This window comes from Parasteatoda tepidariorum, chromosome 11, assembly GCF_982258835.1.
Source record: "Parasteatoda tepidariorum strain Cologne lab strain chromosome 11, Ptep-v5.0, whole genome shotgun sequence".
Taxonomy (NCBI): Eukaryota; Metazoa; Arthropoda; class Arachnida; order Araneae; family Theridiidae; genus Parasteatoda; species Parasteatoda tepidariorum.
In genome coordinates, this window is record NC_141765.1 from 87,222,338 (window position 1) to 87,366,516 (window position 144,179).

General features: G+C 28.3%; 2 protein-coding genes across 2 annotated transcripts; one reads left to right on the forward strand and one right to left on the reverse strand.

Annotated features, from left to right (window-relative positions):
- Positions 1–21,728: 21,728 nt before the first annotated feature.
- On the reverse strand, positions 21,729–56,393 carry LOC107438531 (uncharacterized). The gene is made up of 9 exons (XM_016050840.4): positions 56,107–56,393; positions 48,201–48,402; positions 43,633–43,764; positions 37,710–40,586; positions 33,695–33,774; positions 31,639–31,745; positions 29,517–29,782; positions 26,418–26,572; positions 21,729–23,003 (listed from the first exon to the last, which is right to left on the reverse strand). The coding sequence occupies exons 3-9, from the start codon at positions 43,742–43,744 to the stop codon at positions 22,842–22,844; spliced, it is 3,759 nt and encodes a 1,252-aa protein (XP_015906326.3). The 5' UTR covers positions 43,745–43,764; positions 48,201–48,402; positions 56,107–56,393; the 3' UTR covers positions 21,729–22,841.
- A 24,554-nt stretch (positions 56,394–80,947) lies between these two features.
- Positions 80,948–129,304, forward strand: LOC107438528 (serine protease 33). Its single transcript, XM_016050836.4, has 8 exons — positions 80,948–81,282; positions 102,921–103,051; positions 108,978–109,214; positions 112,973–113,055; positions 116,497–116,582; positions 119,182–119,468; positions 124,080–124,237; positions 128,989–129,304. The coding sequence occupies exons 2-8, from the start codon at positions 102,952–102,954 to the stop codon at positions 129,157–129,159; spliced, it is 1,122 nt and encodes a 373-aa protein (XP_015906322.2). The 5' UTR covers positions 80,948–81,282; positions 102,921–102,951; the 3' UTR covers positions 129,160–129,304.
- The last annotated feature ends 14,875 nt before the right edge of the window (positions 129,305–144,179 follow it).

The window sequence follows — 144,179 nt, forward strand, 5'->3', positions numbered from 1 at the left end:
AATATACTGTATTTAAACCATTCATCTGATAATTTTTCCATTCATGTTGCGTCGATTTACCGGAAATTCTGGTTTTCAAAATTATAGCAAACCACATATTTAGTAAAAAATAGAAAACTGGAAAGTAAATTTCAGCGAATAAATACTTTATATGCCATAAAATTACCAAATTTACCAAATTTCATTCCATATTATCTAATCATATTTTATTATTAATATAATTACTCAAGTGCTTCGGTAAAAATTTCCGAGCTTTTGGGCGTTCCCATAGAGCCAGAAACACGGTAAATTTCACCATATTATGGTAGTTTTAACCATATCTTTTATCTCTGTATACGAAAAAGCTGAAAATGTAAAATATTTATATTAATTTCTGATATCATTTCAGAAAATAGGAAAATAAGCTTCATTTTACCTTTATATTTATAAAGTTATGTGTAGGCGACCACCAGCAAAAGTATCATCCTCCTAACTAAACAAAATTTTTTCGGTTATTTTCAAAAACTCTGCCGCATACTTCAAGTAATCATTCTTTTGTTGATCAAATATCTGCAATGTCCCCTTATTTTCCATCTTGACAGCTTATTATTAAAATCAATATTTAGCGTTATCATTGCACCTAGCAATAACTCCACTCCATCCAGTTTACAGTATATAAGCTAAATTAGTTCTCTTCAGACTTGTATTTGAAATCAAAAGGCAGCTATGGTAAGTGTGTCTATTTTATCTTTATTTGGATGCTTATTTTAAATGAATGAAGACCGCACCAAATTTAAATAATTTATAGCTATAATAAAGACTCAATAACAAAAAATATCAGTTGTTTAAAAAAGGAAGAATGAGCAATAAATATTGTTTCTGAAGTTTGTGTAATCAACTCAGAAATTAAGAAAGGAAAAAAAAAGGAAATAGTTCCGTTACAGTAAGAAATCACATCATAAATTCGTTCAAAAACGCTATCACGACCCACTTGAACATGACATCCTACTCCAAAACGACCTTTAAGTCATAACCTTTTTTTTAAACAACAAGGTGTTCTCTTGATTAAGATAGAAATATAAGCAAATTGAGTGATTTTATCCACTATAAAATGAACTCAAACTGTGTACAACTAATACAATAGGCAAAGCTTCTCTTAGGGTGGTCTCAGAACTTTATGCTTTACTTTTTCCGTTTAAAATGCAATGAGAACAGTTTTCTTAGAACATATTTTATCCACGGAACATTTTTATTTATTTTTTGTTATATATCAACATCAACGATAGGAATGTAGTTAAACGTTTGCTAGGAAGTATACGAAGTACTCTGTTAAAAGTAAATGATTAATGACTTTAGATTTGCTATTATAAATGTATTAAATTTGGATATACAATAATTTTTAAACTTTCGGGTTAAAAGTTCTATTCAGTTCAAGGTCAATATATAAGGTTATAGAAAGTCAGGTTTAATAACAATGTAAACATGTTTTTTTTTAATTTAAAAAATAAATTTATTGCTTTGAAAATTAATGTAAAAAATAAATTTATTGAATTGATTGATCTATGGAAAAATATTAAATCTTAATAATTTGTTCTCCACTTAGTTTTTTTTTCACTGAGAGAGTAATAGTTTATTTTTATGTTTAGATGTTTATCGATTAAACTATTGGGGAAGTTATTGTTGATATGTTATAGGAATATTAATTTAACATATTACAACTGTTATGAAACATTTAAACATTATTTTCATTTTTATTTTCCTTAAAAACCTGATTAAATAATTAAAATTAATGTAAAGAATTTTGAAATTAAAAAGACCAATTTATTAAAGTAAACCATTCTTGACATTTCATATTCTTAGTTTTATAGGTTATATTTTCCTTTTGCTTTTAAAATTTTTTGTTAACTATATATTGGCACATTATTTTAAATAAATCCAATTACGGATTTGACTTTTTCAAATTTACTTATGGTGCGATAGAATGAGCTTTTAAAAAGCAAAATTAGTTTTTAAACAGTTGGTCAGTTCATTTATTTAAATGATTTGCTACGTTTAACTAAAAGTGTTTTAAAATATGGAATTCAATATCCGAAACTGTGTATAAATCGTTTTAAAAGATAAAAAAAAAAAACTAACTTTGGATAATGAAAGAACTAAAGTTTTTATGCACTTGCATTAAAAAGTCAAAGATTTAGTCAGTTATCTTCAAGCACAGATCATGTACTTTGGTATAAATATACTATGAAATAATTCAAATAAATTAACTATTCGAGACTTATAATAAGGCTCTCTTATGATTAAGCACAATACTCATCGGATTCGGAAAGTACGAAACATTGATTACATAATCAAACGAGCAAAAAAATATTTAATAGGTGGTATAGTCTCTTCCTAGATACATCGTAAAAACTGTGGTGTAATATCCCTCCGTGATAGTTGCTGAACAGTCCTAAAAAATGAGAAAACCAACACTTTATTTCAAGTTAACATCAAGTAAAGCCTTCATATAAATTTTAAGTTTTGAGTTGACACCAAGCACCAATAATGTAGAATATTTAACACCAAGCTCAAGCAAACTTTTCATAAATTATTTTCGCCTCCGAAAATTTCAATTTTGACGAGCCTTTGGAATCACAAATTTTAAATTTATTTAAAATTAAACATGCTCGCAATTTCAAAACGTGAATCTCCAGAAGTTTACTGTTACATAAAGTATTTATATTTTCAGCAAAGCTTGAAAGATAGTTATATCTTAATTAATTCATCTGAAAATAATAATAAATAATTTTATAATATTTAATTATTCTTAGCCGATTCTGTTCCACTTTGAATTATTTGCCTAATTTGAATTTGTCTCAATATTCTCTTAATGATGTGTGAGAGTGCATTGCAAATCAGTTTTAATTTATGAATTAGTATATGAATGCGTCTTAAATTAATTGTTTTTACTCTAAATTGTTCTGTAAAACTAACGTTCCGGCTTGGCTTGTTCTTACGTTGTGCCAAAAATATTAGTTACGTTTCATTTGACTTATCCGCTCATATAGTATTGCTGTTCTATAGCATAGTTTTATTTATTTGAGTGTATGAAAAATGTCTCAACGTTTCCTTGTAAATTAAATATGGTAGATTTAAGGTTCACGTTAATATTTATGCAATAAGCATAAGTTTCTTTAAAAGTCATAAGGGATTCTATTAATAATTTTTGCTTATCTATGCCGAAGAATAATGCTTTAATGAAGAATAATGTTTTGCCGAAGAATAATGCTTTCATTTTAAACAAGATATTTTTAAAGAGTGTAAAAGTCGATGTGTAGAGCAAAAAATAAAAATAAAGTTATATCACTTGAATATTTTATTTTGACTTTAACCCACTAAGCGCCGATCATTCTGATTTATAGAGAAGATCTTCAGTATGCTAATTAATTGTGACTCAATTAAGTTACCCGAATCAGACACAAAACGTACTTTATCAAAAAAACTAAAACACACTTTATCATATTTATTTAAGACTTATATATTTTGAATATTTTTCGGAAATAAGTCGACAAGAGATTCCGGATTTGCTCTTGACTATAGAAACGGATATAGGCGTTTCTCATTTCAAAACAGCAACTTTTCCATTCTGACCCAAGGGTCTTTTTTTTGAGGAGATTTTCGAATGTTTAAGTACGTCCCAAACGACAAAGCGAACTCTCCCGAACTTTATTGCTTCAAACTTAAACCAATCGGGACCAATGACCCAGTGAAACGAATAAAGAAGGACATATCTTAACCCACGTAAAATTACAGTCCACTATTCTAAAGGTTGTAAGAAAACAAGCAAATTTAAAGATACTTAGGGGTGTGCTGATTGAGAACTTTAAAAAAAAAGAAAATTTGAAAAGATTAGAATGTGGTAAATAATTCACACTATTTGAGTTCCTAATTAACTCGTTTACGGATTTAATGTTAGTTTTTCATGCGTGGTAATAATAATGTTACCTTAAGATCAAAGGTGCTTGGAACATCCACTACACATAAGCTATTTTTATAGAACTGCTAAAGAAAAGGATAAAAGAAAGAAAATAAGATATTTTTCTTTTAAATGAGTGATTTTATACGGTTGAAATGTTTTGCATTTATGCATTTACGCCCTTCAAGCGAATAAATACAAGTATTATATTTATGAAATAATTTTATACTGTAAATGAGAACCGAACAATTTAAATCAGTTGAAGTGCATTATATTTTTTAAATTAAATACTTTTTATTTTTGACACATTTACTTATTGACTATCGAGCCTTACTTTTGCTTTTGGTAGGTATTTAATTTGATTCTACTTGTATTTTAGAAGAAATATTTTATTTTAAAGCTATTTTTCAGTTGAGTAAATTTAAATCCAAGAAATTCTAAGCATGCACATTATAAATTTCTATTCAATGTTTTAATATGTTTCTTTAATTTAAAATTGTCAGTTAATTAATTTTATTTTAAGTTGTTCTTCCAAACACCTACTGGGTGTCCCTATTCTTTGAAAAACATTCACTTGAGTGCAATGAAAATATTCTTTCCCATTTTTTCTTTCTTATTTATGTTTCTTTTTTTACAATTATTTTTGACTAACTTCAAACTGTCAAGAATTTCTCGAGATATGAAAACTTAAAAATGCTACTTTTTTGAAGTTTTATTATTAAGAGACTAAGATTGTTGTGAACAGCTCTGTCTTCATTAGATTAAGACTTATTCTGGTGTTGTGATTTTTAATTATGCAAACCACACATTGAGTTCAGTAAACCTATCGAGTGCAGTATTGAGGTCGTAAAAGTTTCTATAAACATTTTTTGCTTTACTTTTTTTTAGAAATATCTTAAAGATTACTTTAGAAAATGAGAATGGACTATTTTAGAAAATGAGAAATTAGACAGAAATTTTTATAGGAAATTTATTAAAAAAACCCAATCTTATAATAATTATTCAAAAAGCTGTGAGCATTTCAAAAATTTTTCAAAGGAGTTTTGTAACTATGTAAGAGGTTTATTTTGTAATTTTACATTATAAAATTAGATACATAGGCCATATGAAGGAAAAATGAGGTGTGCTTTATAGATCCATATTAAAAAAAAGATTAATTTGGATAGCGTTTATTGACCACATTGTAACATTAATAAAGATTTTAGTGTGCCTTTGTTTAAATTACGAAATTAGAGCTATTAATGGGTCTTCTTAAAATTTTCAGAAAAAAACATGTAGGTAATTTCTATTTTTTTTAACTCATTCAAATTGTAAGTTTCGATTGAATTCGGAGATTTTTTTAACTCTAATGAAGATTGCACATTTTCAATTCTAATAACGCTTTTAATCCTTTTTTTAATAACGTAAACTTTATGAGTATTAGAACTGACAAACTGCTGCAGGTTATTTCTTCGTAATTTTAGAATAAAAATTCTAATAGTGTATGAGGCACTTTTCCTTTTGACTGAACTCATCGGTTAAAAGGGAATATACAAATAGGAAATTCTAAATATGTTTTTTATCATCTTTATTCAATTTTCACAGATGTTTGGTATTTATTCAACATTATTTTTTGAATCATGTAAAATACAAGATTGTAAATCAATTAGTATTCGAAAAATATAGCTGGCTCAATGCTAGAATTAACTTTTTTTCTGACAAACTTATATCAATTCCAATTTGGAATAAGCCTTTTTTGAAATTTAGTTAAGTAACATACATTTGGCTGCTTTTCGGACAAATAAATTTTTTAAGCGTAATTTAGGTTAAGAGAATTTTTCAGCTTCATTCCAATGCTTTCTATTAGATTAAGATTTCACCTGAAAATTTTAATGAAATCTAAACGCAGACATATTAAACAATATTAAGTCAACTATCCAATATTACTTACCACATTATTTTATTGCCTTAGAAGTTTGAGTTATCAAGTGCCGATATGTAAGAACACTTTGTAAAATCTGAGAAAGTAACACCTTTACTACTAATATTTTTTTTAAAGGTTAAGTGCTATCGAATGTTGTCCCATCATAATATTTTTTTCCAATAAACATCGAGAAAACGAAAATATAACACAATATTCGAAGTAGCGAAACGAGAGAAAAGACCTCTTGAGACTTATCTGCAGGATATGCTATTTTTTTTTTTAATTTTGTGGAATATACCTAGAACTATATTGGAAAATCAAAAGCTTTTGTTAACATTTATAAAACTAGTTTACTTAAAAGTTATTCCGAGTAAAAAAATAATAATTAGTCTTCGTATTTAATATAATTTAAAACTAGAAAAATTTGAAAGAGTTTTTATATTTTCTAAAAATTAAGATAATTTAAAAGTAAAGATTTAAAACTAAATATACGCTGTTTAATTTAATGCAATAAGCTGCTAAAAATCCTATCATAAAATGCTCCAAAGATCTAAAATCCTGTTTTCAGTTTTGTAAGCTGCTGTAATAATCTATCACTGAAAAAAATCTAAAAAGCATAGAGCAATTTTGAAAAATTATATCTCAGAAATAATTTAACTGCTGCTCAAGATTTAGATTTTATCATTGAAAATTACAATAATTATTTTGAAATAGTATGAAACTAATTTTTAAAAGAAATAATACACAATTTTAAAACTGAACGGGGAAGTTGTTTTGTAAGTTATGTAGTTTGCAAGAGATTAAAATTTAACATTCTTCTGAGTAATATTTGAGAGAAATAAATAAATAAAATAAATTTTCATTTTCAAGAACTGTTCCACTGATCCCATTGAAATTTTATATTTTATCAGTTCTTAGATGGTTGACATTCATTTAAAAAAAACTTAACGCTTTGCAATTCAAACTGTTCCAACCGTTAAAAATAAATAATAAAAAAAATTATAAATAATTATACAAAATTGCATGTTTGTACAGAAATGTTATTGGATCAAATTTTTTTCAACTGTGCAGAAACTTTAAAACGCATAGTTTCAGAGTTATTGCAAAAATCACAATAAACTTAATTTATATTAAGTCCAAACTTTCGAATTCTCTTCTGTAATGTTTTTATTCCGAGAAAATGGCCTCTAGATATGGCACCTACGGATATGACATGGCATCAAGAAAATGGCGTCTATGGATGACACATAGGAGTTAGTGAAGTTACTTTTACTGCCCAATTTAAAGTAAGAACAGCTAGTTTGGGATAGGCAACAGTTATACTTAAAATAAAATTAGTTTGTAAATAAAATGTAAATATAACACAACATTAAGACGAATTAGAATTAGGCTTAACAGAACAGAAAAAGATGGAATTATATCTTATAATGTTATTTAATATAGTTTACAGATATCTAAAACTTAAAATTTAGTTATTCTTATTGAGCAACTAAAAACATAAGTGCAAGCTTTTTCCATTATTGGTGTTTAAATTTAAGTACACGCTTTAATTGTATATTCAAGTTCGATTTGATGTTAATGTGAAATAAAGTGTTCGTTCAGACAATACTTTGAGTTGTTCAATATCATATTAAGTTAGATTCAATGAGTTCACAGTTTTTACTGTGTATTTTATTTTATTTCATTTTATAACCGTCGTTGAATAGCCGACCTAATTTTTTGGATTTACGACTACTAATGTTCAACTCCGTAGCTTTGTAATTTTGAGCCTAATCCAGAAGACAAGGGAACTCCTGAATCAAGTATTGGGAGAAATTTGCCTTCGTGGTGGACTCTTAATGGAACTAACCTACGCTTCCGTTAAATGGAGAGGAAAATCACGAATACTTCCCACGGTTACCCTGATGAAGAGAGGGCTCTAACCCATTATCCGTCTACCACTGAGGATATTTGAAGTCAACACCAGGTGCGGAATTCGTATCTACCAGCCACCTCTGAGATTCACACCCGGTTCACCTCATTGGAAGGCGAACGCTATCCCCTGAACGACCAAGGCTCTTTACTGTGTATTTAAAGTTAGGCCCCTGAGTCATGTTCGTGAAAATCCGATCATTAGACCAACAGTTATTCTGCCGTTTTCTTTATTATTATTTTGCAAGCCGTATACATATTGTTAACTAAAAACAAACAAAAAATTTGAATAAAAATCAGGGACTGATCATAGACTAATGGTTATACAGTTAATACTGATACAACTGAAAATTTGATCAATCTCATCTTAACAAACTTAAAGTTATAAACCAAACCGTATACACTATTTTCTTCGAAAATTTCAAAAACCAAAATCATCCGATGGCTTTTGCCTGGTATTCAATTAAAATATATTATTTATAATGTATGCATTTTGCATTTTAAAATATGATAGTTCTAGTATTTTATAAAAAAAAATACCACAAATGAAACTATTTTAACCCAGTTTCTTCAACCTTCTGATCTTGAAATAGTTATTTGACCACAAAACACCTGATTCTGCTTAAGTGTTTGTCTAATCTAATTTGCACTCCGAAGTCTTTTAAACTAATTCAAAACACAAAAGGGACGTCGACTTACACACCTAAAATAATTATAACGAATAGCCCTCTTGTTTTCGTGTATTGTAATTTATAGAGTCATTTCTACGTGAGTCTTAGAAAATTTTACGACACAAGAAAAGATTTGACCTGGAATTAAAAATTTATTGTCACGCTACCTATTCTTTTTCAGTTAAATGATGAAGTACTTGTCCTCATACTGTTAGAAACTTTTTCCTATACTGATTTGTTATGTAATTCAGTTGTATCTCATAATAGTTCGGCTTAAAAAGTTAAAAATAAGTCATATTTGTTTTCAAGTAAAAAAAAATTTAAATTATTTATTGCATAAAAATAACATTAAGTAAATTACAGTTTCACCTTTTTTTAAAAAAAAATATATTATTTTTTATAAGATAATGCTAAAACTAACTTTCAAAATTCGAATAAGTTATAAATAGATTTTATGCAATTATTTTCTGCAAAAGCTCTTTAAAGTGAGAAAAATGGGAATGATTCATTAAATGATTCTATCGTACTTTAAGAATTTTTTGTAGTTTTCAAATTTGCTGTGAAAAAATAAGAAATACAGTATGCAAAATAATAAATCAATAAACGAAACACTAAGAATAATTTTTGGTCTAATGATTAGATTTTTATCCACTAGGACTCAAATGTAATGTTTCACGGGGTTGACCTTAAATATACTAATTAATTTGTGATTGGCAATATTTTATGTTAGGAAATCGGACACTGAAACGTACTTATCTGAATGAAAACGTCTTATTTGTTGTTGACGAATTTGGATTCCTTTCCCTCAAAATATAAGGAGTAGCCGCAATCTGGGAAATATGTTCCCATAGTATTGTCAGAACAGCGTTTTACACTTTGCGTATTTCTCTATATCTCGAAAACTTTTTAATTGAATTGCGAATTGAAAAGTGTTTGCAAGCGATTATAAAATTTGTTTATCCAGACATAATTAAAAAAAATATTTGAAAATTACTTATTATTTTTTGCACGACTTCATTAAAAATCAATTTCTCAGAAAATATTTGTCTACTTTTGTTTAAATTTTGTATTTTGCTTTATAAAATTATATTCTTTAAAACGATGTACAAAATTATATTCCTTACTGTCATGCTGAAATATGCATAATATACTTACTGACATTTAAAAACCAAATTATTATCTTATTTAATACTTTTTCAATAAATAAAAATCATTAATATAATCTGTAATCTTTTCATACCTCAGCCATGTAGCAAGTGGAGTTCAGAATTAAGTCTATTTTTAGAGATTCCCTCTACATCTGCCTAATACATTAGCATAGAATTGGAAAACTGTTATATGGTTGCGGATGTTTTGATTTCATTAAAATTCTTTATTATTTCTCGCGCTTTCTTTTCCGCCAACACATTTGAATGCATAAGGCTAAGAGATAGAGCCTTGGCAATAAATTTAATCAATTAATAGCCAATACATGGATTCCTTAACTTTCCTTGGCGAAAACTATGCTAATGTACATAGGGCATATTTGATTTCTTGATCGAAGGAGAGGTGACCTGTGGGGCTTAGCCATGCAGCTACACCATCCGGGCCGCGAATTGACAAAACATACCGTAGATTATAAACTAGGCGATTGCAAGTGGAATTGGCGATGGATTACGCGTAAATGTGGTGGGAGAACGAAATTACATTATCCTAAACAGTGAAATTCGATATTTTTTTTCTCCTCCTCGACTAACCATGATGAATAAAAATAACTCATTAATTCATTTTAGTAGAGAATTAAAAAAGAAAATAACCTTTTTATTCTTAGGATCACGTTACAAATAAACTAACTGTATTTATATTTTATTAAGCGCAATAATTTATATTTTATAAAACGATCTAGTTTTTTGATATAACAGATTTAATTTTTTTTTACAAGAATTGTGTTTGAAGAAATAAAAATAATTTATTATTGAACCAATCACAAAAAATAACGCAACATTTCAATACCGTGTTTTATTGGAACGCTATTTTAAAGAATTAATTCTATTTAACTTTTATTGTAAGAAAACATTCCCTGTTTTAATTTAGTGATTTTCTCTGTTAAATCAATCTTGATAAAAGAATAATGTAAACTTTTTTGTGAACATGTTTTTTAGAAATTAACAAAGACATATTATTTATTAGAAAAAAAAATTGGAGTATTCAAAAATGTTATCACGCTTTAAAGTAAAAATTTCTTGCAAATGAAAAAATCGATATTTTTAAAATTTTATAGTAATCGGAAATTCGCTAGTGAAAAAAGAAATATGTGAAATAATTTCAAGAAGGGAAAAATGTACAAATGAAGGGATTTTTCTTCAATGACCTATATCGCGTTTGTTTTATTACTAGAAGCATTTATTATAAAAAAATATTTATTAAATAATTTTTTTTTTCAATGCGATGAGATCTTAAGATTCGTGAAAAATTGACTCAATTCCTTAATATATATAAAAGTCCGTAAATACTTCATTTATTATAGAGGTCATAGATACCTTAATACTCTTTCAGTATAAGAATAATAAATGCAATTAATAGAAAATGCACAATTTTAAAAATATATTTTATTTACATATATTGGGTGCAGGTTATTCTGCAACGATCATACCAAGCATAAATTTACAGTTTACTAAATACTGTTATATGGATTAGGTAATTAAAAACATAATTAAAAAAATAACAGAATTAAAAAATAACATAATTAAAAAAATTTTCAACCTTTAATTGAAAACTTCCCGTTGTCAAGTATTAATAATAATTAAAATTTTTAACAACTTTTTTAAACAAAAATTTTTAATTCTCAAACTTAATATGAAAATATCCGAAAATTTGTAAAAGTAAAACTATATTTTAAAATTGAGCCATTGGCGACAACAGAGGTCAGATGTTTATACTGAATTTAAATAAATTATATATTATAGAACTCACATTTAGGACTTAGATCAATTTATTATCAGTTCATAAGAGTGTTTTTTAATAAATAAATGTAGTGATTGTTTGATTTATAATTGTAAGTCCTGAGTGTTTAATGTTAAGTTATGTTTCCTTTGAAATTATTTTTGAACTATGCAAAGCAGGGCGACATTCATTTCAACTTAAAATGATAAAAACTTTAAATGAAATACTTTAAGAAAAATACCTTCTAAATAAGATTTAAATTAAAGGCAATCACTTCGCCTGAGTGATTTTGTAAAAGAATTCTAAACTTTTTAATTTTACAAGTTAGGTGAAAAGTAAATATCTTACAATAGTGGTAGGGAATGAAGGAAATTCTAAATTAAATGAACATTAAAACATTGAGTGCAAAAAATTTTCAATTCACTTAAAAGTTCACTGGAAAGTTCCCAAGATATGGTGAAATGCGCAAAAAGTAAGGTTAACACTAAGGGGTCCTAACATTGCATTGCTTTCCTGACCTAACTATTGGGATAATATTTCCATATTGCGGCAACCCCTATATACTGGGGATCAAAAATCCGAATACGCAGGAAAAAAATTTCTCAAAGTAGGCTCGGTTTAGTGTCTGATTTCCGAACTTAAAATATATTGTCTGCTATAATTAAGCGGCATATTTGAATTCACCCTCTCGATCCATTAAGATTGAGTCCTAGAACGTAAAAATCTGATCATTAGATCAAAAGTTAGTTTTAGATTTTTGTTTACTGCTCACTGTACACTAAAACGTGATTTTTTTTTCTTTTGAAATTTCGATTTTAATGCCATTACTTCAATCTCCTTCGGGTTGTGCTTACTTTATAAATTTAATCTCAACTATATTTTTCTCTTCACTTTTAAACTGTAAAGACCTTTTCTCCATTTGTAAATTATGAAAAAAATTATTAATCTGATTGCGTAAACAGTTAATTCATTAAAATTGGACATTCTCAACTAATTCCTTTCAATAGTCATTTATATTATTAATAATAATTATTTACACGAAATTATAATGAAGGAAAGTTTTATTAGAAATTTAAAAGTTTTTGCTGCTATAATTAGGGAATTTCTATCGACAAAATTCAAGTAATTTTTTTTCCGGTGCAAAATGCATCTTTATTTAAAAGGGAACAATATTGACTTAATATTTATACGATAAAAGACACTCTAATCGCTAACACCGATGACAGGAGAAATTTTAAATTTTTTCTTTTCCACAAAAAGTTTAAAACTTAAATTGTTCTTCTTTCATTATAAAGCAATCGTATAATGTTCTCGTATCATGTAAAACTTTATAACGAAGTTACTTACCTACCGTTTTGCAGATATAAAATGAAATAATTATTAAATTATACTTGCATTTTAAAATGTAATATTCAATTGTTCAATGAATTTTACGATTATTATTATAAAACTGCGTATAATGAACATTTCAATTAAAATAATTAGTACAAAATAGCTGCTAAAAATTCTCTTAAACATTTATAAATATTATACATTTGTAAATTTCAGCTTTTCGCATTATTGCTAAATAATCTCTACGTCGAAAAATATTTAAAGAGTTTCATAATAATGAAAAATTAAGTAAAATTTTAAAAAAAAATTGTAAATGGTTATCGAGCAGAACCATTAAGTTTAATTAATGAATGTAGAATTGGAAACTAAGTCTCTGCTAAACAATAAAAAAAAATTTTTTAATCTTTTTAGTAAACAAACTTTATTATAATAATTATTTCATTATTAAGGATTAAAGTTTATTGCGAAATTATTAATTCGAATTAGTGGATGAGTAGGAAAAGAATTTCACTACTCGAAATACATTTAATGAAAGTTATGAAACTATGGAATATATAATAATGTGTAATTTTTCTATCTTAGTTCTATTACGACCTTTTAAAAAACGCTAATAAACACAATTTAGTCAACAGATACAAACGATTATGTCGGCGCTATAACAAAAAAATACGCTTTATATTTTATTTGATGCAGAAGAATCAAATGAAGACCCGCTTAATTGAAATGTCGCACCCATATCTAACTTGCTGAATGTTATGCGATACCGAAAACAAAACAAAATCATAAGCACACAGCTGTTTGGTGATTTGCGAGAACGCTCCTTTAACGCCAATCGAAATTTTCGCCAACCCTTTGCAATCTACGGTATGTTTTGTCAATTCGCATCCGGGCCATGCTCTAAATTTATTTATTTGTAGGTTCACAAAAATAAATGATTTATTTTGAAGCTGCATATGATTTAGAAAAATAAATAGTTTTTATTATTCATATTTGATTCTTCATTTGAGCATCTTGTGATGTTTATTATATAATTGCTCGTCTGTATCACTTTGGAATAAAAAAATATGGGCAACTGATAATGAAACCAAGCATCATACAACTTCTTCAATGACTCCTTCAACTACTCACTATCAACTACTCCTTCAAACAACAGAGCAACAGAGCTCCTTCAAACATTTGAGCTTACCCCGTCGAATCATTATGTTTGAATCCTAGTAGGTGAAAATACGTAATTCTTGGTGCTTCGTTTATTTATTTATTTTTTGCTCACTGTGTGAAGAATTTCTGGAGTAAAAACAGTTTAAAAAAGAATGAGGTCATAAATAGTAGGAAAATAAATTTTATTATACTTCACATAGGCTAAAGTTCTCCACCTATATATCATATTTTTTCAAACTTTAACCTGTTCAATTTTTTTTCCATATAAATGATCAAACTCTCTTTTTTACTTTACGTTTAAATGGAATATGGAGTTAGCAATTCTATATAAACTTGCCCATAGGATTAAACCTCTATCATACTGCTCGATACATTGAAATAACGTTTCAAATAAATAACTTCTGCAGCTTTTGTGACACAATTTTTTTTTTCTTTAGTCCATCAGAAATGTCCCAGAATCCTTTCAGCGGTGTTATCCCAGAAACTAAGAAATGACAGAAACATCCCAGAAACATTTCACAGTCAATAAATATGATTTTACGATATTATGTATTACGATTTCTTGAAATTATAATTAATTTTGTGAAATTATAAACCAGAAATATTTCTGAAACTACATTGAATTTTTTGCGAGATTTTTAGCATGTCTGAAACGAAATTGCTAAATTTGAACTTAATGAGGGAAGAATCTGTTATTTTTTAACATTAGGAGCGCCAATAAACAATTAGATATAATTTAAAATAAAATAAATGTTGTTGTTGTCGTAGGCCATTAAGGCAAGGTGTGCGATTGTTCTCGTTTTCCAGTGGTGCCATCTATGGCCAATGAAAATTAATGAAAATTTAATTTAATTTTGAAATTAAATAAAAAAAATATGTGATTGTAAGCACATAATGCATTCTTTAGCGGTAATTTCTTCGAAGACTTTAAGAATAATGTACAGTTATTTATCACTATTGCAGGATATGATGTATGAGAAGAAAGGTATTAATTTATTTATATTAATTAGCAAGAACTGCACAATTTGACCAATAATATGAAGCTGGGAAAATTTAATGTACAAAAACTTCACGTGCACTGTTAGTTATCGCTGCGTATGTATAAGATATAAAAAATTCAATGCTTACGAACTTTGTATCTTACTTTACAGCAGCTAATATTTATTGAACTTCTATTCTAAATTTCAAAGTCACTGGAAGTATTCTAAGTTGTGGGTATGCTAAAAGTAAAAAGTATAATTCTGAATTTATGAATAAATTTTTCGTAAAAATTTTGCTAGTATTAAAAAATCATTTAGAATTCTGTATTGCTTTCAAAACAACAAGTAAAATCTTAGAAAAAAGTTTACATAGTTTTAAAAAAAGAGGCTGGCTAATATTTCAGGAAATTTTTTAAAAGTTATTTTCACTAATGTTATAAATAAATCTCCTTTCACTAAAATCTCAAACGAACAGTGTGATCACTGATACACTTATTTTATGTAAGTAATAAAATTAAAAACTCACTTTCAAGTTGGCTTAAATATTATGTATGATTAAAAAAACATTTTTATATACATGTAGTGTATCTGCTACTACAAAAATACAATTCCAATCCACTAGTGTATAAGAAATATTAACTCGATTCTATGTTTGGGTACCTTTTCATAGATGAATGTTGACTTTCTCGATATGACTCTCCCCACATTTGTGACCCGAAAGTGATGTGAACATGCCTACCTTTACAGAAACTCCCACTTCGATATGAACGCGCTTACCTTGACAGAAACTCCAATTTTGATCTGAACGCGCCTACTTCGATGGATAGTCAGCATTGAACAGTTGACTTGCTACTTGTGACTGCGACATTATCCACTTTCTCTTGCTACTCAATCATATTACGCCATACTACGATCACATACTACGCCGGCCTGCATACACTCGACTGCTAATGGCAACACGGGAGCAACCACAAATTTGAACTTAATTCAGTTTTCACAATCAGCACTCAAATGTACAGTGATCTTAATACAGCTCTCCCGGCTTCTCACAAAACAGCAATGAATCAACTAGTGGTATCTCATTCATCGAACTTTATTACAGATAAAATTCTAGTAGGTGAGTACTGTAGCGTATCTACCACTACAAAAATATTATTAGTTATTACTAGAGAAATAAGTTACAGACGAATAAAAAAAATCGCAAAAACATTTTAGTAGACCAGATTTATAACTTGCTGTATTCATCATAATTTCTAAGTATCTAAATAATATTTTAATAAAAAATAAATAATCTTAAAAATGAATAGTATTTTAAAATCAAAATTGAACTAATATTTTAAGGGCACTATAAAAAATATCTTAAAGAACAATTTTTTTTTTAAGTATAAAAACCTATTTTTTAAATACTAATTTTTTTTATACTTTATTTTTCGTTAATAATAATTTTTAAATGATTAATGCTCTTAGTGAGATATTTAACGGAACTTCTGATTACAAATTTAATATTCTTCATATGAATATTTTGAAACCTATTACATTTCTAAATACTTTCTAAATATAAGTTCTCTGTCAGGTTTAATTATTTTCTATATAATTTTATAATATATAACTTAATGATATAAGTTACATTAATAAACGTATTTTAGTTTCTAGTAGCGCTGTTTAAGAATACTTTTAAACCTTCCAACTATATCCCTTACAAATCTATATCATACATAATAAAACATATTTATATTCACAAGTCGAACAAATGTGCTATCAAGAATTTTATTGCTGAAGTTCTCTTTTCTACTCATTAGAAAAAGAGCCATCTGGTGGCGAACTTAGGAAGTTTTTTTAGCATAATACAGTTAATTAAATAAATACGATCTTTTCATCCTCCTTTTTTAAATAATTAAATAAGAGTAAATTTGAAGTATACAGAAGAAAGATTTTCCTTTTATGATTTTGTTCTATAAAACATTAAGAACTATTTTTAATAAATGTTTTTATAAATATATAATCCTGCTTTTAATGTAATAGTTATTGAGTAGCTAACAAAAATTGCTTATATAATGAAATAAATTTGAGTTGGAAACAAATATATATTTATTTTGATACAATTTTTTCCATGAATTTTCAATTCAAATTGTAAATGAACATAAAATATTTAAGTATAAGAAATATAATGCAGACTGTTCAATACAAAATATTGAGTTGTTTGCTTACTTAAAAAAATTAAATGAAGGTGCAAAAAATATTTAACACTGTTTAAAACAATTTCAATAATAAATTATTTCAACAATTGCATTTTCAATTGAAGACAACGTTATAAAAATACTAATCATTTCAGTCAAATAGCTTTATGTAACTTTTTGGAAATCGAAATTTTTACTAACACAAATAATTTATTTTCCTCCAACAGCAAACCATTTTTAACGCATTAACGCTTAGAATTTGGAAAAAATATTATACATATGTAGCTTTTCATACATTTTATGCATGAGGTAGGATTAATTTTATACAAAATAAACGTACTATTTTCTGCGTGTGAATTACTCTTGCATGTTTGCTAGGTTTATCCATGCAACAACCATGTTCTCATTTGCTAAAAGCAAATTCATATAGAAGGATTTCATAGGAAACAGAATACTTAGCATTCTACATCTTTTACTAAGATTTAAGAAACCCTTTCTAAATAAATAAAATGAGTTAATTATTTTTTATTCATTTTCATTATGAGAAAAGATAAAATTCTATTTTTTTTATCTTCCATTCCATAACAGCTAGTTTCCGATGCAATTATTCCACTAATTATTATTCCAATAGGTACCAATAAGTATTGAATGTATAAATATCTGAGTATCAAAAGCTAGCTTCATTCTTTTATTAAATTAAGGAAATTAAAAAGGTGGTAAATATGTAATGCCTATAATAGCATGAAAAGCACATATTACCTATGTTGGGGTCAAAATAGAATAGATATATTCACATAATACTATAAAAAAATAAAGATAAAGTCTCAGCTAAAGCAAACGGCTTTTTAAGTCCACTTAAAAAAAATACTTCTGAAAAAAAGTATTGTAAATTGTATTGAATTTACTAACTGAACAAAAAAGATTGACAATTCATACATCGTCAATGCTTTTGTAGTTTAAACTAAAAGCTAAACATATCGGGGGAGGGGAGTATAAATTCAATACATCCAATATATAATTAGGGGAATGTAATAAAAATTTCAGTAATATGTTGCAGCAAAGAAATTTTTTAAACAAGGAAATTTGCAGTAAAAAATATGAAGAAATATTTTTAAAAATATAAAAATAATGGTATCTAAGGCTAATTTTACTTTTTGCGTATTTTGCCGTATCATGAAAAATTTTTGAGTGAATTGAAACATTTTTGCTCGCAATTATAAAATTTGTTTAGCCACAGATAATTCCATGCAAAAAACAAATTTCAGTGAGTATTTATTATTTTTATTATTTTATTTTACGCTGGTCGGAAAAATGTTTTGATGTAAGATATACAATTTTTTACATCATATTAAAGAATGTATTTATACATGGCAATATACAAAATTTGAGCAAAATCGGTCAAATAGTTCCTGAGAAATAGTATTTTAAAAATATAACTTTTGCAAAATATGATTTCTTAGAAGCTATTTCGCTTTAAATTTTGTACATTTAAAATTACATTATTTAAAATGATATAAAAACTGCATACCTTACAATTCAAAAAATTTTCGACTAGTATAAAATAAAATAATAAAAAAATAATAAATACTCACTAAAGTTTATTTTATTGCATGGAACTATCTACGGATAAACAAATTTTATAATTATTTGCAAAGTGTTTTCAATTCGCTTGAGAAAAATAAGCAAAAAGTTAAATCAACTTTAAGGGATCCAGATTTCGGTCCGCCCTCCTGATCATACTCCGGGAACCATGTTTCACAAATTCAGGCTACCCCCTATATTTTGGGGGTCAGAAATCAGGATCCGTCTTAAAAAAAGTACGTTTATTCAGAGAAAATACGTTTCGTGTCTGATTTCGTAACTTAAAATATCGTCTGCACTAATTAATCAGCATATTTGGAGTCTACCCCTCGAACTGCTAAGATTGAGTTCTAGAACGCGAAGATCCGATCATTAGATCAAAAGTTATTGAGGGTGGACCATTTTTTTCTTTGCGCACCGTACAATACTCTACTTCATATTATACAATACAGGTTGTCTCAATAGGGCTCAACATTAGCTGTTTGATTCTAATTAAATAAATCTTCAAAAATCTTTAATAAAAATTGTTGTTCTTGAAATGGATTTAAGGAAATTTTAAGAAAAAGTAGTATTAAATTTTCTTCAAGAAAATATCAAGGTTTAAAAAATTAATTTGAAGGTTATCTCAAACCATATTATATTTATTGCTAAAACACTCTGCTTAAAATAAAATTTGCTGAGTCATCTCATTAAATGTGTTTTCAGGTTTTAATTAATGCTTTAGTCATGGCTATTATTGCTCGTAAAAATTCATAATAATTAATTTTTACGAAACACACAATCTTCATAAGTGTTCTAATAATAATTTTGCGTATTTCTAATCTTTTCAAAGAATGCACATAACTTCGCTAAATTTCTGTGTTCAAAAATTAAACCTAAATCTTTATACGTAAATGTAAAGATTTTGGTTAACACAGGAAGACAATGTACAGTGCGAAAAATAATAATAATAAATAAATAAAAGGAAAAGCGGACCACTCTGAATATTTTTAAATCTAATGATCGGATCTTCTCATTCTAGGATTCAATCTTAATAGTTTAAGGGAGTAACCTCAAGTATGCTAATTAATTGGTTCTGGCTAGTGCTGGCAATAATTTAAGTTACGAAATCATAAGCAAAACTTACTTTATCTGAATAAACATACTTTTTTACGGCGAATTTCTGACCACCGAAATAACGGAGGTGGTGGCAATACGAGAAATATGGTCTCAAAAGTTTGATAATGTGAGCAGTCCAAAGTTATGAACCCATAATGTTAATTTTACTTTTTTCGTATTCCTCCTATATTTCGGATACCGTCAGATTCAATTTTTACGTCGTGCCATCTAGGGCTATTTTTTTAAGCTCGGTATCAACTAATTTTATAATTAGCTCGCTATCAACCGACGTCCGGTGGCTGAGTGGTAGCGCTTCGCGCTCCCGTGCCACAGGTCCTGGATTCGGTCCTCGAGACGGGCAAGGTCTTTCATCTCTTCAGTGGATCGATAAATGAGTAGCAAGCATGCTTGGGAACTAAAGACTGGGGGTTTCGCGTTCGGCTGACCACATAACCGGAACATCTGCTCCTGCACCCCAGAGCCCAAGGTCAAGAAAACTGAGATGGGCACAGTAGACCTTGGCCCTGCATGGGCTATTGCGCCGCTGAGTTTAGTTAAGTATCAACTAATTTGAGTTGTCAACATAACGAACTAATGGTTTACCAAGAAATGTCAATGTAAACATCATTGTTCTTGAAAAATTGTGAGCTCAAGTTACAAGCAGTTTCAAATTTTTTAACGTCGCAAAATCGGAGGCTGGAAAGTCTGCTCGGTTGAAGAAGTTCTAGTTATCCTGATGGCCAGGAAGGTAGGTTATACTTTAAAAGTCTTATCAATTGAGATAACAAATCATGCATAATTTTTTGTTTTTAGTTATTATAATGTTAGTTATATAATTATTAGCAGTTTGCACAAAGTCACCCCATCTAAGGGTATCCTCTATATTTTGGTACTTAGTAATCATAATAGGACAATAAAAAGGTATGTTCCTTCAGAAAAAGTGCGTTTTTTGTAACTTAAAATATTGTTTGCATTTTTTAATTAGCATGTTTGCGGTTTTGTGGTTAGCATATTTATGCATCAATCCTACAAACCAATAAGATTGAGTCCTAAAACGTGAAGGTCCGATCTTTAAAACAAAAGTTATTCAGGGTGGTCCATTTTTTTTTTCTGAATGAAAGCGAAGCGCATTTTTCTACGAAAATTTATTTAAAGATTTGATAAGCATAAAGAAATTAATAACATCATGAAAATGAGAGTTCCAAATTTTTGTTCAGAACGTTTCAAAGATTTTAAATATTAACCAAAAAATAGATCAAAGTTTTTAAAAATCAAATTTGTGTTTAAGCCTAAATTGATGCAATCATGTTATATTTATAAATAACTATACAATTCGCTTCCTAAAAATGAGTATTGTTAAATAAATCTATTGAACAAATTTAATATTTATAATTGTAAAAGGAGGAATAGGAATTTTTTCATTTGAACGACGAAAAAAACAAAGAAAAGGTAAATAAAAAAAAAACACTTATTTCATCTGGTGTAAATTCTGCCTTCATTGTTGATTTTTATGTTTTTAAAATAAAATGCATCGTTAACTCAAACAGCTTAAAGATCGAAAATTATAAAAAAAAGTACTTCACTTAAAGATAGAAAAGTATAAGAAATAGCTACCAGAGCATGGTAAAATTTACCGGGTTTCAGGCTCCATGGGAACACCAAAAAATACGGCAATTAAAAAGCTTTGGAAGGATTTTGAGAGAATTACCATTAAAATATGGTTATATAATATTTTATAAATGTGATAAAAATTGGCAATTTTATCATAATACCTTAAAGTATGGCATAAAAGCCATTTATTCGATTTAAGTTACTTTTCAGTTTTGCTATTTTTACTAAATCTATGATAATAAGATATACAGTTTTGAAAACCAGAATATCCTATAAACTTTACCATATGAGCGGAAAATTTACCAAATGAAGGGTTTAAATACCATATATTTTAGTTTTATTAACCAGAACTATGCTTTGTTTTTCCGGAAGTGCCCTTACCTCACTATACGGTAATTTTGCCATATTTTTTTTCTCCCGTTCCTTTTTAAATAAAATCATACACAGTTATTGGGAAATAATATTTATTTTCTCACAAAATTGAGAAACAGAATAAATAAACACTCAGATAAAAGATGAACATAATGAAATACATATACAAAGTTAAATAAAAATAAATGGGATAATTTAAAATGCATTCTTATGATGCATATAGAAGAATATAAAAATAATTAAGAATTCTTCAAAGAGAGCAAGGCTTTCAATTAAAACAAATACACTAATTTAAATTAACAATAACAAACAATTTTAAACAAATATAAACTGGATTTTCTAGCAAAAACAAAAAAAAATTTGTAGTTTTTTCAAAAACATTTTTGTAGCGTAAATACGTCAGTGTTCTGTATCAAATCAAAGCTGTTCAATATTCTTTAATCAAAGTTGTAAATTCAAATCTGTTAATTCAATGTTCAATGTCAAATGTTCTTTATAAAGCAAATGTTTGTTATGACAATAATAATTAAATTTCTATCAGAAGAAATGTAGTTGAATAAAGCACACGAGAGTTAAATGCGAATGCATTCAAAATGTTAGGCAAATTATAAACATAAAAGTTCACATAATTACAGTACAAATTTAGTACTGATAGGTAGTATACATACTATGAACAAGCATGAGTTTAAAATATTAATACATTAAGTTATAATACGCAAAACTACGTATGCTTATTTCAAAACTACAGTTCTTCTTCAAACTGGTACATTTTACTCTACATAGCTCCATCCTGCTCTTTTCCATTAAAAATTATAAAATGTCTAAATGAAGCAAATTATATTTTGTTTAGACATTTAGTGACATCAAGATAAAAAAATGAAGTAAACTTAGAAATAAATTCACCATAAACACTGAAACTTGTCACGCCTTAACTTTATGAGTCTTTTGAGATGAAACTTTATAAGTGGCTCACCTGTGTGGTGTTTAGATTACTTGTAACATTCTTACGTATGCTCCCCATATTCTAAAATAACTCATAAAATATCTTAGATTGATATTTAAAATGTTTATCATATAAGAATTTAGAATTTTATTTATACATTATCTAAATTAAAAGAAACTCATAGAACTCAGCAAGAATAATTGGAATATGATATTTGTTGAAGTGATTTTCTCAGAGAAAAGTAAAGATTATTTATGAATAATTGAATCAATCCATGGTCTATAGGAAGACATTCGCATATAAACTCCTGGAAGGTTTGGATCAGCACAACCTATACCATGGGACACAGTTCCAACCAAAACCCAGCGTCTATCTTCTCTTTGCACCATCAAAGGTCCACCCGAATCTCCCTGAAACAAAGAAATAAATACAAGCAATGGTAAAAAAGCAAGCATTAAAATTATAGATATATAATAAATTTCAAAATGATCCAAAAATATTAAATGGTGTGAAGCAAATATGTATTAGATGTTTTGAGGTTTCTATGTCGAAGGCTTATGAGTTATAATATTTTCTGCAAATGTGCAAAATTGTTACTGAAATTTGAATTAAAATTTAAAGTTTGAACTTGAATTCTTAATTGGTGCTTCAAATAATTTTTGAAATGATATACATTTAAAACATCTGAAAACCTGTCTTTCTTTGCTTACAATTAAAAACTCATCTTTGTGAACATTGCTTTTCGAAATTTAAATATTAAACTAAGTAATTTATTATTACGTATGGATTGTTTAGGCTGATAAAGGTATTAAAATATGAGTTTTTGTTTCTATAAATAAATTCTGAATCGTGTATAAAAAGTATAAAATTATATTTTCGGTTCAATAAAATGGTTGAATCACGCAATCGAAATAATTGAATCACGCATTAGGATATATTTCAGCTACCTCCCAGAGTTAAAGTTGTTTGGAGAATTACATGCCAAAAACACACATTTATTGCTTAGAAATAGAGAGATAAGGCTGCATATACGACTTTTGAAAATAAAGTATGAACTATCTTAATTAATGAGTGAATCAATTAGGGGAGTTTTAAATTTGCTATCAATGACTCATTAATCCTATAAGGCTCATCTGGTCTTATAATTACTGAAGAAAGAAAATAATTTTTGACATCTTAAGAAACGTATATAGACTGGAATTGAAAACCAATTCTGTCCATTGAACGACGAGAGAACAAACGTCAATCGATTCAGTTTCTGCAACCGATGATTTAAAATGTTGTGGCGTTTATGTGACGTTTATCCAGAAAAAACACGAGGCCAATGAGGAACCTATGATCGCAATAATGAAATTACAATTTTCTCTCTTCTGTCATTTTATTCTTTTTATTCCTCTGAGTTGTAGAAAAAACCAGATATTGGAGATAAAAACAAACTAAATTTTGATGTTAAATTTATTTGCTAGTAAGATTTAGAATTCTTTACTTTATTTGTAAATTTAATTTCTGGTGATTCTGATTTTATTTCTTAAACTTTTTAATTTCTTCATGTAAACAACACAAGGTCTGATAAATGGAGTTCTGAGTGTCGATTGAATGATGAAATGAGAAAAAAGCTACTTCATGAACTAGTTGTTCTAATTAAATAAAATCAAATCGTTTACTTAATCAAACTACTAACCACACAGCGTTTTTTTTTACCTAATATGAGACAATTTTCAGATAGAGAAATCGCCTATTCAGTGTAAATGTGTCTAAAATTTGGTAGCTACTCGCTAGACATTAGTTTTCGCACATGAAGTATTTAAATGTCAGATGTTTAAACGTACCATTAAAAGTTAATGTTCTTTATAATTAAAATGCAAAATGTCGACATATTTTGAGAGCTCGATTAAAACGTGACGCTTGTATGAGGAAAACAAAATTGAATATACCTCGCTTAAACTCAGGGCTAAAGAGAATAGAAGGGCTAGTTCACTCCGCTCTTAGAGCTGAAGCTACGATTTCCCTCCTCATGACGTCACTGTGTCCACAGATCTCGGAGATCGCAAGCAGAGATATGATAACTTTGCATCTTTCTCTTTGTAAAAATAAGTTAGACTTTGTCTGGTTATTAGGCTTCAAACTTTACGTAATTAACACATTATTTCCGGTCATAAACATAGTTAAAAAAAAACTTTCTTGGTTATTATATTAAAAAAATACCATTTTAAACTTATAAAAATGTTTTGCTAGTTGGTGAAAATGACACGATAAATACTTTATTTTAAAAAGTTCAGTTTTAACTTTAACTATTAAGAAAAATGAAGGCATATATCGACACTTTTTTTATCTACATATCTTTTATAACGATAAGTTAAGTTAAATTTAGAATCCCTGATTTTAAAATATGTCGTTAATAGCAATTTGTTCATACTTAATCATTAGGAAACATCAACCTCAAACGCTAATTACTGAAACAAAATAATAATTTAGGTTTATAATGACATTAGAAATTTTACAATTGTTTATAGACATTTAAATTTACGATGATATAATTTATAGATATTCAAATTGAAGAGAATATAATTTTCAAAAAAAATCATAAATATTTAGAATAACTACATTAAAAAATATGTTATGAAATTAGGAGAATTTCAACTATATACTATATATTTTATTTATACTTTTTACTTACATTTTAATTTTCTTTGACTTTATCCATTTTTTAATTCTTTTCACCTGCCTTTCTTTATGAAGTAACGAGGCGGTTTCTATTTATATAATGAATTTTTATAAAAGTTCTTTACGACGGAATAAGCGTATTGCTGTTTTATATTAACTGTGTCATTTCGGAATCCATTCTTTACATAGTTGTTCATTTACTTTAGGGAACACGCGAAAAATTATACTTTTTCCTTTTGTTTTTGTATCAGAATTTTTGCAAGTTGCAATCGCGCAAACTGGCATTTCGATAATAGTTTTAAATTCTTCTAAATTCACTGCAAAAACTGAGGAAAGTCATTATAGAAAATAACAAATGTCTTAGAATATCTCGCAAAACTAAATTATCCAATATTAGTTAGAGCTAGTAAGGCCAAACGCTCCGTTCTTGAAGTAAAAGTGCGAGCTTTGCGCCAAAGTAACGTCACTAGAGTGACGTCGGAGGATCGGCGCGGCGAGAGATACTTCAAAGGAGTGAACCAGCCCTTCTATTCTCTTTAGCCCTGGCTTAAACTAGCTGACTGGCTTAACTTATGTTATATACCCTAATCTAACTGAAATTCACATGGGAGTTACTGAGGTAGGATATTTAAGCCTGATAGACAAGTGCGAAGAAGATATCAATAATAAGAAGAAAATCTGTTGCCAATGAAAAAGAAAATGGAAAATAATAAGAAAAAAATACGTTGGGCGAAGGCTGTGAATCAGTGAAAATTCGCTTACTTGCGAGCGGAACTAGTTTCAATCGCTTGGAAGTCATTTTTCGTATGAATAAAACAAGAGTAAAAAGCTTGTAGATGAGCTGAAATATCAGTAATTTGAATGAAATTTGGCATTTTCGAATTTATTTTTATACCAAGAGTCCCAATACTGTGCAACAGTAAGTTATTTTTGAACATCTGATGAAGAACACAGTTGTTACGGTCCTTTATTCTAAAGTTCACAGTGCTCCTTTTATGCTTAAAGTAACCAAATTTCCAATTTAAATATGAAGCAAATGAAGTTTTATTGACAAATATATTTCTTTCGGATTCATTTTTTTGGAATTATTCATTTCATACCCCCACATGGTAAGATTTGTTTGGCAATTAATTTTTTTAAAAAGTTTGATTGTCTATTACCTCGCATGAATCTTGTCCTCCGTTTGTGTAACCAGCACAAACAAAGTTACTCCGTATAGCTTTTTTATGTCCAGCATGAAAAAACATTCTCTGACAATCACCATTTCCAACTATTGGAACTTGAACTTCTTGAAGTATATTAGGTACATCTCCACCTAAAATTAAAATTTATATGTATTCTGATAAAACAAGAAGTACACTTGTCATGCGAGGTTCACCCGGAAGTTTCCCACATTCCATACAAAACATAATTGTGCGAAAAGTTTTATTGCAAAAGATATATCAATCTTTTAGCCACTTCATTACATAAATACCATCGAAAATGTACAGTATTTGTAGTACAGTCAAGTATAGTACTTGAAGTCTACTATCATAGAAGTCTCTCACCTGGAAATTGAGCAAGCGTGTCGTAGCGATCTGCCGACCTTCGTCTGAAGGAAAGGGATGTCCATGCAAGAATTTCTTCCGGTGCCAAAAAATTTTGAAAGATCTGGATTGTAGGGGTGAATAGCCAAACCCCTGCCAGCAAAAATTCTAAAGCCGATATTTTTTGCTAAATACCCCGTATGTGCGTGAGTATTATCGTGGAGCAATATACGTGTTCTTCATCGTATGATATTTCACCTTTTCCACCAGTTCCTGCGCTTAAGGAAATTCCCATCTGGACATCAATTTCTTGCAGAAGAAGACAAGAATAAAGGCGTGACACACTGTCTCAATTCTCATGCTGCAGACTTGTATGATATTGGACAACAAAAATAAACTTATCGCGTGGTATCACAAATGTTACAATTCTGGAGGTTCTTTAAAAAGTGTAGTTGAAATATTATGGTTTTCGTTTGCAATAAACTTTTCCAAGTAAATAGATTCCATTTCCTTTTTTATGGGCCGTAGAAACTTTTTTTTAGCTTAACCTTCGTATTTTTATAATATTTATAAGATTGTTATCTCCTGAAAAAGATGTTAATCGTTTTTGTCTAACAATGAATACTGACAAGATGATTCTCAAAGTTTTGCTTAATGTTTCTAATTTTTATCCTTCCTTTTAATTTTTATCCTATGATTCTCAAAGCTTCGTTTAATTTCTATCCTTCACAAGATGATTATAATCTTCCATTTACGAAGAGATTTTAAAACCTAAATATGGTAATCATGTAATATAAAGTACATGTTTTATAAGTAACAATGTTTGTAAAAGATTTTATTAAATATTTACATTAGAAAAAACTTTGCATTTTCATTTTAGCTTATTATATGCAGGAACACGTGTGATTTGATGGATCTGTATCTCTATTTGAACTTCGGTATTTTTAAAATTTAGTATAGTTTCTTGCACTTCTATTACGAATTCTGAGAAGAGGCTTTATTACTTGAAACAAAAAAAAAAACACTACTTTGTATTTCTTAAGTTAAGTTTCATCTCATATTTTATCCTTGACATTTTCGAAAAATCTCTTGATTTCAAAAGAAGTTATTTTTATTTAAAAAAGTTAAATAAATATTAAACCGTAAAAGCTGACTTTATAACTTTTGATTGCAAAATCATGCACTTATAAGTAGATTATTTCTGCCACACATAACTCTTAAAACCAATGGTCCTACTACATTTATATATTTTGCAAGTGCCACACACTATTACAAACAATAACACCTATGCCATCAGTACGTGTGCTATCTAGTATTTTTCAATAGCACAGTTAACATTCAGCAGTGCTGGGCGTACGTCTGAATGTTCAGCAGTCATAAGAAAAATGGAGTCACAAAGATATCAGTCAGGTGAATCGGCTACATCGATACTAAAGATTTAAACCCTCAGACAGTTATGTCCTGCTAAAAGTCTAAAACCAATCGCAGCTGCTTTTCTAGGGGCATTAGGAACATAGTTGGGGTCTTCATTAAGGATTGTTTAGCTCTTATCTATAGATTCTTTTGCTTTTCTTAACCTTAAGGTCTGCTTAAATGTTAACTTGGTTAAAATTATCAATGCGTGAAAGGTCGGCATTCCTTTAGGTTTTCTGACAACCAAGGCTCCTTTTTTTGCAAATATTTCAGCTTGCTCATTACCTATGATTCTACAGTGCGCAGGTACCCATTGCAAAGATATTTTACGAATAATTTCTTTTAAAAACAACCTGCATTCCGAAATTCGCTGTGACACACTGTCAAAGCTAGATCTCTTTAGCGGTAACTGATGAGCTGCTACAGTAATAGCCTCTACTTCTCAATCAAAGGCAGTAGAAAATAGTCTCGTAGGTAAATTGAAGTTAAAAAGCACGCAGGATATATCAGATTCAGCGCCATCTTGCCTATTAAGCATGAAGCCATCTGAAAACACATGTAAGCAATCGCTTCTTGGAAATCGATCGTGCATAATTCCATAGCAACGGCTATCATTTGTTCAGGATTCATGTCCTTTTTCACCGTTTTTATAATTAGATCGAGATTAAAATTAAGGGGAGCATATTCCAGCAGGAACTTTGACAGAGTTGTATAGAAGCATCTTGATGAAGTTTAAGAGGCTTCTTGATGAAAAGATTCATCAAGAGGCTACTTAATGAAGTGGTTCTTGATGAAGAGGTTCATCAAGAGGCTTGATGAAGTTCAAGAGGTAAGACAGCAACCCTCGATACTGCCTGGAGGAAGCTGTTTTGAGTTATCAGATTTCTAATTCCATTTATGTCATAACTTTTCAAGAAAGAATCTTCAGGAAAGCTTATGAGTCTTTAATACAGGATTACTGCTCTTCTTTTGATAAAATGTTCAAAATTCAGTTTTGATCAAAACCTACATTACCAGTATGAAGGTAGTCTTTACTGCTCCCCTGATGATCCGAGGAGCTTGGTTCTGTAATACGTCAAGGTGTTGGACAGTGGTTTTGGAGGCGGTAGTTTCAATACAGTAACTAATAACTGGTTGTATGAATATTTTGCAAGTTTCGCTTAGGGTTCTTCTATTGTACCCCTATCGAGAGCCAGACAAGCGCTTTAAAAATAGAAAACCTTTTTTCTACTTTTGTATTCTACAAGCGTTTTAAAAGATCAATTGCTCTTAATACTTTCACCAAATATAAATAAGTTAAAAATGAAAAATCAAAATTACCATGAGTGAGTTTACCCCATCCAGTAACAAAAGCCATTTTCCCTGTAAAATCTTCATTTTGATGAGGAAAACATATAGGTACAACATAAGGTAGAAATTCTATTTCAGATTCCATTTCTAAAAGTGCCAAATCATTCTCAAAAGTCTGGGCATTGTAGTGTCGATGTATGACCATTCTTCTTACATTTCTTATGATTGAGGCTTTGTTGTCTAATGTTCCACCAAGATCATGAATGCCTAACACCACAATCAGTGAAGCAAGAAATCTATAAAAATAGTCAAAATTATTTAGGAACTACCTTAAAGGATCATAAAGCTGATAATTTTAAATTAACTGTGTAAATCAAGTAAATGTTAGATAAAACAATCATAATTTTCTTTTAAATCAATTATTGTTTTATTCAATACAGTACAAGCAAATCTAACTCTTAATTATTTTATATTTCATTATCTTTATGCGCTTTTGGTTTGGTTTATATTGTAGTGCGCGATCACTATAGCACAAATAATGTGGGAATATTTGAAATAGATAACAATTTCATATAATTAAACTGCAGACATGCACAATATATTAAATAAGAAACTAAGCACATTCACTGGTTACAAATTGTTTAAAAAACATATTTCATCTTTAATGAGCAATACATGATGCGAGTTGAAAAAAGCTGTATCGTGTTCTCATTTTTGTAAGTAAGACAATAAAAAATATCGCATTTAAACTTTCAAAAAGTTTATATTACTTTAATACTTAACTTTTTGACGCAGATAGGACACCGGTGTCCCTTTTATAAATTTTATTCTGACGCTCTAACTACAAGCAAAAAATATTATGGTATTTTTTAACTATTAACAACAATTTAATAATTACTAAGAGAAATCTGTTTTCGAAATTATATTTAATTATCGAAATTATATTTTTACTAAAACATAAAATCCAAAAAAAAAGTAGTTTGCTTTTCTTCTTTCATATTCAAAAATTTATCAATATTATAAATTAAAGAAATTTTAATGGTGAGTAACTGATTCTCTTAGATTTAATTAACTACAAATAAGTACAAATTTGAGATATTATTGTTTAGAAGTGAGCCATGATTGAAAGATTTTACCTTTAATGCAGAAAAAGACACTGGTGTTTCATGTTGTGTTTGATAACCATATACTATTAAAATGCTAAATATAATATTTTATACTTATTTTAACCTAAATTAATGTAAAAAAGTTTAAAAAAATATGAAAAATATGTTTAATAAAAATTCTGCATCAAAGAGTTAAGGAAGTATTTCGCTATTTTAACTCTAATTATTAATTTATTTACTTTTTTATATCTCTTACCTATTTAAATTGTTATATTTTAATGCCCTACTGGTATGAACTTACAACAAGTTTAATGATAATTATGCTATAGATGTAATCAATGAAAAGAGTATTTATTAATTTATTACATTATAATTTCTATAGATTTTGTTCCATGTTGTCGTTTTAGACATATGGCATTCCACTGTTGTTTTCCCTTTATTTTGATATCAAGGAAAACAATAAAATAGAGTTTAAAAGAAACGCAAAAAGATAAAATTTAGTGCCAACCCTGTCCTGAGCTGCTAAATTTAGCAATATAACAACATTCTTAGATTAGAGAATTGGCAACATACTTATAGCTACTTAAAGTATACCTGCTAGTAGAATATTTTATTTATTAAATAAATATTGATTTTAAACAAACATGATACGAGTTAAAGCACTTATAATATGCTAATAAATTATTTTCCAGGCATAATTTCCTAAATTATTAATTATTTATTATGGTATCAAAGAAAACAATGGAATAGAATTTAAAAGAAACGTAAAGGGATAAAATTTTGTGTCAACCCTGGCCTGAACTGCTAAATTTAGCAATGTAACAACATTCTTGAATAAGAAATTTATCAACATGTTTAGAGCTACTTAAAGAGTACTTGCGTGTAGAATATTTTATTTATTAAGTAAATATTTTTACTTAACAAACATGATACGAGTTTAAGTACTTGTAATATGTGAATAAATTATTTTTCAGACATTTAATTAAGTCATTGCTAATATTTATTTCAGTTATACACTAGCTAAGAAAACTAATGAGAGAAATTACCCAGGTTGACAATGTGCAGCCGTTAGAACGTATTTTGCTGTAATAAGGACTCCTCCACATTTATTCTTTATAAAAAGACCAAGCCAAGTTGCTTCCTTTACTAAGGCCTACAAATGAAATAGCATTAAGTTACAAATCTACTTTCATCTGAAATTTATAGTTGATACAAAGAAACATTAAAATGGGTAATCTATATATTAAAAAATTGAAAATTGCATACTCGGAAAGAATTCAGTTCATGATTTAACAGTAAAAAGTTTGAACCCTAATAAGGCCAGAGTTTGATGTAATCCTTAAAATATACTAAATTATAAGGCTTTAGAAATGTCGGTTTCATCCTCAAATTGTTTTAAGTATGCGTTTTTAGAGAAAAAAAAACACGATATAAATTTAGACAACAAGATGTTTGTAGATATTTTGCTGTAGTGTTATTTTAGAAACTTGTAATGTACCTATGCAAAAACTATACTAAGAAACAATTAAATGAAGAATATAAAAACGTCATTTTGTAAAATGTGTATCTTATCACTTTACTGCCTCCCCATTTACCATTCAGAACAAAAAAGAGCTCCATTTGCCATATTAAAAAATATTAATTTGCATCATAAAATGTATCATCCTGACACCTTGTTAGATGGCAGCAAATTTGTGAGAAAATAGTTTTAAGTTGCAACAATATTTATAATTGTCAAATTTAATTCTTTTTCTTCTAGAAAAATAATTTTTTTTTAAAAAACAAAATAACATTTTGATAATAAGTACTAAAAATTACGGAATTTAGATCATTTGACAATTCCTTCCTGCGTTGTGGTTATGGTTAATCGAAAATTCGGGTAAAAATGTAACACTTAAAACGTAAAATTAACAGCAAAGATGGTTTTCACGACATACGATATTATTATTGCGATCAAATTACCATATCAACGAGTAAACACGTGAATATCTCGCTCAAGAATTTACGAGGTTTTAATGAAACATAGTGATGGAAGTAAGCTTTCCAGATTTAATGTCCGGTAGCATGGCTTTCAAATTAATTAAATTTATTTCCAAGCAATAGGATATTAAAACCATATTTTATTAGTAAATTTAACATAAATCATTGTGAGAAAATAAAGTATGGTCAATACTACCAAAATATGGTAAAATTCACCGTGTTTCTGGCTCTATCGGAAAATTCTAAAAATTTTAACCGGAGCGCTATGGCAATGATTTTGGTAAAATTAACGATAAAATGTGTTTTTATAATATGTGAAAATTCGGTAATTTTATCATGATCAAAGAGCAGGGCATAAAAAACCTTTTTTCTTATAAATTAAATTTTCAGTGTTGTATTATTTACTATATGTGTGGTAATAAGAACTATAATTTTGAAAACTAGAATTTGCGGTAAACTGTTACAAATTAATGGAAGTACAGCATATTTCGTCTTTTTACCTAGAATTATTGATATTTTTTATCAGAAATGTCATTACCAAACGATACAGTAATCTTGCCAGAATTTTTTTCTCCAAGCATTATGAAAGTCTTACAGTAACAATTACCCTATTACCATTACCCTATTGTTACCATTACCACGCCATTGTTATGTACCATTACCCTACATAGCATCATTTATGACACTTAAAGTAAAAACTTGTAACTCTTTTTCATGCATGAAATAAAAAAACAAACTCAATATCAATTATACAAAAAAGTATCAAGAGTAAATTTTCCCCCATGTCAAAATGAATATCAAATATATGCAAATCATAACTTTTCTTATAGCTATGAATTTAAGAAAGTCAGTAATTTTTTTAATAAATGTACATTTACTAAAAGTAAAGTAATATGAATGCGTAGTGTTTAGTTTCCTTACAATCGATTGTCTGCTGAGTTGCAAGTGATTTGCATGATTTTTTAAGACATAAACTTCTTTTTTTTTAAGTTAGAAAATATATTTTAAATTATCTATTAAGAGCTGACAAATATTTAATACTACGAAGGATTTGTTTTATTAAATATTTGTTTCAATTATCTTGATTAAATTATTTTCTAAAATACCTATAATATTACTTACCTGCCAAGGCCATTTACCAAAATGGGTATTTTTTCCACCAACAATTCTACCAATAGGTTGCATTAGTCTTACTCCACAATCTATAACAAAATATTATATAAAAAATTTATACACGTTGAAAAAAATAAATATAATTAGGTGTAATAAGGAAATAAAAATATTCTATAAGATTTAGCATATAAACTATGTGAAACTTTTATGATTTTATGAGATTGTAACAACTAAAAAAACTGCTCATTTGTATTGGTCGTGAAATAGTGAATACTCATATAACATAATACACCATATGCTGGGCTGCCAACTGCTACGTTTTTTGAAATTCATTTTATAGAGTAATAGACAATTAAATACTAAGGCTTTCAGAATTTTTGGTATTTTTGCCGAAAGCCAAAAGCTGGAGCAAAGTAGCATTTCATATGAACTTTTAAAGTGGCGTGGAAAATACGTTGAAATCAAATTTAACGAAACAAATGATCATACATTAAAGCATAAACTTAGCTACTACTAAAAGAAATTTTCCCCAAGAAAGCGTAGAAAGATGACAGCTTTGCATATGGGTTAATTCAATCATATTTAAGTTTATTAACGTGTTAAAAAGAGAACTTAATACGCAAATAGTTGCTGAAAGTTGAGGCAAATTGTTTTAAAAGTTCTGGTTTAAGTGAATATCTCAATAACGAACTCATCTCATCAACGAATATCTCAAATTTTTCTCCTCCCGAAGTGAAATTTAAACATTATTTTAAATTTACTAAGAAAAAGGAGAAGAACTCAAGCATTATATTCTAGATAATTGAAGTAATGTTTGTGTTTGAAAACAATACACTAAAAAAATGGATTCTCAAATATTACAAATTTTTCCACGTTTTTGAGAAAACTATTTCCTTGTATATGCTCCAAGCAAAACTTTCGTCAAAATGACGAAATAACTATCGTCACTTCTTTGAAGAAGCGAATCTAATCAAAATTAAAGATTCTTCATTCTATTTTTTTCAAAGAAAAATGAATAACCTCTTAGTGTTTTAATGTATCTAACTATTCTAACCACTCTATGGTGGGCATTATATAGGCGGATCAATGTCATCTCAGCAACACAAGAAGGGCCGATAGAACTTAGAGATAAATTACATTCATGCCCGAAGCTGGATTCGAACCCGGGATCTTCCCGGTACAAGGCCTACCATTGACCAACAAAGCCAAGGCCTTGACCACCATACAGAACGCTTGACTTAGTTCGTCACTTTATTTTCGATCGTCCAGTTTCGTCATTCATTGAGTAATCTCCCATAATCTACTGGAGTGAGGTTTTAAGTCGAGAAAACGTCTTCGTCTTATATTTAAGAGCTCTCGTTTCGTAGCCCACAGGTTTAATTTTGAACCATAATAGCGGTATGATGAACTATAATATTTTACAAACTTTCAATCGACATAATAAGGTAATAAATTGAATTCCGTTTCCATTCAATCATAATATTGTATAATCACGTTTACGTGATAACATAGTTTATATATGCGCAGTATTAAGGTTTCGGCAAATTTAAATAATACTGCTCACCATGATTCAAAATTCTTGACAGTGCATGGATCGGTAAGTAACATTTTCTAATTATAAAACTAAATGATTTCTTCAATAAGTAGACTCTGTGAAACAATGAATTAACTAAAGGTTTTCCTTTAATGCATTTGATTAAGAATGTATGAAACTGAAATTATTAAACGATATAAGTAAAAAACTATTTTATGGAGGTATCCATGATTTAATTTATTCTGATAAAGAGGGTATTTCAAATCATTAAAATGATGTGTACTAAACTGTTTTCATACTCACTTAAAATAATGGTTTCTCAAAGCCTAGCAAAAATATGCTAAAATAGCATTCAAAGTGGAAACAGCATATACTCATTTTAGAGCAAAGTGCATGTGGAGGGAGAGATGTATGAGTGAGATGCTCGTTATTCGGTCTATTTAGGTTTATAGTGGAAAGCTCTAACTGCTCCAACCACCCTACTTGTACAGTGCTCAAAAAATAAACGGATCACCCTGAATAACTTTTGATCTAAGGATATTCACGTTCTAGGATTCAATCTTAATGGCTCAAGGACCTAAAATATGCTAATTAATTAGTTTAGATGATATTTTAAGTTACGAAATCAGACACCAAAAGCATATTTTTCTTCTCCCAATGCCCACGTTTGTTGACATTCTGTAATTCAGGCGCATAAGGGCAGATTTGTTGGCCACTCTTTCAGGGGCACCCTATTAGACGGGCCAAAGTTGCTCCCACACTAGGGACAGATAGCACAGAGAATGAAAGAACATCCATGCCATGTCCGGGATTCAAAACCAGAACAATTCTGACACCAAAAACATACTCTCTCTAAATAAACATACCTTTTTTCCGACAGGTTCGAATTTCTGACCCCCAAAATATAGAGGGTAGCTGAAATCTGGGAAATAGGGTTCAAATAGTTTGGCCTGGAGTGCGGTTCAAAGTTTGGACCCTTTAATGTTAATTTTATTTTTTGCGTATTTCGAAAGCTTTTTAAGTGAATTGAATAATTTTTGCGCACAAATATAAAATTCATTTATCCAGAGATAATATCATGCGAAAAGTAACTGTGAGTTTCAATTTATCATTTTATTTAATAATAATCAAAAAAGTTTTGAAGTATAAGGTGTAAATTTTTTTATATCATTTTAAAGGATGTAATTTAACACAACAGAATAAAAAATTTGAGCGAAATTGGTCGAATAGTTCTTATTCTAATATTTCTCATATTGCGGTTACCCCTATATTTTGGGGGCCAGAAATCTGAATCTGTCGAAAAGAAGGTTTTTTTTCTTAGAAAGAACTTTTTTTTTTGTGCCTGATTTCGTAACTTAAATACACCCTTGAACCATTAAGATTGAGTTCCAAAACGTGGAGATCCGATCATTTTCAAAAGTTATTTAGGGTGGTCGTTTATTTCCATTTATTTATTTATTTTGCGCACTGTACACCTCAGTCCAGGGAGAGTTAAGAAGCTTCATATAGCAATATATTCGCCACAATTAAACATCATGACATACATTCCATTCACTGAAAATTTTTTAAAGTTATTATAAATAACATATTATAGATATTAAACAAATTAGTCGTAGAAGTTACTATAGCAAAATAAGCGAAAAATGAAATTAAAATTACTGATGTCCTGAGTAAGCTATTGGTAAAATAGATTCCAAATTGCTACCCTTTGTACCATTGAAATTGGAAACTGGTATGTCCTGATGTATCATTGCAACGATTACTAAGTTTCCTAATGTTCACTGGACTGAGATGTTTAATTAGGGTGATTTGAGCATCCTGCTACGAATTGGAAAATTCTTGGTTCGAATCCAGCTGGCAAATTTGAATACGTGCTCTGGGAAAAACTATGATCAGAACTACCAGAAAATGATAAAAATTTACTGTGTTTCTAATTATATTAACACCAAAAAACTCGAAGCCGAAGCCTTTTAGCAAAAATTTTGCTAAAATTAATAATAAAATATAGATTGATAATATGAGATAAAATTTTGTAAATGTACTAAAATTTAGAAATGTTGTAATGATACCGGAGAGCATGGTATAAGAACCATTTATTCGGTTAAATTTAGCTTTCAATTTCGTATTTTTTTACTAAATGTGTGGTGATAAGAACTATTACTTTGAAAACCAGAATTCCGGTAAACCGTTTTGTTATTAACCGGAAAACTATCAAATGAAAGGTCTAATAGCCGTACAATTTTGGTTATGATTGCTAGAATTTGGTTGTTTTTTTTTATCAGAAATGTTCTTACCATAGAGTGCGGTGATTTTACTAGAATACTTTCTCCATGCGTGTTTTGCGAATTTGACTAGCATTTGTTTCGAACAATTTCGACGCACTTATGCTCAATTCCGAGAAACGTTTTTTTTACAGTGTACATGTTAATATAAACAGTCATAATTCTAAAATTAAGTCATTGATTAGCTAAAGACATGTAAACGGTATACCTTTTTTATAGTTCCACCGAATATATTCCGTTGTTGTTTCTAAATTCTGAAGCGTAGGAGATGTGGTGTTTGTGAAAGATTCAACTGTATTCAATTCACTAGATGCAGACGTGGGAGACATTGGCACAATATCAAACAGAATAGATAGATCTGTTAAATTGTCAGGAAATTCTGTAGTTTGTTGGGCTGTAGAAGTTTCCTTCACCCATTTATCAGAACTATTAAGCGTGGAGGGTGGTATAGAAACAGTTGATAATAATACTTGGCTATCAGATAACATAGTCTCAAGTCTAGTAGGAAGTTCTTCAGGGTTTGTACTTTTTATATCTTGGTTAGATAGTACCGTTATATTATTTAAATTTAAGGTTGTAAAAGAATTTTCTCCAAAAGATGTATTTTCAGTTGATGCTAATTCACTATTATTTTCCATTATGATAGATGTAAGCAAAGTGATCTGGCTTTCTTGACTTAACGTCAGACTTTCATATTCGGCCGGGTCTGTTGGTTTTACATTCTCCAAAGTAACATAATTGTTTGCTGTACCACTTGCAAAAGCTTCAGTAACCGAATAAATGTGAGCACTATAGTTAACCGAATTTAAATTAATAAAGTTTGAAATATCTTGAATTGTATTTAAACCTGTGTCATTTATTAAGATGTTATTTTCGTCAACATCCAAACTTTGACTAGAATTCGGATATCCTGAAGAAGATTCAAACAAAAAAGCAGTTTGCATATTTGTTGTTGTGGCTACAGTCTCGGTATTATGATTCGTAATATCTGAATAATTTACAATGGGACTTTCTACTGTTGAAGAAAAATCATTTTCTATTGTTTGTGAGGAAGTGTTTTCAGTTGAAAAATTCAAATTACCTATAGGGTGTTCTGTATTTGAAACAGAAATTTTCTTATTGATATCAAATTCGGCACTTTCTGATTTATTTGGAGGCGTGGTAATTCTGTAATCAATGGAATTTAAACTAGAAGGCTTTGCTGCATGGTTATTTATAATTTCAAGTACATTAAAAAGTTCGGAAGAGTTATTAGCTTCATTTTCAAAATCGATTGTTGTAGAATCACTTGTAATTTGTTCTACAATATTTAAAGGACTAGTTGAATCACTAAGCAGATCATGATTTTTAGAATGATTTGCAAGTTTCTGTGGAATATGAATATTTTGATAACTACTATTAATATCAATATTTGATGAAATATTGTAATTTTCGGAAAAGTTTATATAATCGGAAACAGTAATGTTACTGAAACCCAGAAGGTTTTTAGAAACATTCGTTTCTTGTCCGAATTCATACGAATTTTTAAAAGTGCTATTGGAATCATACTGGTATTCAAATGTGCTTTTGAAATACAACGGTGTTGGTGGGAAATTCTGTGACATATTATTAAACTGTTCGTGATTTTGAGTAATAGGAAAAATGATGCTCTGCTCAAAATCTTGAGTGGGCTTAGCGGAAAGAGAAAAAAATGAAATATTTTGAAAGTAAGAGTTTTTAAGCTCATCTAATGAGATATTTAATATTTCGTCATTGGTTTCGTGGGCTGGAAAACTTGTAAATTTCGTTTCAAAATAATCATTATCAGTGTAATCTTGTGTGTTTTGTTTGGTAGTTTTTCCGTCAATCGTTGTTCTAAATTTATTATTTTCAACAGCAGACATTTTGGTGGTTAGCTCTTTCTCCTTAAAATAACTATTTTTAAATTCTTCCGTATGTTTTTCATTGACCATTGTTGTGCTTGGAGAAGAAGTTTCTGTTTGCAAATTTGAATAAGTATTTGCTGTCATCCCAGTAAGTTCTACATTAATTGGATGCGTTTGCTCGAACCAGATAGGGGAAGTTTTTATATTATTGTTCCTTTCTTGCAGATTATTGTTTGTTATTATGTTGGAATTTATATAACTTTTGCTTTCCTCTGTACCTTCAAAACTCAAAGTTGAAGGATTTGTTTCTGAAAACTCATCTACAGTAAATAAATAATTATTACTATTGCTAAATTCATTTTCTACTGTAGATAAAGTATCTTCTTTTTCTCGAATTTTAGAATCATTGAGATTTTCACTATTTGTTGTTGTTTTAATTTCTCTTTTTGAATCGGTAGTCTCGGTATGAGGCGATTCGTAAAAACCTGTAGTGCGCTTTTTGATTTCATTTGTTAACTCACCATCTGAAGTTTGTTCGATTGTTGAGTATAGATTCTTTTCAGTTATATTTTCCTCCTCAGTTTCTTGAAATAGGTTTTCAGTTTCATACAACTCTGTTGCGTTGTATAAGTCAGTAAAATATTTGCTGGACATAAACCAATATTGAAAAATGGGAGTATGATTCGCGATATCTTTTGTTGTTTCACTAAACTTATTAGAAAATTTAAAAGAATCAAAACTCTGGACATCAAAATCAGGTACAGTGTTTGTTTCTGAAGAGCTAGAGTTTGGCAATTTAAATGTATTTATTTCGATACTTTGATTACTAAGCTGCTGATTTGAGTTTCTTGTATCAATTATTGCATTTTTAAATTCAGTTGTAGATGATAAAATATTACTAACATTATGAGTAAAAGAAGGATTGTCCGTAGGTTGAGTTGATTTTGTTTTTAATGTTACTTCATCTATATTTGAGTTAGAATCTACTAAATGTGAAATGGTATTGCTTTGATAATCAGAACTAAATTGTTTAGAAAAAGATTCATTAAAAGTTGAATTATTCTTTCTCTCCAACATACAACATGCGCCAAAGAGAAATCCATCAACACATGTTGATAATGTTATGCCTTTCAAGCTAATGCAATCCCATTTAAACATGCATATTCCTGTATTGCCAACAAGATCTCGACATGATTTCTTTGTCATTGCCACAATTTTTCCTAAAAGAAATAAAATAGATTAATTACTAGAGAAAACACACATTGAATTTGATGTTTCAATTAAAAGACTAATCATTTTTATTTTCAATAATTTTGTTGTTGTTGTTGCAGTTCATTTACGTCACTCTAAAGCTGCACATTGGGCCATTGGCGACAGTCTGGAAAACATCCTCGAGGATGATCCGAAGACATGCCCTCACAATTTTGATCCTCTGCAGAGGGGATTGCACCCCCGCTTCGGTAGTCCAACGACCTGCCCTTGAAGTTGAGTACTTTACGGTAGAACAGTTTGTCGAGGACCACACCCGCGGTCCTTATACACATACTGATCCATTTGGTCACCCACCCACACACTGACAGCAGCCAGTGATGTTTGACTTCGGTGATCTGCTGGGAACCGTGTCTTTTCCACTCATCTTGATCAGTCCACTGAGGGACCAGTAATCGCACACAAACAGAATTTAAGTAGCTTAACAAGCGCTATGAAACAGAAATAACTAGACTTAAATAGAAAAATGATCTAAAGAAAAATTTCACTGTGTCAGATAAATTTTTGTTAAACAAAGAAACATTACAGAATAATTTTTTTCTTTTAACAAAATAACGTGCAAAAAAAAAATTTATTTAGTATTTCACACATGCACGTTTGCGTGATATATAGCATCGCAAGATTTTGTCTTAAACCCAGACCACTTATATAACACACAGCCGATAACTTGATATCGAATAATCAGGAGTTTCCTGTATATGAAGTTTACAAAAAATGCATTTCATTCATAATTCATATTAGATCAGAATGCACAGTGTGCCAAAAAAAAAAAAAATACGCACCACCCTGAATAACTTTTGATCTAATGATCAGATCTTCACGTTCTATGGCATAATCTTAATGAATTGCTAGAGTGACCTCGAATATGCTAATTTATTGAGGCAGATGATATTTTAAGTTACGAAATCAGACACAAAAACGCATTTTTTCTAAATAAACATTCTTTCTTTTCGATGGATTTGGATTTTTGGTACCCAAAATATTTGGAAAATAGTCGCAATCTGGGAAATATGGTCCCCATAGTTTAGTCAGGAGAGCAATCAAAAGTTTGAACCCCTTAATGTTAATTTTACTTTTTGCGCATTTCGCCATATCACGAGAACTTTTTAAGAGAATTGAAAAACAAAATTCCCACAATTATAAAATTCATTTATCCAAAGATGAAATCCTATGAAAAAAAATTTGTAAATATTCATTATATTTTATTATTTTTATATATAATAAAATATAATAAGTAAAATATAATAAATGAAATGTAATAAATAAAATATAATAAATAAAATATAATGAATATAATAAATGAAGTATTATAAAAATTTTATATATAATAAAATATAATAATCTATAGTCGAAAATAATTGAAATGTACGGTATACAATTATTTACATCATTAAGGAATTATTCAACCTATTTTGATCAAATCCTGCCTTTTGCCATATATTTCCATGTTTGCCATGTTTTTTTTTCCATTTTTTTTACTATTACTTAATAAAATAGTTAAAAATAATAAATACTTACTAAAATTTATTTTTTGCATGAAATTATCTTTCGATAAACGAATTTTATAATTGTGTGCAAATATTTTTCAATTAGCTTGAAAGCTCTAAAAAGCTTGAAAGCTTCGTTTGAAGGCTCTAGAGATATGGCGAAATGCGCAAAAAGTTAAATTAATTTTAAGGGGTCCAAACTTCGGATCGCTCTCCTGATCAAACTACAGGGATTCATATTTCCCAGATTGCTGCTACACCCTATATGTTGGGGGTCAAATATCTGAATCCGTAAAAAAAAAGGTATATTTATTCAGAGAAAGTACATTTTTGTGTGTCCGATTTCGTAACTTAAAATATAGTCTGCACTAATTAATTAGCATATTCGCGGTCACCTCCTTGAACCATTAAGATTGAGTTTTAGAGCATGAAGATACGATCATTAGATCAAAAGTTATTCAGGGTGTTTCGTTTATTTATTTTTTTTGACATCTGTATTTCTTATTTTTTCCTCAGCAAAAAGGAAAACTACAAAAAGTTCTTAAAATACGATAGAATCACTATCAGAAGCACTCCCATTTTTCTCACTCTAAAGTGTTATTTTTAAAATAATAAATGTTAATCTTTAAACAAAATGTATTGGACTCAAAGTAGATAGTATTAAAAAGCCAAACGATGCCAAACGATTTATTTTTTTTTAAATTTAAAACTAATCAAAATGTCTGCAGAGTTTAACGCATACTTTTCTTATATTATTAATGTAATGATGAAAGGAGTCTTGCAAAAACTTAAAGTAAGAGACGAAATTTAATACAATTCAGAGACAATTAAATTTAATGCAATTCAGAGACAGTTAATTTAATACAATTTCATGCTGGAAGTGCGATGAATAATTTCTGTTGTATGGATGGAACAAGTATGAAATAAAAATTCTCTAGGCCGAACTTGAAAACAGCATATATAGGCAATTTTAACACCTTCAATATTGCTTTTTTCCCAACGCCTGTACATTCCATCTAAAACGCACTGCCATGGGGAAAAACAAGACTACCGAAACCATGGTAATAAAGAAGGGGGAAATGGAGCGAGTGGTTGAATCATGTAATCTTATAGTTTGTCTAAAGTAAAAACTCCCCTAGCCATTCGTCTGGAACCCTGGTGGTGATCATGATAACGAGATATAATTATTTTAAGTTGGGGTCATTGTTTAGGACAGGTTTTGGCTCCGGCCGGCGAGAGAAAGGGAATCTTTTTCTTCAGTCTATCGTGTTAGCAATAGAGTGAAGCAAAACTACTGAAATGTGACATTCTTGTTTTCATAGCAGCAGACGGTCTCAGACTTTGTGGCTGAGGGAGTTCTCACCGTAGAAAAACTATAGGAAGCCTATTTTATTTACGAAGAATGTAATTTGGGAAAATCAATCGAATCGTTTCACATAGAATTAACTCATTGTAAGATTTGAAGAAAGTAGTACTATGAAACAACAACGGAAATGACTTTTATATTTACCTTGAGAGGGATATTTCTTCTGAGGAGGAAGAGGATAATTCCATGCACAGCTTATCAAGAGCAATATAATGCCTGTTATAGTAAAAGTCCTTATATCTACATTTGTTGTCATCGCACAGTAAAATTGAGCATCTGAAAAATAATAGCTACATTGTTTACAATTTTAAAAGAAGAAAAAAGTTAGAGAAACTAATTCATGTAACAACACATAGTTAATAGCACACTATTCAGATATTTGAACCTAAATTTACATTTTTGAAGACTATTAAATTTGTTCAAAGAATTAGTTAAATGTTTCCGCAAAGAGCATTTAATTACGGCACAGCGATTTAGCTAGTTTTTATCTTGTTTTCTTGTTTTAATTCTAAATCAACCAAGCATTGAGCTTTTTTTTTTCCTGTTTTCAAACCAGAGTCAACCAAGCATTGAACTTTTCTTCCAGTTTTCAAACCAAAGTCTACCAAGTATTGAGCTTTTCTTCCTGTTTTTAATCCTAAATCAAACAAGCATTGAGATTTTTTTTCCTGTTTTCAAACCAAAGTCTACCAAGTATTGAGCTTTTCTTCCTGTTTTCAATCCTAAGTCAACTAATCATTGAGCTTTCTTTCCTGTTTTCAATCCTAAGTCAACCAAGCATTCAGCTTTTCTTCTGATATTTCCTGTATTCCCTACATACATGCATTTTTAATTTGAGTAAAATCTCTTTTTGCTCTAACTCAATGACATTAGCTAGTTGTAGTTAGATATTCCAAATCTCAGCAAAAATTCATTACCTGTGAACTCATGTATTCTTAAACTTTTTCAATTTGCGGATTTAAAATTTTTTAATGGTACCTTAGCCACTTAACATTTGTCAGCGAGATCCATCCATATGTTAGAACGCATTATGTATATAAAATACATGTTTCATAAGGTGACCCAAACAAAGGCACCGTTAAGCAATTTAATCATTCTAATCTTTGTTTCAAATAATTTGAAAATTCCACAAGGTTTTCACATTACAGGTGGTTAAAGACGAGAATTGAATTTAAAACAGCAGTTAGATCTATTAAGGGGCAGTGCCTATGTTGAGTATCTATACCTATATTTAGAACTCATGCACATAATACACTTTTTAAAATTATACGAACAAAATTTTGAATCAATAAAAAACTATGTTCAGATGGACATAAGAAATGAATTTTTTTTCTTTGATATTAAGACTAAAACACTGTTAATGCACCCAAACACTGCATACATTGCACTGTATAATGGCTATTTGTTTTCCTTTATGACACATTACAAAATAGCAGAAGTCTTTTAAGATGTATAAACCACAGTAGGATGATTGAGCAGCGTCAGTTGTTACGATTTTGGTCATGAGTTTAGATTTGAGTGCTGATTTTGACTTCAGTTGCTTTTTACTAAGCAGCTGGTTTCTAGCACTGACCATATTAGGACCTCTTTCCATGCCAATATTAGACCAAGTGACCATCTTCTTCTCCTTCATTTCTTTATCAGCATTACAGCCAAAGTTTTCTCAACTTTCTTCCAAACAGAACAATTTGACGCAAAATTTCGTAATCACTCTATTCTGGAAGGTCATGAAAAAAAAAATTCAAAATATGAAAAATAAAGAATTTTCCTTAATTTTTCTCTATATGGTTTAATGATGAAAGCAGAATATCTTTATATAGAATGAACACGTTCAAAGTATCAAGATTTAAAATAATTTTTGCTACGAGCAATACCGGTTCGTTGCTTTGCTGCGCCATAATTATTTACAAAGAAAAGTGACCACCTTATCTTTTCTCACCTCATTTACATTTCTTTAGCTTATATATCAATATCAGCTTTCAAAAAAATTGGAAATCAAACATGTTCACTCAAATATCAATATTACGTATACACTGTAAAATTTACCGGCACCCATTGTGTCGGTACTTATCACCAAAAAATCCCTTTGTACCGAAACATGTTACGTAACAAAAAAATCTGATATATCGTAATTTTTAACGTAATAATTGCAGTAAAATCCCTGAATCACTCAAATTAAATAAATATTACTGTACAAGGAACGGTTTAATATTTATGATAAATAAGAGGATTTTACGGATGATGCAAGTGTTGGTAATTCATACTGTAATCAGATCCAAAATTTTTTAAAGTGTAGTCTGAGTTAATCATCAAAAAATTTAGACACCAATCTCAATTTTCACTGGATCAGGCAGATAAATTTAGCACGTATTAGTTCATAAAAAATTTATTTAGTTCTATAACACAACTTATAGTATAGTAAATAGAATAAAATAAAAAAAAACTGATTAAATTGACTTTTTCTAAATTTAATTAAAATTAGCTAGGCATATATTTTTTGTAATGAAAATTAAACTGCAGTTACTATTGAATCGTATGATCTAGATATTTCGAAAGAACTACAATATATAAAAGAATTAGATTAGTTTTGAAATTGGTATGCAAAATATGTCGGGAATGCTGTAAGAAAAGTTAATTACTTTTTATTATGCTTGATACTTTGTATCTTATTTAACACATGTTGATCAGCTCTTAAAAGTCGAATTCAATTTAAAATCACTAAATTGTGCAACTGATTTTAAAGCATTCAGGCAACCTGAGTTTTAAAAAAAGGAAAGTTAACCATTGCCAAAACAAACAATTTCATTACCAAAAAACACCTTACTAGAGTTTACTGTTGGTCACATTAAATAAAAGTAAAGCAAATGAAATAATTTCCTTATTTTATAGTAAATGTTGTTGTTGTCTTGTCCAGTAGTGTAAGGAAAATTAAATTTGTCCAAAAGTATCTAAAACAGCTTTGGCCGCATCAATAATCTCCATGGAATAGAGAAGTTGCTGCGGGGGATCCAGATGGATCCTGAAGAGCTACGCCAATATGGCTGGGCAATCAAAGACATGGTCGGGAGAGAGTTCGGTGTCAATGCAGTGAGGACAACTTCTGTTGCTTCGATGGCCATCGGGAGATATTTTCATTCCCTTCAAGTGTTTAGTCCTGAATCTAGCTATGATTCTGGAAATGGCTCGATCACAGTTTAGGGCAGGAATGGAGTGCTACTGAGGGGTAGTCTGCGGCTGGCTATCGCATCAGTTAGGGTCAGGCTGTTGGAAAGTTGGGAGTTATCTCGGGCCTCCTTGGCCAGGATGTCAGCTTTCTCATTACCATCGATATCGACGTGCGCTGGTATCCATTGAGGGATACAAGTTCTTTGGGCAGTGGTTATTTCGTTTAAGAGCAGGAGGATATCTTGGGTGAGTTAAGTCTCCTCTTAAAATGGCCTGGAGGGCAGAGCGAGAGTCCGAGAACAACAAAAATCCATTAGAATTTTGGATTGCCTTGGAGTAGTAGAGGTTCAAAGCCTCCTTTATAGCTACCAGCTCGCAGGTGTAGTTTGAAGCACTTTTACCGACAGAAATTTTGAATAATTCAGATTTGCCATTAGCATAGGTCAAAAAGATGCCAGCACCACCTCGGTCAAGACTAGAGTCTGAAGAGCCATCTGTTAAAGCGATGGCCATATTTTGAGTCGAATTTGAAAGCTCACGACCTTTTGAAAGCGTGCAGACCTTTCTCCTTAATCACTGCAGATGGTTCTTTTTTCGTGCAGGGCTGTAGAAGGTTTAAATTTATTGTTACCTTAGGTGAGGGACTGATGGGGAAAGAGATGTTATAGTAAATATTTCAAATTAATATAAGAAAACAGACCATAATAAGCATTTAATTGTTAATTTCATTCGCTACTCAACTGAGTGATTTAAACAAACAATGAGTTATAATACTGAAATGAAGTAAGTAAAATAAAATTCATACAAAATTTAAATATACCTTAATATGATAAGAAAAGTAAAAGGATTTGAGAAAAAATTAAACATAATTAAATTGCCGGAACTTTGTTTGCACACTGCGTTAAGGCTATTTTTCGAAGGCTTCGTTGTAATTTGAAGTGATGAAATGATGCTACTTTGTGAATAGTATGCTATTTTTATTACTATTGTGAGTTTGCAACTGTTAATTCTATCTAAAGCTAGCACTGTTAACGCTTATTTTGAGAAAGGCGCAAAACGTCAATATGGAGCAAAGCCACAGTTTTGTAAAAATGAAAAGCGTTTGTGGTCTAATTTTTTAATAACTATAAACTTACTCCAATGGAGCATTACCTGGGCTCATAAAAATTTGCGAAAATTGAGAATACAGCAGTGATTTTGATAATTTTCATCTAGGTGGAAAAATGTCGTCAAATTGGCAATTTTTAAAAAAAGTTTCATAACTTTTAAAATGTTTAAGTTATTTGTTTGTTCTGAAGCCCAAATAATTCTTCACGGCAAGATTTTAAAATCATCGCATTGCTTCAGGTCTAAGACACTTAAACTATGTCTCTTTTATTTTCCTTAACGATAGAGCTTCGAAAAATAACGTTAAATTAAAATTTAATTAACAGTTTTTTTCATGATTTACGAGTTTACATATACTCACAAGAATGGACATAAAAATTCAAATCGGAAAGCTAACTTAAAGCAATAGCATCTAAATAATAAATAATTTACAGTTATACCTAATTATCTTTAAGACATCCATGACTTAAATCCACTGGGCACATTCTGAGCTCATTGTAAGTTTCTTTTCATTCCATTTACTCCACAATGATAGTGCATTTACTTGTGCTCGCTGTTTCAGAGCACATACCATTCTTCTCAAAACACCGAATAAAGCTTGTCCCATGAAGCACATGATGAAGATTAGATGATATATGAAAACTACAAAATATTTGAAGCATGTAAACATAAGAGTAAAATAAACATATTATTGAAATGAAATAATCTAACAGATTTTAAGCATATTATCAATCTCATTGACGAAAAAAAGCAAGCGGATTTTGTGGCAGCATTAAGAGAATTACGACCAGAATGCTTTGAAAATTTCATTAATAACTTACAATTTCAGTTCATTATATAGTTATATTTAATTAATTATAAACAAACTTAAAATAAATACCACCATTTTCGGTTAGTTATGCCGCTTTTCAATTTGACACATCTGCTAATTTAAGAGAATTTGCTTTAGAAATTAACTAATTCGTGTATGAGAGCTTTTTTGCATCATGTGTGATTGGGACTAAATATGATAATAAAATATGCGGGTTTATATTACTCTAGAATACGGGGTTTATAAATTTATTAATCAGAATATTTGCGAGTACATTTCTAACAATTTTAAAACGTAAAAATTAAAAATACGACGGATTAATGAAGTTGATATTTAATTTCAGGATCATTGTTTTAGTTTGAATACATTGAATATTAATCTCCGCCTAGAATCTCAATATAGAATCCCAGCGATTTCTGCTCGATTCAAATTCTACACCCGGCTCACACCGACCACCGTGCTGACGTAAAATATCCTCAGTGGTAGACGGATCATGGGTTAGAGTCCCCTTGCCGCCAGGCTAACCATACTAGGTCTTCGTAATTTTCTTCTCCATGTAACGCAAATGTGGGTCAGTTCCATCGAAAAGTATTCCACGAAGGCAAATTTCTCCCAATACTTGATCCAAAAGTTTCCTAGTCTTTTGGATTAGATGCAAAATTACAAGGCTACGGAGTTTAACATTGGTAGTCGAAACCCAAAATCGGGCGACTGTTGTAAAATAAAATAGTTACATAAGATTAACATAAATTTAAAATATTTCAGAGAAATAAAAGTGCAAGTTCAAAGACATACGAGCAACATGCCGATAATGGGAAAGCGCCTCTAGCACCGTAAGATGACATTTCTGGCCATGGTTTCCTAGGTAATTCTTATTCTTTATGATGTGTCCTACTTTCCCTAGAAGTTTGTCTCAAAATTTACAGGACACCGTGCATATTTTAAGGCATCCTACTTGTTTCGACACACTTCTTCTTTAAAAAAAGGTTTAATAAAAATGTTAATTTTATTTTTCGAAAGCAGGATTTCGGAAATTATAAATTTAAAGTAAAGATTAAAAATTTACAGAACATTTTTCAAAATAAAGGTAAATTTTTGCTCTAAAACAAAGAATTTTGCATGTCATACTAACAGCTCTACAACTAATTCATAAATTTCAAAATATTTTTTTTTCTATATCAATGATGTGATTACCTGTGCTTTGAGCTGAAATCTTAAAAAAAATTCTAAAAGACAATGAAATCAATTAAATAAATGAAATATTGTTTAATATTGAATTTTTAAGGGAAATTCTAAATATTCTTTCTTAAAGCTTAATGAAAATAAAAATTTCCCACTTAGACCTTAGTTCTTCCTTCAAAAACTGACTAACATTATTAAAACACCTACATACAAAATTTAAAATTTTTCTGATTAATGCACTTAAAATGCAAAAAAAAAAATCTAAGAACAAAAAATAAATGAATAAATAAATAAAAAATAACAAATCAAAATTCAATTCCTATAAATGAATTTTATTTGTTTTAAATATATAATTTATTAAAATAAAAATACTCTTAGTTAAAATACTCTTAGCATAACAAAAAAACATTACAAATTCGTTTTCCAGAGTATACTTCCGGTTTTGATTTTGATTTCGTCTGTGTGCATGCGAAAAAACTATCATATTTTCATTTCTAAATATTGGAAATCAAACTTTTCAAGGGTTTTGGAAAGTCATTGAATTTTAGTTCAAATATAAATAATAAAAAAAAGTCAAAATTTTCTTCGAAATTGCGGATTTTCACCCAATCAGATACCTTAATGCGTATTCATTTCTAATTCCTTTATAAGGTGTCAAGGTTCATGAACCTCTGCACCCCTCAAATAACCACAATCTTGCTGAAGCAGTGGAAGTCTTCTTTGCCTACTGGTAGGCAATGCCACCTATGTTAAGAAACTATGATTTAAATGTGTTAAAATCTTACAACCACTCAAGATAACGAAATTATAAAGTTCAGAGAAATTGTTTTAGACATTAAAATAAAAATCTAGAATTTATAAAAGAAGTTTTCTTTTACACGAAGTTGCATTACTATTAGACGCATTGGACTTATGTCAGTAGAAAATAAACGAAGCATTACAATCGAAAAGAGATAAAACTAGTTCACTCCTGGTTAGTATCATCTATATAACTGTCTATCAGATTAATGGGTATATGTTTAAATAGTTATTTTTTTTCCTCCAATAAAATAACAATTCTAGATGAGACAAAAAGTTCATTATTTTATTTTATGTTTTTTTAAGGATGGATCTTTTTATGCTTGGTGAAGCGAGATTCCTTAATAAATTTTGATAAGAGAACTACTAACTCAATGAACGTCAGCCTTAAAGAAAAAAAAACTTTTTCACAATATCTTCTCGTATTTTATTCAGTTGAATAACACCCTCCAAAATGAACAAAAAAGAAGTTTCGTAGCGTGAACGTATCTTGGCATTAAAAAGTTTTTGGTGAAATATATCATTGGCGCTTTGTTAAATTTGATTTTTTTTCAATGTTACTCACTAATAATAACTGCTAACAATATTTAATCAATTGGGAAAAAATGTTTCTCTTTCTACAAATTCGATGAAAATAAAATTCTTAAATGAACTTACAGGCATTTTGAAGCTTTCCTTTTTTAGACTTCAACCATTGTTTAGATATTTTAAATATAAATGGCATAGTTGAGTCAAAAAACTTTATTTTTTTTCAGGCATATACAGGACAGAACAGAATACAGTCATTTTATTCATATAATACTACACGTATTATATCAAAATGTTTTTCGAAATACAGAATCGTTCTCAGAATAAGAAATTACCTTTACACGTCTTTTAAAGAAAAATAGAATAAAATTAAATAATTTGAATTGAACTACCCAATAAAAAGCATGACGGTTTGTGATGGACAATTATGATTGTAGCCAGTAAATTATATTGGATCATGATGGATTTTTTGTTGGCCCATTATAAAAATCCATCATATTGTGTTGAGTATCCTATGCTGGTCCATAATAAAAATCCATCATACAATCTTGTGTATGCTATGTTGGTCCATCATAAAAATCGATCCTACTATGTTGAGTATGCTAAGTTGGCCCAACATGAAAAGGTGTCAATTCCCAACTTGGGATGTTAGGCAGATTCGATGGTCCCAGCAAAAAGCATGATAGAAAATTAAAATGGTGACAAGTAAATTATATTGGATCATGACGGATTTTTTTGTTGGCCCATTGTATAAAAATCCATCATACTATGTCTGGTATCCTATGTTGGTCCATAATAAAAATCCATCATATTATGTTAGACATGCTATGTTGTTCCAACATGAAAAGGTGATGATCCCATCAAGCTGTATGTTGGTTCTTGATGGAAATTCAAGATGGTAAGCAACGCATTAATGTTGGTGCACCAATGAAAAACCATCAGGATTTTTTGTCTAGGGTAGAATAAGCTATGCAAACAAGAGAATACTATAAATAAATGAAAAAAGCAAACCTAAATACACAAACTAAATAGAAAACCTAGATACACAAACAAAATATGCAATAATAAAAAAACAGCTAAGAATGCAGCAGCAGTGTCGTCAGGGGGAATTTTTTTTTCTGACTGCCCAAAAGTTCTTCAACCATCCTTGAGCAGTTTCTACATATTATCAAAGTACCAACCCGAAACTTCGAGAGCAAAATAGTAATAATAATAGTAATTTTAGCAGCTATACTGAACAAGATAATTAAAGAAGAGAGTAAAGAACATGCATCTTAATTTAGTACTAAAGCAAAGATACGTTAGAACAGGCAGTATTTAAAACATCATAAAGTGGAAATAAAATTTTACAAAAATATTACTTAACATGTCTTATACAAATTGTTTATGAGTAATAGAGATAATTTTAGTGGACAAAAATGTTAACGTTTACTGGAAAACATTTTGGAATATCTTAAAAATTCTAATTTATAACGTTAATTACAGTTATATAAAAGAGGAAGCTATAGCTTTACTGATTACTGCCATTTATTAAGTTTTATTGCTTTACTTTAATTCTGTTTTAGTTCCAACATGAAACTTATGGGTAATAACTATTCTTACGAAATTATTATTTAGTTTTCAATTAAAAAATTTTAATACTTTATAATTAAAATGTGTAACAGTTTTGAAATCAGATATTTAAAAAAAAAATTATTTTATGTGCTTTAAATTATCTTTAGATAAACATGTTTTTAAATTGCAAGCAAAGGATTTAGGTACGGGAAATTACGAGTTAAATACTTGAGACAAAATCATTTTAACTTGGTACATAAAAAACATGAAGACATGACGAATGAGTCGGAAATATAAGTAAAGGCATCCGGTGCGCCTGACCTCATTGTCACCATGCTTCTTGCTTTCTTTATTTTTTGATTTGTATAAAACTTTTGAATGAAAAAAAATGTAACTATTATCTAATAACAAAGATTCAAATGTTCTTTACTGTAAAAATCTTTGCTTTTTTAACTAATTTTATTATATTCTAAACTTACAAGTAAGCTCAAATTTATTTGTGCGCGTAAAAACAATTATTACCGAGTGTTATTTAATGATTTCTACTCAGAATTCATTTTGTCTGAATTCTTTTTAAAAATATGGTTTTGCTTCTTTCGTTACGCTACAATAAATATATAACTTAAAGCATTCCCAATACAGCCGGCAGTGGGCCAAGGGTGTCTTGGGGGTTAAGGATCCACAATTTTGAACCAAACAGCATAATTGTTGAAAAGTGGTCAGAACTCAGCACACGCCGTCTTCACTTCCCAGGCAAGTTGGAATCCCATCGATATGTAGGTGGGCGGGCTTAAAGATGCTACTAGGGATGGAGACCCAGTTTCTCCCGGTGATAGCTAACCACTGAGCCATCGCGGCTCCAATAAATATTTAACAAGAGATAATTACACTAAGCTTTTTATAAGGCTGTATTCAATAAGTCTATATTACTCTAGGCTTATTACAAGCTATCTCTAATTAATCATTATAATTTCGCAATAAATGATATATTTTGTTATTTCTGCCTAAAACTGCGTGAGCTTACTGGTGTTAGCCTAAAAATTGTTGGGTTGATTAGAAAATACTGGAGATTTCTCCAAATAACCTGGTGTATCATAAAATGACTTAACCGTTAGAATGGAGCAGTATTTCTTTTTATCTGCATATAATTAAGAGTCAAAATTGTCATGCAACATCTTGATAAAAGTAATTACTTGTAAATAATTTTACATTATAACGAAATGATATAATTTATAACTTTTATATATATATCTTAAAGTATCAATATCTTTTGAAAAATATGAAATTCCTCTTTTATCCTTTGCAATATTTTATTATTTCGTTTTGTTTGAATTAGTCTATTATATAATATATATATATATATATATATATATATATATATATATATATATATATGTATATATATATATACAGAGGGAGAAAGAGACATTAAAAAATATATATAATTTTAATAAAAATAATAAATATATTTTATTTTACTCTTACTTTCGGAAACGCCAAATATCGGTTAAGAGCATATTATGACAATCATTAAATATTACATTTTTTTATCATGTATGTTAGTGATATTTTATAAGAAGGAAACAAATAAAAAAATTTTTTTTTTGTAATTTCTCAAGTCTCTAGTTAAAACGAGTTGAAAATGGTAAACACCATTGCTAAGTTCATCGACGTTCGGCACGTCTTTCTCCAAACAGTGAAACTGGTTTTGATTAAAATTATATCAACATTGTTTTGACCCTCACCCTAATATTGAAAAGCTTTCAGTTCAAACACTAGTTCCTAACATTTTTCCTTAAACAGTACATACCTCAAAAAAGAGTTAAAACGATTGGTATTAATCTGTTTGAAAATGGTTTGGTATTATTTATTTGTTTGAAATATCTTCGGTCTGTTACAAATAATTGAATGAACTTCACTTATCCAAACATTTGAAATGAGGAAATGGTTCATGGAAACAAAGGGTTAGTGAGACTGGAAATGTAAAGTTATCATTGTTTCATCATTTTATATGAATTTCAAAATCAATTCTACAATTTTTATGTCTTAATTAACGAAGTTAAATGAAGAATTCCTTATTTAGAAAGTGAAATTTACTACAACTACAAAATGCGATTGCAAAATGACAATGAAAGTTTGAATTGACAAAATGGCAATTAATGCCTCGAAAGTTTCCTTTTCGAACCACTTTTGAACCACATTTTTTACAAAAGTTTTCGTCATGCGTCGATAATTGCTTTAAACATTTAATTCGAATTTATGTTGGTTGTGGTTAAATTTATTATGAAAAAAAAACATCACAATATAAGAGAAGCATAAAAGTAAATTTAATGGCTCCAAAGACAAACATATGGCAATACTTTTACTTTAGTTTCAAGCAACACAAGCGAAAGTTAAAATTATTTGGAATTACTTGTAACTTCGATACTCTTTTCGGAAAAAAAATTATTTGCGAAATAGTTAAATAATCGACAATTTGTTTTTTGTTTTTTACTTGTACCTTTAAGTCATTACTTTTCAAAATATATTCCTTCGGGTACACAAGATTTCATGAAGTTTTAAAAGTTATTAATAAAAATAATTTTAAGACAATTTATATTTTCAGCATTTAATTTAATTGAAAATAGCATGCTTTATTATTTAAATATTAATGAAACATATACACTTTATATCAATATTAAACCTAGGAGTCATTTGAAAACAAACATAATTTTTGTAATTTCTATCTTCCGTTTTATTTTGATTTAGTAATTTAGAAAATATTTATTTAAATATAAAAGCGCATTCTAACGATTTTTCTAACCGTATTTGTAACAAAAACGCAACAAAAACCGGAAGTCATCGATGAATCAACATTGTAATTACTAAATTCTTTACTTCAATATTGAGCTATAAGTTTTTAAAATATATTTTTATTCTTAAGCTATTGTTGAATTCGTGTTATTTTAATAATAAAATAAAAAAATTGGAATTTTTTATTTTGACATAAAAGTATTTTTTTTGTTTTATTTATTGTTGCATTATTATAAAAAGGCAGCGAAATCCGGAAGTCATCTAAGAATCAACATCGTAATTATCTAATTCTTAACTTCCATGTTGACTTATAAATTTTTAAAATACTTTTTTGTTATTAGATAATTATTAAATTAGAGGCATTCTAATGATAAAATTTTAAAAAATTGCAATTCCTTGTTATTACAAAACATTTATTTTTGTTGTTGTATTTTAAGTGAAATGCAACGAAATCTGAAAATTATACAAGAATTAGCATTGTAATTACTAAATTCATAACTTTCATCCTTGTATATAATTTTATTAAATACATTTTTATTCTTATGTTATTGTTAAAAAACAATACATTACTGAAAAGCTTCCAAGTGCATATCATTTCAAAACATTTATTTTTTCGAGAAATAAAAAAACAACTTTCCTAATTCAGATAAGAAAAATAATAAACACTATTTTCAACTTACAAATTAAAAATATTTCTTGGAATTTTCCATTTGTTGAATTCAAAACACACTTTCACTTCCAGGTTGTAGTGGAACGGTATTTCTATCTATCAACTACACTACTGTAACATCAGAATAAGACTGACTTCGGAAGTTCACTGGACAAGTTTACGAGTGTTATTGACCCCTGAAGTTAACGGTCATGGTTCCACCATCGTGATTTCTAAGGCCCGCCGGCTACTCACTTGCTCATCATATTCCTCAAAATCATCTTCTTGTTTTGCTGCGGTTGAAGAGGAATGAAAACTAAGGGGACAGAACCCCTCAACTATTTTGGTATTTGTTGATATCAAACATTCCCTCAGGCATTCCTTTGTTTGTCTTCTAGAAGTCTAGGTCGTTTTCTTATTACAAACAAGATTTGCTTTGGCTTGATTGTGCCGTTATATATTTTATTGATGGATTCGTGATTCACTTGGTTTACTTTCTTTTGAAGACTGTTTTGTTATACTTGAATTTAATTTTTTTTAACCAAAAGAATGCTTTTTCTTTAATTTTAAAAACTCAATTGAATTTAAAAACATGTAGCTTTCATCGCAAATAAAAAAAAGTAAATTTATTTATTTATTTTTCAGCATTCGTCAGATAGGCGTAACTCTTTTAGAAAACGAAACTGATATTTTTCTCATTTAAGAGTTTAATTGTGATATATGCATGAATGATTTCACACGAATTCGAAAATATAGGGGTAATTCTAGGAAAATACAAACCGTAGGGAAAAAAATTAAATTTAAAATCTTCAGCATAGCTTACTTTTTAAAAACAATATTCATTTAGTAATCCTAAATAATACTTTATAGAGAGCAAAGTAGTTAACAAACTTTATACAGTAATCCTTTATAATACTTTATCGAGAGCAAAGTAGCTTACCAACATTATATAGTTACCCTATATGATACTTTCAGAAAGCAAAGTAGTTTATAAACATTAAAAAGTAACCCTATATAATATTTTATAGAGAGCAATGTAGTTTACAAACATTAAGGACTGACACTTTTACTTAGCGTTATTTACAACAAAGCTTTTTAAAAAAACTCAGACTGAATTCTATTGCTTAATGATTTAGAGAAGACAGGAAAATGAAAACATAAAGAATCCACCTACGATTTAAAATCTATTTAAATTGATTTTTCTCTGAAACTATCTACTCTGTTCCTACTGGAAGATTTATTTTAACGAAAAGGTTTAACAATCATGCATTTAAACAAAAATAATTAACGCCAGCGTCATGTAAGTAGGTTATAAAGAAGTGAAAATCAGTGGCTAGAAAAATAACATATATAGAGTGGCATTATTGACTAAAAAATTTATCTTTATCTAATATTTTGGAATTCATTCCTCGTGCAAATACTGCAAAAATTTCTTTAGTTTACAAGTAAAAAATTAAACGGAAAGTCCAGTTTTAAAGTAAGTAATTATTGAAAACTTACTTTAAGAAGACCCGCCAATGAAATGACATTTTGAAACTCAACCTACTAATCGACATAATTTTTAGACCCAGTATATAATCATTCAAATAACTAACAATAATTGTATTAATTAAACTTTAAAAATTTTCTTGTTATTGTTAGATACTATTTTCAGAAAAAAGTATGGTCAAAACTACGAGAACATGGTACAATTTACCGTACAATTTAGCTCTATGGTAACACCGAAAAGCTTCGTAATTTTTACCGAAGTGCTTTGGTAATTTTTTTTGGTAAAATTAACAGTAAATATTATATTATAATATGTGATAAAATTTGCTAAATGCAGTATAAACTCAGACACGACATTTTATCATGATACATTAATCAGGACATGAAAACTATCGATTCGTAAAATTCGCTCTTCAGTTTTGTATTTTCTTACTAAATGTGTGGTAAAAATAATTCTAATTTCGAAAACCAGAATTTCCGGTAAACCGTTACCATATGAATGGAAAAAAATATCAAATGAATGGTTTAAATACCTCATATTGTGGTTTCATTAACCAGAATTATAGTTGTTTTTCTTTTTTTACTAGAAATGCCAATATCATACAGTACGGTAATTTCAACAGAATTCTTTTAATAAATAGTCGTATTTGGGGAGAATGAGTCTTATGTTGAAGTACTTACCTAAAAATCTGATGGAAACGCTCTTTAAATGTTTGCAATCCACACCTTTTAGAAGACTTAATATGAAAAATATCGTTCTTCAATAAATGAGGGGAAAATAATGTTTAGGCATTTCATCATATGTCCCTAAGTTTGACTTTGCTTAAAGCGCTTTTTAGAAAGAAAAGCATGTTGCGAAAGTTAAAATGCCAAACTTTTGTGGAAACAGCATCTAGGTTATGAACATTATATATTTTTAATAATTATAATTTTGATATGTATTAAACTATGTCGGACTTTATAACTATATTTATTTATCGATTCATATGTTTAAACCCATTTCACAATCTGAATTTATATCATTAAACTGAGTAGAATTCTACAAAGTTTCAAGTATTGTTTCGAAGAAAAAGATGTAAAATATTCTCTGAAATTTTAGCATATTTGATAAACTTTGGTGAATATATTTTATTAGATATTAATATAATAATTATTAGTAGGAATTTTATTAACCTAATGTTTCGCATAAAGGTTTATCTTGTTTTTCTCATTGTTTTATTATAGATATAACTTTCTCCATTAATGCATGAAGATTAAACTGAATTTTTACTATTGAATTCAATCAAAATGTGAAGCATTTTTTTGTAAAATTCTAATTCTGCAAAATATTAAGTATTGTAAATAATGAGGGCATTATCAAATATATTATTGTATATTGTGTTCAATGACCTATTAATGGACATAGTACTTCTCCTCGGATATCACGCAGTTCTCAGTAGTTTTAAATAACAGTTATAAATTTCTCCCATAGTGTTTTAAATATTTTAAAAACAACTATTGACTTTTAAAGTCATTTCAACACAAAAAGATTACTTGTAAAATGTACCAAATTATTCATGAAAATTAACAATATCTCATTACGAATTCATTTGGGGTCATTAGTTTATTTTTTTATTCTTCTTAAAAAAATAATACCCATAAAATGGAATTTGAAATAGGAATCAAATGGTAAGTCAATTTCTAAATCGATGTGTCCATTTTCTTAAATATATGTATTCATTTTCTTAAGAAACCATTTTGAGATCTCCACGCATTTTTGTAAACAAGCATTTTAAGCGGTGTCCATTTTCGTGAATATGAATTTTGAGCTTTATCAAGTTTAAAAAAACTCCCTGACAAGCTTCTAGATTTTAGAGAATATTTTTTTTAAATCTTAAAGATATCGGGTTTACATTTTTCAATAATAGCTGCATATCTATCTTGAAGAATTTATAGATATTTAAAAACAAAATATGTCATTTAGTCCAAAACACATAATTTCCGATGCATTTATAATTCGAATTTTAAAAAATAAAATTATTAATCTTTTTTCAGGAAAAATATTTTGCATCCAGTGATTCACTCGAAACAGGTTTCATTTTATAATATGGACATCCTATTTTCCCAAATATTATTTCTCTGGGAGCAACTTAAAAAATACTTTTTTGAGTATAAAACAAGTAATTTTCAATGCGTATATAATTCTAATATGAGACTGGACACTTAAAGAATTTTCAAAATTTCTTGCACCAAGTGATTTATTTAAAATTTATTTCATATTAAATACGGTTGTTATATTTTCTGATAATATTTACATCGGCTTGAAAGAATTTTTTGATCAAAATTTTCATGTAGGAAACATGCGATTCCTCTACCATATATTATCCAAATAGAAGAATGAACATTTTGCTTTTTAACTTAGTGCACCATGTGATTTACTTAAACCTGTATTCATATTGAAATAAGGCCGTTAAAATAATTCTCCAAATTTAGTCACATTCGTGTGAAAGTATAGATAAATTTTTATTTTGTACAAAACCGAAAGTTCCATCACATGTATAATTTTTTTATGAAAATAAATAAATAGTAATTTTTAAAAAAAATTGCCTCACGCGTGATTTAATTAAAACTGTTATCATATTAAAACATGGGTGCCATATTTCCCGTAAATACTCATATTAGTCTGAATTTATATTGATAGATATGTTTAAAAATGTGTTATTTTGTACAAAACACGAAGTTCCCGGTATTTTTCTAATTCTAATATTAAGATGGAAGCTTTGCCAATTTTTAAATAATTTTTGCAAAGCGTGATTCATTTATAACTTATTTCACATTGAAATATGGACCTCGGATGGCCCAAAAATACCCATATGCGACTGAAACTATCCATAATTTTTTTTAAATAAAGTATTATTAAATCCAAAATACTTAATTTTCAGTTCTTTCGAATATTAATATGGGCACTGTGATTTTTTTAAATAATATTTTGCCTCCTGTGATTAAATTAAAACTGATTTCATTGTAAAATATAAGCACCATATTTTCGAAAAATATCTATATCTGCCTGAAAGTAATATTTAAAAGAAAAAAATATTTAATCCAGAACACGCTAATTCCAGTGCATAAATAATTCGAATATTAGGAAAGATATTTTGCGATTTTTTATAATTTTTGTAGCATTTGATTAACTTAAAGCTAAATCCATATTAACATAAAGTATATTAGAACAAACATGAATTTATATATTGAAATTGAAATTAAACTTTCTGGCAAATTTTATCAGAATTTTTAAATACAAAAATTTAACACATGGAAAGTTTTTTTTCTTCCTGATAATAAGATGAGAGATTACACTACACATTAGGTTTCATATTTTTTAAACTGCATTAAAGTATTATAGAATCTGACAATAAATACACTAATTAAAGGTTTTAATGTTAGTACATCTATTAAGCGTGATTTATTTTTCGAGTTTGTCATAGACCGGTTAAAAATGTGACCTAGACATCTCATTAAATGACTGTCGCATTCCTAATGAATAGACTGTCATGTCAAATTCATTTAACGCTGAAAGCAAGAAATGTGTTCTCACACTAATTTTTCTATCATTATTAAAAAAGACAAATTATCAGCTGCGAAATAGAGTTGTACTACCGCGAATCTAAATAGTGATAAAATGTCATAATTTTTCTGTTTCTTGATGAAGAAATAAGAGTATCTATTTCATTATGTAAAGCTAAATTATTTTTCGTAAAAAAATACGTCATATTTACATAATTTTTTTTGCATTTTTCATTACCAGGTGTGCTTCGTGAGTTAAAAACAATAATTGTGAGTTCCCAGTTGTATTTTAGTAAAACTTTCATGCCTTTAATACGAAAGAAAAATTAAATAAATTTACTACACCATGCTTTAAACCCACTGACGGTTCTGCACGTAAAAAGTCGCATTTTAACCTGCTGTCTTCTCTGCATAGCAAAACCGGTTTTCCCATGTTAACTGATAGGGGAACTGTGTGTAGGGGAGAAACATTCTCCCAATTTTGCCCATTTCCTTAACCGCCAGTGGGATGAAAATTCTCATCTATTACAAAAATTTCTTAAGCTTGAAGCCTTTTAATTGGTAATTTTATGGTTGCCTTTTTAATTAGTTAATCAAATCAAATATAAACTAGTGTTCAAAAGTAAAAATAAAAATATAAAAAAACAGAAAAAAGTAATAGTACTTTTTTATCAAATATTCAAAGCGAAGAAAAAAAAAGCAACAAAATTTTTAAAAGCAACAAAATTTAAGTAAAAGTATACACTCTGCTTTTCAGACGCATTACGAATGCATTGTTATTAACAAGTATAGAATTAATTACTGTTATGGTTTTTAAAAGTTGATTCCTTTTAAATTGAACTGGTTAGTGTTTCTTATTAAAATTACTTAAGGAGCAGTTTTCATAGAAAAATAAATTATGTAACAATACATATTTAATCATCATAAACTGAAGTACTCCTTTTTAGATGTAAATTTTATCTTTATTAAATAATATTTTAAGTATTCTGTACCATACATCAATAAATTATCTTTTTCTAACTAAAAGTTCGTTAATAAATGATTATGTGTTGGAGCTATTAAAAATGTTTGCATTATTACACAAACTTCTTTTTGATCACGACAACTTTCGTTTTTCAATGTAATAATATAATTAATAAATTATTAATATAATTAATAATTATTAGATATGTAGTTCATATTTTACTTTAACAATACACGATATTATTTTCGTATCTATATTAAGATTGGTCTTGTTAGATTTATATCTTTATTTATTTATTCATTTTTTATTCTAACATGTTGTGAAAAATTATATTATCAAATCTTTTATCATTGGCTCCTTAAAAGGTGATAACGAAAGTATCTTTAAAAGCAACAAAAACTACTCAGCAGTAGAAATTAAGAAAATATTTTTTATCTCTTAAATATTTTTCAAAATTGTAACTAAATAACGTAGTTTCACAAAATGTATGTGCATGCTTATATTATTAATTGCGAATGACAATATAAATTAAGGACACCCAAGACTGGATATTTCTTGAATGATTTTGTTTTGTGCAAATGTGATTTATGCGTAGATGTGAAAGACTTTTTGCTGACAAAAAATTTTAGCGTATATTTTAATGAAAAAATTAAAAATATGTTTAACTTGATATAAGCTATTGTTGACGTGTGACACGAAATTACTTTTTGATCTACAACTATTTTGACTGACGCTATAATTTTTTGTCTTCAAAAAATTGTTAAATCTTCGGTATTATTTTAAATAAACTGATCTGCTATCAAATTCAACTTCAATATATTTAACAGTCTGCGATTACGGAGTACTGAAAAAATAAAAATTTATAATAGGAGAAAACAAAAAAAAGGAATAAAGGCACTAGATTGTACTAACATTTTTATTCCATTTTTGAAGTTTTTAATATTAATTACATTAAAAAAAATAACACATTAAACATATTAGACTCCGAAGATTGCCACCAATCAAATTAAAGTAAAAAATATTTTTGGGAAATGATCAATTGAATGTCTGTGCTTCTTAAAAAACGTATTGTAAGCTTAAATACTAAAGCCTTCTATATAACTTTGATCATTCAAGTAATTAAGAAATCATTTTAGAAGAAAAAAGATTTGATATGATTCATTTAAAATGTATTAACAAGAAATTTACATGAAGAGCTATTCACAAAGCAAAATTAAATTTTTCAAACAGTCAGTGCTTACATGTATATTAATTAATCATGCATATTCTCTTTTTTACATACATATTACTGCAACCAAGTAAATGATAAGTATGCAATTCACTTTTTTTCTATTTTAGTAGTTTTGGAGCTAAAAATTATTAAAAGTAACAGTTTGGATAACTGTAAATAATTACACTCTTTCCTAACTGTAGTTGGAACAATAACTTTTAAGAGAACCGCTAAAGAAACCTTTAATTTATTTCTCCTCCATAACTGATTTAAAAGTATAGAAAAAGTAAGCTCAAGCAAATCTAGAGTAAGCCACTAAGTTGCTGAAGCAGATTAAAAATATTGACCAATTATTGGATTCCCTATTGCGTAATCCTAAGTTATCCTTTTATAATTTGCTTTAATAATAATTTTTATAATTTGCTTTGCCGGACTCATACGTCCAGTTCGTCAGAAAAAATTTTCAAAGGAAAAAGTTTAAAAAAATCGATTAAAATAAAAAATTTCATGCAAGAGTGCAAAACCACAAATCTTCTCCAACAATAAAGCAGTAGATGAAGAGGTAGGGGTGGGGAGTGAATGAAAGCTCATAGCTGATAAGGAAATTCCAGTCATTCTTATCAGCTCTGTATAGATAACACAGAATATAAAGGGGAATCCCCTCCTCCTGAAGAGGAATCCCACAACTCTTCTCTAACAATGAGAAAGTAGATGAAGAGGTAGGGGTGGGGAGTGAATGAAAGCTCATAGCTGATAAGGAAATTCCAGTCCTTCTTATCAGCTCTGTATAGATAACACAGAATATAAAGGGGAATCCCCTCCTCCTGAAGAGGAATCCCACAACTCTTCTCCAACAATGAGAAAGTAGATGAAGAGGTAGGGGTGGGGAGTGAATGAAAGCACATAGCTGATAAGGAAATTCCAGTCATTCTTATCAGCTCTGTATAGATAACACAGAATATAAAGGGGAATCCCCTCCTCCTGAAGAGGAATCCCACAACTCTTCTCCAACAATGAGAAAGTAGATAAAGAGGTATGGGTGGGGAGTGAATGAAAGCTCATAGCTGATAAGGAAATTCCAGTCATTCTTATCCGCTCTGTATAGATAACACAGAATATAAAGGGGAATCCCCTCCTCCTGAAGAGGAATCCCACAACTCTTCTCCAACAATGAGAAAGTAGATGAAGAGGTAGGGGTGGGGAGTGAATGAAAGCTCATAGCTGATAAGGAAATTCCAGTCAATCTTATCAGCTCTGTATAGTTAACAAAGAATATAAAGGGGAATCCCCTCAGGAGGAGGAAATCTTCTACCACTTTGTTTTTCCTCCTTGTGAAGAAAGGAAACTGGTTCTTTCTTAACCTTGAAGCTGAGGAGGCGGGGCCAAGTTCTTTCATCCCCCAACAAAAAAGGATTAGTATCAGCTGGAACATTCTAGTCTAGAAGGATCTGTTTTAGCGATAAGTTGAAATTCAGCTCGCGTTTTAAGCCTATATTTTTTGTTTTAATTGCTAATATTATGTTATCTAAACGATCGATTACGGGGGAAAATGACGAAAGTTTGATTTTTAATGTCTTTTATTTATTATTTAAAGAGTATATTTATGTTAAAATTGACGTCGATGGTCAACACACTCGCGTTTAATCGCGAAATCGGCCTGGCAACTTCGAAAGTTCAATAATTCTATCAATTTAAGTAAGGTATCTAAAATCCGGAAATTTCGGAAATCCGGACCCTCAAACCCCCCAGCAGTCCGGATTTTCGAGATTGCACTATAAATTTTAAATAACTTATGGAGGTGAATGAGAATTTGCCATGAAAAGTTTTTCCAGTGTTCCCTTAAGATGAAAAGAAAAATATTTTGCTAAAATTGTAATTCAGCAACTAAATTTCACAGCGGAACATTTTTCCCCGTTTTATTTTTTAATGGATCTTAGATATTTTCATATCGCTGATTTCGAATGTTCAGTCAGTTACTCTTTCCAAGTTGCAAAGTTTTTAAATGATATTTTTTGTCTATTTTTTGCAGAAATGTACAAGTTTTAAAACGTTACGCTTAGCAGAGGATCGCATAACTGTAGCGTCAAACATCTAGAGGATTTAAGGCGAATAAGGATTTAAATTGCATAAGAACCCATGCCTGGAAGTTGGTCATACGTCGCTAGTGGCGCTTCTTTATTATGAATTGTGGTGTGGTTCTGAACATGTCATGATGGAGAAGCTCCTCTAGCCGTGTACGACGACATTTCCGGGCATGTGTTTTTATGCAATGTCCTAACTTCCCTAGAATATACTAAAAATGACTTTTTAAAAATAAGTCTTAAACTTTAGGAACAAAAGTAATTTCATATTTGAAATTCTCTCGCTTGAAATAGACAAGATCAAGTATTTGTATAAATGTAACAAACAATTGTTACCCCGTGTAAAATTCTATAATTTTATAAATGCTATCTATAATCTTAACGTATGATACCTATAATCTTAAAAATGCTTGTAAGTTGTTGTAAATTTGAAACTCTTACTAGTGATTGTTAGAATAAGTTTCAGTTATCTTTAGCCTGTGGTTTGGCTTGAATTGTCAATATAAAAAAAAGCCACACTTATGAAAGAGTGAAGAGTGTTTGTGATCTAATTATTTAATGTTTGAAAAGGGACTTCATTCTCTGGGCTCATAAAAATTCACAAAATTCATGAATTTATTTTAATGATTTTTTTTAATGGAGTTGTCTCCCCAAATTGAAAGGGTATTTTTTAGAAAAAAAAGTTAATATTTCTTTAAATTATTTGTTTAAAATCCAGATAAATCTTTATGGGGAGAAATGATCATTTAAGATGGTATGTGCAATTTATAATTACAGTTTTGCTTCAAGTTTTGCTCAAGTTTTTTTTTTATAGTTTTGCTCAAGTTCTTTTTATAGTTTTGCATTTTAATTTCTCTGGCAAATGAGATTCAAAAAATACACTAGGAGTGACAAATTAAATCAATCTTTTTGTAGAACTTAGCGACAAATATTAAGTGAAAATAGTAGTCTTTGACAGTAGCTGGCAGAGAAGAGGGCAAAGGGAGCAATGGGCCAAGGCAACCGACCAAAGGCAGGCATCTAATCGGCGACTAAGAACACTAAAATTTTACACTTATAATTGTTATTTTGATTATGAAATTAATTTTTTCACCGTTAACTATGAGGCTCAATGAATGCATTTTCCGAAGAATATGTTTAATATGATTTTGAACAAAATTTGATTAAAAAAGTTTAAGGTGCTTAAATTAATATAAAATCCACTAATAAAATGTAAATATGATTAAGAAAAAACAAGTATCTTATTTTGTTGTAAATAATTTCTCTTTTTGCTATATTTTAATTCTCGCTAACATTTAAAGAAAATATGGGTTTCGTTTTTTTAAAATTATATAATTTCATGTTATTTTTTTTTAGTGAAATAGGGTATTCTAATGATAGCATCCCTCATTTCTAAGGCATCATTCTGTTATGGAAATGTTTGTTCCGTGCATCCACGCATCGGTACTCCACTTATTTCAAATAATTTATAACTTAATAATTATTTCGAAATAATCACTATGTTTCTTAATAATCCATAAATAATTCATTAAATAATTTAAAAAATATAAATTAAAAAATTGGAAAGCAAAATAATGAAAGGATATAATGTCGTCAGCACACACGATTAGATTATATCGTTAAACAAGAGAGCTTTCTAATATTGTATTAAGATAGTCTAAACAAACTATCTTATATATATATACATACATACATATATATATATATATATATATATATATATATATATATATATATATATATATATATATATATATATATATATATGGGTCATTCTCACGAAAACTGTCATTTTTCAGTTCATAAAATCCCAAAAAAGTAAAGTGAATAAAAAGCTCTGAAACTTTCTATATTAATAGAAATATGTAATGGCATTATAAAGAAAGTATATATCCTATAAATTATACTTAATATTTAAATTAATTAATTTTTTAAATAATTAATTTATAATTATTAATTTATAATAATTAATAATTAATTAATTAATTTAATAAATAAATTAATTAGTTTAATAAATCAATTTATTAATTTATTTTTCAAATTAATTAATAAGTAAATTAATCATTTTCACTATTTAAAAAGTGAGGGACTGACACTAATAGTGAGGGAATGATATTTTATTTTAATACATGTTTTTATCTAAGTTACATCTACCTAAAGTTTGAAAATGATAACATACTAAGTATATCTAATATTTATTATAATTTAGTCTTATATATTTAATAGTTTTTACAGGTTTGGGAAATAAAATTGGCTGGCACGATTGAACAAAAAAAAATTTAATGATATACTCATCTTGAATCATTCCCTCACTTCAGCGTCATTCCCACACTTTATACACTAGTGAGGGAATGACGAATTCAATAAAATTTAAAAATAACAGTTAGGCTTTATTAATTTCTGAAGTCAATCACATACAATTATATTCATACAAGAAAGCAACATATAATTATCCACTTTCTCGATGAAGTTGTATTTTATTTTACTCTAAAAAACGACATGAGGGAATGACAAATGTAAAAAATTTTTCCTGGTTTGATTCATTCAAATTTATTCCACAGCAAAGCTTCTTTAAGTTGAAGATGGAAACATACTGCAATTTTGTTCTATGATGCCAGTTGTTAACTTCTGAAGTTTTTATTAAAATATTTTTATTCTAAGATGATTGCAGGTGATAAGAACATTGTTGAGAGGGAATGACGCGAAACACTGGGGACAAAGTTTAAAATAGTGCTGTGTTAATATTTTTATCAGAAATTAAATTTAAAATTTATTTTCTGAATTCTATATTTCAATATTCTCAAATAAAAAACACAAATTTGTTAAAAAAAAAATTTTATTTCAGAAACAATTTTTTTCTTTTTTTAAATCAGCAGTGGGGACAAGTGAGGGAATGACATATTGGTATATTTTTATTACCTAAAATTAATAAAAAATAAAAATTGATAATTTTATTTTTATTCTTTTGTTAGCTTGCATTTTGAAGGACACTTTCCCTGAAAATTTTTTTTTCGTAAGTTGTAAAACAAACATAAAATATACTGGGGACATGAAAATGACTGTTTTTGTGAGAATGACCCATATATATATATATATATATATATATATATATATATATATATATATATATATATATATATATATATATATATATATATATATATATATATATATACACGAACATTATTTCTTAATGAAAGAAACTGTTGAAAATAAATAAATAAAATCAGTTTGATTGACTGAAGGCCACTTCCTGTACCTTCCTTAGAAGTACTATTCATCTTTGTTATTTGTAGGAGTGATAATGGCCATTTCCGCTTTATATCAAATATTAGAAACAGGTAACGTTTTCACTTTCACATATAATGATTCCCACTTAAAAATAAGTGAACTTTCATAAATTACAAAAGTGGTCTTCAACTGATGCGGTTCAGCTGTCTTCAATTTTGTGATAACTTAAATGTGAACTTTTTAAAAAAAGGCATCAACAAATGTAGTAAGATGTAAAAATTAAAAAGTTTCTCTTCTGATAATTTTTGATTGTCTTCTTTACTATCAAATGCAATAATCGTATTTTTATTTAAAATGCTCGGAGCAGTGTAATATTCTCAATTTGACAAGACTTTAACGCAAATTGGGTGAAAATGTTTCACGATATAAATTTAAAGAGGTAAAATGATTATTTTAAATTAATTTCTGCTAAAAACTTCTTAAAAATAAAAAAAGAAACTAATTCTTTAATACATATTTCTTGGTGCTCTATTTAAGGGTATGAATGTTGCTGAATAGGGCTAATGGGAGCTGTATTTAGGGTAAAATTAACAATCTAGATCTGAGAACCACTAAAAAATTTTCATTTTTTAAAAAATGAATATAACTTAATCTTAAACTATTAAATCTTAAATACTAGTACAATATTGTATTATTAACCTTGAACTATTTTCCTACGAGAGTGTTTTTTACGATACATTTTAAAACACTTGGTACGAAATTAATGATGATGATTTGATGCAACAAAAATATAAATAAAATAAATTTTCGATTAGATAGCTAATAAAATATGTAAACAGATGGGTTATTTTTGCTTTTGCATTGAAAGAAATTATAAGAAATAACATGACATTTTATGAGAAAAACTATAAATTAAAGATTTTACATTTTTTAACTTAATACTTAATTTAAAAAATTCAAATTTTATTTCTATTTTTCCTTCATAATAAAACATTTGGGTGATAACACTTACTCTAGGCCAAGATACGGCTAAATAAAATCTTGGGATTTAAAATAATTTAAAAAGTAATTTTTAAACAATACTGTTGCTTTTAAGGTTTATCAAACAGAAAATGTTTTTTTTTTAAATCACAATTTCAACAATACAATGTCAAAAAAAAATTCTTGAAATTGAATAAAAATTTGTCGAAATAGTCGAATAGACAAATAATCGAATTTGAAATCCCCATATATACAAATATGAAACATACTATATCTATCTTTGAGCAAAATACGTAGTCTCAAGAGTAAATTGTGCGAAAATTTACAAGAGATGTGTCCCTAAGCTGCAAGCAGGTTTCGAACCTAGGACCGCCTGGTCCGTGACATGATGCACTAACAATCCCAGGTGTACAACACAGTCCAGGGAGAGTTTGGAAGATTTATATAGTAGCCGCAATGACACATCTTGACATACTAATTTCCAATTTCAATCGGTCAAAAGGTAGTCCCACTAGCTTAGTCAGAAGATATGTAACTTTAATTTCCCTTTTTGCTTCCTTGACAAAATCTTAAAAATTTCTAAATGAATGGAATATGTAAATCTTCCTAACTCTCTTTGGTCTGGTTTGTATAAAAATCGTGATTATAACATTTTAATACGAACCGGGAAGTCCTAGGATCAAATTTTGAAAGCAGCTTAGCAATTGAGAAGTTAAAAAAATAGCTGATGGTCGGATATATTCTAGTCACAAAGTTTTGAAAATAAAACTTGGCGACCAGAATATATCCGACCATCAGCTATCTTTTTAATTTCTTAAAAAATAACTGATGTTAAAATAGAAGGGAGAAAGGTTCGTTCACCTTTCTTCCTTCATATTACTCTTGAAACTACCCATTTTTTTCAAAAGAGAGTGTTCCATTCTCGACTGTTTTAATTTCGAATACCTCGGAATTTCAAATACTATTTTTATTTGTTTTTGACATTTTTGTACACTTTTCATCCTTATTTACAGCGTATGCACTGAAATATCTATTTGTTCAGCAATCTCTTTAAACTGTGCACTGAAATCATCAAAGAATAATAGTTTTCCCACTGATACTAGAGAACGTAAAACATTTTCTTCTTTTTCCAGCTGCATTAATAAATTTAAAAAACGTTGATTTTATCGCTCGTTTTTAATATTTTTAAATGAACGTAAGAAAATGATTTTTTCTTGTTTGGTTATTGTTTTGATATTGTTTGATATTGGTTATTGTTGTATCTGAAAATTACTTGTTTTTTGTTTCTTTAAGCATGTCAAATATATATATATATATATATATATATATATATATATATATATATATATATATATATATATATATATATATATATATATATATATATATATATATATATATATATATATATATATATATATATATATATATATATATGTATATATATATATATAATTTTTTTCAGACGTGATGTTTTTGACAAAAATTTATTTTTCTAATTATACTTTTAAAAATATATGGCTATGCTTTGCTTTCATAATAAATCCTTATTTTAACTGAGAATGTATCTAATTTTCAAATATTTGTAATTTTGTGAGTCTAATTTACTGATTTGCCATATATTGTGGTTGCTATGAGTCAATTAATGCCTTTGTATCGTTTTTGCTTTTACAATTAGCTGAAAAAGCATATGATCATGATAATAATTTTAGTACATTTCTAATAGTGCTCAAATTATGCCGTATATTAACCTCAGAAAGATTCCATATGAAATTATTATTTAGCTATCTAATAGATACATGAAAAGCTTATTCTTTGTTCTTTTTCTGCTAAATAATTTTTAAATATGAATTTATGAAACACTTCAAGACCAAGGACGTATAAAGTCTCAAATTTTTGCATAATATATTAAAATTTCTGTAATAACTGTAATTCTGTAATATAATTTCTGTATTCTGTAATATAATAACATCTGCAAATTTGAATAAAAAATATTTCAATATAATTCAATTCCTAATTTTCAAAATTCGAATTTTTGTCATACAAAATTATTTTTAAGATTGAAATAGTTAAAACATGTTGCCATAGAACAAAATTATGGTACTTGTAATGATATATAATTTCTTTCAAATGAGTAAATTTTTAATGTCAGATGTCAAAATATTACAATAAAATTATCGGTAATAATATATATATATATATATGTATGTACTTAGAAATATTCTGAAATATTTTGTACTTTAAATATACTTCAAATTGTTTTGACTTAGAAAAACTTTCGCATTGTTTGTACTTTAAATAACTTCCAAAATGTTTCGAATTTAAAACTTTAAAATTTTTTGTACTTAGAAAGATTCTGATGTTTTTGGTACTGAGAAAATTTCTGAATGTGTACATATAGTTATATATATATAGTTATATATATACTATATAGTTATATATATATAGTTATTTATATATAGTTACATATATATAGTTATATATATATAGTTATATATAAAAATAGTTATATATAGTTTCTATAAATACATATTTGTATACATATGATTTTTCAATGATCATTTTATTTCTCAAAGTTTTTTTTTTTAATCAACATTTTTTAAAAATGTATTTAGCTTGAAATATTCTGAAATCTTTTAGTGCTGCCATCTGATATTATCAATCAACAATAACAATTATCTATTTTGCCATAAAATTTAGCCTCTTATTTCAATTACAGTTTTTGAGACTGTTTCAAGTAAAACTTATAAGACTAAATAAATAACTTCAAAATAAGCTTATTCAATTAGAATATAGTCCGATGATAGGACCTGAAAAGAAGAAATTATAACTGGCTAGCAAAACTTCCACGCGCGATCTTATTTGCTGTTCTAATTTTTATTGTTCCTTTTTATTTTTACACCTATATATGTAAAAAAAGTAAACAGGTCATTACTTTTTATATTAAACGCATTTTGTTCCAAAAGAAGTCAATCTAAACAATTGAAAAAAAGCTCAGTAATCATTTTTAATCAATTAAAAATCAGTCTTTGAGAACTTAAGAAAATTTGATAGGAAAGCCCATAAATAAAATATTTTTCAAAATAAATTTTAGTTTTTTTAATGAAAAGGTAAATTTCACACTTATAATTGTAGTCCGTGGTGCAAAGCAGGCAATTCTAAAGAAAAATGCTTTTAATTTAAGTATAAGTTTTAAGTACATGCTTAAAAAAGTTTTCAATTTAAGTATAACTTTTTTTCAATCTACGTTTTAATTTTATAAACCATGTATGCTCTATAAATAATTAGAGTTTGGCCTTTAAATAATTCTTTTGCTAACTCGGTCTCATGAAAATATGTTTGAAAAAAACGTTTAGCATGAACCATCATTTTTTAAAAGACCTTCTTATTTTAACATAAGTAAAGATCCTCTTATGCATTTAAGCAAGGGTAAGAGAAAAGCAACCTCAGGACTGAATTTAGAGGGGGCTACTGGGGCTGTAACCCCAGGTCCCTTAATGTTTTAGGTCCTCTAAAGTATGTATAATTGATTTTAATGAATGTATAATTGATTTTATTATTTTTGTAAAAAATTATTAGATATTTCTAACCGTATTGTTGTACAATTTTCCTTCAGAATCATTAAAAATTTTATGTAAAATTCGAGTGTAAAATTTAAGTGTAAAATTCGAGAAATAGAAAGGAAAATTATATTTTGCCACGTTATTACCTTCAGCCCCTCGCGCAACTCCCTAATTTCATCCATTATCTCCTTTTGCTTAACTTGATTTTTCCAACTAATTTTCTGTAACCATCTGCGAAGCAGTTACAATTTCCTAGTTCTCTTTGTTGTCAATTATGTAACAAATTTAACAAGAACGAAAAATTCTAGTTTGTTGTTTTCGAAATATGAAATTTGTATTTTTGCTGTTTAAATTTTGTATGCTGCTCTTACATCTTGATCATCTGCGTTACTTAACATTTAAAACATGGGATTTTTGCTGACGTAGAAACTCAATGGAATCGATTCTTATAACGTTAATATTTTAGACAAAAAACTTTTTAAAAAAATATAATTAAGTTTAACTGAAACTAAATTTCATAAAAAGTTTCAATATTTCTGAAAATAGGTAAGTTTTGGATTATTTGGTATAGGTTGAGCTCAAATTACATATTAGCCTTAGGCTCCATCTCACCTAAATTCTGCCCTGAGTAGACTAACAGCTCCTGATTAAATTAACATTCTGTCAAAAACTGAGATGATACGGTTTATTATATGTCATCCAAAAAATACTCCTGAAAAAGATTAAACTTATCGCAATTTGCTTGTTGCAAACATTACAATATTTCACTAATAATAGTATGTTATGTACTTTGACTGGTGCATTACCTCATTCTCAAAATAAAAATTCAAGAAAGTATGTTTTACTTGGTGCAGCAAAAAGCAGTATATTTATATGAAAGAACACCCTATGATTTTTCCATAAAACAGTTTATATCTAGTATCTATAAGTAAAAATATGAACTAAAAAATTTGAAAAATCTCTCTTAGTTTATAGATATACTCATTATTCTCTTTTTTCATATAATCCTCTTTAAGTTAATAGATATACTTATTTGAATAAGTGAAACGTCTGAAAAAATTATCTGCAGCTCAAAAACAACCATTCCATAAGAAATGAATCACGCTATACTTAAATACAAATAAGACATTACTTTTTAAATAGTTTTAATGTTGACTCTTTGTTACACTCATAATTGTATTTTTATACACAATCCGAACGAAAACACTTGTTAAAAATATTTTGAGATACTCCATTATTTATCGATAAGAAACATTCGAATATTTCACATTTGTTAAAGAGAAAGCTGATCAAGAAAAGAAAGAAAAACAGGATTTTTAAAGGAGAAAAACTAACAAAAATTAATGTTTATGAATTTGATATTTAAATCTAGCAATTTCGTCTTTGGATCTAACCTTAAGCAATTTTCCAAGCATAATAAATAAGACAGGAGCTTTAATTTGGAGTACATGAAAGTTGGGGATCTTACAGGATCTAATCTAATATCGTAATAGAGATCTTAATAAATATGGCACCATTGTGCATAAATCAACCGTGTAAAAACATATAAAATAGTTCAGAATTGGATGTATAAAACATAACTCTTGCAGTAGTTGAAGATGATTCACATAACATCAAACTTTGTACGCCGGTTTATTTCATTCATTGTTGCATCATTTGAAAAAATCTAGCCCTTGCTATCTAGATCATTAATATCAAATAAAAATAATAAAATCCTGAAATGAAATTGAGATTAATTATAAAGTACATTTCATATTTCTGATATCACCACTGCTCCAAAGAGTGAATCATTAAATGACTTGAGAAGAATAAACAAAATTTCTGACCTAAAAGTCTAGAATTATAACAATTTAACATCAACAAGAATTTGTTAAAAGCATATCCATTCTACAACAAGAGTTTTCATTATAAGTCATTAACTGTATTAAAAGGAAACGAAGTGAAGAAACTCAATTTTCAGAGACAAAAAGATAGAATTCAGTAAAAAATATTGTGTCAATGATTGAAGAGAAAGTAATTGACTGAATGCGTGAACGAGAGCAAAACGAGTGGTATCTGTAATACGAAGAATAGCAACATCTGAATGGAAAGTGTGTGAGGTCCATTACGGAAGATCCACCATTTATTCATCATATAATTCTAAATTACTTAGTTAAGAATTATTTTATTTCTTTTAACCAACATAACTCTGAATTTTTATGCAATGCATCGTTACGTTTTTCAATGGATTGGAATGTTGAATGCATTGCTATACTTCTAATTCTTAAGGCCTAGTTTTAAAAAATGAAACATATGAAATGGATATTTTATTTATTTTCAATTACTATATCTTTACTCTGAGATTTTAGATTGCTTTTTCTGGTGTTGAAATGGAGGAAAACTTCAGTTATAGATATTCCATTAGTGCTATGTACTAAAAATTAGCTTTTAAGTTTTTCGTGACTTACAAGATTTCGCATTGTTCTAAAATGATCAGCTATTCTGAAAGCATTTTGATATTTTTTTTATAGAAAAGTAATGTTTACAATGTTCAAAAAGATTTTCCTTTTTCATATAAAAGTTCTATAAAAAATACTAATTAACTAACTTTATTTGCTAAAAATTTGAAATATATTACATAAACTTATGTTCGTTTCTTATATTATATTACATAAGCTTACGTTTTTTAGTACTCATGTTTTTTTTATTTTTACACTCCTATATGTTTCCAGCGTAGAGAAGTTATGGTATTAATTCAATGCTTATTACAGTGGAACAAAACAACGATTTTCTTAATTATCTCAATATTGATCGGGCTTTATTTTAAAAAAATTACTGCACTGTAAACTGCTACTGGAACTTTTACCGTAAAACCTGTTTTTACCGGAGCACGTTACGGAACAAAAAATCTGTTATACCGTAATTATAGTGAAATCACTTAGTAAATAAATCTTACTGTAAAAATTGCGGTATAATATTTTTACGGCAAAAATGAATTTTACACTAAAATGGATTTTACGGATGATGCACCCAAAGTGCCGTAAACTTTATACCGTAGCTTGATCCGTAATTTTTCGCAGTGTGGCATATTTTAACAAAATTAATTAACTTTCCCTCCAAAATATAATTTTTTCGCCTTAAATAATACTTATTTTTTGAAGGAATTAAGGAGAAACAAAGGACTAAATTATAATCCAAATAATAATAAAGCAATCTTATTCATGTAGCCGCTTAGGAAAAAATAAGAGAAATTTTAAGAACCTTGTTTTGTTCTACTTTCTTCTCCAATTTTTTTTCTTTGAAAAATTTAAAAGAAAAGAACTCATGAAATTTTTAATTTTTTTTAAATGCATCATTAAAAATGTATCACTGGAGGATTTTTCTTTTCCTAAAAAAGTGAATTGATATGAAGTTCACTTTCAGTCAATGAGTTCCGTACACACCAATGCTTATGGTAATCATTGTTATGACTGCATTTTTTGAAAAAAGCATCATTGATGCATTAAATCGGCTTAAAAAACTTATTCTGTTTAAGAAGGATTGAGATTAAGTTTTTGATAAGTTCGGTTTTTAAACATTGAGAAAAGTATTCACATATAATTAAATATCATCATGTTTCTTCAGAAACCGAAATTTTTCCGAATTTTTCATCTCTTTAAAAGGATTGAGATTAAGTTTCCAATAAGTTTGGTTTCTAAACATTGAGAAAAGTATTCGCATGTAATAAAATATCATCATGTTTCTTCTGAAATCGAAATTTTTCTGAATTCTTCATCTTACTATTTAATATTTTATATTCACTAATATTTGCACAATTTGAAATGTTATTGTAAAGTTTTATTCATTCTCTTTAATTCTCATGTAGGCAAAATGTCAGATTTCAAGTGTATATTTGAAAACATAGATTTATACGTATGGCGCTAGTAATGTGACTGGAATTAAAATTGACGTTTAAAAGATATTGAGGGAAAGATAGGGTTTTGACCTACTCTGGAGAAAAGTAATGACGTCACAAAACCAAATCGAGAAAATGTAGGACTCGATGGTTACTTCCATTTTGTACCATTTTTGTCTTTAAACTCGCCAATCAAAAGCCTTAATCTACAAAATGAGAAGCGGTTTAATTAACAACTAAATCACATAAACGCAATAAATGAATTTGTTTCATTTTTGTGAAAGGTGTTACACTCTACTGAAAAAGTTTCGCCATTTTTAAGTAAAATTTGTTCGGTTAATATAATTTGAATTACTTAATGGATCAATTCTTATTATTCTGTGAATAGATTTAAACAGAATTCAATTTTTTAATTAAAGTTTCAACAATATTTGTAGTATTAACTCTGATTTATAGTCTAGTAGGCATAGTTACATAGAGGGTAATTATAAAATTCGAATTGATTAAAATTGAGTTTGATTTAATAAAACTGATATGAATAAACTATAACTAACCAGATCAAATGATTTAAAAATAGTATTAAAATTTATTGTGCTAAATACTGATGTTATTTATAATTCAGAATTCATAATATCTGTATTCATTATGAAAAAATATGCATTAGCATATGAAACAAAGACTTAAAAATGCTCCACTAACAGCATGAACTGAATATAGTATATAATGCAGAAAACTGTCACCGATCTCATAAACGTATCCTTATTTTTTTGTGTTTTCAAGCTCTTCAAAAGTTTAAAAAAGTCTTTAAATTAATTTTATGATAAAAAATCCAAATTATTCTCTTTTCTAATATTAACTATAATAATTTGGAATGTCATAATAAAAATATAAATTAAGGTTAATATTTTAAAAAATACTAAGAAAGTATTCCACCTGCCAAAATGTTTTTTTTTCGAGATTATATTACAGAAACATTTCTGAAAGCCCACACTATTTTAGCAATAATTTCAGAATTTGAAATATTTATGAAATATAGATTCGTTATATACGGAGCTTCTAATAGTTTTATTTACAATGTTAAACTAGCTACACAGTTCTGTTTTGATGTAATTTTATAAAATCCTTGTTCCTTTGTGTTTTCGATGGCGATGAATACTGAATATTCCGCACAATTATGGTAATCGAAAAATAAATCATTATTTGTTTAGAATGTAAAAAGTTCTATATTATTAATGCATTAGCAGAAAATTTTACTAAACTTAGTCATTTAACATTTTAAATGTTTGTAAAATAAAACTAAAATCAACCTATTTAAAAAAAAGCTTATTGCACAGACGAGTTTGAAATAGCATTTGGTCATTGAATTATTTCTGATGCGTAATCTTCTCAAAATTTCCTTTTGCATATTGAAATTTTCAGTCATATTTTGTTACTTTTAAAATAATTCTGAAATTTCGTTATTTAAATATATGTGCGAAATTTAGTGCCCCACACTAGTGTTAGTACTACACTACACTTTTAGTGCCTAATTCAATAGTTATAATTTTAAACTTACTACACTTCTAGTGCCTAATTGAAATATTTTTTAAATATAAATATCTCGATTAGGTTAGAATTGTTATCTTTCGAAAATATAATTTTTCGCTTTTTTTTTTTTTGCTATTTGAGCACCATGGAAATTTTAATACAACATATTACCCTTTTCCAATTTTGCTTAATTTAATTTATATTGCATGCCGATATTGATTAATATTTATGAAACTAAAATATGAATTAATAACTATTAAAATGTGACAGTTACTTAAAACTATTATCCCTCTAGCAACTTACAATAATTAGTATTTTCTAAATTTCTAAACCTCCATATAACGCAAGGTAAAATGTAATACAAAAATGTTAGCTATTGCAAATTAAAATGATGTAAAACGAAACATAAAAAATTATGCAATGTATAGAATACAATTTAAAAATTGTTTTAAAATCTAAAACAAAACAAAAATTGCAGTCATTTTAATTATATAATGGAGTTCTCAAACACACTTAATATTAATTCGACTAAATTAATGTCTCAGATCAAATTTCTCAAAAACATGTTTTTTTTTTCATAAATTTAATAAATTTGTTTTTAATTTTAATAGTAATTTATTTAAATTTTTATAAAATTAATTGTATTAACTATGTTAATAATTATAATTGTCCAATATTTCGAGAAGTTATAAATAAATTATACAAACGAATACCTTTACGACTAACTACTGTGAAAATATTACGATGTAATACATGCGAATGGAAGAATATAATGAATTTATAAAGAAAAACCACAAAAAAAACCTCAGTGTTGAACTATTTTTATTATAAAAATCGAAGAAACATTATTTTATATGGGAAATATGCAGTTAAGTACAACCATTGATTACTTTGATAAACAATCTGCAAAAGAAAAATTTATAAAACCGAAATCCTACATTGTACTGATAGTAATTTTCATTTCTAAAATTTCTCAAAATTGGTATGTAAATACATGTACAAAGAATTTTACAAAGAATATTTTATATTGTGAACTATTTCAAATAAAGGAAAAAACAGACTTTGTATTATATTTAGACTATCTTAATAAGTACTTAATCAGTGTGTAGTAAAACTTATTCTAATAAGTATGATCGTGGAAATTACAGTTTGATTATCGATAATGAAGGTTATATATATAAAAACAATTTTTATTTGCAAAACTTTTCCAAGTTAATAACTTTATTTATCAATATTTGAAATAATTACAAAAACTGAATGAAAACTTTACTTAGTTATAAATTTATCAAAAATATGATTGCACTTTCAAAATATATTGAAATCATAACTTTATACAAAATTTAAAAAGATTACTTAATTTTATATACCCAAATTCTTGGTACCCACAAAAAGCGTTGAAATAAAACGGAATCTCTTGACTTTTAAAAATAAACGAAATTTTTGAACATTTGTCGATTACTTGATAGCTTTTGTCACTGTTTTAACTGTTTATTCTATTTTCTTTGTATGTGATTTAGCGTTGTCAACCATTAAAAATATTAAAATAAATTTTCCGAATTTTATTTTTTTTAAATTTTTATCCATAATAAGGGGAAATTTTTTTTTCTATAATTAAGACTATTTTTATAGTTATTGACTATAACATGATGCATGGATTAAAAATTTAGAAAACTGTTCACTTAAAAAAAAAAAAAACATATGAAGTCTGTTAAAAACAAAATTTTAATTGTTTGATGACTGCTTAGTAAAAAAAAATTCATAAATATTCACGCTATTAAAGCCATACAAAAATGACTAGTAACAGTAAATAAAGACATTTAAATGATATTTCAGCACATCAAATACAAAAATGATAATTAACTCTAGAAAGACTGAAACTTAGCATATACCTATCTTGCCCAAAAGCAGTCAAAATGACTGGATTGTAAAAGAATAAATAAAGTGTAAAGAAATTTGTTTAAAATAAATTTTTAATATTTTTTATATTATTTACAGTTATATAACAAATTATTAGTAAATATCAACGATAAAAAAATTATATGTTGTACAAAATTCTAAAAAATTGTGTCATTATTTATATCATTGTTTTTCTAATTGAAATTAAAAGCTGTCAAAATGACTTCCTTAGGCAACCTAGTGTTAATTCAGAAGATAAACGTTGAAAAATATTAATTTATTGCTTAAAAACTCATTTAATTTACATTTTATAAAATGTAAATTACACTCTTGAAAATGCCACCAGTTTTCTCTTTCTTCTTATTTTTCATCTTAAAAACAAAAGAAAAAAATTGATTGAGAAAGACTGTTTTGCCATTTAATGAAGAAAAAAATCTAAAATATGGCGATAAAAGTCGACCCTTGGCGACTGGTCTTCACTCACAGTTTCTCTTGCTCTTCTTTACAACCAGTCACTCACGAATACTCATTAGAACTGTATCGTAACAACACAGGTGAAGACCGCTTGCTCTGTGGTGCAACTTACGCGCTCTGTTGCCGGTGCATGGGTGTCTACACAACCATAAACACCATACAATAATATATATTTTTTTAAATTCACGAAATATAACAGACAGCAAGTTACTAAATTTATTAAGATTTTCTTGGAATTTTCAAATAAAATATAAAATTCTTTACTGTTACGTTAGGAATGTAGTTTTGAAGTGTGTGATTAAAGGGACAAATGTTGAACATTCGAAGAAAACGGAGTCATTAAATTAAGGAGGATTTACTGTTTTACTAACTACGGTAAGTTATCTTTATGCTTATAATAGTTTTTATTGCTTTCGCACTTATTTACAAATGTCTTCGCTTTTTATTCGTAAATTAAACTGTCAAATCCTTTAATTTTCTAATTTTAAGGTTTTAATGTAACTGATATTTGTATTACTTCATTATTCAAAAACCACTGACAGTAAAAATGAGTATCAATATTTAATAGTTAATGTCTCAGTTTAAAATTTCTTGAATTTTCTCGCATCCTTTATCTGCAATATTTTAAAAGTTACTTTTTTTTCCTTTAAATTACATTTTTTATTTCATGAAGAAATCATTTTAACATTACGCAGCTTTTAATTTTTTTTATAAGTGGTTAATGAATTAAATCATTTAATAATCGACATTTTGATAATTCTTAAAAATAAGTAATTAATTTTGAACCCTGGTTTTTAAAAAAACTGTGTCTATCAATTGCTTTGTTGAAACAGAAATCTATCTTATCTCTGTTGGAAACAGAAATCTATCAATTGCTTTGTTAGTTCGCGGCAGAAATTTACAAATTATGAAATTAATTATGTTACGCAATTTCACCTGTACTATATAAGATATGTTGTGCAGCTTAGATTAATGTATATCTATAGCACGCATAGAAACCAGCTTTGCTGAGATCATATAGTTTCCCACAAGAAATAGTAATGAAGAAAAAAATAATTTTATATTTCTGTTGTTAAAATAAATCATTTAATTTTATTACGATAGCAAAATATTAAACTCCTTAGTGATGATATTATTTGTTTAGTTTTGTCAAAATAATAATAAACAAATTCAGAAAATGTATTTGAGTCTGTAGTTGAGCATTTCTTCCATCAACGCTTGAAGCACAAATCGAAAAATACGTGAGGCAAATAAACTAAAATATAAATTAGAGAAGGTTGATAAATTTTATTATGATTGTAGCTCTTTTAAAGGCAAAAAAGTTTTAGAGCTTCAAAGACATAAGAGTCTATGACATTGATGAATTATTTTAGTCCTACATAAAATAGGTATAAAAAGATATGAAACTATTAAAAATTATATTAAAACATGCAGAACAATATTGCAAATTAATGGAGAAAATATTTTGAGGCATGTTCATCTAAAATTGAAAAAAAATTATTTTCTTCATTGTTTTGGCTTTTTATAGCCCTAGATATTGTGTTTTTCCCTTTTAATAAATAAAGTAAAAGAATTACATTAAAGTTCCTTAAAAACAGTAGAAATTTTAAGAGGGATACAGCCTCAAAAGTCTTAAGTATAAAATAACGCTCTTCGAGAAAAATGAGCGAAAGAGGACACAATAATTTACAATATAAAAAATCGATTTGAATTTAAACGTATTGTAAAACCTTTAAATATTCATACTTAGTTAAATATCTATCAAGCATATCATTCATACAAGTCTTCCACTCACGTTAGTTATTAAAAATAACTCTAAATTATATTAAATATTTAGTGTATATTTCCTTTATTTTTTCAACAATAATTTTAAAAAAATTTTAAATGAAGAATACTATTTTTTTTTTGTTAACAGTAGCTTTTATAAATGCTTCCAGATTTTATTGATTTGATATTGATCTTCAATTAGTGAAAAATTTAAATTAAAAATTTATTCTTATGATTTTAACATGTACTGTAAAATGCTTAAATCTAAGAACTTGACTTACCCATGAATAATTCGTAGAAATGCGAAATTATTATAATTCATAATGTTTCGCATAATTTTTTACTTAAATCTGAAAAAAATGCGGAATAAAAGAGGAAAAGAAACAATCAAATTACATATGCAGTATCTTTAAAATCAGTAAATAATGATAGCCAGTTAATCAGTTATAAATTAGTCATTCTTGATGTAATCATGCATACTTTTATTACTTGAAATACAATGTATAACCTTCTATTGTGGTTTTAGCAAAAGAACAAAGAATATTAAAATTCAATGGTATTCAATTTAAAATATAATTTTATTTTCAATTGATGATCAGTTATTCTACACATTAATACGATCCTTCATAATATAAAATCATTGAGTCATATTACAAAGATTGTAAAATTATTAACTTTCGACGCTTTATCCTCATAAACTCGCAATAGATTTCTGCTAAAACCTTTTACAATCCTTTATATTTACAATCAAAAGATTATCATGCAAGAATCACGACAAAAACTATTTCCTTTTCAAATGTAAATAGAGTTTAGTCACATCTATGTCAAAATTGGATTTTGTCGTGTTTTGTGTTTTGCTGAGGAAGATATATTTTCCTGCATGCTATTGCAAAGTAAGGAAAAAATTACTCGCGGGTTACCCAATTAAACTTGGGCCACCTTTTATTCTTGTTCATATTATAGGTCATGGGCAAACCTAAATAGGCTTTAAATAGACTCAAATATCCTGCGTTATTTGCTGAAATATGAACAAAGGGCGCAAAAATGCAGTAAATTTGAAAATGGGTAGGTTTAAGCAAATTCTTATCTACTCCGGAAATGAGTAGTTGGATAATCACACTACAAATAAAATACTAATTTTAAGCCTTCGTAATTTAATCAGAATAAATTTTGATGAAAAAGACTCTCTAACATTTCAAAATAGAAGAATAGTAAAATAAATAATTCAAATATAGAAAATTAACTAAAATTCATGGCTATGGTTTAGGTTTAAAGGAAGGTGGGTAGATAAAGTTAATCAATAAATAGTTAAACTTTTTGCCATTACAATTCAATATTAAACTTCAAAAGTAAAATAGAACTTAGTTCATACATCTTAGATATTTATTCTAAAATGAAAACAGATTTAGTACATTATAATTTAGAAAATATGTATAAAAAGGTCATTGAAAAATAATAATTCGGAGAAACTATTGAAATCTTCATAATTTATAGTTAACCATTTGTTGCAATCTGAATAACATTTAATGAAAAAGCATAAAAATCTAAAAATGAGATCAAGGGTTAGGAATGTCTTAAATAATGATTTTAAAAATGTATGGTGATAGAATTAAGAGCAATAGGAATAGTTATGTTTCAAAATTTCTTTGATACTCAAAGATGAATAAAGAATTTAATGAAATGTTGTAAAACATTTAAATAAACTGAGGATGCGTAGAAATAATTTCCTTGAAAATTATTTGAAAAAACACACACGTAAAGCTTATTATTTTGGAAAAGAAGAAATTTAAACATGTGTATAAATATCATTAAAACTTTCGGAAAGATAACTGAAATTAAATTTAGTTATGTAAAATTAAATAAAACTATTCGCTAAAGTAATAGTAGAGTTTTGTTGAAAATTGTTTAAAAATATTATTATTACGTAAACTGAAAATTTTATTCCCAATACTTTAAAACAGCATAAGATATATGGTATAGAAAACGTTATAACAGCATAACATACATGATATAGCATGTGCTGAAACTGTATAGTGAATTAATAATAAAATTTTGATAACGTACCTGAAATTATTCATCTAATTGATGATTGATTCCTCTAATGATTCATTTATGAAAAGAAATAAGATACATTTAGAAAATTTTACCATGCCATAAAGCTATCATTAATTGGATTAATTATTAGGTCACTATTAGTTGGAATACTTATTTCTAAAATTTAGTTTTTGTTTAAAAATATGAAGCAATTTTGAAACTGTTTTAAATACTTGCATTTTTAGCAGGCATCATTTTGGTACATTGCTTATTTGTCTACTATACATACATTTTTCCCACTCTCATATATGTTGCAAACTATGTAAGCCTTAACAGCAGTAGAGTGTATTAAAAACTGATCGTTTTTTTTAAAGAAAACATCGTTTTTTTTTAAAAAAAGAAGATTACTAAAGCTTTTTGTTTTAGAAAAAAAGCTTGTTCAAATAGGGAAATATTTAGTTCAAAGAAAAAGATAATGGAAGAATAATAAAACTCTATCATTCATTTACAGCCGGTAACAAAAGATATTAGCTGTCATCAAATTTGGAAATCCCTATGGGAAAATTAACTCTTAGAAGCAGTTTATCCAATACATTTGTACATCCAGAACTTTTTTAATATCGAACTTTTAATGTCGGATATTAAAAGTTTTGAATTATCTCACTTCTTGAATTAACAGATTTCAACAATGACTTTATCTAACTATTTTAAACTTATTTTTTTCTCATGTGGTTGAATCAAAAACATAATTCTAGAATCTAAGCAAGATTCTGTTTATTAGGCATTTGTAACCCTATAATTCTTATTAATCATGATGTGCATGTAAATGATATAACTCAACAGATTGTTATTTCATAAATTTTTAAAACATTAAAGACACTGGTAAATTGTTATAAAATAATGTTAAATATTTAATTAATTTATATAATTAAAGTTAAAAGTTAGTTTAAATAATTTTTAATAATTGAAGTGATATGTAATTAAAATTAAATGTTTCAGATATAGGTATTATATGTGTATTGTTTTAATTCAAAATTTCAAGAGCCAAAAAATGTAAATAAATAGAATCTTCAAAAATAAAAATTATGCAAAGGTTAGGTAATTCTGTTCCCCATGAACAAAGAAAACAATAAATAAATTAATCAATACGTTGTTTTAAAACGTTCTTTTCATCAAAAGTAGTTTAGAAGTTAGGAATGAATTATTACAACGTCAAAAAAATATATGCCGTGAATCTTTATGATCATTATTTAAGGTTTTATTTTCGTATTCATTCCTAAATGTAAAACTTTTAAAAATAAAACCAGAGAAAATTTAATTTTCATTGAATACGAGGGTTGCTATTTATATTTCTGGCCTTGGCAACAGTAAATGTTGCTAGGCGACCGCAGACGATTTTAATCGAAAGTTTGATATTTTTAAACATAAATTCAGCAGACGATTTACCATTATAGCTTCATTTGTGTTGTTGACAGTAAACTAAAAACTTCTTCTCTTTCAAAAAATGGAATTGAATCGTGAACATTTTCGTGCCATTATTTTTCATAACTTTCGACGTGGATTGTCAAGACAAGAGTGCTTCGATGAACTTAATTCTTTATTCAGCGATAAAGCGCCATCCTACAGCACTGTAAAAAATTGGTATAACGAATTTAATCGTGGTGGATGTTCGATCCAGGACGAATCCCGTGCAGCTCGTCCGAAATCCGTTGCTGTGCCAGAAAAAATCGATGCTGTGCGTGAACTGATAAAGCAAGATCGTCATGTGACATACCGTGAGATAGAGGCGTCTTTGGACATTAGTATGACTAGCATCAATAAAATATTGAATGAACATTTCAGCGTAAAAAAAATTTGTTCGCGTTGGATCCCGCATAATCTGACAAACGCTCAAAAAAAAAGGCTCCTGGCGATTGGTGCAAGGAAATGTTGGAAAAATACGTTCAAGATACATCAAAGGCTGTGTATAACATCTACACAGGTGACGAATCATGGATCTATGCATATGATCCGGAAACAAAACAGCAATCAACTGTATGGGTCTTCCAAGACGAGGCAAAACCAACAAAAGTTGTTCGAGGAAGAAACACATCGAAACAAATGATTGCCTGTTTCTTCGGCATTAACGGTCATGTGGCGACAGTGGCGTTAGAGCAACGCAGAACGGTCAATTCTGAATGGTACACGACCATTTGTTTGCCAGAAGTCATTGGAGAAATTCGAAAAAAGCAGAAGAACAGGCGAATCATTCTTCATCATGACAATGTGAGCTCTCACACATCGACTCAAACAAAGGCATTTCTGACGGAGCGAAAGATCGAACTGATGGGTCATCCGCCGTACAGCCCTGATTTGGCACCCAATGACTTCTTCTTATTCCCACACATCAAAAATAAATTGCGTGGACAACGATTTTCGAACCCCGAAGAATCGGTTGATGCATTCAAAACTCATGTTTTGGAGTTACCTCAATCGGACTGGAAAAAGTGCTTTGAAAATTGGTTCAAACGCATGCAAAAGTGTATTGATCACCATGGAGAATATTTGGAAAAACAATAAAACCAATTTCGATCCTACATGTTTGTTTTTTCATTATTAGGCCAGAAATATAAATAGCAACCCTCGTATAAGTCCTATAGCACTTACGTCACTGTAAAACTGTACTCTGAAACACAATATACGTTTACTTTTCTAATGTTAAAAGCATTAAAACATTGAATTTTAAACAGATTGTTCGTCGAATTCTGTAAAGACATTTTCATGCCCTTAAATAATTTAATTTCAGAAAAATGCAGTTTTGAATTTATTATTTTGTACAGAGGAAACTATTCAATTTAATAATAATTAATAATATAAAATTAATAGCGAAAATTAAATTAACAGAATAATTAAAGATAGAGAGATTTTGTCTAAATGAATGAGATTATTTATGTGTAAACGTTATTATCATTTATAAAATACGTCCAAAACAACAATTCAATTTTCATACTGATATAATCCAAGCAAAATAGTGTTAGAAAAACAGATTCCATTGCTGTCCTATTTACCTCCAAATTATTAAAACAGTATAAAGAGATAATGGTGTGCTAAACATGTAATTGTTAAATTATGCAACACATTGTTACATTGTTTAGTATTGTCATTTGTTTTCAAGCATTTAGTTAACTAATTTTTATGTTTTCTGTGAACATGTTGATGTGCGTGAAAGGTTTTTTCAAGAGAATCGTTTAATACTTCCGTCCACTTTCAAACAGGCTTTAATCTTAGATCTAAAAAAACTGTTTTAACATTTCGTCAATAAAAGCTTAACAATACCCTTTTTGAAATATTAGCTACCTTCACAACAATCACCAGGATTTTCTTCCCACATTTCTTGAAAAAAATATGGTTACAAAACTGTGCACAATCTTAAAGCATGAAATACCATTCGTTCGCTTCACTCCTTAGACGTTAAGATGTACAGAAATTGGACAAAAGAATACGTTCCGCTCACCTAAGTTTAGTCGCACGAAAAGTGTCGCAATGGAGGTCACTTTTGTTGAAGAAGGGAAAAAAAAGGGTCGTCACAATTTTTGGGCCATCTTTTTAGATTTCGAAGGCAATTTATGGATATGAATAACTTATCTTCATTTAGGAAACAAACAACTGAATAGTTATCGTGCTTTCATTCGAATTTTTTATTGAATTGATATTGGTATACAATGGGAAAATAATACTTTGTGAGCACTTATGTCTTCTTTCTTTATCTTCCAGAAAAAGAAAATTCTTAATACCAATCATTTGATTTTGAGGTAGTGCTGAATTTTGTGTTTTGGTTGACAATATTGAACTTTCTTTGGAGTATTATATCCTAAATTTAAAATGCTTGTGATTTTGTTTCCACTAATACAATTTAATCCTCCATATTTAGAATAGAGAATGCTTCACTTTTTAAACTAAGTTACTGAAATATTTCGACCTTTCATTTTGATTAGTTCCGTAGGTGGTATTTAATGAATTTTTAAAACTTATTCATACTGCCTCAATTCCTTACATAATTAAAAAATGCTTTACTTTCAATTACATTAAAACGTCAAAATTTGTAAACTCTATGTATTGCAAACTTATTTTAAATGCTTCGCTTTTATAAATTAGAAAAAGTAATATGAACTTCTACATTGAGAATTAATTTTTCTATGTATAAATTTTTAAAGTTCTTGGTTTTTTTTTAAAAAATTCTTTTTTACAATACATGTTTTATCGTTCTTAATTTTGTATCAAATAAAAGATAACTTCAGTTTCAATTTACATAACAGTTATAATTGAACTTAAATAAATTTGATACTGTTATTTCGTTTTTAAATACTTTAGATCTAGAAATAAGGAAGCATTTAATTGTACAGAGCACATATACGTTTATAAATAAATATTTTCAAACATTTGATTAGCTGCTATGAGTGTTGCATGGATATGTTTCTGACTTTATAAATAAAACATTTAATTACTCCCCTCTCAAAAAAATACAACTGAAAAAAATAAAAATGGTTTCTTAAACGTTTTACATGATCCGGAGAATTTATTTCATTACAGTCCCGCAATGAACTGATAGTAAAGACACGGTTCCCAGTAGAACACCGAAGTCAAGCATCACTGACTGCTGTCAGTTACAGAGTGGTTGACCATTTTCATCAGCCTGAGTAGGGACCGAGGGTGCGCTGTATCCGCTGACCGAGGGTGACCGAGGGTGCGCCCTCTGCAGAGGATCGAAATTGAGATGGCATGTCCTCGCATCATCCTCGGGGATGTTTCCCAGTCCGTCGCCAATAGCCCATTGTGAAGGTCTAGAAAGATGTAAATAAAATACCTATTTACCTCATTTCATCATAATAAGAGACGTACCACTGCCTCATATTTTCCACAAGTACTGTATGCTATGTACCTCCAAATTTTTAAAGTCTGTTAATTGGGCCACAAACATATTGCAAATTTTTATAGGTTATAATGAGTATTATTCTTTTTTAAATAAAATCCCACCAAAGTCAAACGTGAAAAGTGTTGAAGTCTGCCAAAAAAAAAAAGCATTTACTGTAAAAACAAATTGAAGGTTCTGTCATAAAATTGTATTTATGACATAAAATCGTTCATCAAATTTCATTATCGTAAGGTTGTGCTTCTTTTAAAATTTGTAAAATTTATAAATAGTATAACGCATTTTTTACAAAATAAACACAAACCTTATTTTAATGCTATCAGTTTTTCCTCACTGACCCTACTTTTTTTAGTGGCCGAATCAATCTAATTAAACAGTATTGCACTTGTAATTTTTATTTATTTATGTTTTTATTGAGCCAGAAATATATTTTATACTGCAAAATATCTTCAAAAATGCCGAAAAAGCTTCTCCATTCTGATTCATCCATGAACTTAGTTAAACGAGCTTTGTTTTCTCATAACCTTGCCACACCTCCAAATATTACTTACCACGCATCAGTGATATTGATGACATGGTTCAAAGATCTTTCTAACGGTTTTATGCAAAAAGCAACTTTTTATGTAATTTTAATCTTTGCTTTCACACATATTTCCTTCTTATTACCCTCTCGTTTTTATAACATTACATTTTCTGAAAGATCGTTGACTTGCACGTATTACATTTTTTATAATTTATTTATTTCCGAAACAGGTTTTTCTTCTTTTCGATTGTTTTATTAATTTACTAATCAATATATTCCAATAATAGTTTTGATGTTTTATGTATTATTAATATCATAAAAGCATATTTTACGCTACTTAAGAAACATTTATTTCGATAGTTGTTTTTTCTTAATGGCACTTGAATTGTTTTCATAAAACCAACGTGACAATAATAATCCAACGTTATAAATAGCACTCTAAGTTCAAGCTTATTTTGTATAAATTAATAGTTTTGTAAAATTTGTCTCAATATTTATGAAATGTTTGTTTATTTTTTTAATGATACTTTAATTGTTTTAAGGGAAATCAACTTCAAATGAATTAAATAATATAAAATGATAAATTTACCAATAATTTCCATAAGAAACAAATCTAACCTTTTTAGCAGCCATTTTGTAAAATTGAAAAAAGATTTTAATTAGTTAAACTAATCATGTTTTTTGTATAAAAAACATTAAATTATAACTTTGAAATTTGCAATACAAGTGCATAAATTTGCTGCATAAGTGCTGCATAATAAAAAAATAGGCACATAAATTTTTAATAGTATTTATTTTAGTTATATATTTTCGCATTTATTTTTCCTTTTTAGTATAAAAAAGCATTTTGTAATTACAAAAATACTATATTCTGGATTTATAGTTATAAGTTATTATAGTTCCAAAATTCTGTAAAAGTGCATGTAAATATATAAGTTCAAACTTTCAAAGCAAATAAAAGTTATAAACATGCTGTTATTGATAAGTTAAAAATAATAAATACTAAAAATATTTTTAGGAAAAACTTTTTTTCGAGATTTGAAACTTTGTAAACTGTAACTTTGTTAATGGCATAAACATAGATGTGATTTTTCAAGTTAAACTGTATAGTATTTTCTGTTTAAAAATTTTACTTGTTTTTCAACATTAATACGGATAATATAATTTTAAACTTATAATATTCATGAAACAGACTCCCTTAAAAGTAATTAATTTTCAAAAATTTATTTATTTTATAAGATTTATTTGCTTTTTAAACTCTTACTCATATTTTAATTATCCCAAAAGAAACTAAAATATTATAAAATAGTAAGCAAATGTTTTTAAAATTTATTATCGTTACTTTTCACTAAACCAATTAATATTTTCGTGATGCTGATTTGTACCCTAACATTTATTATACTCAAAAGTCAGTTCATTATACCTAAAAATATAATTTAGCCCAAAATCGGTATACTTTAAAGTAGGTACACAATCGTCTCGAAGCTATTCTTTTACTGCCACTCCTTATTCTAAATTGGCACAAGTTTTTTTTTCCGGTCATCTAGCGGAAGTAATATTTTTAAAGTTAACTCGATTATTTTCATCATTATTCCAAACACTCGATAATTTTTCCTTGTCTCGCTGACCAATAGCTTAAATGTAAGCAGTTGCGAAATTTTCAACTCTAAATTTAATCATCGGATGAGTACAAGTTTAAAAGAAAGCGTTAATTCTCTAAGGCATAGTATATCTCTTACGTTCTGTGTTAATCTTTTATGGGGCCATTTTTATAGTAATGTTAAAAATATTTTTGGATTGAGACTAATTTACAAAAAGAAACGTATTTAATTCATTACCTAAGTTTAATTTGATTTGAAGACAAGTTTGAAGGAAAAGTTTATTCTCTATTTCATGGTATCCCTCTTGTGTTTTGTGTTAATCCTTCATAGGGCCATTTTTATAGTACGGTTAAAAATATTTTTGGGGATTGGGACTGATTTATAATAATAAACTCAATTAGTTTATTATCTATGTTTAATTTGATTTTTAAGACAGTTTTCCGTGTGAGGGTGGATAGGACTTTTAAACCTTTACCTATTGTAAAGAATTAGTCAAAAGTTTGAACTTTTGAGCTTATAAATAACCAAATTTATAAATTTAGTGTTTATAAATAATGAGAAATGATCAAATGAGCGAATGCGTAGCGTATAAATTACCAAATTTTAACGCATTTTATAAATTAATACTTTATTGTAATAAATTAATACTTCCTCAGGGCTAGTCTTTCTTCTTGACCCCACGTGACTTTTACTGTTACTCACATTTATGTAAACAAAACCTTTTATTGGTATTATTTTGCATTTTCTAAACTATCAGTAAAGCGCCGAATAAATCATAATTGGGAAAATAGCATCCCATCGTCCTTTAAAAATTAATGAAATTGATGGGAAGTATACTTCTACCGGACTTATAAAGAGTTCAAGAACGCTCTTGTTGTACGGAAACATTTTATTAAATAATGTGCGATGTTAAACGTCAAATTTTATAATATATCTTTGACTCTTTCAATTCGAAACTAATACTTATATGTTATACATCAATTCCGGGATCAGCAACCTATGACCCGTGGATAACTTCAATCTTTGCAGCTATTTTGTGCTGTCCATGCTCTCTATTTACAAAGAGGTAGTTTTTAGATTTATTTCATACTTTTTTTTTTTAATTATTCAATTGAAAAAAATATTACAAGGGAAGTACAAACTTATGAGAGATATAATAACTACAGGCTTAACCGACTTAAAACTCCTTATTCTCAAGTTGCATATGATAAATTTTCAAATTTCACTCGTTGTACCTTCACAATGACTTGGCGATTGAATCTTGCTTCCAGACTGAAATCACAGACCACGCATTAAATATTGGCACTTGGAGAAAATAAAGTTAATTGAAAATAAATTTAGATTGTAAAACATTATTTTGCAAAAACACCATCAAAAGTGTTAAAAAATAATAAACAAGTTTAGGGTTAAGTCCATTTTTATATTCAAAGCTCAACCCCGTCCCGCCCCCTAGCGGGGGCATCCGGGGTGAAAATTTATTGATCAACAAAAGGATACAATACAATTTCCAGTTTGAAAACAAAAGAAGATGAGAATTTACAATGATAAACATGAATAATAAAACAAAATAAATGAATAATAAATAAATATAATAATATTTAATGCTTATCCTAAATTTTAGTTGACATCCTATAATTTTAGTTGACAATGACTTGTATGCCTTAGTATTGAATAGAGACGAATTTGATATAGCATTACATGATTTCTTAAGTATCTTTGAATATTACTAACAACAACAATCATAGGGTTAAGACCATGTAAAATCTAATTATTATATGTTACGAGTATAACTGTAAATGTAAAGATAAATTTCCTCCCTTTGCACAAAGAAAAAAATTCTGGTAAAATTACCGTACTGTAAAGACATTACTGGTTAAAAAAACCATAATTCTGGTAATAAAACCAAAATATGTGGTATTTAAACCGTCCATATGGTAAAGGCTTACTGGAAACTCTGGTTTTCAAAATTATAGTTCATTTGACCATACATTTAGTAAAGAATACTAAACTGAAAAATAAAATTAACGGAATAAATGGTTTTTGTGACATTTTCTAAAGTATAACGTTAAATTACCAAATTTTAACGCATGGTATAAATTAATACTTTATTGTTAATTTTACAAAAATCAATTTACCAAATTTTAACGCATGGTATAAATTAATACTTTATTGTTAATTTTACAAAAATCAATTTACCAAATTTTAATGCATGGTATAAATTAATACTTTATTGTTAATTTCGCAAAAATCATTACCAAAGCGCTTAAGTAAAAATTGCCTTGCCTTTTTCTGTTGCTATACAATCAGAAACTCGATAAATTTTATCATATCTTGGCAGTTATAACCATGCTTTTTCTTTGTGTAACTAAGACTCATCTATGGGAAATCAGTGAAACTTTAGTTCGATAAGTCTCCCATGAAGTTGCTAACTCAAGCGTTAAAGTATTTTAGATTAATATCTATGTAAACATAACACAGAATGATATAAGGGATAAATTTATAATGTCATACTAATTGACTTATTAAAATTACTATAGTTCTAGATACTGATGAAAGTAGTTTATTCACTATTCTAAGATTTTGACAAATTAAATTCTCTGAGACACTTCTGAAACTTTTTTGATTTTTAATTTTATTTAAGTTCTATGACACATTTTGTTGTTTGGCAATTTATTTTTAATTATTTGAATTAAAAAATTTATGAGATTACTTTGAATTATAGTTTGCAAAAACGTTTTAGATATATTGAATTCAATGAGATCTGTTACTACTTTTGATTCAAGATTTAAACGTTTTTAAACAATAGTTCATTTTGTAAATAGTTCTTTTAAACAATGTTCAGCTTTTTTAAAACAAAAATTATTGCTTTCTTGCCTGTTTCTGTACTTTCTTACTTATTATTATGATTGGATGAAATCATGTCTTACAGTGACTTACTTTCAATGATGCTTGGTATTCAAATTACAAAAGCTTTTCTTCTTTTTTAAAAATATATTAAAAGATAAATTTATTACAGTTAAATCCGGTACAAACTGCCTTTAATTTTAAAATTATGAATTTATCAAAAATTTAAAATTTCATTTAAATATATCAATTAATTTTAAACATATTAGTTTAATTTAAATTTTTAATATATAAACTAAATTTATAAGGAATTGCTATTTTTGCTGTTAAACAACAAAATATGCATTTTTTCCCCTAAGAATAGTAATCATTTTACTAACGTGAGGTAGTTCAAAAATCAATTGCTCTTTGTTCTCATCTAATTTCACTGATACATGTAGAGAAAAATTCTGATAACATTACCGTACAATATTGTAATGACATCTCTCGTAATTAAAATCTAAATATACGGTATTTAAACTATTAAATTGGTAGTTTTTTATATTCATTTGGTAAAACAGTTTGTCGGAAATTCTTTTTTCCAAAATTATAACTCGTATTACCCCACGTTTAGTGAAGAATACAAAACCGAAAATCAATTTTAACCGAAAAAATGGTTTTTAAGCCATGTTCTAAGGAATCATGATAAATTTAGCAAATTTTACGACATTTACCAAATTATATCACACAATATAAAACCCATTTTTTTTTAATTTTACCAAAATTATTATCAAAGCGCTTCTATAAAAACTACCGCACTTTTTGGTTTTCCTATAGAATGGTAAATATTACCATATTCTAACAGTTTCAGTCATATTTTTTTCCTCAATAAGAGATGGATTATTGATATAATAATTTAGGATATTTTAATTACGAAAAACAGTATATTAACTTAAAAGTGGTTTTTCGTAAGGGGTACGAAATAAGGGGTAACTAGTGAGGAAACGAAATCAATTGATAGAATCAACAGGTCAAAGCGCTTCGAAAAAATTTTCCGCACCTTTCGGTTTTTTTATAGCATGATAAATATTACACGATTCTGGCAGTTTTTGCTATTTTTTTTCTCAATATGAGGTGGCTTATTGGTATAATAATTTAGGATATTTTAATTATAAAAACAGTACATTTACTTAAAAGTGGTTGTTTGCAAGGGGTCATAAATAAGGGGTATTTCCTTAAGAAACGAAATCAATTAGAAACGAAAAGGCAAACGGGATCAAACTTATAATTTGCTTGTAGAGTGGGAAGAAAGTATTTAATATCAGGAAGTACAAACGTGTTTTTTATCATGTCGAGAATTTTCTTCAAAACTTTTGCCGACCATCTCCCTTGAAAATAGGTCGTTTCAAAGGTGATTTTATTTCCGGTAAAACTAAAAATAAGTCCCATCGAAGTGAAGCTATTCATCAACCAAAGCGAAGCATCAGCAACGACGAATTTCAAAAAGAATGTAAACAATAAAACTCATTAACGGGAGTTGTAGAATTAAATGAGTACTTATCAGCAAATAAATTTCTTTTTTAATTATTACAGGTCTTTAAAATGACACTTTTGAATTAAAAATTATAAAATAAGGTATTCATGTTTTATTTTGGGTATTTTTTATTTTATATTACTTGTTAATCTTATTTCAATAATAATTTAATTTGAATTTTAAAAATTTTAAAACCTAAGTTAAAAAAATACTGAAAAACTTCTTTCTTTGATATGATTTTTAGAAGGTTTGAAAATGCCTAATTAAGCTTATTTTAATTTTTGGCTCCAGGATAAATGGCGTACTATTGTATTAGTAAAAATTTAAAACATACAATTTTAAGATCCTCTTAGCATATTACGAATTTTAAAAGTTCATTTATAATATTATGTCAGTTAAAATTTCGTACAAATTATTTTTAATTTTGAAAATTCAGTAATAATATTACAACCTATGAATAATCATGAAAAATCATTCATATCTTCAAAAAAGTTCAATTTTTGAACATAATTTGTTCACTAAATTTTGAAAAATATTGATGAGTCATTTTTGTGAAGTTCCAGTCTATTATTTGATTTACGAACACAGACAGTAAAACAATCTTGCATTTTAAAACAACCGTATTGATGTATTCAACTTCTTAAAAGCAGATTTATGTATGATAATGAGAAAATTGAATTATATTTTAAATTTAAACACTAGACTTTATATGACTAATAATGTATTCCTTTCGCATGTATGACTTTAAAATTACTTTAAAAGTCATGAATACCTTTTTAATTATAATAACAGAAAACCACACTTGAAAGCAATTTTATTTGCTGCAACATTTAATTAATTCAAATAAATAAATTAGGTTGTAGTTAAAGAAACAACTTTTTCTAGACATCGGTATAAACTACTTTTGATTCATAAAGTAAAAAATCAACTTAAATTTAAATTAGAACTGGAAATTTAGAGAAGAAAATATTATCTAAATGTAAATACAGAAATAAAAGTAAAAAATAAATACTAAAATAAAAATAAAAAATAAATACTGAAATAAAAAAAAAAAAAAATACTAAAATATAAAAAAATAAGTACTAAAATAAAAATAAAAAATAAATACTAAAATAAAAATAAAAAATAAATACTAAAATTAAAAGAAATTTAATTGAAAAATTGACAATTCCTCCAAGCTTATCTTTTTGAAAAAAAACCGTTTTTGAAAGACCACATTTTCTATAAACTCCTGAATAGTTATGGATTTCGAACTTTGGTTCATTGTGTAATAGAACTGGTAAAAATTTAATTCTCCTTACACATTGCATGCAATTTTCTTTCAAAAAATTATTATTAAATTGTAACATTTCAAGTACAGTAATAAAGAAATTGTTATTAAAAAAGTTACAAGGATTTCAAATTCTCTCACATGTATTACGATACTCTAATTTTGCCCAACACAAATAGAAAGTTTGAACTGAAATTTTTCAAAACAAGTTAAGACTTTTGTCATATAAATTTGTAGAACAAACTTTTTTATAGCTAGCAATCAATCCGTATTGTTATAAAAAATGTTTTCAAAATATCTGCACATTGAAAAAGTCAGTATGAATTGCTCTAAAAGTAGGTTTCCATATTTTTTAATTTATTTATTTTGAAGTAAAAGTTTGAATTTAATGCTACGGACATAAAATATGCTTTATTTGTACATTATCTTAACTATATTTAAAATTTGCCTTACATTTCTCCTTAGTTCAAGAGGATATTGTTCTCTTCAAAACTGATTTCTAGTCAAAGTAGGTTAAAATTACGAGAACTAGCTTTTTTTAAAAATGTTTATGCAAATTTCAGTCATAGGACTTCTTTTATGTTATCCCGATAATCAATGGCCATCCATAACTAAGTATATTTATTGTTATTTTGCGTTTTCATATATATTTCCATTTTCTGAAAATTCTTTACTGAAGAATATCTAGGTTAGTAGGAGGTCTTCAGCTCCGCAAGAAAAAAAAAATGAAGATTATTGTCAAAGCTTTATGACACAGTGGTCTTTTGACATCCGGTCCGGTCACCTTTACTAACCTGTGTGTGCCTACGACAACCCCCGAGATTTGATATCAGTTTCTACTGACAACTCGGAAACATCCTATGAGGCGGAAAATTGCTCTTTGTTTTGAAATACAGGACGATATTATTTTTTTGAGAGCTTCTTTCAAGATGCTCGAAAATATTGGTGTCAGGCCAGCTACGTCTTAAAAAGAAAATCTTGTTTCGCCTCACCGTTCCATCGCTCCACTTTATCGTCTTTATTGTTTATCACTGCTTTAGTACAAAACAGTAGCAATCAAATGGGGATATCTTGTATCATTTCATTACATACTACCATCTTGACGCTTCTTTAATACGAACAAAAGAATAGTTCTAGCATTGTGATTGATTGAGAGTTTTCTATGGCGGAAGTTTCTCTTTTCCGCTCGATGTCAACTTTCTTGATCAGATTTGACAGAATGTAATATAAATGTGAGAGCATTTTATTTCTAAATGGACATGAAGCGTATTCTCTGATTTAGTTTTTTATTAAAATTCTTTACAGGTTTTGAAAAGGAAGAAAGTTGTGCTGAACTTGTTTCTCACATAAATTGTCTTAGTTTAAGTGAAATTATAAATGTGGTAGAAATGAGTAAAAAAGAGACAATGAGAAGTTAAAAGACTTATGCATTAGGTTCCTAGGCTTCTCGAATTATAGCAATGCTTCTTCATGTTACTAAAAAAATCCTCACGTTAAAAGAGATAATTCACTTCTCATTTTTTTAAAGTTATTGCATAAAATTTATTTGTATAGAAAATTAAGAATTACAGTTTGCATTTCCACAAAACTTATCAGTTTTGTGAAAATGAAAACTGTCCTTCCAGTTTTTACTGTATTTCTCATTTCTACAACAAACTTATTAGTTTGTTGTCGAAATTAGTAAAAAAATACAATGAGAAGTTCAAAGACTTATACATTAGGTTTTTATGCTTCACAAATTATAACAATGATTTCTCACTTAACTAAAAAAGTCCCCACCTTAAAAGAGATAGTTCACTTCTCATTTTTTAAAATTATTGCATAAAATTTATTTAAATGGAAAAATAATAAGTACAGTTTGCATTTGCCCAAAACTTATTAGCCTAATATGGAATACAAACTTGAATTACTAAAATATTTTTACACGTATATTTTCATTATACAGGCTAAAAACATTAAAAGTTTCAACGCTGTTTTTTCTTAGTGCTATAAAATTGATGAATTAAGCTATAACAAATGCTATTATTTTAATCTTATTTCGTCATAGATTGCAGTATATTGATTAATTTGTCCTAAAGTTTTAATAAGAAAGCTGATTAGTCACGAAAAAATAAAAATTGAAGAAACAAATGAAATAAAAAGAAAAGAATCATGAATAAGGAAATAAGCTTTAATATTTATTAAAATTTCTGTCGTTATTCTTCAATTTTAAATATTTTCAATTAAAGTTGTAGAATGAATTTATAAATTGTATCAAAACGGAATTACACATATCAATGAAACAAAATTTTTGCAAAGTTTTATTCCTAAATAGTAAATATTCTAATACTCTTAATAAACCTGAACTTACTTTAAAACCATTATACGTGCTACAATCCTAATAAATATATTTAGCTTAATATCTGACTTACAAAATTCTGACAGATAAATATTACATCACCTTCCACGTGGACAGAAGTTCCAAGTGTTTTCTAAAATTACAACCCATATATGGCATGTTTTAAAAAATTCAAACAAAATGCAGTACTTAAAAGAAATTAAATTAATCACATATTCAAGAAAAAACAACATTGCACTTTCCAGAAATCAGCTACACTGTAAAAAATTCCAGATCCAATTACGATAAAAATCACTGGTACTTTTAACCGTGAAATTCATTTTTACCGGTACATGTTACTGAACAAAAAATCTAATATACCATAATTTTACAGTAATTACTGTAAAATCACTAAATTACTCTAATTAAATTAATATTACTGCAAAATTTATGGTATTATATTTTACTGTTAAAAATGGATTTTACGTCTAATGCACTCGAAGTGCAAGTACTTTATACTGTAATTTGAACTGAGATGTCTTATAGTGTATGGCTTATAAATTTTCCAGCTGTTATCTGCTTGCTTCTTATAACTCTTTTAAAACTTTTTCTCATTTCACATGTGTGTGCCTCTCGGTTCGAATGTATACCTCCACCTAAAATGGTTTAATGCTTTTATTTTTCTATCGTGTCTCTTATTGTGACGGTGGTCACTATAACTCGAGCTGATTCTAAGTAAAATAATTTTTTATATTATTTTATTTACTGGGATGAAATTCAAATAAGTGAATGTTGTATTTTGAGGATTAAGTCGATTTTCTCATGTTTATTATTATTTTTTTCAATAAGAGGAAAATATTAAAACTTTAATGAACTACTGTATTTACTTAATAAATATAGAAAGAAAAACTTACTACAAAATATCACAGTAATTCTATTTCTAAGCTGCTGCATACTGCAAAAATGCAAAGCTAAAAAACATATTCCTTTTTAAAAGATGGATAACTAACCCTCCTTAAAATGTATGAAGAAATTAATTTCCTATTTATGACTTAGTAACAGAATAAATAAAAACAATTTTTCTACTTAATTACGTATTTCTAAGAATGTTTTATTTGGTTTTTGTTAGTTCCTGTTGCTCGGGGATTAGAACACTCGCCTCTTAATGAAGAGACCCAGGTTCAAATCCAAATAATTGCTGATCTATACGAATTCTGCGCACGACTCACATGAACCAGAGTGCTGACGTTAAATATCCGCAATAGTAAACGGATCGTGGGTTAGAGTTCCCTTGCCATCAAGCTAGCCATGGGAGAATTTCGTGGTTTTCCTCTCCATGTAATGCAAGTGCGGGTTAGTTCTCCGCGAAAACAAATTTCTCTCAATACGTGATCCAGGAGTTTCCTTGTCTTCTGATGTTGATCATTGTTAGTCATAAGCTCATAAATTGGGTCGGCTGTTCAACGACAGTTATAAAAGTATGTATTTTAGGTGCCAAAGACAATAATGCAATACGATATCATATTATGCAATTGAAAATTTCAATTCAAAAAAGCAACTTATTAGAGAAAACACGTAACGAATTTAATACTTTAAGAGAGAAATTATGTCTTTCAAAAAAATTAAATGAAGTTATTTTAGATAGAAGTATAAAACCTTTCTTCAGAGAAATAGAGTTGAAACTGAATTTAGAGTAAAACTAACCATAAAATTACGCAACCAAATCAGAGTACGAATCAACTTATATTGACCATCTGTAATAACTGCTATAATAGATCAAGATGAAGGAAGTTAAGAAATATCGCCATTAAACTTTTATATGCATGGAAGAGCATTCACTTTTTCAACGTTGATGGCTTCAACTGTTTGTATGTTCTATTTAAACTAGAAAATTATTCATTTTTCACTCATAGAACTAGTTACTGTTCCACTGGCACAGAAATCAAAATAAGTTAAATATCGATTACGGATACTGATGAGGTGGAAATCAAAATAAGTTAAATATCGATGACGGATACTGATGAGGTAGGATTCTGCAGAATTTCAAGGACAGTTAATAAATATTTTTAAATTCATCTATATTAAGTAACTCTTGAAAAAGAGAGTAAAATATTAATTTCATTTTCAAAATCTAGATATAAACTCATAGATTTAAAAAATAAGCAACTTTTGAAAAAAGAGAGTAAATATGAGTTTAATTTTCTAATGGAGAATTGCGCAAAAATGATATTATAATTATTGGAAGAATCCTGCAAGGAAACGGATATGTTAAGTATAGAATAAGGGCTTTCTACACATAAGGATTCCGAACACATTTTAAAAACTACAAAGTTTTAAAATGTGCCCGAGCTCATACCTCTAATGGAAATGTATACTTATAAGGCAAAAAAAAATTTTACGCTAAGAAATAAGGTATGGTTAAAACTAAAAATTATTCATTTTTCACTCATAGAACTAGTTACTGTTCCACTGGCATAGAAGTCAAAATAAGTTAAATATCGATAACGGACACTGATGAGGTAGGATTCTGCAGAATTTCAAGGACAGTTAATAAATATTTTTAAATTCATCTTTATTAAGTAACTCTTGAAAAAGAGAGTAAAATATTAATTTCATTTTCAAAATCTAGATATAAACTCATAGATTTAAAAAAAATGCAACTTTTGAAAAAAGAGAGTAAATATGAGTTTAATTTTCTAATGGAGAATTGCGCAAAAATGATATTATAATTACTAGAATGATCCTGCAAGATATTTTAAACGTAGAATATGGATTTTGTAGTTTTTGGTGTTGGAGCTCATGCCTCTAATGGAAATGTATACTTTTAAGACTAAAAACAATTTTACACTGAGAAAAAAAGTATGGTCAAAACTCAAAAAAGTATGGTCAAAACTCAAAAAAGTATGGTCAAAACTATATGGCAAACTTTGCCATGTTTCTGGTTCTACGGGAATGTGAAAAGAATCAGTAAATTTTATCGAACTGCTTTATTAATTATGTAGGTAAAATTAACAAAATATGGTTTCATGATTTATAATAAAATTTGGTAAACGTGGTAAAATTTGGTAATTTTATCATGATACCTAACAGCGTGGCACAAAAACCATTTATTCTGTTAAATTTACTATTCAGTTTTGTATTTTTTACTTAATGTGTGCTAATAAGAACTATAATTCTGAAAACCGGAATTTCCTGCATATTAGGCAAATTGTAATAATTTTTTTTCTCACTGCAGGTAAAGATTATACCAAGGGTCCACTAATGCGATGCTCGATGCAAGATGGCGTGTCTCTATTTGCATATTTATTGCTTCACTCACACTCTTTCAGCCTGCAGATACATTTTTAGGAATCTCAGTGAAACGAGGTAATTATTATAAAATATGTCCATCATTTAATTTTTTCTATTATTTTAAATGCTCAAAAATTACTTTCTTGATATCTAAGGGTTTATTTTTTTTAAGTTAAATATTTAATACAGGCTAATGTTTGATTTTTCCCGCTCACTTCTCTTAGAGGTATTTATATTTTTAGTGGTATTTTTAAGTCACATCTTTTAGAGGTATTTATTTAAATTTTAGAGGTATTTATAATTTCCTAAATCTAGTCACAGTTGAAAGACAGAATTGTGTTCTGCAATCATTAAATTCAGTAAGTATACTTATACAGTTAGAACATGAAAAACGGATACATTTGCTAAGATACATTTTGCTGGTATTAACTGAATTAGAACTTGTTACTCAAAGCATTAATTTCCATAGTCTTCTGTGGAAGCACTTAAATTGTTTAACATTGTTAATTGCCATGTTATATTATTTTGAATTAGTACATTTTATATTTCATTATTTTGTAGTAAAAGTATAAATATGTGTAATGTGAATGAGCCAAGGATATTCCAACCAAATATGACTAAATTTTAATAGTAAACAAAATTGTTCTACGACTTTATGTGTTATTTTGAAAAAAAAACTAGTTACAGTTCTGTATTAAATGGTTGTTTCTAATTTTACTGTTTTTTTATTTATAGTCGTTTCATTAGTGAAAAAGTTTGTTCAAATAAGTTATAAAGTCGTAAGTGACTATTCTATAAGGTCATAGGCAAAATACGAAGAATAAATTAATTATGAATTACTGTAATAAAATTTTGAATCAATATTTACTTAATATATGATAGCTAAAATGCAAACAAATAAATAAACACAAAATAATTAAAATAAGCGGTAATAAGGAGAACGATATCTCATTAAAAATTTATCTACAAATTCGAACACAAGTTAAATACATTAAAAATGATTTTTATTTATTTATACGTAATTTAATGATTAAATATTTTTTATGATATATTCAATTAATTTATTTTACAATTTTCCAATATAGAAAAGGATTAGCGAACATTTTAAAAAATATATCGTTTTTTCCACATTTTACCTGATTTTCTTTTCAATTTAAAGAATGTTTTTATGTTTTTAGCAACAAAAAATAGCGCTTTTACCTAACTTAAGTTTACAAAAAAAGTTAGCTATATTACTTTACAATCCCTGGCCAAATTAATAGACGCTCTATATATATTCTATGTAAAATCTTCATTATCAAGTGATACTATGCAGCTTTATTGTTTAAACCGGTTTACACTTGATTACGTTCATGTATCAGTTGGTTAACATAGTAATGCAATACGTTAAAAAATTAATACAAATAGGAAGTATATAAAAAATCTCCCGAATTAAACCCATTACATGCATGTTTAGTTATAAAAGTATTGCATATATAACATGTAATTATTAAAAAACTAAATTGCGTCTAATAATCTGTTCTAATTATTATAATATACCTATATAATATTTGATATAATAAATATTTTACATTTATATAATATATCCTCTAATTTATCCAATTGTCGAATTTATATGATATATCGTCTAATTTAACCCATCGATACACGAACATAAACAAGTGCAAACCGGTTTCAGTCGCGTAAAAACAACAAAGCTGTATAGTATCACCTGATAATTAAGATTATACATAGAATCTTATAGTGCGTCTATTAATTTGGCCAGGAACTGTATATTTATGTAAATTAGTAATTATCTAATCGTAACCTTAAGCAAAATTCAATTTTTAAATTTAATTATTTTCCAATATTTAAAATGAAAAAAAAACTTCCTTCTTTAGATATCCACTTACAAATTTCATTGTTTTTCGATTAAATTTTAGAAAAAACGAACGTGTTTTCTTTCATAGCAAAGGAAACCGCACGTGAATTAAAGATGTTTGTTTTTTTCTCTGTGCGACTGACTGGAAAAAATCTACCGGAATTCGAGCGAAGTATCGAAATTCAAGAAATGATTCATCGATGAACTTTACTGCTATAAAGAATTTTCACATCACACTTATGAAAACAATTAAGTTCCAAAAAAAAACAGATCGAATAAAATTAATGACTTTTGATTTGTGGAATTGCACTCTTAGATGTTATATCTTGACCGAGCAATAAAAATCAATGATGCTGAACTGATTTTAAAAGATTCTTGCTAAAAAACTAAATTATGTGAACCCAATCAAATAAGTAATGAATCAGATTTCATTTTATTATCAGTCACAAGAAGAGTGCGTGAACCAGCTTCAGTCATGGTTCATGTCATTGCAGGTCATAAATATTCACCGTGACATTACTCCTAAAATGACTTTTATTGTTTTCCGTAGCTTTGTTTTTGTTTACTATTTCCGATAAGTTTAGTGTTTTTTTCCGATAATTTAAATCATTTTTCAATGTTCTGGCACAATGCGTGACTTCATTTTTCGAAAAATTTGCTTGTTTGTATAAAAAAAGGATTCAAACATTTTGTTTCTGTACTACTTTAACCAAAACAAAAATAACTGAAACTTTAAATGTTTTCTTGGAGCGTTGAACTAACCTCGAGACGTAAAACAATATCATATATAACAAGACAATATAAAATGCCTTTATAATTTTTTCGATTAATCATTAACTTAATTTTAAGTTATATCATTTTTACTCATTTCATCAGCTTTCTTAGATAAAAAAATATAAATAAATAAGAACAATATCTGTTCTTATTTATGTGTGTTCTATCTGTTTTATAATTTATTTTTTTCAATTCATTGTAAAAAATTACGGAAAGAAGGACTGGCATTTAAGTAGCCGGTACTTTTTACCGTAAAATCCATTTTTATTGAAACATGTTATGGACAAGAGAAAAATCTGACATTCCCTAATTTTTACAGTAATGATTACTATAAAATCACTGAATTACTCTAGTTAACTAAAATTTCGGTATAATACATTACGGTAAAAACAGATTATATGGATAAAACGAATTTTACGGATGATGCACCCAACGTGCCAAAACTTAATGCCGTAATTTGATTCGGAGTTTTTTTCAATGTACTTCGTTTCACAACTCAAAAAGTCTTATTTGTTTTTATTTAATAGGTAATATCAAAACAAAAAAAGAAAATAAATTAAAGTAGGATTTGGCTGGATAGAGTAAATTATGCTGTTTTTTCCTAAATTTATCCATAATTAAAATTTAAACTGATAGCAAATTCAATAGAACAATATAAAACAACATTATAGATTTTTTAATAAACAATTACTTTAATTTAAAATTATAAATAAATACATTTGATTCCAGTGCATTTAAAATATATGCGGGGTCTGCTTTTCTTTAACACGCATTTATAGATAACATAAAGCATAATGAAATAAACATGTTTTCCGACGACTTATTACGACTTATTTCAGCATATAATACATTTAATTCCATTGAATTTGAAATATTCGCCAGTCGGTATTCTTGTTTTCCTACTTATTACGATTTATTCAACATATAGTTCATAATACATTGTGTTCTATGATTCGATTGATAAATTTAGAGGGGGAATAAAAGTAATCTAGTCAACGAAAAATTAAGGCGGAGAAAAAATTCTAGTGAAATTAGTATATCGTATGGTAATGACATTTCTGGTTAAAAAATAAATTTCAAAAAATTATAATTCTGGTAATAAAAACCAAAATATACGGTGACTATTCCTTTGGTAATTTTGCAATTTTTCCGTTTATATGGTAGCGGTTTACATATAATTCAGGTTTTCAAAATTATAGTTCTCATTACCAAACAATTAGTAATAAATACAAAATTGGAAACTAAATTTATCCGAATAAATGCTTCTTATGCCATGCTCTAAGGTATCATGAAAAAATTACCAAATTTTACCACATAATATAAAACCTATTTCATTGTTAATTTTACCAAAAATTATAGCCAAAGCGCTTCGGTAAAAATTATCGAGCTTTTTTGTGTTCCTATAAAGTGAGAAACGTGGTAAGTTTTATCATATATTGGTAGTTTTGTCCATACTCTTTTTCACAGTGTACCATAGAACAGGGGGCAGCAAACCATATTGAAATCAGTTGAAACTTGTTTCTCCTTCCTAAATTATGCAACTGAATGTTATACACTTTGAAGCGCTTCTTGCGTTTTATGCATGATGATGCCCTTGCATATCATGCTCATATGCGTAATCAACTGCGCAATCATATGCGCAAAATACCTACAAAAGTGGATTAGATGCGCCTTACATGTTGCATGGTGCGTTATATCTGAATCCGTATCACATTTTCCTAAGTGATGTGTGAATGTACGGAGAAGAACACAAAAATACGTGGGTTTCTTAGCACTTTTTTGAACAATTTTTAGTGTTTTTTTTAACTGCGCAGTTACGCTGACGTTAAATCTAGAAATAGATTTTGTTTCTTGCTAAATGCAGTTTTTGTATTAAAGCTTAAAACACTATGCTTGCCTTATGGTTCAATTTTCAACTTTAAGGTGCAAAAAGAATCGTTTCATACTGAATTGAGAATTGATATTCCTCTTGTATCTCTCACCGCTTTCTAGATAGGAACATAAACTGTAAATGTGTCTTCTAGATGTCATTTGGAGCTGTTTTTCATCTGAACAGGCATAGTTATTATACTACTCTGATGTTTAGAAACAACACTAGTGTAGCTCTCATTTCTTAAGTTCTTATTAACGCATCTGTACCCATCAGGATCCTATTAAAAATACAGTTTCATTTTTTTTCAAGAAAAGAAAATGACAAATCACAAACGTAATATTATTACGATTTTTTATTTTCTTGTAAAAATAAGAATTCTCTGCCTTACATAATACATTAATTAAATAATAATTCTTATTCTGGTCCAAGTCAAAGAACAGTAATTTTTCAAAGCTTAAGTGGCAGGTAATAAAAAGAAATATCTACTAAGTATGATTAAATAGGCGCTACTTTTTTGTTCTATCTATTATAACACATTAATTAAATAATAATTTTTATTCTGGTCTAAAATCAAAGAACAGTAATTTTTCAAAACTGAAGTGACGAGTAATAGATAGAAATAAAGTATGATTAAATATGCACTACATTTTTGTTCTATCTACCATAATTCATTAATTAAATAATTTTTATTCGGAACTGAAGTCATAGAACAGTATTTTTTTAAAGCTGAAGTGCTAGGTAACAGAAAGAAACAACTACTAAGTATGATTAAATAGGCACTACATTTCTGTTCTGCCTACCATTAAATATTAATTAAATAATAATATCTATTTGAATCTGAAGTCAAATAACAGTAATTTTTTAAAGCTTAAGTAGTAGGTAATAGAAAGAAATATCTATTAGTTATAATTAAATATGCACTACATTTTTGTTCTGTCTACCATAATACACTTATTAAATAATAATTTTTATTCGGGTTTGAAATCAAAGAGCAGCAATTTTAAAACTAACGTGATAGGTAACAGAAAGAAATATCTACTAAGTAGGATTAAATGGGCACTACATTTTTGTTCTGTCTACCATAATACTTAATTAAATAATAATTTTTATTCAGGAAGTCGAAGAGCAGAGCTTTTTCAAAGCTGAAGTGGTAGGTAACAGATAGAAATATCTACTTGGTAAGAATTAATAGGCAGTTCATTTTTGTTCATATAGGTATTTTTCATATAACATTTAGACCACGTTTTGTGACTGAGTATCGATAGATTATGGTTCATGCGACTTGGGTCTTTGCTTCCAATATAGCTATGGAAATGCAGTTAATCAATGCACTGAATATCAGTCCAATATTTTAAGCGTGCGAAATTTGGTCAATTAACGAAATAGTTAAATATTTTTAAAACTTTTTTTCATGCCTCATTATCGTAGTAACTATTTCGTAATAAATATTCGCGTAATTGCAACATTTAAAAAATTATAATTACTATTTTTAGAAGATGACGGCAATGCATGTTATCATGATGGCGGACGTTGCGTCTTCTTCCTTTTTTGTCCACTGATGGGAGGAACTTCCGTGAGTTCATGTCCTGGAACTATTGCTTCTACTTGTTGCATCACTTACGAAAGCAGTAATCTAAGAAGATCTCCTACAAAGCACCAAACTATTCAACCTCAACCTTATATACAACCTGCAGATGGCCTTAACCAGCGGGTACTTAGAAAAGATAAAGGTATAAGCTAAAGAACTTGCACAAAATTGGTACTGTGTTGCTTTTCAAATCAATGTAATAAGATCATCAGGAAGAATTATGTGTTTTTAAATATTTTTTTCTTATTTCTTACGCACATATTTTCCAAAAATCCTACAAGTAGTCAAATAAATTTACAAAATATATCGATATCATGAAGGAGCAGAAAAAAATCCTATATCCTATAAACTGTCCTTCTTATCTAATAACTGTTCTTCATGCGTAAAACAGCTATTACTGTAAAACCCTACGCTGTTAGAAATTTCTCAGTTAAAATGGTTAAATAACAATTTATTTAATCGTTATTTTACCATGTTCAAGCAAACAGTCAAATAAACCTAAATAAGATGGTATTCAAACTGTTAACTATGAGAAAATTGTTTAAAAACTGATTTCAGCTAATACGGTTAAACAACCAGAATTATTTCGGCCCATTTAATGAAGCTACTTAGTTCCTTGCAGTTGGGTACATATAGCCGAGATGGCTATTCTGTCAATCTCATGACCGATAGAACAGGGGTTTGATCCCAGTCTCGAGACTACTGTTTTTCCTACATTCCTTTACTATGAAGAGTTGCCAGTGTGAATTTGTTACTTGTCAATTTGATACTATTAGAGTACAATACTCTCTTTACGCATAGATGGAAGCACTATAAAGCTGCTTAACTATCCCCAATGTCCAGTTAAATTTCTTTTTTTCAGGTTTTGAAACCATGCTAGTTGTAAAAGGTTTAAAAACTGTATAGTTTTCCATTCATGTTTTCTTAACTATACTATCTGTGAACTGCTTCAAAACCATAAAGATAAAAAGTGTTCTTCGCCGTAAACTTTACGGTTAATTGGATGGGCAAACTGCTGTCGGTTACTTTACCATAATTTTAGAATGAAAATTCTAACAGTGTTCGAACATTTGTTTAAATCAAAATATACTGAAATCAAATAAATATATTAAAATAAAAGAATTAAAATGGTTATAAAGTTTAGTTTTTTTTTCTATCAATGGAATTGTCTTAAAACTTTTCTATCGAGTAATTACACGAAGGGTTATTCCGGTCTCAATCGCAGGTATGATTATTTTTCCTTGGTTTGGTATTTAATAGAATGTCAGAGAGTCCACATCCCTGATGCCCATACTAAAAACAGGGAGACGATTATTAAGCTAAATAAAATGGAAAATAGCAATTTTCCATGAACTGAGTTCAAAAATTTTATGCTAGTTTAAAAGTAACTAAAGATATTCAGATTTTGCTTAAGAATTGATTATGATACGGAGCAAATAATTTGCAAATTTCTAACAACTCACCACGTGTAGAAACATAAATGCATTTGAGTTCAAAAATTTTATTTTTTAACAGATTGAAGTTTGACTATTATTGACGCAAATTAATAGTAAATTTCTAAAAACTCATGAAGTATGAAAATTCAAATGCATTTGGTAACCTACCAAATAGCTCTTTTGAGCTAAGCAATGGCTTTGAAGTTACCTGCTTGAACTTTTCCCTTTATATTAAACCACGAAACGTTTCGCAAGAATTTAGATCCTAAGCATCGGTGATCAATCAATCAATGATACACTCCGAAACACTATATTTTGATATTTGTACCTAGAAATAAACGAAAACATTAAGAGTGTGTGTAACTCTTAATGCATTACTGTTACACAAAATATGTCACAAGTGTGTCGATCAGAAGTAACGAGGACTAATCGATCTATTTACACTAAGGGACACTATATTCTGAAATTTTCACTAAGACATAAACATTAGAGCGTTCGTCTTCCAATGAGGTGAATCGGGTACGAATCCCAGCAATGACTGGTCAATACGAATCCGCATCTTGCTTTCACCGACCACAGTGCTGGCGTGTAACACAAGCAGTGGCAGACGGATCATGCGCTAGAGTCCCTTTGCAGTCAAGCTAACCGTGGGAGGTTCTCATAGTCTTCCTCTCCATGTTTCATCAAAAAAATCCTCCACGAAGGCAAATTTCTCCCAATACTTGATTCAGGAGTTCCCTTGTCTTTTGAAGTGGATTCAAATTTGCAAGGCAACGAAGTTGAACATTAGAAGTCGAAACCCAAAAATTGGATTGACAGCTCAACAACGGTTATAAAATCGAAAATAAAACATGTACTCTATTCAACAGTCAAGTTTTCTTAAACTTGACAACGGTTCAAATGTATCAAGGTCATTTTTCCCAATAGCTCAACAATTGTTAGCAGATTTGTGGTTAAACCATGCTTCTTATCCAGTTTATGGTAATATGTTATCTGGAGGCGTGATGGCTAAGTAAAGAGAGCGTTCGCTTTCCAATGAGGTGACCTGGGTTCAAATTCCAGCGATGGGTGGTTGATACTAATTCCGCACCCGGATTACATCGACCACAGTGTTAACGTAAAGTATCCTCAGTGGTAAACGGATATAAGGCTAGAGTCCACTTGCCTTTAGGCTTACCATGGGAGGTTTTCGTGGCTTTTCTCTCCATGTAACGCTAATGCTGGTAAGTTCCATGAAAAAGTCTTCCATAAGGCAAATTTCTCCCAGTACTTGATCCAGAAGTTCTCTTTTCTTCTGGATTGGGTGCAAAATTACAAAGCTACGGAATTGAAGATTAATAGTCGTGAACCCAAAATTGTGTCGGTTGTTCAACAACGGTTATAAAGTTATAAATTGAATTTACCTTAACCACACCTTCAACTCCGATAATACGTCAATATTTGATATCTGTTTTCTTTTTTAAATGATCATTTACGACCTTTTACTTTATGACGGTGATTACTGTACATTCTCTATTTCATGACCTTGTGTTGAATAAAATTTAACAAACTTTAACGTTTTTCCTTCCAATGAGGTGAACCGGATTTGAACTCCAGTGATGGCTGACCGATACGAATTCCGCTCTCCGTGTAACGCAAATGCAGGTTAATTCCATCAAAAAGTCATCCACGAAGGCAAAATTTCTCCCAATACTTGATCCAGGAGCTCCCTTGTCTTCTGGACTGGGTGTTCAAAATCACAAGGCTACGGAATTGAACAATAGTAGTCTCAAACCCAAAATTGTGTCGGCTGTTCAACAACGGTTATAAAGTTATAAATTGAAATTACCTTAACCACACCTTCAACTCCGATAATACGTCAATATTTGATATCTGTTTTCTTTTTTAAATGATCATTTACGACCTTTTACTTTATGACGGTGATTACTGTACATTCTCTATTTCATGACCTTGTGTTGAATAAAATTTAACAAACTTTAACGTTTTTCCTTCCAATGAGGTGAACCGGATTTGAACTCCAGTGATGGCTGACCGATACGAATTCCGCTCTCCGTGTAACGCAAATGCAGGTTAATTCCATCAAAAAGTCATCCACGAAGGCAAAATTTCTCCCAATACTTGATCCAGGAGCTCCCTTGTCTTCTGAACTGGGTTCAAAATCACAAGGCTACGGAATTGATTAATAGTAGTCTCAAACCCAAAGTTGGGTCGGCTGTTCAGAGATGGTTGTAAAATATAAAATAAAATCTGTTATATAATTTTGGTTGTTGTGAGTTTGTTGTTTTTATGTTTATTAATTACGATCTAACTGTAAATCATTAAGTTAAGTATAAATGCTTCGATGCTCAAATCCTTGTTTATAAGGTGAAATTCCTCATGATCTGAGATCTACATATCTTTATTTTTTTATTATTCTATCTTGTGTTTTAATCCGTTTTTTCTTTCCATTTTTGTTGCATGAAAGCTGTTTGTGGTGAAAGAGTCTACAAGCCAACTAGTCGAATTGTAGGTGGAAATACTGCGGAATTTGGAGAGTTTCCATGGCAGGTAATGCACTTTTCCTTTTCCTCCCCATTTATATCAGTGTGATTTTTTTTAATTAACTTGCTTTTTGGAAGGGACATTGGAGGCTGTTCCCACAATGAGAAAAAAAGTGTGGTAAAAATTTACAGAATATGTTAACATTTACCATGTTTCTGGCTCTATGGAAACACCAAAAATCTCAATGAAATTAATGGTGATGATTCTGGTAAAATATGATTTTAAAATACGTTATAAAATTCGGTCAATATGGTAAAAATTGGTAGTTTTATCCTGATACCTTAGAGTGTGGGATAAAAACCATTTATTTGGTTAAGGTTACTTTTTAGTCTTATATTTTTTACTAAATGTGCTGTAATGAGAACTATAATTTTAAAAAACCAGACTTTTCTGTAAACTATAAACATATGAATGGATAAGTTACCAAATGAATGGTTTAAATACCATATATTTTACTTTTATTAACCAGAATTATGTTGCTGTTTTTACCAGAAATACCATTATTATACTGTAAAGTATTGTTACCAGAATATTTTCTCTGTGCATGATGCAATTCCCAGATTTTCTAACACCTAAGAAAATGCTCATTTTGGACTATAAATAACTTCAGTGCAGATCAATATAAACACTTTTAATTTTCAATATTTAAAATAACTGAGCTTATTCTACCAAAGCTTATTCTACCTAAGTGAGTTCTACCTAATTATTAACATAAGTTGTTCCTAAAAGTCCTCTCTTAATTTATATTTTTATAATTACTGTCCAAAATGAAATCAAAAATTACTGTCCAATAAAGTAAGAAATAAAAACGTAATCACAGTTGTCTGTAAAATCTGTAAATCACAGTTAATCAAGATGGGTGCACAAAACGAAAAACCTGTATGATTCCGAGAGGAAACAGAAAGGAATCGAAAGACGATTATTAACAATTAAACAACTTAAAAGTTCTCCCTGCAATAAAACAGGTTTTGATATTCCGAAGCAACATTCCTCAATTGTGATTTATCATATGAAAATACAGTTTTTGCTTCGTCCTCACTTGAAAATTAAATTTCAACCCATATGATGTACACACTTTGTATTCCTTTTTGATTTGAATTTAAAAAATTTACATTAAGTGTGGTCTACACCTAGTGTGAAAAAAAAAATTCCATTTAATTGGCTAGATTTGAAGATTATAATTTTCGGAATTCTCGTTCCCCAAAAAGAACTAATTTCCTCTTACAATAGACAGATCGAACCATTATTGAAATTATTAAAAATGATATTTCAAATTGTGCAGTTTCGGCAACTAAATGTTTCAAAATAGTTTCAGTATAAAGAAATTATATTTTCAGCGAAAGGACATACTTTTTCAGAGGTTTAATTTTTTGATTATTCGAAGTTCTTCAAAAATCGACTTTGAAAGAAATTTTGGCTCTTTTATTTATTAATAAGTATAAATAGTTTTTGAAATTTTTTAAACGTCTTACATGCTTGATTGATTGATTTGTTTATTTACGTCGCACTAGAGCTGTACAATGGGCTATTGGCGACGGTCTGGGAAACATCCCTGAGGATGATCCGAAGACATGCCATCACAATTTTATCCTCCGCAGAGGGGATGGCACCCCCGCTTCGGTAGCCCGACGACCTGCACGCGAAGTCGAGCACTTTACGGTAGAACAGTTTAACGAAGACCAATACCGCACACCCTCGGTCCCTACGCAGACTGATCCAAGTGGTCCCCTACCCGCACACTGACCGCAGTCAGTGATGCTTGACTTCGGTGATATGCTGGGAACCGTGTCTTAACGATCAGTTCACTGCAGGACAAACGTCTTACATACAATTATTCAATAAATAACTTATCTATCTTACTTATGTGGAGTTATTTAAGCTTATCAGATTCGTACTATAATTTGAAATGCTGTTGTTGTCGTAGGCCATTAAGGCAAGTGGTGCGATTGCTCTTGTTTTGCAGCGGCACCATCTATTGCCATGAATACGTCTTCTGCCACACCCATACCATTCATACATCCATTCATTCATCCACAAATCGCATTTTTGAGCTGAACGACAGAACGATCAATCTCCAGCTCAGTACCACCAGATGTACTATTTCTTATGGTAACATGAAGGACTTTGCGACCCGACAGATTTAACGTGCACCAGTCACCATTTACTACACGGGGAGTCTTCGGCCTGTTGGATTCGAACTTCCGTTCTCACGAACATAAGTTCAGAGCCCTTGCTAACCAGGCTATCCCAGCCTCTATAATCTGAAACATAATTGTTCCATAAAATAAAAAGTTAATTAATATCTATAAATCATTTTATTTAATTTTATGCCGACCGGCGTGTGTAGGGGGCAGGGAACTTTCCTTGCATCAGAAAGGTCCTGGGTTCGAATCCCGGGCAAGGCATGGATGTTTCTTTCTCTCTATGTCCTTTCTCCTTTGTGTGTGAATGTGACCCGCCCTATAAACGGGTTGTGGTTGCGTGAATGGCTTGGCAGAAGTCGATTTCTTGGCCATAGATGGCGCCACTGAAAAACAGGAACAATCGCAGCCCTAATGCCTCAACAGGCATACGACAAAAAAAAATAGAGATAATTTTATGTTTTGAAAATTTTGCTTTATATTTATTGAAAAATGAATGTTAATTTCTAACAATTTTCTGAACAGAACATTTGTTTCTTTTGCTAAATCAATAATGAATTGTGAAAGAACCTGGTTTGAACTAACAATCTAGTTTATAAGCGCCATGATCAGGCATTCTTTTATCCGTAAACCAGACCGAAGCCGTTACGAACAGACTTATTCCACTTGCCTAGAAGAAGGTAGGCCTTTGCATGAAGGAATTGAGTAGTCCGAACTAACAAACATAACTAAACTGAGCAGCGGGTAGATTTCTCACTACGTACGGGTTACTAAACTGCGCAGTAAGAGAAATACGAAAGATGTCACTACGTTCGGACCACTAAAGGATCTGATTTCTCGTTTATGGTAAACCGTGCGGAGGCGTTTTCTTTCCTAGGAGGCATTGCTTTGTTTAGTCTTGATCTACGAAGAAAGTAGGAGTTGATCAAATACCATAGTTTCTACTCAGGAAGAAGGAACACTTTTAGTTTACTTACTAAAGGAGAGTTTAACGCAGAATTGATTAAAATAAATTTTGTATTTATTAACTTGATTTGGATTTAAAGGAAACAAATAAAATTTCCAAACGGAATAAAGAGTGTTTTTTTAAAAAAAATTACTGTTAAAAGATTAAAAGAAAAAAAATTTCTATTGCGCTTTAACCACAAAATTTAAGGCAAACCCTAATTTTTTGTCATTTTATGCTATTCGACATTGAATTATTTTTTAATTATTTCCTAAATAAATTAAATGTCATTTATTACATCTTTATTTGTGCGCAGTTTATTTTAATATTTGAATGATATATTTTTTATTTTATTTTTAGGCTCATATTAAAATCACCCAACAACAATGTGGAGGGGTTCTCTTAAACCACCATTACGTTGTAACTGCTGCTCACTGTGTATATAGGTATCCACGATTTAAATAAAATTACAGTACTTTTTTGTTATTGTTAACACTACATAATGAAAATGTTTGCTATATTCCAAACTATAGATGCGTTTTGCATAAAACATTGTTTTTTTTTAAAGTCAATTGATTCAGCACAAATATTTTGTTGCCGGTTTTAACAATAGTTAATTAAAAAAAACTATATATGTTCTAGTGATAGTTTGTGCCCTTTATACCAATATATTTGTCTGCCTACTTAAAGTGCACTACTGTTTTGATTTAGTATCACCTTACTTCTTTAATTATAGTAAAGCTTGTCTCTGCAACGACAAATAAGCTAGAAACTATTGTAGCTAATAGACCTTATCGAATACAATTGTGCATCGATATTTTACATGCTCGTTATACTACCTCAATAGGTCAATCTTAAAAATAATGCACACTCGTGAAACATTGACGTTATTTCAGAAGAAGGGAACGTATTTTCGATGAACTTAATTTCTTAGAGGAAATAAAAGTAGGGGAGAGAGGGGTCAATTGTAACATTTTTTACTTAACTATTTTTAACTAACAAAAAATCCAATATATTATTAGTATTAACTGACAGACGAGTAAAGTAGACTATCCTCTACTAGAAAAAAAAATACCTTATTTTAAATGTTATTACATTACTTATTAACAATTTTTGACAGTCGTGCACTTGTTACAATTGTCCCCACTTACGGGGTCAATTGTAACAGTTCATAAATTCAACTAAAACATAGTTAATTATGCATATTATCATAGTTGTGATATATTTTTTTATTGATCAAAATAGTAGTGATATTTTAGGAGTAAAAATAATAATGAGCAGAGACCTAAAGGGTTAAACTTTTAACTTTAAGGGGTTTAAAATTTTAATTTATGCTGTGAAAGGTGACAAATAAAATAATGCACATGCAACATAATATAAATGATATAGGAAACTTTTGGTGGTTCTTAAAGAGTTAAGTAATGGTTTGTAAACATAAGATTATTTATTTTCAGCTGTTACAATCGTCCCTTTACTTATTGTTGGAATCGTCCCCAAGAAGCCATTTCAGCTTCATTTGTTAAAAACAATGCTAGTTAATTAACAAAGCCAATCTTTTTTTTTTTGAAATGTTAATTAAGGTGTCCACTTACATATTCGGTTAATAATTTTTATTTGTTTAAACAAAATTACTTTGTTAAAATATAATATTCTAATACCAAAAAAGTACTTACGTAGCATGAAAATATCTTTTGTGATGTAACTCTTTCAAAAGCACATAATAAAGGTTGCCATCAGGGGTGCACATGTAGATTTATTAAATACACCTAGTGCGCCACCTAGGAACCAAATCTAGAACCCGACACCCGAAATTTTTGCTCTGTTACAATCGTACCCTGTTACAATTTACCCCACTCTCCCCTACATTAAACAATTTAAAAATTGCAAGTATTTGATAGTTTCGCAATTCGTAAATTAAACATTCGATGTCAAAAAAGGCATAAAAAGTTGAAGGTTAAATTAGCTAAATCAAGAAATATGTTTTGCAATAACAAATTGGCTAATTTAAACATGAATATATAATTCGTAATTATTCCCTTATGGTTAATGTAAGCCAATTTCTTATTCAAAACCATTTTGAACATAGATGAAAATTAAGTCCTCCATCAAAGTTCGTCTCCTTAAAGTTGTGAAATAATTACTGCAATTTCAAAGTAGTTCGTAGTCGCTACATTTAAAAAAGGTAGTAGAAGTTGCAGATAACTGCATTTTTAACAAAATAGTTGTAGTCCTATTAAGCTACAAAAATAATGTGGTTTTTCTGACCACTAACCTTACCCTTTCAAATTGAAATGAAAATTGCCCAACCTAGATCTGTAAAAGCTGATAAACCAAATGATATTGTATCTTAGAGATCTAATTTAAAAATCCTTTTGCATCGTTATTCATTACTTTATATATTAAACACTCTTCACCAAATCCTCCAATTTGAAGATATATCATCATCATCCTACAATTTTAAATTTTCATAAAGTTTATCAAAATAATATCGGTATAGACTGATAAGGTAAAACGATTTGTAGAGAGGGGGCCTGATTGAGTACCATTTTTGCGTAGCTACATTATTTTACACAGTCTGCAATATTTTTTAAAAATCAATTTATAACAACATAAATAGAAAGTCTTCACACTTTATACTAGTAGTAATAATGTCAAGATTTTTTGCCGGTACTTAAACTTAATTAAAGCAGAAGTGTCAGAAATTTTTCTTATGCTAAAACTGTCGTAAATTATAACATTTGTATTCATGTAAAATGTAAGCAAAACGAATTATATGAATTATTTAAAAATGTTGGTTTCTTGTTTTCCATCTATGCAAATAGTAGTGTTTTAATTATTGTAATCTGTTATAATATCTGTTATAATCTATATCTGTTATAATATCTGTTATTATAATCTATATATCTGTTATTATAATCTATCTAATCTTATTATAATAGCCAATTATCAAATTTCAATTCGTATCAATATATTATATTTTAAAACTAATGTTTTAAGTAAATTTAATATTTCTATGAAACCTAACATCTGTTTCTATGTTTTTAGAGCTTTATTACGTGATGTTATCGTTGTTCTGGGAGCTTATGATATACACGATCAGCGCTATCAATTGTTACCAGCTCAAAAGTTTCGAGTGGTTGAAAAACTCTTACATCCCAACTTTCGTTTTTCGCCTTCTCATCCTGATAGATACGATGTAGCTCTTATACAACTTGATAGACCTGCACGATATCAAGAGAACGTTCTTCCTATTTGTTTGCCTCCTCAAGGTTGGAATTTTGAAGGAAGAAGAGGAATCATTACTGGATGGGGAAAAACTGATCCAGCTTTAAGTAATCACTTTCTTACTTGGATCTTAAAAATATTATTTTAAATATCTAGGCTGTAATTGTTTTCATTTAAATTAACATAATTCATATAAGGAAATTTAAGAATAAGGTAAAAACATTATTCTGGGCAAATTGAGTTTATTATAATTTTAGGATTCCTGTACTTTAGCTTTTTAAAAATATATTACTTTTGTTTGTACTCCAATTATTTACAAAGTTATGTAAGTTTTTGTATCAGTTATATCATCGAGGTGATAACAGTGGATAGACAAATGATTTTGTCTTTAAATGCGTTTATCTCAAAATCAGGTTTTTTTTCACATTTTACACCTTCTTAAACATCATATCTATGTTGTTTTTGAAGTAATAATCTTCACTTTTTCATAGTGTTTATGACTATAGGACACATGTTTTGATTGACCGACTAAGAGAAAGAAGTCGAATTTCTTTTATGCATTTTTTTTTTCGCAAACACAAATGCGGAAATTTTTAAAAATAAGATTTTTTTAAACTACATTGATCCCTAACTCAGTAGTATATACATTTGCTTTTAAGATAATAGTTCAAAACATAGTTGATAATGAAATCTTCAAAGGTTTATTTTTGTTTTTGTTTTATGTAACAGAAATTTTTTTACAGTACTTAGTGCATGTGCAAAAAATACCTCAATTTTATCAAAGAATTGTCATATAAAATTAAAATAGTAATAATGATCATTTTCTTGCTAGTTTTATAAGTTATTGCAGATAATAAAGCAAACTAGTTCTTTAAAATTTTATAATAGCGTTTAAAAAAAATTTCGAAACTGGTCGGATACCTTAAGTATACGGAGATTATATAAAAACAATAGGAAACTTTAAAAAGTTTTTCTCAATTTTGATCAGACACAAAAACGTATTTACTTGTACTCACTTGGATTCACACTTTTGACGAATTATGATTTCTGATCCTCTAAATATAGAGGGCAGTCACTAAATATGGTCCTAATAGTTGTGTCAAGAGATCGATTCAAAGTTTGGAACCCTTAATATTAATTTTACAACTTGCGAATTTCGCAGAAACTCGAAAAGTTTTTAAGTGAATTTAAAACTATTTGCACACAATTATAAAATTATTTTATCGAAAGATAATTCCATAAAAAATAAATTTTTTAATAATTATTTGTTATTTTTTTATTATCTTATTTAATAATAGTCGAACATTTTTGAATTGGAAGGTATGCCAATTTTTCATTGTTTAGAAGAATACTATTCTTTATATCTCAAAATACAAAATTCGAATGAAATTAGTCGTATAGTTATTGAAAAAACAAATTTTAAATATCTGACTTTATTGAAATTCAAATTTTCAGGAACTGTTTCACCAATTTCTTTCAAATTTTGTTTCTTGCCATGTAAAAAATTACAATCTTTAACAAAATTTAAAAATTTGTATCCATACTAATTCAAAATTTTTCGACTTTTACTTAAAGAAAACAAAAAATAATAAAAAAATTATTAAAAATTATTTTTTGTGTGGAATTGTTTTTTAATAAACAAAATTATAACTATGTGCAAAAATTTTTCAATCCGCTTAAAAAGTTTTCAAGATATGACTTAACATGCAAAAAGTAAAATTAGCATTAAGGGTTTCAAATTTTGGCCACTCTGGTGACCAAACTATCTTGACCAAATTACCAGATTGAAACACTCGTTAATTTGGACATCAGAAATCATAATCCGTCGGAAGAAAAGGTGTGTTTATACTGAACGAGTACGTTTTTGAGTCTGATTTCGTAGCATGAAATAATGACAGCACTAATTAATTAGCATAGTTAATTAGCAATAATTAGCATTCAGATTGTTCAAGTATTTGAAAATCTATTCATCAGATCAAAAGTTATTCTGGAAGTTTCGTTTTTTTTCACCTTATAATGCCCATTTTAATAAAAAAAGTATCTGAGTACCTGATGTGCATAAATATGCATCCAAAAGTACCTGATGTGCACAAATACGTATATCAGGTGTCATTAAGTATGCATGTATGCTACATATTTAATTAAAACCAATATTTACTCAGAAGCATTACGAGAACAATTTTATTATTTGTAGTTGTACGTCTGTTTTTTATGTAATACGAAAAAATCCGCCTGATAACCTTTGCCTATTTTATTCCACTTTTCATTAACTCCACCAATCATTAATGAAGCCAAGTGCAGAAAATAAAATAAATACTTGACTGTTTAAATTTTGTTGAGAGAGTAAAATTGCAGAACAACAGAAAATATATCGAAACAATCGAAATAATTGTTCTATTGTGTTGAGGTCTTTTATTGATTTCAAACAAATTACGCCTAATTTTTTTTTCGTTCTTCTAGTAAATAAAAACAATAGAAATGGTAAGCAAGACAATTTTATTAAGAAAGTATGGAGTTGTAAAAGAATTACAATATAAATTCTCATACAATATTTCAGAAACACATATTTGTGTAAGGAGGAATAACTTCAATAAAAGTCCTCTACTTCATAATAAAAATAATCTTGTAGTAGGTAACTCAGATAGGTTTAAATTTTTGTTCATTTTAATACGAAACTAGTATTGATTTATATAAATATTTTAAATTTTAATTTCAACACACATTAAAAATCTTTTACGAAATTTAATGTGTGTTGTTTTTTAATAAAAAATTTTTGTGATGAAATTTTTTTTTTTTTTTTGTGTTTTGTAAAATTTTTGTGATTTAATTTTAAATTCGTTTTAAGTTTTTTCTACTCTAATTTTTTCGAATATATAGCAGTAAAAGTATTAGCTAAACTGTCTTGCAAAAAGACCTTAAAAGTCTGTGTAGGGAATAGATATTATAACTCATTCAAGTGATGTATGTTTTCAGCAAGTGTTGTAAATGGGGTTTTTTTTGGGGGGGGGGCGTGGGGATTCTTATCAGTAGCACCTGTTTAATGTTACTAAGTGAATGCATTTTGCACATGGCAGCTTATATATATTTTAATAGCTTGCTAAACCTACAAACCATAGTAAAGGCACGTATGCATTAGTATGTATATTTCAAATTGAAGAATGTAAAAAAATGCGTGTTTCATGCTTTGACAATGCTTGTTGAAAACGAACAATGAGATAAAAGTTGAAAATGAATTGAAAATAAAATAAGGATTATTTAATTTTCAATTTAAAAATAATGATTCATTTCAGAAACATACAGTTGGCAAATAGGCTCGACTGAAAAACCTATAACGGTTAAGATGTGTATGGTGAGGAAATCATGTCCGTAAACATGCGAAAAACTGCAACTGTGTGGAATCAATCAAGCATAAATGAGGGAACTAGAAATTAAATGTAAATAAGTTTTTTTTAATAGTTTGATCTCCCAATTAGAAGTCGTAGTTGGATGCTTTAATAAGATGGTACCTCTTTTTCCAAGGAAGTTCGCTTCTTCATTACTCCAAAAGCCAGAATGTCTAGACATAATTTGAAGAACGATTTTTCCCTTATGCCTAATTTACAAGAGGACTGGAAACAAGCTCCTGAAAGCAGCCTTCTGACATCACAACTATGGAGAAATACCCCAAAAAGCCAGAATGCCTAGACATAATTTGAAGAGCAATTTTTCTCTTACACCTAGTTTACAAGAGGACTGGAAACTAGCTCCTGAAAGCAGCCTTCTGACATCACAACTGTGAAGAAATACCCCAAAAGCCAGAATCCCTAGACATAATTTAAAGAACAATTTTTTCCCCTACATCATTTCTGAACATAAAAACTTCGTTTTGCTAGGATAAGCGAAAATGACCCAAGTACGTAATCACGACGTGCCTAATTCCTGCTCTGAGTCGTAATTAACTTCAACCGACAATATTGGGAAACATCAGGTTTTCGTTCCTCTTGTGACGTCACGTGCTTGGTGTCAAGCCTTGTTGAATTGGGGAGTATTGGTCTCTAGGAAATCTCAGCTGTCAGTGGGTATGCAACAGAAATCATTAATTAATTTGATAGCTGCTTGAAAATCTGCACAAAAAAAAGACTGGTTTTCAAATTTTGTGATGAATAGCTAGTAACTACTATAAGGCTAACATATGGCAACCACAACTTTAGTAATGTTTCAGAACATAATAACTTGTATATCTATTTCAATTTTAAATACTTCATTAATTACAGTGAAAAAAATGTCATGTCAATTAAGAGAATAGAAAATCACAAATTAGCTTTAGAATTCTAGAGTATAAAAATCATTTCTCTAAAGATATGAGGCTTTAGAATTGTTTTAAATGAAACCGTTGTGATCCATTCATAGAAGCTTCCGTTATATAATGCTGTAGATAAACTTTTGACAACTGTTGATAATGTAACTAATTTTCCAATTGTAAGTTAAATAAAAGTCTGAGATTTGTTCAAAATTAGATATTTAAACCGTTTAGAGTAAATACAACTAATCTGTCACCAAAAATTCTATATTAATTTTACTAACGGTTGTGTTAAAACTGTTTGTTATAAAGTGTTAACTGTTTGTTAAAACTTCTTATGCATTGAATTACTCCATACTAAAATCCATTGAAGATGCTGTAACTCTTTATGAAGCTAGAAATGTAGTTACATAACTTTAACGTTTTAATGAAATTTCAGGTAATAGGTATGGAACACGCCTCTTGCATAAAGTAGAAATACCAATTATTTCTAATTACGAATGTGAAATGTGGCATCATTGGAAAAGAATTAATCTCCGAATCTTTCCGGAAATGATGTGTGCAGGATATGAAGGTGGACGAAAAGATGCATGTGTGGTGAGAAATATTAAAATATTATCAAAAAAATTATTTGCTAACACAAAATTTTTATACATTTATGTGAGTTCCTGTCATCAAATTGTAGCTCCTTTGCTCAATATTTCTATCATTCAAAAAAAAAAATCTATACAGCTCCCGAGCTAATGATTTCAAATTATCAGCCAGTAAATTAGTCAAATATCAAAAGTATTCGCCAATTTTCAAAAGATTTCATCAGATGCAAATCTTAACAATTTTTTATGATTATTTTTTTTCCCACAGAAAACTATTTTACCGTAGTTTGTCCTGGACTTATATTACTTGGACCCAGTTCTAATTGGTTGTGCGACGCATCTACCGAAAACTAATGTAATCGAACAAAAAATACTAATTTGTTTAGAAAAATTCATTTTGACGTAATTTTGAGGATGGAGTTAAATATATATTTTTCTTTCCAGTGGAAAAAATCATTCGCCAATACTTTCGCCGAAACACAATTTTATTCGCCAAATTTACGATTTTGTCGCATTTGGCGAGTTATCACGGGCCTTGCAATGTTTGAAAACCTATTTAAATATGCAAGAATTAAATATAAAATTTCGTTTTTATTATTTTTAAAAAAACAAATAATCTAGTTGAATTGTTGCTTAAGTTAAAAAAAAAAATTTCAGTTGAATTAGTGCATTTAACCACTTAGTCAACCTATATCAATAGCCAGAATTACCTCATACGAATATCCGTGTATATTGGCACTTGCTAGTCAAATACAAAGCTGTACTTTTTCTCACAAATCATTTCATATGGTTTCAAAATATACTCATACAACAATCCTCTATATTCAATATTTTCTATATACTCATACAACATTAACTATCCAATATTCTCAGAGTGAATAATCACTTAATAATAACCAAAAAAACCAAATAAAATAACCAAAGTGTGTTTCCACAACGTATACTCTAGAATCTTGCTCTCATATGCTTAAAAGGCTTCTATCTGAAGTAAATGATAAATAAAAGCAATAATTACCTCTGATAATAAGAATTTCCAGAGAGCAATAAAAAAAATTTTTATTTAAATACTTATTTTTATAATCATGTAGATTCAAGTACATAATATTTAAAAAAAATATTTGCGTTTTGTAAACTTGAAATGATTATGATAAAATGCTTCATACTCTGGTCACAATACAATATCATAAAAATATTCATATTTTTGCAAAGATTTCGAAATTAATTTTAAAAGAATCGTATTTTACTAACCGAAAACAATTCAAATAATTATTTTTTATCTATATACTGCTTTTCCTAATTTGAAAAGTCTGTATAACTGATTTAATTTGATATCAATGAACTAGTTTCATTTACACAGAGATCATGATTTGGTAAATTATAATATTTTAATTCTAATGATAATTACCAAATGAATATTAATTCAAACAAACATAATTTACATGCAGGTTAAAAATGAACAACATCTTCTAATTTTTATTCTGACTGAAATTATTCTAAGCATATTTCTTCTCATATCTAAGAATTTCACAGAATAAAATTCTCACATAATGTGTTTACACGTATTCTAAAACCAAAACCGTTGATAATAGTGCCAATCTAAACTCCTTGAAAATATCAGCTGAATGTTATAGAAACCAAAGTTGCAAATAATATTTCCTCAACGTGATTTGCTCTGGTAGATCAAATTTTCATTTAGATGAAATTATGTATATTTTTCATTCAAATAGTTTAGATAAGAGTTAAGCTAAATTAGCTCTCAAATTGTTTTAACTAGAACGTTATTGTTATGAGAGAAAGCCATATTTTCTGTCAGAAAAATGGAAAATTATCGTATTTTAAAGTAGAGAAAAAAAATAATTTTTCAACAAACAATCACAGGCGCATTTTCACTTTCATAATAAAGGCACAAGATACGTATTTGAGTTTTAAATAATATACTGAGTATTAATTACCAAAAATATTGTTACTTTAATTCGCAAAAAAAAATTATCTCACCTATATTAGTTGCATCAGCCGGGTATCTAGCCCAGGTCACCTATATGGCAGACGAACATTTGACCAATACTTTATTTTCTTAACTTATCTTAACATCGATACTTTATTATCTCAATTGTTCTACCAAATATTTTTTTTCATACGCAGAAAAATCAAAACCTTACATTTTTAAAAAAATACAAGTTTTTATAAATAAGAAAAAGAAACTAGAAGATAAAAAAATATATATTTCAGATTCTAGTCTCAAAGTCTAAATTTCAATTTAGTTTGCAAGTTACGGTTAGAAATATCTTCATTGTAAACCATTTCTAAGTTAGATTTACTTGAATTTTATAGCATACGAAATAGTTTCCAAATAATGTGAAGGCCATAAAATTTTAAACCATTCTAAAACTTGAAGTGAATTAGAAATGTATTCATCCTTTTTGGGCCAAAGGAGCGTAAAAGCAACATTTAAATGATTTTTTTTTAATTAACTATCTGATGTATATTTGTCATTAATTTTATTTTTTTGTAATTGTCAGGTGTTCTGAAGACGAAAACATGTATAAAATATTAGCAATTCAATTGAAGTAAACACTTCGTGTTGATAAAATTTTAAGTTACGCTAATTTGCTAATTTGAGACGGTTATTGACAATTTTAACTCTTTGAAAATTCATATTTATTCAATTTAATATTAATAATGGATTAAAGTTGAAAGCTCTGTGAATAAAATAAAAATTAAACGACGGTTATTTTTATGAAACTGTTTAAGCAAACTGTCAACGAAAAAGATTGTATTATTTAAAAATAATAATAATTTCACTAGTATTTCCCATTAAACTTTTCCGTTCAAAAGAAAATAACCCAATTCATCAAAAAAGAATTTATTTCTCTGATAATCATTCTCAATGTTTAGAACGGTTTTTTTATTTAAATGAAAACAATAATTTAGCTTATTTCAATCATTGTCAGTTTAAGTATTATAGCAAAAACAAATTTGGAGCTAGATTAGATGTTTGTACTTGACCTGTGAATTAAACTGTCAAACATAATTCCTACTCTTAAGACTATTACTGATAAAACGATGACAAAATTAATTAAGTAATCAAAAATAATCAATATTATAAATCAATATTTGTAATGGTTCTTTTTTGTTTTTATTTAAATTCAAACGATAATTCACCTTATTTCAATCAGTTTCAGTTTATACATAACAACAAAAACGAAATCAGAACTAGATTAGAAGCTTCTTATTGACCTATGAATTAAACTGCCTAACATCACTTCTTGTCTTAAGACTATTATTATTATTCAGACAATTTTTGGAAATTGCTAATGAACTTTATTTTTTTAAAAATCAATCACCAAAAGAAGATCAATCATTAAGGGTTCCGTAGCCAGAAAAAATAGGGAGCAGATAGTGTTGATTACTGAAGGACAGTTGAGTTATTTGTTATTATTTTTGTTATGGGTTTAGATTTGGGTACTTCTGCTTTCGACATGGTAACTGGTTTTTACTAAGTAGAAGGGTTTTTTCTTCTTTAAAGTTAGCATATAAGGACTCTTCAAGTGCTCATAATATGATCATTTTCATTTTACTGAAAATAATTGGTCCTGGAAAAAAAATCAAAACTTCGCTTCAAAACTATTTAAAAGATAAATAACTCACCTTGAGCCACGATGGCTCAGGGGATAGAGCGTTCGCCTTCCAATGAGGTGAACCGGGCTTGAATCCCAGCGATGGCTGTTCGATTCGAAATACGCATCCGGCTTGCTCCGACCACAGTGCTGACGGGAAATATCCTCAGCGGTAGACGGATCATGGATCCCTGTCCGTCAGGCTAACTGTAGGAAGCTTTCGTGGTCTTTCCATCAAAAAGTCCTCCACGAAGGCATATTTCTCCCAATTCTTGATCCGGGAGGTCCCTTGTCTTCTAGATTGGGTCAAAATTACAAGGCTACGGAGTTGAACATTAGTAGTCGTGAACCCAAAAATTGCGTCAGCTGTTCAACGACGGTTATAAAAAAGAAATGAATTTTAAAAAAACCTCAACTTGATTCCCTTATTTGGTATTAATGATCATAGCGGGATCTCATTAAATGAAAGGGACACGTTTATGTATCAAATTTATAATCACAATTTTTGCTACGTGGAGAATCATTTCGTTGCTGTACACTGTCACATTGAGATGCAAGGACTCTTATCACTCTTTTACCTAAATTTTTTTAAGCATATATACTGCCACCTACCGTCGAAACACTTATCACTTATGTCTGGTGAAACATATAAAACCTGCAATTCTAACATTTTATATATCATACAATCCTTAAAAGTATATACAGCTGTGCTACATTAATAGCAGTGTTAATTTAGATATTCAAACAGACAATAAAAGCAGGAAAAAGTAATAAAAAGCAATAAAATAAAAGAAATGTGTGTTTGCAAGACACACTTCTTCAGGGTACACACTGCCTACAAACACGCAGGAGCCTTTCTGTTGTCAGTGGAAAAGCCAAACCTGAAACTGACAATGCCTAGTGCTGTCTTGCAAACACATATTTTTTTTATTGCTTTATATTACTTTTTCCTGCTTTTATTGTTTATTTGAATATCTAAATTAATATAAAGCAAATTTGGTTTTAGCAGCTTTAGGTGCTTTTCCATTTTGATTCAATGTTTTAATTGTTAATTTACTTCTTTATCACTTTTGATTTTAGTAAATTGAATTCATTTCCTGATTAGATGAAAGTGTTAATTGTTATTTCTTTATACTAGGGAGATTCTGGAGGACCTTTAATAGTTTATTTGGATGGAAGATGGACATTAGCGGGCATCATATCAGCTGGATTTGGCTGTGCTCAATGGAGGCAGCCTGGAATATATCACAGAGTATCATTTACAGTTGACTGGATTTCAAAAAATATTAAATTACCTAAAGTGTCCTAAAACTCAAACATGCAGGAGAACTTTTACAAATTTAGAAAATTGTATATAGTTGTGATTACGTTAGTGTTAAATCTATTTTTTTATTTCAGTAATTACTGCAAATGTATAAAGCACAAATGTATAATTAAATTGCTTAAACATACAATGAAATGACGTTATTAGTACAAAATATGAACACATTACTTCTGTAGTACATATTTTTGAAACACTGTATTGTAAAAAAAATTTTCTCATAGTCAATTGTCTTTTATTGTAAAATTATATTTGTTTTATTTTTTTCTCCCAGGATTAATTGAATGGAATTGACAAGTAGTATTAAAAGTTCTTTTTATTCTTAAAAATATAAAAAAAATTTTGATTGGGTAGTTTATGGTTTCTATTAAATATTATTTTTATTTCAAGGGTTTTTGATGAATCAATAGTTAAAATCTAGATAATTATCAAATTCATATTTTTGTCTTAAACAAAAGAATTTTTATGCATTCTTTTCATTTTCAAAGACAATTTCTTTTTATTTCAATAAATATTGCAAATATATGATGCACAAAAGTATGCTTGAATTGCTTAAACATGAAATGACAGGGCGACATTATTACAAAAGATAAACGCATTGATTTCATAGTGTATATTTTTAATACATTATTTTGTAAAAAGAATTGTTGTATAGTTAATTTCTTTCATTATAAAATCATACTATTTTCCTTTTTCTCTTGAACGATTATTACAAAATATTTGACAAATAGATTAAAAAATATCTTAATGCCTAAGAATATAATTTTTTTTGTGTTGGGGTAATATATAGTATCAACAAATTATTAATTAGATTATAAGAATTTTACGTAAAATTCAAAGTTGAAATGTAAATAATTTTTAAGTTCTTATTTTTGCATAAAACAAAAGAATTTTTATACATTGCTTCATTTTGTAAGAGCCTTTTTGTATTTCATTAAATAATGCAAATATATGATGCACAAAAGTATGATTAAATTGCTTAAACATGCAATGGCAGGGAGACATTATTACAAAAGATGAACACATTGATTTCAAAGTGTATATTTTTAAAGCATTATTTTGTAAAAAAAAATTTTGTGTTATAGTTAATTGTCTTTTATAATAAAATAATTTTATTGCCCTTTTTTATAAGATTATTTAAAAATATTTGACAAATAGTATTAAAAATTACCTTAAATCTTAAGAAGTGATTTATATTATAGTTTTATTTGGATTATAAGGACATTACGCATAATTCAAAGTTTAAATGTAAATAATTTTTAAATTCTTATTTTTGTTTATAACGAAAGAATTTTTATACATTCTTGCACTTAGTAAATTAAATTTCTTTTTGTTAATAAATATTTGAAATGCATGTATGATGCAAAAAAATATGATTTAATTGCTTAAGCAGGCAATGAAAGGGTGACAAGAGAACAAAAGAAGAGCATATTAATGTTAGAGTGTATATTTTTTAACCATGATGATGCGAAAAAATTGTTTTATCATAGCTATTTTTTTATAATAGAATGATATTTTCTCCTTTTCTCTTATAGGATTATTATAAAATAATTAACAAAAAGTGTTAAAAATTATTTTTAATCCTAAGAGTATAGAATCGTTTTTGATGTGGTAATTTACAGTTTTAGTTACTTTAATTATTTTTGAATTTTGAATTATTTTTGAATCATTATTTGAATTATTTTTGAATTTTCTTTTCGTAAAATCGAAAGTTGACAACTGAATAATTATTAAGTTCATATTTCATTTCAAATAACGGAATTTTCATGGATCTTTTCCATCTGTACTATAATTTTCTTTTTTCAGTAAATATTGCTTATCATCATATCATACACAAATGCATAATTAAATTGTTTAAACAAGCAATGAAATGGTGACAGTAGTTCAAAAAATTATTAGATTATCATTAAATTTTATATCTTGAATTCATAATTTTGTAACCTATTTCTTGCATTATTTCTGATAGATCAATGCAATAGATTAAAATAAATGATGCAATATTAGCTCAGATTATTAAGTATTTAAATTATTTATATAAGACAAAAAAATCCATCTTGTTTTCAACTTCAACTAATATAAATTGTTCTACTAATTAATATTAACTAACTAATAATAAATAATCATGTTAGTAATATGAAAGATCATTTGGTTTGGAGACTTATGCTATATATATATTTAAGGTATAATATTTATTATATAGTATTTATATTTATTAAAATGTTTTGTTTTTAAATTTTATGTATCATAGCATCATAAATTCAAACTAGTTTATTGTATTTATTTTTTGGATAGCATTAAATCCTATCAAACATTGATTTTAGATTCAGTTACATATTTTATTTCATTTTATAATTTTATAAACGTCGTTGAACAGTAGACTCAATTTTGGGTTTACGACCACAAATGTTCAACTTCATAGCTTTATAATTCTGAGCCGAATCCAGAAGACAAAGAAACTCCTGGATCAAGCGTTGGGAGAAATATTTTGCCTTCGTGGAGGGCGTTGGCTGGAAGTAACCTGTATTTGCATTGCAAGAAGGAACGCTTTATCCCCTGAATCACCATGGTTCCAATTTATATAATGTCTTTATAAATATGTTTGCAGTCACAATGTAGTTGTTTTTCATTTTGTATACAAAATATGCTTTACGTAGACGAATAAAATTTTGCTTTATTTTTTTAACTGCGAATTAGATCAATTTTCCTTAATATGATTTTATACCATTATAATTTAGAAAGGCGCTTTAGCTCAATTTTAAATTATTGAGATAGTCTGAAAATATCCACTCTCATCTCTCACTGTGAAAAATATTTTAAAAAAAGGAAAAAGACTGGAGTATAACAAGAAAACACGGATTCCTTAAACTTTTTTAGTAGCTAACACATCTTTCTTTTAAATTATGTCATTGCAAAAAATTTAGCAAAGAACACATGGACTTCTTCTATTCTCTTCTATACTTAGTACTCCTTCCATAAAACTGTTTGCAGCATAATGTGTATTTTCGTTGAGTGTTAATTAAAACGCATTTAATAAAATTAAGCACACTTCCTTTGTATGTCCCTACCAAACAAATAAAAAGAAAACGAAAAGAGAAAAATTTAGAAAATTTTGCATTGCTTTCCTTGCAATGCGTACTAACAAGGATTAAAGAAATTATTCATCAATTCTTTGTTATATTAGAGCCTTCTACACGAAGAAAACAATTATGGTAAAATTACCTTAAAATTTCTAGTAAAAATAAGCATTATTCTGGTTAATAAAACTAAAATATTCCATATTTAAACCATTTATTTGGTAATTTTTCTGATCATTGGTAACGCTTTACCAGAAATTCTGCTTTTCAAAATTAGAATCCTTATTACCACATATTTAGTAATAAATACAATACTGAAAAATAAATTTAACAGATTAAATGATTTATATGCCATGCTCTAAGGTAGCGGCGGTTCCCAATAAGAGCACTGGGGTTCCAAGAAACAGGACTTATTTTAGCCAATGGTATATGAAACCGTTTATTGCATTTATATAATTTACTTTATTTGTTATTATTAAGAAATTATTTAAGTAAATTCCGAATCAAATAACAGTATAAGGTACCGGCTCTCAAGGTGCCGGTACTTTTTAAATCAAAATCCATTTTTACCAGAACATGTTTCAAAACATAAAATCTGCTATACCGTAAATTTTACAGCGTTAAGTACCGTAAGTTTTTACGCAAGATGCATCCAAAGTGCCGGTACTTCATACCACAATTTGATGCGGAATTTCTTACAGTATAACAAATTTATATATATATATATATATATATATATATATATATATATATATATATATATATATATATATATATATATATATATATATATATATATCCTTAGAACATTATACTGAATAAAAATGAAAAAGATCAATGCCACAGATTCTGTTCTTCTGATAAGTATTGTCAATACTTGTAACAGTTCTTCTTTTTCATTTGTGTGAACTGAAACTAAAATTCAGATTATTTTATACTTTTCAGCTTCCAAACTAAGAAGAACAATTCCGAAACTAAACTAGATGCCTCTCCAAACCTGTAAATTACACTATAAAAAATAAAAGACTAGTATTGACAGAATGGTGAAAAGCATTGCAAAATTTTTTCTTTGCACTTTTTGGGTCTTCATGCACTAAATGAAACGGAAAATTCATCCAGCAGAACTTTAACTATAGTAATTTCTCATGGCATATTAAAATGGATTTTAATACTTTGGAGATATAAATAATTAATTAATTAAAATATAATTTAAAAAATAATAAAATAGATGATAGTATGTTATTTTTTCTTTCACACTTATCTGAACATTGCGATGTGCTGCCATCTAGAAAAAGTTAATCCATTTATTCTTGGACAACTTTTGAATTTAAGAAGAATTTTTGGCCCAATAGTTGCATTGAATTATCGCCGTATAATAGAAATAGTTTAATAACAACTTATATAAAATATCATAATAATTTATTTTTTTTAAAAAAAACTTTTAAAATTTTTAGGGTATTTTTTAACTGTGCCAATGTGGAACAAAACTTATTAGTCAAGTTTCGAATGATTTAGTAACGAAAGCGTGTGAAGTTTTTAATCGTCAAAACTAGTTTGATAACACTAATCAATAATCAGTGTTAATTTGCAATGCAAAACTTACTTTCCTACCTTAAGTAAAATAAGAGCTACTTTTTTAAATGATAAAAACTATGTAACAGATGGTATGAATTATAGTTCTCTATTGAATTATAATTAGATATTTCAGTTGTTTTCTTAAAACGCATATATGCGTCGTATCTCAGAAATTATTTAAAAAGATATAGGAAAATTTGGATATATGACATTCTACACTTGATACCAGAAGAAATATTCGTATTTAAAATGTTTGTCGAGAAACGAAATCTTTAGGTGTTTTTTACAATTTAACTCAGAAACAAAAAACCAATTAGTAATTAAATGAAAAAGTACTTTTTGTAACAACTGAACTATTTTTTAAAAAATATTCAATGAATTACTTACAGCTTTACTGTTAATGATATAAGCTATTTTTCACTAACCCAAAATATTCGATGGTCTTTACAAACTTATTAACTAAATCCCGTCTTTAATTCTTGCCATAAGTTAAAAATGTGTAACTTCTCCTGTCTATTCTATTACAAATTCTACGAAAATTAACAAATTCTCTTCTCCTCTTATGTCAATTTTCTTTGCTGCGATTTGATTGGAAGCGTTCTTTTCTTAAAATAGAATTTTTTTTTTTGCAGAAACACGATAATTATGTCAATCATAATTTCGCTCATGGTCTGCAATAGCGACACAACTCAGAAAATCATGTTTTGAGATAAGTGTGTTTAAAGTTTTCATTGCTAAGGTAAATGCATAAAAAATGCTTTAGTTTGCTTAAACGAAGATTACGTTCAAGTTGAATTATGAGTTGTGCTAGTATTGCTGATGAAAAGAGTGTGTATTTTCTACTTACACCTGTTCTTAGTCCAAAATGCGTGCTTTTTTAATTGTGCCACTATTGCAGCCCATGAGCGATATATTAATAATATATTTCAATCAGTATAACTGATTCCTTGTGTATATTTATTTCAAAATTATTGGTATAATATTTTTTCAATTACAATTCTGTAGGTAACATAAAGAAACTTGCACTTAGTTTAAGCAAATATGCACATAGTTAAACAAATATGCATGTAAGTACAAATCTGCGCAGCGTCTGGAAAAGTTCTTGCCATTTAGCAGGACCATAACTGGGACGCTTCTACTCGTTTATTCTCTCTTTGAAAAATGCAAATTATGTTAAATTGACCCGCAAATTAGGAATTTAAAATCAATAAACATGATATTAGTCAAATTAGGAAACAATTAGCACTTACATTTCACAATCAGCATTTTTCTTTTTTGCAGAAACACGATAATTGTATTATTCATAATATATTAATAATATACACTTTATAACAAAAAAATCGACGCACCAAGAAACAATCATCCGATTGCTTTGAAATTTCGTATGCATGAATGTTTTGAACAGATATGGCTGGAATGATGCCGACTGGGGACGTATAGTCTTTAGCGACGAATCCCGCTTCCAACTGTGTCCTGACGATCATCGAAGACGTGTTTGGAGACGCACAGGGCAGAGGGGGGATCCTGCCTTCACTATTGCACGCCACACCGGCCCTCAGCAAGGCATTATGGTCTGGGGTGCCATTTCCTTTGACAGCCGGACCCCTTTGGTCGTCATTAGAGGTACACTTACTGCACAGCGGTACGTCGACGACATCCTAAGACCTGTTTTGCTACCGTTCCTTTTGCAGCGCCCTGGGCTGGTTTTTCTGCAGACCACATACGTCACGTGTTGTTATGAACTGTCTGCAAGCTTGTCAAACTCTTCCTTGGCCTGCCAGATCACCAGATCTCTCTCCCATCGAGCACGCCTGGGATATGATGGGAAGGCGATTGCATCTGGCACGGAATGTTGATGACCGCGTTCGACAATTGGATCGAATTTGGCAAGAAATACCGCAAGAGACCATCCGGGAGCTTTATCGGTCTATGCCACGCCGTGTGGCAGCTTGTATCCAGGCTAGAGGCGGGTCAGCACCTTATTAAACTTGTTACTGTAACTCTGCAATAAATTATTCAATTCTTCTGAAATTTTAATCATTTACTATTCTGTACATTGTCTTTTTATCCACCAATTTTCGTTTTAATCGGACAACTCCTTCTTGGTGCGTCGATTTTTTTGTTATAGAGTGTATTTAAATCAGTATATTTGATTTCTTGTGTATATTTGTATCAGAAGTATTGGTATAATATCTTTTCAATTATAATGTTGTAGGTAACAAAAAGAAACCTGAACTTAGTTTAAGCAAATATGCACAGAGTTAAACAAATATGCACGTAAGTACAAAACTGCGCAGCGTCTAGAAAAAGCATTGATTTTTAGCAAGTCTATAACAGGGAAGTTTCTACACTTTCATTCTCCAATTTAAAAATAAAAATTACATTAAATTTACCAACGAGTTTTGAATTAAAAATGAATAAACATGATTTTAATCAAATTAGAGAAAAAAAGTTACACAAATGTTTATTTGAAACAAATTTTCAAAATATTTTCTTCCATCCTTCTTGACTTTTTTAAAAGCATTACAACCCATAATTTTATTATTCTCTGATGATTTTAAATCATAACAATTTTATAAATAATAAGATTAACATCTTAGAATTCTTTGAAATCTTCGATATTTAGGTAAAGGCGAAAATAGCCACTTATTGTTTCCGCAAGAAAGGTTATAGTAAAAATGTTTCTAGGCTATGTTATGAAATACGCACTACAGTCAAGAAGGATGTAAAAACCACTAATCGTAAAATTGATGATATTTAATATAGAATTAAGGTTTGTTTCCGTTAAATATGAAAAAAAGGAAATGAGTCAATACAATTTACATTTAAAATCCTGCTGATATTTTATAAAAAGATCTCATTGAGCTTTCTGTGATGGATTTTTTTTTATCTTAATGGAAATATCAAGTATTTTAAGATATTAAATATAATCTGTTATTGAGGTGCATTTTTCTAAAATATGAAGCAACAAAATAATAAAGTATTGCTGGAATTGTAGAAGTTTGCAGAAATTAACGTAACACTAAAAAATTACTTGGTTAACTTAACCCTAAAATCCTAACTTTTTTACTAAATTTAACGCTAAACGATAATTTGATGCCAGTTAAAAAATCATATTACTGTTGAAAATCGTGTTAACCGAATAACTCCACATGGTTAACAGCATGGATTTTTTTAGTTTTGTATGTATAATTTCTTAAATTGCACAAACTTAAATAATATAGGGTAAGTCTAGGATAAATGATCATAGTCTTTTTTGAAATTGAAATAAAAGTACTAAAAATAAAGATACAAGAATATGCATATATTCTTGTACCTCTATTTTTCATTTTTCATACATGCTTAACATATTTTGAGCAAAACTAATGGAATATTGAGAACAAAATATGAAAAAAAATATTCGAAAATAAACTTACATGTGGCCATCTTTCCCAAATATGGAGAGGAGAAGGACATCAAATATTTTAAAAGAAAAGTGAAATTACAATATGAAAAATAGCACGTTTCATACAGTTAACCTTGAAAAACTTTAAAAATAACTAACTTAAGATAATTTGTGAAGAAGGGATTTTATCACGAAAAATAAGTAAAACGAATCTAATAAACAAAATCTACTAAATAGATTCAATCCATCATAACACATTTTTGGCAAAGGCTTTTAAAATTTGTACATGTTTAATGGAGCCACTGTATGCACCTTACACACCTTATCTAATTGTCATTTTTTGTTCTGGTATTGTATTCTTCTCCACAGTTAATACAGTGATTCATCAAATTTCAAGTCTGTAAAATCGGATGATTTGTAGGGTTCTGTTAAGTAGGTTATAGGGTTCTATGGGATAATATGTTAGATCTGTAGAATCGGAATGTGATATGCATAATTTTGCACTGTTCTTAAAAAATTAAAAAAAGTGGTTTCATCATTTTAATAATTAGGAAAGTTAAGGATTTATTTTCACAAACTTTTATCTTAAAGTTTCAGAACCAAACCAAACTGAAACCATTAATGAAACCAAAGATTTTGTCACCATATTTACTTATTTTAAAAAATTAAGTGTCGTGAACAGTACGAAATTTCTAAACTAAGAATTGACTAAAATACGTCTTATTTCACTATCTATTTTACCAATTTTAAACTTTTTAAGGACTCTACCATTCCTGATGTGTCATGTCCATATGCATTAATAAAAAAATGGTAATCATTCCTCTATTTTAGGTCTCCTTCTCCGAAAGTTGAAAAGGAGATGGCCACCGAATTAGTAACGTCATTCTACCATTATATGCATTTACTTTTTACTCAGGAAGCAAAAAGTGGACAGTATATCCGCCCTAACCTTTTGACGCGCAATCTTTATTATACATATTTTTTCATTCTTTTTCATTATTTTGTGATAATTTAGATCAAAATAAGGGGGAAATATGATGTTTAGCATTATGTTTCTGAAATCGGTGTTTTTTTGTCAACGTTAAATCGAAAATCTTCCAAGCACGGCTTACTTCCAAACAATAATTTTTACAATTTGTAATTATTTGCAGTTATTTAGATCTATTGGAAACAATTATTAATCATTTTTCAAATTTCCTTGATTTGCAAAATCAATTATTGCTAATTATTTTAAATATTATGAAATGGTAAAAAATTTTTCAAGCTGCTTTTTTTTTATTTAATACTTCTTAGTACACATATAATTCCAATAAACTGACAGATTATTTTAGTAACAGTTAGACTGTTTTTATAGTTAAAAAATGCTAAAATATATTTTCGAGTTTAATTAGGGCGTGCAGTAAGCTTTATTTATTGCGCATAAGTTGCAAGTATATAACTCAGAAAATAAGTTCAAAATATGGAGAAAACACGGAAATTAATAAATATTTTAAGGAAAAGAGAGAAAGAAAAATTTTTTAATTTTAAATTTTGTTATTAACTTTGATAATTATCTATAAATTAGCTTTGGCTATATTGCGGATATAATCGTGGGAACTTATGAAGAGATTATGTCTTTTCATTTTTCTGTTCTCCGGCTTTTAAATATATTTTTTTTTTAAATATTTTTAAAAATATTTTATTTTGATAATTTTTCTTTTCTTTTTTCAATTAATCTTTATTATTTTCCCACATTTTCTCCATATTTTTAACTTATATGTATATATTTTTCTACGTGTTGAAAAACCACAAAATACTGGACTCTCAAAAGAATTTTTGACCCCTAAATTAAATACGAGTTAAAAATTTACATGGTTTTGCTGTCCCGAAAAGCAACTTTTTGACCAAATTGAAAAACAAGTTATATAATTAACTGTGAAACTGCATCTGCTGAAATATACTAACAAATATCGGAGTTATTTAAACTGTTAAACTAGCCATCTCACCTGGACTTACCCTTAGGATAACACATATCATTTAAATATAACCGCAAGAAATTTACTTTATCTCTAAGAAGCTAATAATTTATTTCAAAGTTGAAGCTGTATTCCTCCCTTGGTTTTCTGAAATATCTTATTTTTTATAAGAATATATATATATATATATATATATATATATATATATATATATACATATATATATATATTGTTTCTTAACTAACGTACACTAGAAAGCACTAATACGTTTTGAATGTCTTTTCAAATAGTTTATCATTATTTGAATTAAAATAAGTAAAAATGAAATTTTCAACAAAATAAATGTATTCTAAAGGCTTTTGGTATACAGTTTCCGCCATTTTATTGTTGTGGAAAGCTAAATTTATACGGTGCATCTAGTCACATTTCTAATTTACATTTACCTGTTATAGTTTTTTTTATTTATTTGTTCATTTTTTGTTTGTTTGTTTACTGGTAACACATATTTTCATGTGCATTAGAATCAATTCATAACTTCATTGCAAAAACATATTGTTTATTAAAATAAGCACATTTTTAGTAATGAAGTCGGTAGCAGAATTCTCAGAGCCAATCTGTAGAACTATTTTCATAAATTCAAATTTGTCTGTAGCTCTAACACATTCAAACCGAAGCTATTATTGTAAAAATTAGGCTTAACCTAACATGTGTATCGCAAAGCTAAACATATAGAGTAGATCAAAATTATACTAAAAAAATAAAAATTTGTTATTTAATTAAAAAATTCTACACTATTTCAAATCAATGGGAAAATTGGAATAAGTCCGTTTTCAGTCTATAAATGCAAGGAATTAAAGTTTTCGGAAATTAGAAATTTCTGATAAAATTTTTCTTGTCATTTAAACTATTTATTTTTCGAAATTCCATTTCATTAAAGTGGAAATTTCGAAAGGCATCATTTTTCGCTTGTTTCTTTATCTGCAGATTTTCCATAAATTTTGTTAAGTACTTAAAACAAATAGTAGTAATTAAAGATTTTTTCTGTAGGTTTGTTTTTTAAATATAAAAGAGAAAAAAATTCTTCAGATACTCTGACAATTTGTTTTAGTTCTGAGCTGAAAAATAATCGGCAGGTGCTCTGATAACCTTGAGCATCCTCAGCCGTGATGGAGAATTTTTGCTATCGGGGAAATATAATTAAACTAATTCATTTAAACAAGCATTATTTCGTCAATGTTAAATAATTTTTAGCAAGATAACTGCATTTCTTCGTTTATCTCAAAACCTAAAATGTAGGAAATGTATTTCGTTTATTTCTACACCGAAAATGATAGTAACTATACACAAAAATTTTTACAATGTAGTGCGTTAGAAAAATATATTAATTTAATGATTTAAAATGTGACACTAAAAATAAAGTCTATGTATATATACACACCGAAGAGCCATTACATTATGATCACCCTCATCTATAACAATGGGCTCGCCCATGTTTTCATGGTTTCTCACCCAGGAACAATGTTTTCAACGGGCACATTAGGACCCATAATCCTCAAAGAACAATCCCTGACGTCTGTAAGCTGCTTGAACATAGTTGCAGACCAGGTTCACCCATTCATGGCAACAGTTTTTCCTGCGGGGGGTGGTGTTTACCAACAGGATAATGCACCATGTCATAAGGGTCGAATCGTCGAGGAACATTCCACAGACTTTCAAGTCATGTCTTGGCCCCCAAATTCACCTGACCTTCATCCAATAGAGCATTTGTGGAGCACATGGAAAACCAAATTCGGGCTGCCACGCCACTCCCTCGCAATGAGAGGGAATTGCAGGACCAGTTGGTGAGCGCCTGGTACCAGATACCTCAGACTCCCTATCAGCACCTTGTGGAATCAATGCCACAGCGGGTGCAGTTTTGAGGGCGAAAGGTGGTCCTACATGTTATTAGCAGGGTGGTCATAATGTAATGGCTCTTCGGTGTATATATTGTATATATTGTAAATACATTTCATCAGTAAGAATTCAAATTTAGTTAAATAATTCATATTAGATTTTTTTTATGTTCACATAAAAACAAAAACACGAAAAATTTTACCATATTCTGGTAGTTTTGGTCGTACTTTTTCTCTCAGTGCATACTTTCTTACTACTCTTTTAAAAAATAAATCGATGACAAAGGGAAAGGACTCAAAATAAATAAGATTTTCTTTTCTTTCACTTATTCATTAATTTTGATATAAAATATAAACTTCTTTGTTGCTATAATTTTTTAATGTTATAGGATCTTATTGCAAATTTTAAATAGAAATATACAATCTATTTTTTAACTTGTTTAATACAAATTGGCTAATGGAATTTGTCAATTAAAATGTACAACATTCCAAATCGTAACATATAACTCTAAGAAAATACGATATTTTTCAGGTGCCCTTATATTATTGGCATAAAAATGCATAAAAGAAACAGCGTGAGCAAACAAAAGAAGGTTTTTTCGAGACTATAAATGTCACACATTTCCCCCATGCAGAAATAATTCAGGTCAAATTACCGTACTGTATGGTAATTACATTTTTGGTAAAAAAAAAATTAAAAAAACATAATTCTGGTGATTAAACCAAAATGTACGGTATTTAAACCATTTATTTATTAACTTTTTTTAACAGCTTAAAGTAAATTCTTGTTTTGAAAATTATAATTCTATGAGTTGAGTAAAAAATAGCAATTGAGTTGAGTAGATAATACTATGAATAGAGTAAAAAATACTAAAGTGAAAAATAAATTTAGCCAAATAAGGGCTTTTATACCATGCTCTAAAGTATCATGATAAAATACCACATATTATAAAACAATATTTTATTACTAATTTTACCAAAGTGCTTCAGTGATTTTTGGTGTTCAAAGAAACACGATACATTATAACATATTCTGGTAATTTTAACCATACATTTTTTTCAACAGCGCAACATGGATGTGCGAAATTTTCAAAAGTAAAACTGGTATAAAATAAATGTTTGTAATTTTAAAACCACATCCTCTGATATAGTCAAATTCAAAACTTTAGGCTTAATTAGTAGACTTAACTTACCATTAACTAAAACAATTTGTATTTTCTGTTTTTTGTAACATTTCAATACAGTTTTTGGAGGAAAATACGCGGTATCTATAAAGGAAAAAAGATTACTTATTTTTAGATTTCTTGTCGTGCAACTCGAGATAGCTTCTATAATTGCGAATAAAGTAAAACGGATTGTTTAATGTATAGAGTTCAAGTCTCTTACGTCTATTTATTATTACGTCCATATTTTAACACCCACGTCTAATTGTAAGATACTGCGGTTTTTGAAAAAGAACGGAGAAAAAAACTAATAAAATATATTCTATAGGTATTACTATCAATAATTTGATTTTTTTGATTGACTATAAGGTAAAACTTTTCATATAAGCTTTTATGTGACCAATTACCTTTCTCTTAGAAAATATAGTGTCCCGTTATTTTGCACATTTTGGGTCAGTAGAGCGACTTATGGGGCCTAACAGGGATCTCGGAGGAAAACATTAGCTGCTCCACATATGCAGTACTTTAAATGGAGGTTACTTTTCTAAGATCAGTAACTTTCACTTCTGCTCTACAGTACAGCACTTTTACTTACGAAGTGTTTTAATAAATATTTTCTTTTGACTTATTAGAAAATATAAACCAATAACCATGTTATTGTCTATATTATGTAATTTACTACTACGTATCTGCTAAAAAAATATGTTAATTAGTAATTTATAGTGTTATGTTAATTTGTAATAGTAAATCATCATAAAAGTTATAAAAAACCCAAGGACTTAATCTGTTTTGATAGAAAGTACCAAAGGTAAGTTTTTTTTATATTAGCTAATTCCTTACGATTAGTGAAATAGAATATTTAATATTTGTTACAGAATATTTTTTTCGGATCATGAAACGGATACTTATCCGTTTCATAAATTTAAAATAATAAATGATGTAGAAATAGTATGCAGTATTTTTTTAATTGTTGCCACAAATTTAAGCGATTAGCAACAAAATATTTCTGAATAGTTTTTGATTTCTGACTTAAGAGATCTTAAAATTTTGTTTTGAAACTGATGTTCATTTTTAAATAACTAGATTTACTTTAAGTATTTATGCCCCCTAAAACTTCCAATTAAACCAATTTCAATGATTCCATTAATATGTTTAGCACTTAAAAAGTATTTTAATACAATTCTACAAAGTTGTAGCAAATCGTACTCAAAGTCTTAGTTCTTCATTATTTATTTATTTATTTATTTTACTTTTATTTTTTGGGTAAATTAAAGGTTAGTTTATGATAATTTAATTGAATAAAAACTTGAACTATAATTGAACTATAATAATTGTTGTTACTTTTTGCAATAATGAATTTTTGTTCATTTGATAGAATTTTAGATAATTCATAATACTTCAATAGAAGTCAGTTTAATGATCAGTAATATACTCAAATTATTGATGCTATTATTATTATTATTAAAAAATAATTTATTTTACTGCTTAAATCAAATGTCTTTTGTAAAGAAAATATTTATTATCCATCAAGTAGCTTCAATATGAATGAAAAATTTTTTTATTTCTTCTGAATGACCTGCTGATTAAGAATAGTTTTAAACAAAGACATCATTAAAATTTCAATAAGACAATTGCAAGAGAAACATGTTTGTCTGATAGTTAAGTAGGTCTGATAAGAAAATTGTGTAACGAATATATTTAAGCATATAAAACACGCGTTGGCAATTAATTCAAGCTTTTTTTTAACGTGATTTGTAGTTCTAATTGATACTTAATAGTTCTATACCTCTTTGTTCTAAATGATATGTTATGACTTAACTAGATTGAATATAGTAATCCCTAATGACATTATTCCCTTTGCCGTTGGTGTGAGTGACAAGTATTCTAAATAATAATATGAATTACGATTTAGAAACTTATATACCTATAGCTCAATGGAATAACAGCAGATATAAACATTTTAA

Bases quoted from the DNA above. Each gene is read 5' to 3' on its own strand.
- LOC107438531 (XM_016050840.4), bottom strand. From the start codon at position 43,744: ATGACAACAAATGTAGATATAAGGACTTTTACTATAACAGGCATTATA. The intron at 40,587-43,632 runs GTAAATATAAAA...TATTTCTTTTAG, and splicing joins GAAGAAATATCCCTCTCAAG to GAAAAATTGTGGCAATGACA. The intron at 33,775-37,709 runs GTATACCGTTTA...ATTTTGTTATAG, and splicing joins TCGGTGGAACTATAAAAAAG to ATTGTGGAGTAAGACTAATG.
- LOC107438528 (XM_016050836.4), top strand. From the start codon at position 102,952: ATGCTCGATGCAAGATGGCGTGTCTCTATTTGCATATTTATTGCTTCA. The intron at 116,583-119,181 runs GTATCCACGATT...CTATGTTTTTAG, and splicing joins GCTGCTCACTGTGTATATAG to AGCTTTATTACGTGATGTTA. The intron at 124,238-128,988 runs GTGAGAAATATT...TCTTTATACTAG, and splicing joins GACGAAAAGATGCATGTGTG to GGAGATTCTGGAGGACCTTT.